Source organism: Sceloporus occidentalis, unplaced genomic scaffold (assembly GCF_023333645.1).
Source record: "Sceloporus occidentalis isolate IW3139 unplaced genomic scaffold, rSceOcc1.0.p SCAF_29, whole genome shotgun sequence".
Lineage (NCBI taxonomy): Eukaryota > Metazoa > Chordata > Lepidosauria > Squamata > Phrynosomatidae > Sceloporus > Sceloporus occidentalis.
The window spans coordinates 290,073-434,251 of NW_028317009.1; the positions used below are offsets into that span (position 1 = coordinate 290,073).

The following is a 144,179-nucleotide window of genomic DNA, read 5'->3' on the forward strand; positions in this document are numbered from 1 at the left end:
ATATATAAAAGATTAGTGTCCAATGCAAGTTATTGTGAAGCTTTTGTGTTTACATTATTTGTCAATCTGTGTCTGCATGAAATAATAATATTTATAAATATAACAGATACATTACATTCAGTTACCTCTCCGGCACCAGTCACGTCAAGAACTCGGTTTAAGTTCCGGAACTTCAGGAAGCTTCTGACCAATAAGAGTAAGGAATGGATTAACGGCAGACGCAACAGCCAATCAATCTCTCGATACGGCCGTTAGCAGTTACTATGGAAACACAGGCAAAGTTGTCAATGATTCCGTGTAACCGGAAGGAATAGGAGAGAGAGGTGAAGGGGGGGGCTGAAAGATAGATGGGAGGGAGAGAAATGGTGAAGAGAGGGACCAAGGCAGGGAATGGCGGGAGCAAACTACTGAACTGTCCGAGGGCAGGAACCTGACTAGAAATCATCCTGGAAACAGACCTTGGAGAGATATAAACTGCATGGTGTCATAGAGCATACCACCCAAGTGTCACGTTTTAGGACCCAGTCCATTTGTACCCCTATCCTCCCCTCATGCCCCTGTTTTCTGGGAGCTCAGAATATTTGAAGGGTATTAGGCTGTCAGTGTTCTACCGCCCTACATGTCACAATAATGTTTATAGACGCACCATGACGTGTTTATCAATACATCTGAGTGAAGAATAAACATTATACTTATTTTGTAAATATTTTGCTCAACCACATAAATAACTACCAATAAGTTATAAAGTCAGAGAAAATGCCTTCTGCAACTTCTGTCTGTATGTCCCCCGGGTTGTAAAAAAATGGGGTGTATGGCAGACAGGATTATGTCTAATGATGGAGAATTAATGGTTTTTGTACGCGAGAGACTGGAATCTTTTACCGGATTTTGGGGAATCATAGAGGGGAAAAAAGGTGATTTCAGGACCAGATCCAAAGACATGGGAGACCACGAGCTGGAGCCCCTCGAAAATCTGGGCTACCACGTGTTACTAAAAGACTTGGACAAGAGAACGGCCAGCAAGTTTAATATATACCAGAGAGTTAATCCAAAAATCAGAAGATTTGAAAAGTATTAACCCAGAAAATAAATAATTATCAGAAAGAGAAATAAAATCAAATGAATTAAAGCCAGCAAGTGTGAATAGGAACGCAGAGACGTCGCATGCTAACAAACTCTAGTGTACAAACCTTTGGCTTACTAGAAACTATTCACTTCATCTCCATATGTGATTTCAAGAAAATAGGAGACCCGGCTGATTATTTCACATTTTTAATATGTTACAGATCCAAGTTAATGGCCATCTCGCTCAGTACGTAAGCTTAGTAAATAGACACATGGACCTTAAGCATGGCGGCTTCAGTAGGGGGTGAACTCATCGATAAAACCCCCGCAATGTATAGTTTTATTATTAACTTGTATAGTTTTGGGGGGGGGGGTTTTGTCAGCTGTCTTTACATACATTTAGTTTACACCCTAACTGGTTAAAGGTCACCAATGCCAAAGGAGTAAAGAGACTTGTGTCTTTCATGAGAATAATTTATTTTACTCTTAAAGGGGATCAGTTCATTCAAACCTGGCTAAACATGGAACGTGACATCAGATAAGAATTATTTGGCCCAGTTAGGCCGGCAATGTATTCCTTCATGATATGAATTATACGATCAGGTTTAATCATCGTATCAAAGTGTAATCATAAACCAACAGAGCCCCCATATGGCAAAACAAAATATTGCAACAAACAAACAAAGCCAAAAAAAAAGACCATGTCTTTTCATTCTTGTACGAAAAATGATGTCACATCCCGGAAGTGGAGGGCAGCACAAGGAAGTGCAGAGGTGCTGGCGCCATGTGCCTCAAGTTTACCCAGTGCCCTTTCTGCCCTCGTCCCTGACCTTGTTAATGGTAAAGTAGGACTTATCCTACTCGCCATAACCCATGGAGATGTTCAACCGTGGAGCTTAGATAACAGCCATACTTCAGTGATGATGTCCAGGGCAGAGGAATGCATTCTGAGATCATAAGGAGCAGAAGTTAGAATGAGGAATATTTTTTGAAAGGAAGCCTTATCTATATATAACTGTTATTATTAGAATTGGGATTTTATGGGGTTTACAATCATTTAAGCAAATTCTTTATTTTCTACAAGGGTCTTTTATTCAAGCAGTGAGGGTTAGAAGGCTGCGTTCTTGTAGCAAGTTGTAATCCCACCAATATTAGCAGTGGAACTGAACCCTGCGGCTGATCCTTCAACAAGCAGAACTCATCACTTCTTTAGATGAATAGACATGATCCGCTTTTCAGATTACATGGCTGACTCATGAGCCACTGCCTATCTTGACCTGTCTTAACTACAATTGCTTCCCCTGATACCCCACACATTATGGAATATAGGGGTATAAGAATAAAGGGGTGATTTGCATTTTAGTGCATGGGGGAAAGTCCCTGAATGGTATTGCTTGCTCTCTGGGATGCACACTGAATAGAAATAATTCCATTACTAGCACTCTTTCCCTTCTCCTTTGGTGAAATATCATATTACTGCATTTCCAAAATCTTGTCTCTGTAATCAACAGCAATAAAAGGCAAGTCTGTGTAATAATTTCCTTCCCTTTTTGAAACCGACAATCACAAGCTAAGTGTGCCGATGCGCATGCTGTGTATAAGTGGTCAATGTGCAGGCAGCGTTTGGGGGTGGCAAAGGAGCAAATGGATGTGGTGGGGTTCTGAAGAACAGATCCATGAATTTCCAAGGGGTACAACACCTATAAGTGTATATGAGACCTGGATGGTCCCTTTAAAATGCCCTGTGTAAACCAGACAGCGAAATTCAACAATTCTTTTTTCCCGTTTATTGAAGGTACTGCTGTGTTATTTCAATACTTTTTAAAATGCAGGATGGGACTCAAAATCCAATCTTCAACTAAACAAATTGTATTTTGGTTTTATTCAGGCAAATAATGGTCTGTTGGTCTTTAAGCCAGTGTTTCCAGTTCCCTTCTTAACACATAGTTTCCAACAGCCTTGCCAGCAACACATGTGTGAGTCTATCTACCAAAGTGTTTAGACGGTGGTGGAACAAGCGTGCAAGGGAATCAACTGAGCTTCTACTATTACTGAAGTTACACAACTGGACCACGAAACAGGACCTTCAGAGAAGTTGGCATTTGAGTATTTGAATGTAACTATATATAACAGAACTGTGAGCAGAACATACGCTAACGTTCAGAAGTTTGGGATCAATTAGCTGTTTTCGTGGAAAACAAGGACATTTCTAGCTGTAACATAATTGCAAAAGGGTTTACCAACAATCTGTTGGCACTTTAAACTTGGATTAGGGAACGCAACGTGCCATTGGAACACAGGAGTGATGGGAGTGATAAGGGGCCTCTGTACGTCTATGAAGATATTCCATTAAAATCAGCCATTTCCAGCTATAATAGTCATTTTCAACATTAACTCCATCTGCGCTGTATCTCTGATCCATTTCATGTTGTTCTAATGGATACCATTTGCTTTTAGAAAACAAGGACATTTCTAAGTGACCCCAAACGTATGAATGGAAAAGGAGATTGTCTGTAGAGCGATCCTCCTCAACTTTCTCTAAAGGAGGAGTGATTCCATGTGACCCAAGTTCCTTCTTTTGAGTCCTAATATAGGCCGCCAGCAGATTCCGCAGCGCTGTTACAAAAGGGGAGAATACAAAATTACCAATACCATTAAAACAATATGCAAAAGTGCCAATAACACTGATATACGCCATACTAGTACAGAAGGGAAAAATTCCTTAACATAGAAGAAATCGATCTAAAATATGGTTGGCTTTTTACCTGTGCCTAAAGAGTAATGATTTTTTCCACCGATACTTAATGCACTTTTAATACAAGGTGAAGTATTGTAACATAATATTATGGACTGTTAATAACTGGGTTAACATATAGCCTTAATTGCTGTACAGTAACACTGATTAGTAGGGATTAGACTTAGTTTGAAGTCATGGCATTGCTTTGAGGGAAGTATTTGAAAGTGATGGTGATACCTGGTAGTTATATGCCATAAAGTTCTTATTTCATAATTGGTGGTCACATGCGGTAACTCATGACACAGAGGTCATATCTGGAGTCAGTTCCTGAATACGCTGAGCCAGCGTTAGTGGGAATCGTTGCAAAATATGGCTGATGCGAATTAGCAGAGACTCTTCTAGGAATACAAAATACTACGAAGTAACCCATGATTACCAATAGGATATCCATGGGATCCCTGTGTAGGCAAATTAATTATTATCACAATACCTATGTGGATGTATTTGGTCATTAAATTAAAAGCTGTTATACGCTGATAACAAACAAAGTAAATACTGGAAGGTGAAAGCGTACATACGCAGCAGCACGGCTCCTGAAAACCTGCCATTTACAGTGAGTGACTACCTAATAATGCTGCTGAAAGGATCGCAGATGAAGGACGTAGTCTATACATACCACACACATACTAATGAGCCAAGTCTTTATGTTCAAAACACCCTGCTCAGTAAAACTTGGGAACTTGAGTGCTCTTTTTATCCCAACCATGACAATTTCAATTTGTGCGTTTAGTTGAAGAGACATCAAAGACACCATTTGCCAAGTGCACCAAGAAGCCTTGGGCCAGTCTTGTAGGTGTTTCTCAAACAGGTATGTAGCATGGCTTTCTCCCCATTTAGAGGAAAGAAAATTTACTTCATTTGGATGGAGCAACAGGTGAATCAGTAAAAGATGACAAAAGAAAGGGCAGTGGTGTTCCTGTTATTACTTTAGTTACCGATTGATAAAAAATGTAAGAAAACCGATCTAATAAAGAGGATAATAATGAAGGGGTTCTATAATCTACTTGTCAAAGTTTTGACGACTCTTAGAGATGTAGGTAGATGTGGGTAGGTGTAAGTGATGTGCACGTCCCTTACTTTAATGGAAAACCATGTTGCATCTAGCCTTTGACGGGTCTGTATGTCTATACTGTAGCCATTTGCTTGGTCTACTCATAGCCATGATAGACTTTCAGAATTACATCTGGGAGATGATGATTCCGTGATCCTCAAATAGCAATGTTCTGATTCTCTTCCTTAGCAAATAGATACACTTTTGCAGTTAAATCTTTGCCTTTAAAGGTCCTTTGTTCGGATTCGGTAAACTCCCTAGCGTCTCGATTATTATTTTGCTCAGGTTCAGCTGTTCAGTACTTGATTTAGCCGGTTTTGGGTATTCTACAGGAATGTCATTTAACAGCGTTCTCTGTTACTCTTGGTTGTTCTTTCTGACACCCTGCACTCTGATATTAGTTATTTATTTAGTTTCAGCTGTGGACCCATTTGGACTCATGGCCGGGTCAGCCCTACTTCTGGGCCATTTGTCTGTGCTTGCCCGCCACACTCAAAACAGTTAGCTCTCTCCTGCTCTCCCTTACATGTACAGAGATACACCGATCAGCCACAACATAATGACCACTGACAGGTGAAGGGAATACACAAGTGTAAGGATCTGAGCGACTTTGACAAGGGCCAAATTGTGAACCGGCAACAGGGTTATTGGTGGCCAAGGCTCAATGATGCACCTGGTGGGGGGTGAAGGCTGGCCTGTGTGCTCAAATCCAACTGGCGAGCTCCTGTAGACCAAATTGCTGAAAACGTTAATGCTGGTTCTGATAGAAAGGTGTCAGAACACTCGGCGCATGACCGTTTGTTGTGTATGGGGCTCCGTAGCCTCAGACCAGTCAGGATCAGTTTGATCAATCAGGTGTTCTTTGCTGAATAAACCAAATATTTAAAGCCTCTATTACTGACCTTATCCCATGCCTGCCATGGCTCTTGCTGAGGAATGGAGTCTAGGAGGTCATCAGCCTGCAGAAATAAACTTTTCAACACTTACACGTTGAACAGACTTACAAATTCCCTTTCCCAACCACATTCGGAGTCAAGCCAGTAGAGAAAGAAGCCATGATGGAACTAAACAATGACACTATTACTAACGTCACGGAGCGAAACGTTTATTTCCGTGTTTGTTATCTTCCGTGAAAGCAATTTTCGTGTTTTAAAAAACTGTTTTAATGTAAAAAAATATTTTAAACGTCATATGAGCATTGTCTCTATTCTGGAAAATACCTAAATGGAACAGTTAAAGAATGAACAGTGACATTCCTCCGGGCCACTGCTGACGTACTTGTTTCTTTGTAGGGATATTCCCTGGCTCCTTACATCAGACCTCAGCGTTGACGGTTCTGCATCTCCACTGCTGTATGATACCCAAAATCTTGTCAATAGTTAATTATTTCCCGATCTCGATTCACTACCACTGGAATGTGGAAAAACGTCCTCCTTCTGAGATGATAGATTAGCATCTGCTAACCTGTCTGATACGAGTCTCTCCTTCTCCGTAAATACTAGCCTTAAGGTATCTGGAAACCAAGTGCAACTTCTTTTACTTTACTGAGAGGTTTGTAAATGAACAGCCTCCCGGCAGAAGTGGTAGAGGGCAATAAAGGAATGTAAACGAGCATGGGATAGGCATGTAGCTCTTGAATCTAAGGCAAGAGTCTTTACAGCAAGAAAACCAGGCAGACTAGATGGACCATGTCTGGTGTTGAATTTGTTAATAAACGTATGGATTTAACTGTAAATCCTACAGCGTAGGAAGTCCTCTGCGGCACGTTATTTATTAATCCACATCTGAAGCGTGTTGTTATTTATGGCAGCGTCTTATGATGTCACGCAGTATATACATACGGTATATATATATATATATATATATATATATACATTGATCTTTGATTCTAATAAGGTCTGCAGCCTTTCGCGGCCGTTTAAAGTTATCAGTGGCTGTAACATTCTTTTTATTATACTTTCCCGTTCCGCTGGGGATTATTGACACCCGTCACACTTCTTTCACGTGTAAAGAAAGAGTCCATAAGCTAACATTAGCTTTTTACTGCGTGATGTGTAACATATTGGTGTTGCAAGCCTGTCAAGTGATTTAGTTAAATGGGTTCTGCCTCTCTTCCCCGTGCAGCACTTCCCTTTTTTAAAGCACATTGTATTCATTGATCTTGCCCTACGCAGCGCACGTCTATTCGTACTTTCTCCATACCCCTCTCATACCCTGGGTGCTTCACTTCTTTCAAAGGTACAGTTCTACCCACTCTGCTAAATGTAACATGTTTGGAAATTAGGCGGCATTCGAAACATCATCCCTGGTATTACTGAATACCCAAACCCTCCCCATAAATAATTCTTCTGTCATATATAAAATGTTGCCTCATCCATACTTTTATAGATTTGTTTGTGCGTCATATAAGAGCTCAACTAATTTTTTTTCTAAATGGAACAGCACCTTTAAAATCATCAGATAGTATAGAAGAACACAGAACATCTTTTTAACTCTTACTCACTGGAGCATATAAGAGTACTTTTTCCTCTCAAATAAAGCTGTAGTTGACCACATATTATTATTATTATTAATCGTTGTATTATTATTTATTGTTTTATTATTATTATTATTATTATTATTATTATTATTATCATTATTATACTTATATAGCGCCAACAATTTACACAGCTCTCCTTACAATACATATATTCAAGGGGTATGACAAGACGAGAATAGACAGACTAAGACGAACCGATACATTAGACAGAGACAGCCCTGTTCGCAAGCTTACAATCCTGTTTTATATAGCACCAACATATTCCGCAGCGCTGTACAACATATCAGCTAGTACAACCCATGTTGAAACAATCCTTTTGAATACTCACACCATGCCAATGTTTACATAATTAAATCTGACCAATGAACCTCTCTCCTCTAGACACATTCTGTTAAAAAGTACAGTTACTCTGTCTCCGGGTTTATTTAGATCTACTTTGATTCTTTTAGTTGAATCTTGAATATGTGTCTCTTTAAATAAAAAAAGAAAGACAGGAAAGCCTGAAAGGGGAATTCTGAGGCTGGGAGGAAGCGGAGGGTGTGTCGCAGCAGCTCGATAATGTGTGCGTGTGTGTGCATGTATGCTGTACTGGTACGGTCATTATGTTTCTCTCTGTCCACTGGGTTTACATCAGATGGCCTTTGTAACCGCATTGTTTGCCAGCAAAGGTAAATAAGGAAAAGAACAGAAAAATAGCATTTTGGTAACAAGTGAGGTGGAATCGTAGCTTCCAGGACGGTCCTTAGCAAGACATAGAAGATCTGTCTGGGTATGTGTTACGCTGGACATTGCTGACTGTGTTATATTATCGATATAGATAGGTAGGTGAGCATTTCGTTTGCTTTTTTTTTCTTTCCTGGGCTGCAATAATGTAATGATTTGTAGTATACAAAATGTCAAATAATTGCTATATATATATATATATATATATATATATATAATTCTCTATATTTTGAAAGCTAAGCTCACCTTTCCACCAATTTTGCTGTTTTTAAATCTTGACTTTCATTGAGTTTTCATATAGAAAAAATGATGATAACAATAATAGTAATAATAATAATAATAATAAAAGAAACAACAATAATAGCTTCATTTTAAAAGACATTCTCACTCCCCCTACTTTTCTTGACCATGGAGGGCTCATTAGTTTCCTAGCTTGCGATGGGTTGGTAGAGATCTTTGAACTCTCTCCACTTTGGCCCACGGCCCTAGGCAATGACTTAGGGTTCCACGAGGATCATTCAGTTCTACTGCAGTCTTCTTTTAGACTAGTGTTGCCGTGGGTTCACAAAACTGCAACTCATTGGTGAGACTTTGCATGCTTAAAAAATTATCTAGGTGACGTTAATCTCTGCGAGAAGTCTCCAATGACAGCAATTACCCTGCTAATAAACCGTGAACCAAGAACACATGTTTTGCGTTTCTCACAATTGGATTTCCTTTTAATTTTAGCCCTCTGGGATAATCATTCCTCAAAAAGTAGACGTAGCCTTCAGTAATTATACGTCTAATTGGAATCTGTAACCTGGGGAATGTCCGATTTGCAGACATTATTGTTTAGAAATTGAACCCTGAACACATTTAAATTGTGCATTTTTGGTTTTGTTAAACAATTGTTTGTTATGGGACAGATTAAGGACTTTAACCTTCTTAAATCTGAATTTGAATTAGATAATAGACATAAATTTTGGTATAATCAATTAATACATGCACATAACTCCACGAAAAATAAGAAGATTTTTGATGTTAGGACACACGATCTGTTTGAATTTTTGCAAAAAAATGCTAAAAGGAAAAGGACACTTAGTTTTATTTATAAAATTTTGATTAGAGAAATCGAAACAGAGTTTCGTGGCAATATCAAGAAGAAATGGGAAGAGGATATTGGTACTATTGATGAGGCCTCTTGGAATCGTATACTAAAATACACAGGGTGTTGCACTACAAATAAACAATACCAATTTACACAACTTAAAATTATTTATCGGTTATATTACTCCCCACTTCAGCTATGGAAAATCAAGTGTAAAGAAAACGCAGACTGTCCTAGATGTGGCTACTTTGATGCGGGTCTACTTCATCTTTGGTGGGAATGTCCTATGATAAAAAAATTTTGGGAAGATGTATTTACTTTTGTCAAAACAAAATTCAGATGTAATGGTATAATGGACCCAAAGGTTGTGATCTTAGGAGATGTGGAACAGTTTGGTAGATTTAATAAAATTTTTAGAAAGATTTTTTTCTTGGGGAGACTATTGATCCTTAGGTACTGGTTTAATAAAAAAGCCCCTTGTCTTGCTCAGTGGCTAAAATTGATAGAACGAATTATAAAATACGAACATTATAGAAGTTTGGAGTCGAAAAAGAAAAAGAAAGAGTTCTACCTCACTTGGAGTTTTTGGTGAAATTAATATTTTTTTTTTTTTTTTTTTTTTCCCCCAGACCTTGCCTTGAGGGGGTGGGTGGGGGGTGGGGGTGGGGGTTTTTTGTAAAAGGAAAAGAACAGTTACAATAGCCTATGTTTTGAGATCATTGTCGCTGTTCTGTAAATTATGTATTCAATAATGTATGGTATGATAAAGAAAAAAAAAATAAAAAAAAAATTGTGCATTTTTGGACAAAAACCTGGAAGTAGCAAGTGGGAATGGTATAATTTAGTACAGTGACGTAGGCATAAGGCTATCGTGAATATCAGATTAGACCGTGGACCTGTTAAGGTTTCTGCAGCAGGATTAGGTGACCTAACTGGTTCTGCATTGGCTGGTTATACAGTGCTACTATCTTATCGACCCAGCGTCACTGGCATGATGATGCTTTCGAAGCGTACTTACTGTAGATAATCATTATATATTGTTACATTTCAAGTAAAATAAGTACAGGGATGGGTTTGGAAGTCTATAGGCTCAACTGGTCCACTCACGCTCCACCAGTACACACTAATCCTCTGTACTGGCTACTTAATTATTTAATTTATTATTTTAATATCTCTGTTTGTGCAACAGTAATACGGTCTCAGACAGGGAAGAGGTCGATTATTGAATAAATAGGAGACACCCTATCACCTTGCCAGTGGCAAAGGTATTAACCTGCCTTTATGTTTGTACTCGGGATGTTGTGTGCTCCAGCATACTCAGACATCAAGAAAACAGACGGGCGAATGCTGAATACTTCTTCGAGACACTTTGTTAACACAAAAGGCTCTCAGTCATTCTGTACTCTGAGGAGTTAACGGTTCCATTGCTAGGCCATAGAGCGAGGGAGAACAAGTCATGGGATTTTGAAGTCATAGCTTGCAAGACCTGTACGGTTTCAGTTTTTGTCTATCACAGAAGCTGGACAATCAGGAAGCTGCTTGCATTTATTGACCCATGACTAATACGCTGTACATCCAGTTCATTACAAATCAAAAACAAAACAAAAAGATAATATCTAGAACTGTACTGCTTCCTAAATCAAAACCGCTGCATGATTCATTCAAAGACAGTGAGTGTGGGCCTGAAAGGCTTCGGTTAATCAATCACTCTTCACAGAAGGGCCCAGAGGAACCAAACTTGGTCAGATGTTCATCCCAAAGCAGGTGACCCCCTTGGACTATAAGTTAGAGATAAGTAATACTGAAATTGCCCAACGGGCATTAAATAACCATTCCCAATAAACAGTAGGAGGTGATGTGCAGCTCTCAAAACCTACTGTTTGATATAATTAGACCACAAACACCCCTTGTCTGTCTACCTGGGATAAGTACCGTATATTTCCAATTCTCAGACATGGGAGAGGTACCGGCCTTGTGAAGAGAATGATACCCAAAGCATATGATGAGCATTATAACTACGGACCTGCTGTGCCCCTTGTGTGACCAGAGTGCCGGGTCCATGTACATTTTAATGAGGCTCTAGATCGTGATATCTGGTACTCTTGGACGCTGTCTTGTTTGCCAGCTCTCCTTGAGCACCCATTTTTTTTACAGTAGGTTGTAGATAGGAAATGATCAGCCACCTATAAGATGTTTAGATATCTAGGTGGACAGGCAAGATGTTAGACATGCTAACTCTGAAAAAGAAGAATTGTAGAGAATAATAAATTGAATTATGATTTACCAAGTTAGTTGGTCAATGGTGCAAACGTGCTTTTTTTTTTCTCATTTTATGATGCAAATATCATGTTTTGTTCATCCTCTATGCATGATGTCACATTGTATATTTGATTCTCTTCTTAGGTGTCCCTGTGTGCTCTAGAGTAATGCAGAAGAGTGCCTTCTAAACAAACTCAGGGTTCCATCCCGCTTCTGGCTCCTCATAACTAGCAGGAATGTCCAACAGCCAACCGTTGGTTGTAGACCTGAATGTGCGGACTTTCCAGTTAGTCCAGACAAGCTCAGAACTTGCTCCCAGGGTTAGTTATGGTCGAGATGGATCCTATGCCTTTTTGAAACTGTTTCCTTCTGATGGATTGAGCACGAGGTGAGCAGAGAGTTGGGCATAATAACAATGTTGGTTGCATCTACAGTTGTGGTGACCCCTATTCATTTTATATATTAAAAATATCCTTAGCTCTAAAGTGGAATGTTTTCAGGAATCTACAGCTCCTGACCTACCAAAGGACTATTGACGTGTGTGACAGTACTGTTATTTCTCTTTCTTAAATAAACAGCCGTGTAACTTGCTTCCCCTTTTGATGATTTGTTGCTGTGGTTTACGAGATAAAACTCTCCTGTGATTCTGCATGTTGCAAAAACGGAGAGTTGCAGGTTTCTCTGTTTCTGTTGATCTGAGATAATTCCTTCCTGGTATAAAACTCTATAGCGACGGAGAGTATTCGAGAGTTGCGTAATACCGTGTATGAACTTGTAACCTTCTTTTTCTGCAAGACCTTCAGCAGGACAGTCCAGGCTTGATGTAGAAGAACAGCACATGGTTCTATAACAGAACCAAGTGTCAGCGATAGTAACTGCACATAATGTAACGGCCACGTGTGTATAATGCATAAAAATACTTTGTGTTAACTTTTTTTTAGAGCTTACCTATACAGACCTTTGGTATGAACAACGCTTATTAACATGGCTAGGAGTTAACTCAAGTCTAGAAATCACTTTCATGAATTAGCTTTTGCATTTCGTGTTTCTCATGTTATTTGTCCTAACAGGGCGGTCGAAGGAATTTTAAGCCATGTAGAAAAGCTCCGCCAGATAAAATCTCAGCGCCTGGCACAGATATTTGGCGTGTATCAGACACCTAATACATTTGGCATTCTGATGGACTGGATGCCAAATGGATCGTTACATTCTCTTATTTACCAGGTGAGGATCCTTTCAGTCAACAGCAAATATTTCCAGGTTAATGTTGCTTGGTAGATGAACACAAAGTAATCTAATGTCTGCGGCAGGACTTGTGTAAGCCCATAGTGCACCACTTTATTGTCATAGTGCACCACTATAGATGGAGGGTAGATGTGTTGCCATAGATGGTTGAAAATTGAGTAATAGTAATAGAGGTGTTTAGCATTAAAGCATTAAAATAAACCCGTCCGCTTATCATGTAAGTTAAAGACGGTGGAAGATCAACCTCTCACAGAACCATGAGCACCCTGGGTGGCCCGTGGAGACCAATTACTCTCCTTGAAAGCGGTCCTTGCCACAAATGGTTTCTGTCTGGTTCCAGAGAGATCAGTACTCCATACTGCCGTTCAGTGTGTGCATCAGGATCCTGGTGGACGTCGCAGAGGGACTGCACCATCTGCATAGCTTGTCTCCTCCGGTCGCGCATCAGGCACTAAAACCGTGCAACATACTACTGGATGAACAGTACAGAGCCAAGGTGAGGAGACATATCTTATACTATTTCTAGAAAGTAACTTAAAAGAGCAAAACACATATATCAAGTCCTGACAACCCTCTCTGCGTGCTAATCCCTGACAATTAGATGCATGTTTGTATGTACATGTATGTATCTATATATATAGATACACGTTTATCTTCTTCTTGTTGCCCACATGCTCTTGTTCTGTGTTTCTAGCTCCTTACATCTGTCCCAAATAAGTCGGCAAAATATTTTCTGGGCAACTGAGGATGGCCGGGCCAAGATATAACTAATGATAGAAAATATGAAATAAACTGACATCTCTTTCTTTTCAGGTTTCGGATTTTGGATTGGCTTCAGTACGGTGTGCAGTCTCCACTTCCGATGATCCAAGTCACAAGCATAGGGTGTATCTGTCACCAGAGAGGCTCCAGGGCGAAGGACCATCGGTAGCAGATGACATATACAGGTTCATAACCAAACGGGCGTTTCGGCTGTGTACTCAGATGAGATGGGTACACATATTTGGGGTCCTCTCCCGTTCTCGTGGTCTTCTAACCCCCTTTACCTGCATCTGGGAGATCGCTCTGCATGTACTCCTTGCTCTTTCGGCACAAAACGTTATGTATATTTACTCTTTATATTTTCTCTTATATTTGTTCTTAGTTTAATAACATTTTTTTGTTTTTGTTTAGCTTTGGGATGATTTGCTGGGAAATGTTTAGCAGACAGCCCCCCTTTCATGGTAAGTTTTTTGTCCTCACATTTTAAGTAACATGAACGTGCACATTGGGCCCTCCCTGACTTCAGAGTAGGTGGAACAGCAGCTTTAAAACCCTTTGCCAAGAAATGTTAACAATGCAGGTGGTATTATAGCTGTTTATGCTGTTTAAGGTGGATAATAATACTCATCAGCATGGTTTGCTAATAACATTATACTCCACGTCGAGTTCAATGTGCCCTGTTCTCCATAATAATAATAATGATAATATATTAATAATAATAATGCTGTTTTATATTTTAAAGCTTTAGCTGAAATGTTGCTCTTTGACTCCTGACTCCCATAGACAATGACAACCCCCTGAAACTGGAAACCTGTATTACGAGGGGCCTCAGACCACAGCCAGACATGAACACCCTGTTGACCGCTAGGGGTATCTCCCCAGCCCACCGCGCACCCCTGATGGAGCTCGTCAGCTGCTGCTGGCACTTGGAGCCACACATAAGACCTTCAATGAGAAGTGCGTTGTTGGTTTGCATTTCACAGAACTTCCAGTTAATATAGGCTTAGCCCTACTTTCTATACTACCTCGTTTGTCATAGGGCCATTTTGCTTTATTCATATCACAGCAACATCAGCAATGTGTTTGTGGGTCAACATTATTATTAATAAGACTCCAATATATTAAAAACAGTAAATGGTATCAAAACCAATTTTAAACTTGGTTTTAATGTATTCAACCCAAGGAGGTTGCAATCTATTTTAGATAAAACAAAGTAACGCTGTCTCTCTTTGGTCCATTGGCGGACATCTGCCCTAAACCTTTGTCCCATGACAGAGATGGCTTTGTGTGTTGGACCCAAGCGTTTAATAATTCTATATATTTATAATCGTAATATATTCAAAGCAAGGCAACAGCGGCGTCGCTCATTATAGAATAAATATTCCTTTTAATAGAATGATTAACCACCCTCTGGGTATATGGTCCTTTTTAACCCCTTAGGATGCCTTGACCACCTACAGACAATCCTGCAAACTATTCCTGCTGAGGAGATGGACAGCTCTGTTGACTTCTTACGGAGCAAACGGGTGAGAATGTTTCTTATTGGTGACTCTGGATTCATACACAACATTACGTGTTGGGGGGAAAAATACGTTTAAGCTTAAGGGGGTAATATCATGAAAAAAGTGCTAATTGTTATTATGTTTATATATATATATATATACCGTATTTGCTCGATTATAAGACGAGGTTTTTTTCAGAGCAAATGCTCTGAAAAATACCCCTCGTCTTCTAATCGGGGTCGTCTTCTAATCAGACCTCAAATAGAGGTCTGATTATGAGACTAAGATCCAGATCCCCTGCACCGCTGCAGGGGACCTGGATCCTCCTGTCTCACCCGACTCCCCCCCCCCCCCATCATACACACACTTACCGGTGCTTCCTGCTGTGTTGCCGGGGCAGCGGGTTGACGTCTACGCGATCCGCGTAGACAACGTCCGCTGCAGCCGGAAGGAGGTGTGGCTAGCAGCGGGGGTTGTCTGCGTCCGTCGCATAGACCTTCCCCGACTGTCAGAGATCAGAGTTCCCCGCACCGGTGCGGGGAACTCTGATCTCTGACAGCCGGGGAAAGTATACGCGACGGACGCATACAAACCCCCGCTGCTAGCCACACCTCCTTCTGGCTGCAGCAGAAGGCGACGTCAACCCGCTGCCCCGGCTGGAAGCACCGGTAAGAGAGGGGGGAGAGCGGGGGAAGGGGGGGGGGAGTGTGTGTGTGTGTGTGTGTGTGTGTTAGTTAAATGGGGGTATAGGGTGTGTGTGTTAAATGGGGGCATAGGGCATTTCTGGAGTGGCGTTAAGGGGGCATTTAATAGAGCACTCTGCCTCCTGAAATGCCTTATACCTCCCTATATGCCACTCTGCCCCATAATATGCCTTTTAACCCCCTAAATGGCAGAGTGGCATATAGTGGTATAAGGCATTTCTGGAGGCAGAGTGCTCTATACAATGCCTTTTAACTCCCTTAATGCCACTCTGCCTCCTGAAATGCCTTATACCTCCCTATATGCCACTCTGCCCCATAATATGCATTTTAACCCCCTAAATGCCAGAATGGGATATAGGGGTATAAGGCATTTCTGGAGGCAGAGTGGCACATAGGGGGTCAAAAGGCATACCATGGGGCACAGTGGCATATAGAGGGTTAAAAGGCATATCATGGGCCACAGTGCCATATTGGAGTGGCAAGCCTGGGGGCAGATGTGCGTAACTGGGGGACAGGTTGGAAAATACAAGAAATAAAAACAAAAAAAATCTTTTTCTCAATCATAGCTTTTATTAAAAAAAATACTTTACATGAATTAACATTTACTGGTAAAACTTTTTTCCTTTGGGGTCGTCTTATATTCAGGCTTTTTCTTTTTTTCCTAAGTTAATATTCAGATTTTGGGGGGTCGTCTTATAATCAGGGTCGTCTTATAATCGAGCAAATACGGTATATATATATATATATATATATATGTAGAATAAAAATCACAGGAAGTTGTGTTTTTTCTGCAGATATGATGTCATCAATAACGTCATGTCTGATGTTATTTTTTGTAAACCGCCAACCTTGTTTATTTTGTATAGTAAATATAGAATTGGAACCTTTTCATCAAATTGGTGTGTGATTAGAACATAAGTGCTCCCAGGTCAAAACATTGTGGGCCATATTGATAAACCGCCAGAAAAGTGCCAGCCGTAGGGCAATTGCCATAGAAACCAGTTAAACGTAAGCATCTAATTATATTTGTTTAGCGATTACAAAGTTTGCCCTGCTTGGTATATCTTCTCAAAGCCAGTTAATGAAACTAATCGCGATGCCTGTTTATTTTAGACGACGGCACAGAACCGAGCACTGGAATTCAGTATGAAGTCGTTGGCTGTAAGTGATTAATAATGTATTTTTAATTAAACGATGTACGGTAGTAATTAGCCTGATTCTGCATGTGCATGGTGGCACATGATGAAGGTTATTACTTACTCTGCGTGGCAAACAAAGCCTGTCTCAACAAGAAGAAGAAAAAAAATATATTTTATGAGTTCCAAGTAAAACCTTCTTCTCTCTTTGCATCAAACAGTAACGGATGGAGTCATCAAGTGTCGAGGGGTCCTGAGAAGACACGTAGTGATACCATCTCTACACATACAATGTTTATACACACAATACACACTCCTCTGTTTTCACATATATATCACTATAGCGACATAACATTATGACAGATTTCTTTTAATTCTCCTCTATCTTCCAATGGTGACCTCCAGGTAGATGGATGCATCTCTGATTCCTTTCTGGAGACCTCACGACACATTTGCGTTTGTGTTTTCCTGTGCATTAGAGACCCCTTTGGTCTGTCGTTTCATATCCAGATTTGTAAGAAACAGATGAAAAGCCTAAAAGTAGACCGATCTACATGAATCCAGTCCACTGAACTGGGTTCCCATGCACCCTTTCGTTATTGCGCTGCCTCTTCTCTATGTAGCTTTCTTCACGTCCCCAGAAGTTTCACCTTCAACGTGTAACAAGGTCATTTACTTTATCTCCTTACAGCTTTCAATGACCAGCAACAGTAGCAGAAATCGCGCATGTAGCGAACCTACCGCGGGTTCAACCAATTCTTTAAACAGCATGGCCCAGTGTAAAGACCAACGAAGTGGTAAGAGAGAACATTGCGTTGTATGTCAAGTATATCCTACTTATTAATCAACTCTGGCTATTTTACTAAAAAAAAAAGTGAATTAATACGGTTGGCTTATTAATCAACTTGAGAAAAAACGTTATTTTAAATCTGATACTGTGATGAAAACAGTGGACATGTTTGGTGGCTCAGTGGGGTAAATAGCAGTGAGACGATGCCTTCTTATGTTATGTTATGTTTTCTGCATCTTGTGTCAGTTTGGTTAAATAAGCGATGAGGCTTTTCAAGAGCTTGAGATGAGTTCATTTCTGCAGCCCACCGATCTCAATACAGTTCTCTAACTTTGGGAGTCAAATTGTTTTCCTCTTTAAAAATCCTGTAGTAAACAGTTAAAGGATCATTTAATTTTTCTGTAGGATATCCTTTCTGCCCAGGTACATTCCATTTACTTCCCATGTCTACTAAATACTTGCCTTCTTTTCTTTATCTTCTTTATCTTGCAGCCACTCTTCCCTGTTTGCCATTACGGCAGCCTGTGCAGGCCAGCGGTCCCTTACCCCTTGCTGTTAGCCCCAAGTCTTCTGAAGCTCCTCGCCCTCAAAGATCCATTCCGCAAAGTAAAGCCTCTTGGACAAACAATTGCTCCAGCCAGATGCCAACTTCAGGAGGTGAGAGAACTCACAGCAATTAATAAAGCAATTAAAACATTTCCGCACAAGTCTGACTAGATTGCTGTTCGGTGTAGATAAAGCCTGTATAGTGAAACATGGAGCCTTCAGTGCTGGTAATACAATAGGCCATCAAAAACCCTGCAAGAAGATTTGAGGAAGAAGGCAAAACATCTGTAGAGTTTCAATGTATCTGTCAAGGAATCCAGGAACTCCAACACTGCTGGAGGAGACAAATATCGTTCAATTACAATGTTGTGATGTTGTCCCTATTGCCACCACTGCTTATTTCTGGAGTAAGCTGAAGGATGGTCCTGCTCATCCCACCTGCTCAAATGCACATATTTTCCCCTAAAACAGTCCCGTAGGTCTGTGACGTATAACCCTGACAACTGTCGGAGCTTAAAATTGACCTACTTACAGACCTCTGTCCATGACTTCATGTTAGGAAGAACTATGTCTGACAGGGCTACTTTATCACAGCTTCAGACATAGTCATTAAGTTCTTTGAATTCCATGAAATCCTGGAATCCTTTCTGACAAGTATGTCGTGGAGTGTTCGCTAAGTGCAATATATCTTGGTAGCAGAGATGCAGCCTTGTTTACATGTTAAAATTGCTACCACTGCATTAACTGTAAGACATGTAAGTTCTAAAACCCCAAACCTGTATCTGTACTCTTTCAGGTCCATTCAGGCCTCCCGATCATGTGGAAAATGGATACTTTACAAGAATGCTGATCACAAATAGAGAAAAAATCTTGAATTGCTTGACAGAGGGAAGGCTGAACCATCTTTTAGACAAACTAAGGTCCAGTAGGATTTTTTGTAGCGGAGACTGTGAGGATGTGGCGGCAAATAAAACACTAACAAACAAAGCTCGGATGTGCCTAGACATCTGCCATCAGAAAGGCGAGGAGGCATCAATGTTTCTTTTGCAGATCCTCAGTTCTTTCAATGTGTGCTTAGAACCCCGAAACCCAGCATGAAACAAGGACATCCCGAGCTGACACTTTGTAATAAGGCTCCAAAAGCCCTAGAAAAGGCTGTATTAGGGATTGCCAGCCTCAATGCCACCCTTCTGAAGACACCAGCACCATAGGTGTTTAAATACTGGAAAGAACCGTTCAGGATGGATTCTGGTCGTGTGTATTCTGGTCAAGGACAATGTGGAAGCTGGCCAATGTGTCCCTTCATCCACAGCAGCATTAAGAACCTCACACACGATGGAATGGACTCTTGTTCAGGTTCTGTGACCAAATGATTCAGTGATGTCCACGGCAAACACATGGACCAGGCCTGTGGAAGCATTGAGACCCAAATAGACAATTCTTGTCATGTCCAACATAGTCCTGGCACTCGCTTCAGGTGCCAGCTACCAAGATGAGAGATAATTCACAGATTTGTGGCCGTTTCCTTTTTTAGAAACACCTCTCCATCTCTAAATGTTAAAGTTCTCTAACACTTTGTAAATAATACATACATGTATGACTTTTGATAATTACTACCTTTTTTCATATGGTTTTGTACAATGTAAAATATGACATTTTACAAATATATGGATATGTCAACAAAGTCTTCCTAACGGGTAGGATGCCCAGCATTGTTAGTTAAAAGGTTTGCGAGGCAGAAATCAAGAACTGAATATATCACCTTGTTTAAATATAGATTCATGGCAATAAATCTATGGGGATGTGTGGGTATGTGAGTTATCTTTACTCAGTTGTGTCATTAGGGGGCACCAGTGATCTGTCTCTGGAGTCGCAGTAACTGTAGGTTTGGTTCTGGCGACGTGTTCTAAAAGGGAAAAGCAACATGTGTCATAACATATTAGAAGATAGTAATGTAAATATCACGCGTCCTGAACTAGAACAGAATGTGTATATCCCTGCGGAGGAGAGTCAATAGAAGGTACAACACTAGGGTTCCCAGCTCTCATGACTCAGGAACCCAAACATATGTTATCTAACTGTAGCAACAAACTATATATATATATATATATATATATATATATATATATATACAATGTCCAAAATTAACAATTGCACACCAATCACCACCTTTTTAGCCAGGTGCCAAGTAGCTGCAACAGCAAATCCTAAAACATCCAAAAATAGTTACCGGCACTCCAGGGACTTCTTTAAATAATCACTCCAGAAACTGCAGTTTTCCAATCAACGTTTCAGTCTATTTATTAGACTTTCATCAGGACATCATATATATATATATACAATAAGTGCACATATAAGAACATGGATGTTCAGCTGCAAAGTAGACATTGTGAGTTGCCGACACGGAGGAGAACTTGCTCAACGTTCAATTCTTCCACTTCTTCATTGGGTCCTCGATCAGAGGACATTTGGCACGTATGGGTTCTTATAGTATCGCACTGTTCTGCTATACTGCAGAGTTTCTATGGGATCTGCTAACTATTTACACAGCCAACAATCCTCTTTGTGTTGTTGGATAACTTGCCAATTGCTCTGCTGGTATTTGCTTTGCTGCAGAATTCCTGTGCATAGAGATCAGTGAGCTCTGGTTAACCCTGCGAGGTATACCGCTCATTGCTGAACGTACACGCTAATATTAACAAACTGGCACAGAAAAAATTGTGTGCGTTATGACAATCAAGTGATTAATTGTTGTATTCATTTACCAAGGTGAGAAAAGTACCAGATGACCCACTTTGGAAACTCAATCTTGCCACCCCATGGTTGGGATCAGATGTAGAACGTAACACCGCAAATGTATGGGTGCTTTAAACCAAACCCATTTAACGCTGGATGAGCCTAATGCCCAGCGTGGCGAGAGCGTAAGGGGAGATAAGCGTGCCCTTTCCCCCCAGGCTATGGAGGGTCCTCCTGGACATACATTGTAACTTGTGTATGTAAAGGTTGACTTGGTTGGAAAGTCTGCCACCACTGCAAGCTGTCCTGGAGCTTGTCCCAGCTCCTGTCACATTATGGCTGACTTGGTGCTTTAACACAGTTGTATAGTTGGCTGGTGAGCTGTGGGTCAGCTCAGTGCTGGAACTTCTTGGCCGGCACACCCCATGTCAAAGCCACATCCCAGCCATGGGCAGACGTGTTCACCTTGGAGGGACACAACCTTCTGGGTGGCCCCAGTCGTACAAAACGATCAAAACGTATTTTGCAAACAAAATCCGATAAGGTAGACCCCACATCAGGCATAGAGATCATGAAAGAGAGCATAGAAAGGATCCATTCCCAGTGTAAGTGCTGTGTTACGTGGGCAGCCCTGGTGGATACATGCAGAATTGCAAGTACGTGCAAAAGAAAAAAAACTAAAGCCCTTCTTGCCCTCTTGCCAGAGAGGGGTTTCAATCTGCAGCATCAGACCCTTCCCAGAAATGATTCTTTTATTGTGTAAATGTTTGTGTTATTCTGATTTTTTTTGCCGAGAGCTCTTGATTGTCACGTGGCAATAGGTTGTCGCCATAGAAACAGAACGTTTCTGGCTTGTTTGTGTACGAGTAAACCTTCAGGTTAAGGCGACGGCAGACCTGCTAGAGTTTACTTATATAAATAGAGCAGCCCCACTAACTTTCCGAATCCATGAGTGATTTGTATGGCGCGATCCGGATATCCCTCTGCGCGGTGCCCGGGGCTCGGACCGATCATATAATCCGTACAGCCCCGTTACAAGCTGATCCGCGGCTTTACAGAGCAGACAGCGATTGGTACAATAATCCCTGCCGTGGAGGGAAAGCGTGCTATTTTTTTAATAAAACATAGGATTTCATGGAGTTTGTTGGCCGTGTGTTGGAAGCGCGACTAGTCTTTCATAGCATCGTGATAGATGGTTATCGGTTTAAAACATCGACGTATTGTATCGTTTAGTGTGTGGCTGTTTAAATAAAAACATAATAACATGTAAAATGAGACATTCTAGCGGTGAACATAGTCAGAAAGGAACCATCTAGCCCGAATCAGTCCTTGGCTTCATTGTAGTTTAAAAGTAGCTTTATGTCCATCCCATGCATGTTTAAATTCCCTTACTGTATTATCCTTTACCACTTCTGCTGGGAGGCTGTTCCACGTATCTACCAGACATACTTGTGAGAAATACCCCATAAAGGCTCTAAGTCACGAGAATGGGCTAGCAGGGCAGGGGGGGCAGCTCATTTTGGGTGCGGAATGGGCAGTAGGTTAGGGGAAACAGGGCAGGCGATGGGGGCAGCTAAACATCACTTGCCCATCATGTGACTGGGAATCACCTGATTTCCCCCGAGCCTCACAGGCAAATCTATAGCCCTACCCTGTGTGCCTACAAACAGGTAAAGTAATCAACGCTGACATATCCCCCGCTTTCCCTGTCGCTCTCATTTCCCAAAGCATTAGAAGAACAAAAGCAATTATGATTTAATCCCCCCCCTCCCCCCAGCTGGAACATTTTGGATTAAGAGCCCAATTAAGAATTTCACATCCGATTACGCTTTCTAAATCTCCTGTTTTCGGGGAAAAGGAAAAGTCGCCTCCAGAACAGAGAACCCCCCGCTGCTCTCACACCCAAGTAAACTTCAAAAGAACCAGCAGTTATACTATGCTGTATAAACTCATAGTCAGGGCTCTAATAATGTACTTTATTGAACAATAATGCAGGGACTCGTCGGGTGCTGTATCCTGGCTGGCTTTGCTACGTGAGCATGAAACCATAACGTGTGGCCACATGTAGCCGGCCATCAGCCTCTGGCTTTAAAGTGCCAGGGCCGCCACTCCCGGCTATCCCATAGTCCTCGCCTATTGCAGGCTGGCTAGCCTTGTTTACTGTAGCCCAGCGAGGATGTGGGTGTCCCTCCGTGGTAGAAATAAATATCGTAAATATGTTACATATTAACCGGATAATACACGCCACCAACATGTGAAGCCTGGATTGATAGGAGGGTAAATACGCTCTTAAAGAGAGACCCGCTTTTATGTTAATTGTGTTTTTTTCTTCTCGAATGGCCCATGTGCCAAAATATATCATCCTTTTATATGTAGCAAGAGAGGATTAAATATTATTATTTTATTTACTGAGTGGGTGGTAAATAAGTAGAGCAGCCTCCCAGCAGGAGTGGTAGAAGCTAATACAGTGAGCGAAATGGGACAGACATATGGCTCCTGAATCTAAGACGAGATAAATAACTATCAGGAGAAACAGGCATAGATATAACTCTATCATATCATATTTCTGCCTGGTGACCACCACCCAATGATAGCCACCACATCCCATGGAGACCACCACCCAATGATAGCCACCACATCCCATGGTGACCACCACCACCACTCCATGATGACCACCACCACTCCATGATGACCACCACCCCATGGTGACCACCCCATGGTGACCACCTCAGAACAGGTGGAAATCAAAACCCCTACTGGAGGAGAGAAGAGAGAGAGGAGATGTGGTGGAAACATTTAAATACATAAAAAGGGATTTAGCAAAGTACTGGAGGGAAGTTTATTAGGAGAGAAATATGTTAGAACTTGAGGGTCAGTGGCTTTGATGTGATGGAAGGAAGTTTGACTTTACTAAGAGGGTGGTACATAAATGGAACAGCTTCCCAGCAGAAGCGGTAGGCTAATACAGTGAGGGAATTTAAACATGCACTCCACAGAGGCTGTAGTGCAATATGTTGCGCTCCTGTTTCTTCATAGCCTATTGACAGCTGGTTATGGATCATAGAAATGAAAATATTTTCCTGAGATTTCTTTACAAACATCTTCTGAACAATAAATATTGTACATTTTATTGTTGTGAAACTTTGTAATGAAGTCATATACAGCTTGTACAGAACAGTGACAGGGGTAATAAAATGGGATTTGGGTCTCAATGAGGGACTGCCCCTGCAAAAAAAAAAAAAAGGGACATTTGGGTGGTATGACAATGGCAAAGTGTAAGCTCTGGTGTACAAACCCCCCGCAGATGCCATCACGTTGTATTAATTATATTAATTCAGATGCATGGTATATAATCACAAACTGGCCACATACCCCAATATTATGTAATATAACACTATCACTGAGCTGTGACGTCATTGTCCTATTAGAGACTATAATGTACTCCATGTCTTGTCTTTGTACATCACTGCGGTATATGATGGCGCTGTATAATCAATAAGAATTATTATAAGGATGGTGTGTTTTTTAAAGCCCACTGTGGCATCATTAGGAATTTCCTCCTCTTGGGTCACGTGATACCGGTAGGGGGCGGAGCTACAAAGGCAGAGCGTAAGGAGCTCGAAGAAGTGGGGAAACAGACACAGGGTCGGAAGGGAGAAGGGAAGGGTGCCGGGCAGGGGTTAATGAGGGGAGTAACAAGAGGAAAGGAGAAGCAACAGACCCCCCAAGCCCCCCCCCCCCCCCCGGCACTGGAGAACCCACATTTACCATCAACAGGAGGAAAAGAGACAGCATCTGGAAGAAAGAGACCTATTACCTTGTAATGTGAAGGTGAGCACTCTAATAACAATGACCTTTATTAGATCTTGTCCCGAAGAGCTTACACTCTTCAAGGCAAACACAAGCCCAGGGACATGGGGTGGAGGCAAATGCCTTGGAGGGGCTGATGTCGGGGCCCCTGTTATTCACACACCTTTCCTATTGTTGGGTAAAACAAGATAACACAGAGATCACTTCTGTAAACATACTGGTAGGGCTGACCCTTCACACTGCCCTCTCATTACTGTGTGTCACTGTGTCTGTGTGTGTCACTGTGTGTGTATGTATGTATGTATGTATATATATATATATAGCACCATCATATTCCATAGTGCTGTTACAAAGGTGTTAGTGGGAATATGTAACAAGGATAATACCATCGACCCCCATTAAAGGGTAAGCTTTCAGTCCCCCGTTGTAGGGATGTGAGTGTGCGTTAAGTGGCTGAGTGCTTTCGTGGGTGATGCAGCTTTTTGTTGGCTGCTATGAGGATGTGGTTAAGGGAGAGGTTGGATCTGTGTTTGCAGGAAACAGCTGGTTGCAGGACAAAAGCTGAAATGTATCAACAGCCGGTGTTAGGTAAAGGGAGGAGCGAGTGGGGGGTTTAAAGGGAATGATAATGGGGGTGACCGGTACATGGCGGGGAGGAATCGGCTTGCAGCTTGTTTATCCCGTGTCGGTGTCTGCTTCCAATCGCCGTGCCTCGTGTTTTTGCCAAGTAGAGTAACGCATGCTTAGAACGTCATGTCATAAAAAATGATCCAGAGAATGCTTTTGCGGAATGCTTGTTTTTTTATCCATAGTGCAGCCATTCCTGAAAACCAAAGGGCTTTAATGTTTTTTCCTTCTCGAAAAGATGTTACTTTGTCGTTTTGCATCGCTGTGGATGCAGCATAATGTAAAAACCGTTCCTGCTGCGTTAGTTTCCAGTATAGTTTAATTTTTGGAGAATTTTGAACCGTTCTCTGAATAAAACGGGGCACGTCATCATGACTCTGGCCTGGCGGTGGTATTAGGGCCATCTTCAATGGGACTCTCTTTAATGTATTTAAGGGTTACCGGCACAGACTGTTTGCTTCACCTCTTCCCTGAAATCTGAGCCGTGTTCCTGGGGGGGATCTCACGCCGCTGGTTCTGTGAATCAGACGGTGAAATTCAATCATGTTGTGAATACTTCAGAAGTAAAAAAAAGTCTTCGAACATTAATTCTCCTCCGTTACTCGTTGGGGTACAAACTCTACTCGGTTGGGTAAAATGATTTATTTGCGCATGGCCAAGAGAAAGGTGAGCAGCGCGGGCTAGAAGTAGACTGGCTCCAATGCCTCCTAAATTAATGTCCTTGTCCCTTGGAGGGCTTTCTGTATGTGGTTAGGTGGCCCAGACACCATGTTTGGCTTTCTCTAGCCTCAACTTATGCTTACCCGTTTGATGACCTCTGATGTCATTGCAAACCTTTCCTGTTAGTTGGGTCTTCTCCTCACACAAAGAGAAAGGAAAGGCTCAGGATGTTATCATTGATGGTGTAGCAAACGACCCTCTTCAGGATGGACAGTCCCACGTTCCTCCCCTGAAGCCCCTCTTTTCTAGAAGCTCAGAATATCCGCTGGGCAAGAGTGAATCACAGTGGTCTACAGCCATACAGCTCACAATAATGTGTATAAAAACGGCAAGAACTGTCTTTATAAATATGTGCGTAAATAAAATTCTTTCAATTGTCCTAATTGAGTCGGTCACAAACCACATAAAGTGTTGACGTTTGTAGTAAGTAGTAACATAAAGCTTTATAAAGTGTTGTGCTGTTTGTTTTCCTGATAGTCGGGGATCGTAATGTAGGCTTTACTACTTCTTTAAGGCTCATGTGACTGTTAAGCTGCACTGAACTGGTTAAACTGGAATACTTCTCCTCCCTCACCTTCATCCTCGGGTTACTAAATTTAGACTGTCAGCTCCTCCAAGCACTTGTTTTTTTGGCGTGTGTATTTACAGGTAGTCATGGCTCTTGAAAGATTGCTCTTATTGTCTTCATATACGCGTTTAATAGTCTCTACCCAGCTTCTGAATTCCCCCATCATGACATTGTTCTGATTTATTTTTCTTGGGGTGCGAGCAAGTCTCGAATATTTCTGTACTTAAATGTGCCAAAGGTACATAATTTAGTAGGTCTGGATTTCCTGCTAGGTAGGCCTGGCATGTGCATGTGGTTCCAGCAAGGCCCTTCCTGGTAGAGATACTTGCTGTGGTTGGCTCTTTATAAAGGATAGTAATATATGAGTATGTATAAGTGTGTGAGCATAAATGTGTATATGTACTTGTGTAGGCGTTGGTGTGTGAGCATGAATGTGTACATGAGTAGATGTATGCATGTGTGTTAGCATTGATGTGGATATTTAAGTGTGTGGGAGGCAAAGATGGCACTGGCAGGTTGTTTGGGGGGGGTTTGACAGGTTCGGGGGCAAAGATGGTGCAGACAACCCAGGGGGCACTGACAAGTTCGTGGCAAAGGAGGCACTGTGGGACACATTGCTTGTAAAGTCAGTGTGGTTTCTAGTTACACCCCTGCACACGTTACTCTTCCTTTTAAAAGGTTCACCACATCTGACTTCCCCCTATTCTTCAGGGCAACTACAGTATATATTTTCTAGTATATTATGGATGATGTATCCGTGTTTTTGCAAAGAGTATAGATTTTATGATAAAATACAGCAGGTTAATCTAAGTATAAAATTAATTTGTATATATTTGTATATTTTTTTATTGATTGTCCTAACCCTGTGAATAAAGATCTGATGTTAATGTTTTTTGTTTTTTTTTCTAAATGCTCTTTTTATACATTTGTTCTGTGTATGCTTTGGATTTTCATAGAAAATCTTTGAAACAGTTTCTATTGTTCCATTTCCTACATAGCGGGGGGTAATTAATGTCAGGGATTAAAAAGGGATTTTTTCTTTGTTTAGTTTTTTTAATTATATGATTTGTCAGTTGACCGATAACCTAGAATTATAGTGAGGTGAAGGATTAACTTGGCTGACCTGGTACCTCATGCTCATGTCCTGCTGCTTTGTTAGTGTTTTAGGTTTCCACCGTAGACCTTTTTCATCTTCACCATGGAAGAGAGGGAGAACCAAGCAGTACCGCTGACCTCATCAAGCCCAAGCGATGGCTCAAACAAGTCCCCAACTGGGGAGGGTCGCAAAGGAACTCAAGAGACTATGCAACTCAAGAAGGAGATCTCGTTACTCAATGGAGTCAGCCTCATTGTGGGCAACATGATAGGCTCAGGGATTTTTGTGTCTCCTAAGGGTGTCCTCATTCACTCTGCCTCATACGGGCTGTCTCTGGTGCTGTGGGCAGTTGGGGGCATCTTCTCAGTGATTGGGGCTCTGTGCTATGCAGAACTCGGTACTACCATCACAAAATCAGGAGCTAGTTATGCCTATATCTTAGAATCTTTTGGAGGTTTTGTTGCCTTTATAAGACTGTGGACTTCTCTACTTATCATCGAACCTACAAGTCAAGCTGTCATTGCTATCACCTTTGCCAACTACTTGGTCCAACCTGTCTTCCCATCTTGTGAACCACCGTATGTGGCATCCAGACTCATTGCTGCTGCCTGCGTCTGTCAGTATTGTAACATTACTTTCTTTAACAACAAAGTGAAATGTTTGTTGCGTTCAATAAGATGTGGGCCCAGAGGATTCTGAACAAAAATTGTTCAAACTAGTATTATTTTATATATTTTTTTAGTAGGCTGTTCTTCCTTTCTCAGATTGTCCAAGACAAGAAATGACTGTATATTGTTGAATATTTTATGAACATGTAGCTATTTTTATGCCCGCTAACAGGAGCTTCTGGTGGAGAGTAGATGCTAAATAGTGTCGGAGAGAGAACCCGAAGAGTCTCCTGAACATCATGTGAAGGAGAGCAGCTCTCCCAATTTTGTAGGCAGGAAGATGAAGCTCAGAAGTAATAGTAATGTACATAGCCGATTGTGGGCTGGAATTTTAGTTTTTAATGATGCTCAAAAATAAGCATTTTATTATCAATGTTACAAGCAAGAAAATAATTTGTGGTGGGCGAAGTAAGCTGAGACTGCTTCGCTGCTCCATATTATAGTAAATACATTCTATGAAACATAGACTGATATGTTGATGGTCTTTAAAGAGCTAATGAGAACCTGTCAACTAAATGACGCATAAGAGAGTATGCAAAGGGTTAACAATTAGAACTGCAAGTAACGAATCAACTAATAAATCAAGAGTGAGGAGTGGCTTTAATGTTTCCTCTGCCCTCTAACGTTCGAATAATAGCATATAATTAAGTTATTGCCTAAATAGAGAATCTTTCCCTTGCGTATTGAATTCATTTGACGTAACCAAAAAAAAAAAATAGGGGGTGCTGTCAACTTTGAAATACCTTCTTGTTAGAAAAATGTGCCGAGATGGACCTGTTTAATGTCATGCTGTACACGTTGATGACACCTTTTTATTTTTATTCAGGAGTGGTGAAATCCGGCCCTCTGGGGCCAACAGACCAGAATATCTAGATATCTCTGCTTGAACACAGAGGAGTGTAGCATTTTTTGTTAAACTGTATCTGATCGAGCCGGCATATCCAGAAATTCTGGCCTGATTTGCAGCCGTTGAGGGCCTCGAGTCTGACACCCCTACTTTAATAGGACCTGGAAAGCTAACATTATCTTTCCTCTTCTAGAGTCATCTGCATATTGTTACTTTAAATTAAAAGGTTCCTAAATAACTAACCCTGTTGTGCAAACTAATTAATGATATTTTGTTTAGGTTAGTTGGTCCATGTCTCGTCTCGCCTCGGTTCACCCGCTAAGTAACTTGTATCTGCAGCCGAGCTATTGTCCGGACTACAGATTTATAATTACATATTTGATGTTCTGGAAAACATTTTTAAAAAGTCCCACCACTTTTTCTTTTGTTAACATTTGTAGTAGCATTTAACGGTGCCGCATCGTTTATTGTTCATGCTAGTTATAATGAAGCACTTGTTTTTAGCTGTTCATTGCTGTACGTAATGTTTTTAGTACTTTTATCTTACCCTTGTCTACTAGCCAACCCAACACCTTGTGATAAAAATAGACGTTTTAATCCCCTATAAATATTTTGCAAATGTCTGGGCCAGGTGGGTAATACAATACTGCTTGGATCCAACCCAGGGAACGTAGTATGTCTGTCTGAGCGGATATGTTTTTTTCCCCCAAGCTATATATAAACCAGACGGCGAGAGCTTATCTAACGCACAAACTGACTGATTTGTCTAGAATTCCCAAGGATAAAAAAGCAACCTACTCTTCTGCTGCGGCATCTGATAACGTATTTGGTTTTTTGTCATTGGGAGGTCTGACAATTGTTCCAGATATAGATTGGGAAAGCATGGCAAATGACCCCCTATCGGAAAGTTACCTGTCCGCCCTGTGTTGTAGACGGATTGGGCTTGTGGATTTGATCAAAATTTTAATTTGAACTCTTTTTAAATATATTTTTTCTCGCAACCTTCTCCGACACGCATGTCCTTGTCTCCGCTTCTGCCTTGCGTTCTTCTTGGAGGAGCACAGGGGCTTCACCATGTTGTGGAGGTACTCCGAAGAGGCAAGAAGTACGCAGATGGAGCAGCGGAAAAGGAGAAGTGTGGTTATTGGAGAAGGTAGGGGAAAAAGAGTAAGATATTGAGAGAGAGAGTAAGATTTCCAGAATAAAAAAACCCTCCAAATTAAAAGGGCAGGAAACAAAACTCGCTGTCCAAAAACAGTCCATGTACATAATTCTAACACTGAAGCATGTTTTTCACAAGCCACGTTACTGGAAACGGTATATATATATGATCAGGTCCTCTTTACTATTGACACGGGGATTGTATTTTCTTTCCCGAGGTGAAGTGATGACATAGAAATATTTGAGCAGCATCTCACTTTGTCTTTTCAGGTCTTCTCACGTTTATTAACTGTGCATACGTGAAATGGGGAACACGGGTCCAAGATCTCTTCACCTATGCCAAAGTCATTGCCCTAATTGCCATTATCATAACGGGCATCGTAAAACTGTGTCAAGGTGAGATTTAAACATTGGTTTTTCCGTTATTTCCAATATTGCAAATGAATGGAAGTTACTTTCCTTATTAAAATGAATTGCGTATGTAATGGTATGACCCAAGGACAGTTAATCGGTTCATTTTTAATAGTACTGGATCTACTTAAGGGAAGTTTTTCTAGAACTTTTTACTTAAGTGCTGGCTCCTCAGATCTGCTGGTGTCCCCCTAAACATCATTGGACACCAGGAGCTGCTGTCTCTTCTACGCTGAAGGTGACCTGTGTCATCATATGTTGTTATAAGAAGACAACCGCTTTAATAGCGTGTACAGGACAAAAAATTTTAAATATTTCACTGCATTTATATCACGGCATTTTCATTCCTTCCCAGGACACACACAGCACTTTGAAGATGCATTTGCAGGGTCGTCGTGGGATGCTGGAGACATTTCTCTCGCTTTGTACTCTGCTCTCTTTTCTTATTCTGGGTGGGACACCCTCAACTTTGTTACTGAAGAAATTAAGAACCCAGAAAGGTAACCGATACATTACTATAAAAATCAATTCCAGTGAGTCGGAAAGAAAGGTGGACCTACATTCCATTGGTGGTCCTACCAGAATTGCTCTTCATAAATATGGCCCTTATTGCTCTATTTGTTTCAGGGGGTTCTCACCTTTTTATCAGTGTGTTTAAGGATGACCGATTACCTGTTGTTGTTGTTTTTACATGGTGTCCTTTGCTTTCAGGAACTTACCCTTGTCCATTGGGATTTCCATGCCAGTTGTCACCATCATATACATCTTGACCAATGTGGCTTATTATACGGTTCTTGACTTTAACTCTGTCGTTAGCAGCGATGCAGTAGCCGTGGTGAGTGGGTTAGAACTGAAGATAGTATTCACAAATGTAAATATAGAACGTAATACTCTGTCCTCCTGCAAATTCATATGAGCGGGGTGCAATGTTTAATACGTTGAGCTGTTGTTCCTCGGTCCATATAAAACCAGAAAGATTCCATAAAACAGGCACAAATATCTGGGGGTCTCCTCCCTTTTCATCAGTGTGCCAAATATAATAAACCCTAATGCCGCTCAGGGCATATCGAAGATCTTATGTGTTCCCTTCAGTGTTTAAATCGACCCATTTCTCCCTTTTTCCTTCTCTGATACACACTTCTTCTTCGTCCTTTATCTACTCTCCTCTGCCACCAGACGTTCGCTGACATGGTGTATGGAGTATTTAGCTGGACCATCCCAGTGGCTGTGGCTTTGTCCTGCTTTGGTGGCCTTAATTCTTCCATCCTCGCTGCTTCCAGGTATGAACCCATTCTTAATTTGTAAAGAAAGACCATTTGATGAACATGGACAGGCCTTGTTACTTTGCGGAGGCCAGAAACCTATACTTTTACATTGCCTCATTTCTTGTGCTATCTTCTATTGCTCTTTAAAATAAATAATAAAACCAAGCAGGCTCGTTCTCAGACATTTTCTGGCAGGATTCTAATTGCTACATATTAGCTATGGTTGCCTATAATGGTAAAGATCCATTATAACGGCGTGTGGTAAACACATGATATGTGCTTTAAATGACCTGGCCGTCAAGTGATCAGTTGTATACGGTTATTGTTGTTATGCCCTTAGGGGTCGGTAAAAATTGCTTTCTGGCATGTTTAAGAATAGTGTATGAAGAACTCTGTTCCCTTAGCGAGTGGCAGGATAATGGTATCTTCACAAACGTATCACACTCCTGTTTCTATCCTGTACTTGCTGCTTCCTAGAACCGCAGGCGAGAGGGGTGGCCTGTTTAATGTGAGAGATGTGACATTCAGGTCACCTTCTCAGAATGTAGCCGAGAGCCGTCATTATACGGTCACTGAACATGACACGCATGCGTTGGCCAGTATGTTTACTGCAGAAAGATTGTCCATATCTTCTACATTAAAACCAGAACACACGTTTTGTGGGTTTTTTGTAAATTTATTTTTTTGTATTAAATGCTTCAATGTTTAGCTGTGTCCAGTATCCCTATATTTCAAACTTATGAAGTGTAATGAAATAATTACCATTCCCCACCTTCTGTGGGGGAACGGTACTTCTCCAACAGCTTGGCTTATGTTATGTGGCTTATGTTATGTTGCAATGCTGTTAGGCAGTATAAATGCGACTCCCTGGCTGTTTGGTTACCACTCCTATCACCATACCTCCTAGGTGAAAGTTTGAAAAACATTGTATAGCAATAGATGGACAACCAAAACTTACTTCAGCTCAACAATGCTATTTAAAATAAAACCCTTTTTTTCCCATGAGGGGCAATCCGCGTATGCTTTGTAAGAGGCAGAAGAATCTTGTTCAAGTCCTAGACTTTCCACGCATAAAAGAACATTCTTGTATAAAGCCCTCTGGAGACTTCTGGCTCGATTATACAAACGATTCACTTTGCTCAATGCAACATTTGGTATTTGAACCGAGTTTTCTTGTATAGACGTTCTGCCTTTTCCGATATGATTTTCCATGTCCATTTTTTCTCCAGATTGTTCTTTGTTGGATCAAGAGAAGGACATCTGCCTGACATGCTGTCTCTGATCCACATGGAGAGGTTCACACCAGTGCCTGCACTCCTGTTTAATGTGAGGACATTACATTTGCATCTCAGCCTTAACCAATATGCTTCCCGCTGCTCCTGCCATCCCTTCACAAGTCGAGATATGACTTTGAGCTACATCAAAAAGATTTTTTTATGTTACAATCCATATGTGGGCTTCTGAGAACCACATGTTCCTCCTTACCCATATTGTCTAGGACAATCGGCTACATGTTTACTGAGATAGGTGGTATTCACAATATTTGGTTGTACTTTTGGATATAATTTAGACTACTCTTTAGGCTATTTGTCTTTCAGGTATGACTTATGTAAACAAAGTGTATGTACCGTAGTCTGCGCACCTTCTTTTATTACAGGGTGAAGTGTTTTCCATGTCTTTGTTGAGAACCTCTAGCGCTGTGTAGTTGGGCCAATTCGTTTAGATTCTACACAAACAAAGCTTTTGCTAGGATTCGAAAGCCATGTCCTCCAAGCACTTGCGCTAATAGAATGTCTCTTCTCTCCGCACAGTGTGCTGCGACTCTGGTCTACCTGTCCGTAAAAGACGTCTTTCAGTTGATAAATTATTACAGCTTCAGTTACTGGTTGTTTGTGGGTCTCTCTATTGCTGGTCAGATTTACCTGCGCTGGAAGGAGCCAGATAGGCCAAGGCCTGTAAAGGTGAGTCTTGTTTCTCCTGTTTGGTGAGGGGATTAAGTGCATTACCACAAAGTATACAATATTGAGTTTTGAGGCAGAGGTCATTTTATTACATACCTTTTTATTAAAAAAAAAAAAAAGAAAAAAAAAAGCCAGGTGGGCTCTGGATCGTGTAATAAAACATTCTGTGGGTTGCAGTTGTTGTTCATCCTCCCTGTTCCTATCAAATGTCTAATAGAATGCTCTCTCTTATTGCAGCTCAGCTTGTTTTACCCCATCGTGTTCTGCCTGTGCACGGTTTTCTTGGTGATTGTCCCTTTATACAGTGATACTGTGAACTCTCTCATCGGTATTGGGATTGCGTTGTCTGGGGTACCCGTCTACTTTATGGGAGTGTATCTACCTGAATCCAAAAGGCCGCCTTGCATTGGAAAACTCTTAGGTACGTTTTATGCTTTGTTTATTGGTGACTGAGTGGTCCAGAATCTTCTCCCTTCTTTACTTTAGTAGAGCAGAATTCTCCAGTAGAGCTCCCTGAGCTGCTGTTGGCCATTTGATGACTCGCATCCATAGCTTCAAGCGCTCGTTATCTTTCGATAAACACAGTATCGGCTTTCACAGCATGCAGACGAGTAATGTGTTCATAGGAACAGTCACGTAAAGGTCAGATTACTTCATGGCTTACATAAGGACACACAATGTTTCCTCGTGCAGAAACCTAGAACCTGGTGGGACCTGCCGCCAGTATGACATCAACATGTTACCTGGTTTCTCATCGATGCGTTGTGCTAGCTGATGTTGATCATTTAAAAATTTGGTTTGGGTAATTGGTGCCAGTGAATAAAGGTGTATTTAGAAATTTGATAGCTATCATAGAGACTCTCCCTTTTGAGAATATGTCTGTAAAATGGGCATGGTCGCTCATAAATGCCACTTAGTTAATAAAGCCAGATGACCATTTACATTTTGACGCAGCTCACAGGTTAGTAAATTCACCATTGATTGCTTCATTTAATTCCCTGTCTCTGCACTTGCCGCTTCTTAGCTTTTCTCACCAAATGGACTCAGTTGATCTTCAACTGCGTGTTGACCGAGATGGACCCCATAGAGGAGGAAAAAACAGAAGTAAAATCTAACCAAGTTGTGACTCCTCCACACGGAAGAAGAAAATAAGTGTCTCCTGGATAAGGTTCGTTCTCCGGAGGTGCACCCAGAAGAAGCCTGGTCTTGACGAAAGACATGACTGGATTTCAAAGGTTTGTGGAGTTGCATATGGTCATCTGGTGGACCAGCGACTGGGCAGTGTACCACTGTAGCCAAGGGCGATGATCCAGATTCCGATCTCAAAAGTCATAAACAGCATTGGACATTTGAGGCTATTTACACTCCTTTTTGTATGTTAGTTTATTTTAAATATTTTTTTACTTTACAAATTTTTATCCAATACTTCATCCACAAATTCAAGTTGTATCTCCCAGGAGGATAAAAGACTAATTGTGACTCTGATGACAGTTTTTTTCCTTTTTGTTTCTCCTCATATGAAGATGGAATTTAGGAGATAAGAACTGTACAAAATTCCAACTGATGTTATGGTGCAGTTAGTATTTTAGAGACAAATTGTAGTAAACTTGAAACAAATGTGAATATTGCTAGTTTTAATATATTTTAGTCCTTCGCCCCAGGATATATAGCATACCTTATATACTGTAAACCTTAGTGTTTTAACCTCTTCTGAAAACTATTCCTTATTCTAGATTCAATTACGGAACTGTAAGAGTATTCAGACACAAACCATGAAGCAGTCTTTTACTGCAAGTCTCATTACTCTCCGCAAGGTTTATCCAACTTGCTACGGTTAGGTTGAGCAAAAGACAGCAGTCCACCAGATTCAACGTTTCCAAATAATTAGGGTGGACGTTAACAATCCGAAAACTTGTAGGTCTTTGCAGGCTGCAGGATAGATATCACACCCCTTTCGCCCTTTGGTGGTCTTAAGTAGAGTAAAAGGGGACTGTTGCTGGAAACATGGGAGGGGCTAAACAATAGCTCCGCCCTCAATGTCCCTTTAAATCGGTTTACAATTCCCTGCGCAAGGCTTTGGGTACTGGGTCCAGATTTACATCCCAATCTGCGAATGCACCAGCTAAGTCTAACCTCCACTATGCCCTGTACCTAACACTTGGTTAACACTCCACTCATACCAAAGGATAAAGGGAAAGTACAAACACTACATTATAGCCGTGATATTTCACTCCCGTTCAATGGGAATGCTTTATATAAGCCATGTGTGCCCTGTCGGTACATCTCTTGGTGTTGGACAACTCATGTCCCCAAGCCTTGCATAGGTTTTGTCTGGCAAAGGTTAATAGGAGTTTTAATATGGGTTATCGGTCCTCGGACACCATGGTAGAATAACACTTTATCAAGCAGGTTTCTCCAAATTTATTTTTGTCCCTGCCTTGCTATAGTTGGATCTTGATAAATTAAGTGACTCCACACAGTGAAAACGATAGAAACTGTATATGAAAACGCAAGAAAAAGATATATATGCAAGAGGCCGGTTGTTCTTTGCTTAGACTCCCGATGTAGGGGTACAACTGTTCTCTTCATTAGCAAATTGTAGATATGCAGTCGTTTGTGACATCGCTGATGACTCTATGCACTATTATAAAGCCATATGACCAATGACAAGACCAGACGTGCCAAAACTCTGCATCAGAATCTAAGATTGCACAACACTGGATGTTGTTGAGCTGTAGAGCTGTATGTCGCAACATCTCTGCCGAATCTGCCGTTACTGTGGATGCTCGAGTGTCTTTATGTCTGTGACTGCAACACTAGGAGGCGGTCGAGAGTTTGTTGTGGATTGCGACATAGTATATTTTAAGAAAGGTATATCGTTATCCTTTTAAATGATGCTGTTGCTTGTAGGCAGTTCTATTTTTTTGCCAAAATAAGCCTACAGCAAGCAGCTATCTTGCATTCTTTAAGATCTCACAATAGGCAGCTTTTGTGTTAAAATTCACTGATTTGGGACATTACTTTTTCAGTTTTTGTTTTGTTTTTTCCCCTGCAATAATAACACCTGAGAGCTACCTCTAGAATGTCATTTACATAATAAAAAAAGAAAAATGGCTGCAGGCCAGATCTTTCTGTATTTAATCTAAATAAAAGCTGACCAATAGAACTGAATGCATCAAAAATGTCTCCATACGTTGTGTAGGGAATATTTATTTTATGATGTGATATGCCCTTAAGCCTACACTATTTTAATAAGAGTGGATTGAGAGGGCTGCAGCCACATTGCACGGTTAAACTGTCTGCTATTGACATGTTTATTATGGGTCTAATCAACAGATATAGTCTACCTGTTTCTATGGTGATCAGACCAGATTTTTAAAAATTGCCCGAGAATATATAGATTTTTTTTGTGTCATGACAATTTAAACAAGAGATCGATGGGTGCTTGGTGGACACATTAAATGCAAGTGCCTGAGTCAGGAGTCATGCTCGCCAACAGATGGTGGGTTATCATTCATAGAAATAAATGTTGATGCGCTGTTGACCGCTATCTGTAAGGATCACTTTATACTATATGGTAAAGGCTGTATGTCAATTGCTTTGTCACATAGAAGCAAGCAGTTATAATGTGCTTATCTTTATACAAAGATTGATTATTGGTTAATTATGCGCATGGGTAGCTTCACCTATACCGGAAGAAGATAAAGCAACAATAATGGCTCATCTTGAGTTTAAGATCGCATTCAGAGAAGATCAATTATGAAATGTCAGAGATGTGGGATTTTCCCGCACTGTTTGAGCAGCTATTAAATCCGTGATTGTGACATGATTTCCAGCCTTCTTCCGATTGACTGAAAACACTAATAAGAAAAACAGCTATAGCTCAAGAGAAAAGGAATCTATATTCGAAGTTGATACCTTTTTTATTGGGCTTTTATTTAGTTGAGGGTGACATCTTGTGTTGGGTCTTCATAGAGAAGGAATTAAAAGTCACATAAGCTTTTCCGACCTTGGAGGTAGAGACCGCGGACGTCCAGGAAGCTTTTTAGTATTTTTCAGCAGAAAAGACCCATATAGGTCTGCATTTTTGTCCTCCCAATAAGTCATCCAAGGGCGAGATACAACGCATCCATTTAATAGATACATGCCAGGGAACCTGGAGAAATCCTGCGTGACTTGAAACACTACTTTTCTGCTTATGTTGATCAAACTAATAATCTGGGAGTGAAATTGTATAAAAACTGGACTCTGAGCCAAAGGTCTGTCTCTGAGCGCTTTAACCCAGTTCTCAGGACCATACTGAACTCATTCCGCAAATCCAGAGGAACTACGTCCACAACGCAATACAACAGCTGTTAAAGTTCCTCGGCTAGTGGGGACACTTTCATTGTGGTGCTTTGTATGCAATTCCCTTTTATATCGAATAAAAGAATATAAAAGTATTTTTTTCCGGGAGGAATTATTGTACCCGTTACATGTATTCTAACACAGAAAACAAGATAGTAGAAATTTGGCCTCATGTGTTCATGAACAACGACTCTCCTAAACATACTGTAGATGTTATCAGAGGAGAAGGTGCATCGCTACATTAATGAAATGTTTTTTTAACTTGCATTTCATGGATCTAATTGCTTTGCCATTCATAATACAAAACGGTAAAGATGTCATTCCTGGTTGCTCTGTTATCCAGGGCAATAACATATGTTAAGTTTAACATGAAATTCCACTTTAACACTTAAGTAAGACATTTGTATAAACTGTACTAGGGTAATAACCACAAGCTGTGTGATAGTGGGGGATTTACTAGTGGGGTAAAGATTTGGAGGGTAACACAAATTGCTTGTTATCACCTTTTGTATTCAATGTGATTTGCCGAAAACCATGCTAAAAGGGGCATTTTGTACCTGACACTGAAGAGATCCATTGTGATGCATGAAATGTGAGTAACATCAAACATTTTATTAATCCATATGTTCTTTTGCATTTAAAACATTTAACAGCAAGATTGGAGGCCCATGGAGACGGGCCTCCCTAGAGAATGATTGGCAGTAGTAGTGAAATATTAAGCGCCAAGATAACGTTGGCATTTATTCCATTCTGTTTTACATGGGGTCGTAAACCAATAAAAAAAAAGGGCAAAACAGTTATTTTCAAAGAATAAAGTTACGGTTCCATTAATGATACTCTGCGAAGCCTGATACACCACTCTCTGCCCCAGAGCAGTTTGTGCAGGTGTCTCATTCGCCTGTTAAAGAGTAAGATGGGATAATATATTCAACGTTAAGCCTATTTCTGATAAATACCTCCATGATCTGCACAGAGAGATACCCTCTAAATCGAAAATAGTAAACCTTTAAAAGAGTTTTACTATGCGTCGTCTTCCTTCTCAAGCATATTATGTCGACGGAAAGTGCTCCAGGCATCTTCCTCATCACTGTCTTCGTAATAACCTGGAGATGTTGGGCAGAAAAACTGGTTACAGAACTCATGGTTAGTAAAATGTTGCATGTTTTGAGAGAAACACACGTGAGGTGCATTCAGCTCTTTGCTGTAATAACTGGATTTTATCAACAGTTTTCCTATTTCTTCACACCTTTCTTTTATACGAGACCATAAAAATGATAATTTAAAACATTTCTTGGGCCCTTAGAGTACTTTGTCACCTCAAAAATGACCCATTATCCAAAGAGTATAAAGAACTATACTATAATCACTTATTATATCTGTCATATTGTAACATTTTAAATCTGGGGCAGAATACAGGTGGGGGTACCCAAAGTAACCGACCCCCTGCTATTATTGTAGACACAGGGTTGGTTTAAAAGGTTTAGAAGAGGGATTCTACAAAGTGGCACTATCTGAATTACCCTGGTATCTCTCCTCCATGTCGCTGTTTTCTTCGTCCGGGTAGTCGTTCCTCCAGTTGCTTTCCTCATTCTCATCGTCTTCATCTTCGTATACTTCTTCTGGTTCCGGGTCATCAGGGACCTGCGACAAAACAGTATTAGTAAAACCAGACACGTACCAAGCCAACAACCAGAGTCTGGAATGATTCTCCAGAACCGGTGAGCACTTGGATCGCAATTTTGTTTTTTTTACGTGCAAAATTGACTCAAACATACATACGACTTAAAAATAGGGCTTAACTACTACTGTTGCTATACAGATTACTGGTTCTGTCGCAATCTCTTAGGATCTTACCAGCTCGTGTTCTTGTGTGTATGGCTGGACAGAGAGGATGTCTTGAATCCAATCAAGCTTAGAAGCCTCCGCGTAATAAATGTCGTATACAAACTCCTCCGAGCTCTCGCGATGTTCCAGGCCTTTGCTTTTGTCGGATACAGCCAGGTGCTCCCTGATCATCTTCACCGAGTTACACAAAATCGTTTCGGGATTACTTTCTTTCTGGTAAATGAGCAAAAGCATGTAATTTAGACCCGGAAAATGTTAAGGCCATGCAATTTAGCGCTGTAACTGCACAAGCTTTCTGTGATCGGTTAAGGTTTCACTAGCTTAGTCATTTTCAATATACTGAAGACCCCTCCTGTCATAACTGTCCCACGTAATTCCCCCGATCTGCAGTTGCTACAACAACCTTTTGTCATAAAATTAAACACTACAATGACCCAAACCAATATATTTTACTAGTAAAGGCTTCACTATATGGCCCCCGGATACATTGGAACATATTAAAATATTATCAGAGGTAGCCAAGATAAGCCCTTGTTTCAGTTGACCGAACACATGGGGCTTTGCTGATGCAGCAACTGTTATCATTCGTTGCCGGATGGATTTACGGACCTTTAGAAGCGGTGCATCCAGTTCTTCTTGCACCATGTCAAACAACTGAAAGCGGCTGCCACCGGTGGCCTCCTTGTCATCTTTTCCATGAGCTGATGCCTCCGTATTGGGTTCGGAAGGTAAGTGGTCACCATCAGGGCTGGGGGGCTGGTGTGAACCATCTTCAGTGGCCTCCGCCTCACCACAGGTGGGTCTAAGTTTTGAGACAACGCGATATCGGCTGTGTTGCCGTTGCACATCTTTCAACACTCGTAGGTCTCGCTGGATTCTCTGGGTGCTTCCCAGGGACGGACGCAGCATCTGCACAGCGCGGTCTCGAGAGATTGCTTCTCGAACATACTTTTGAAGGGACTCATTCTACAAGAGAAAGAAGAACGCACAATTCAAGAATGAGTAACAATATCCGACATTAATGACCATAGGTCAATAATCCCACAGCGGGCTGGCACATATCTTTATAAATATATATACGTTGCAGAAGTGAAACTTCAACCGCACTAAAGCTTTCAGCTCCCCGTTGGCAACAGTAGTAACCGGGCACGGATATCTGGAGAGCCGCTGATATGGCAACCATCATTTTAGAGGTATACGCTTTCTGGATCTTTATTAAGGAGGGTAAATTGATCAGACGTTTCCGTTTTAAAGAGACGACTAACCTCAATAATATTTCTTACCGCTTATCTCTGTGGGTTACGCGCGTGATCGTAATCCCCTCTGTTCTAAGTCACGTAACGTTTGCGATTACATACGGCCCATTTGTGGCCATACATGTCATTTTTATCTATATACCATGAAATGCAAAGAGCTACTCACTAGCTTATCATGTATAAGTATATGCATTATGCATAGTGTTATGTCTCTTGTACTATAGAGTGCTATATATATATACACAAAAAATTATGGGGATCACTACCATATTCAACGTCATTCTAGCCAATTTATTGCAATGACGCAGAAAGGAAAAATGACACGTTTTGTCGGTTATATGTAAATAACAATATCCCAGGACTTTAATGTGAGGGTAATCGGTCCTCCTGCTCTTCCCTCCGATTCCCACAGCCATGTACCCCGACACCCAGCACACGGCCACTAGGCCCCGGCCTTGCCTGGGAGCTGACAGTAGCTGCGAGCCTGAACACTTGTGTTGTGACAGCAGCTCCGGCCGCCGCTTCCTCCTCCTCCTGTTGCACACGGAGCCTCTTACAGCTAATGAGCAGGGCCTCGGCTGGGTCTGCTCCCCTCTTCCTCTTCACCCTCAGCACAGCAGCCTCCATAGCAACCAATTGGCGACGGCTCACATCTGATGTCGTCATCTAGGGCGCAGGGTGTAGCGGTCTGCGGCGCCGCCATATTGGGTGTGGCAAGGGCATGTGCTTCCGCAACGATGCATTGTGGGTGTAAATGGCAGCCTCCAGTAACATTGTGACAGTGACTTAGGAGAGCCGGTAACTGACAAGATTTTACTGGATCCAGCTGCTGTGCAGTGTTTAATGTATGACGAGGTAATGGCACTGATTAACTAAATGCTGTTTAATCTGATTATTCTCTATGTCTAATAAACAGTCAGTGAGAATGTAAATTCCTGCCATTAATGATATCATGTTGATAGTTCGTATAGATGCATAAATAAGATCCATATAGTAGCTATTACTATTGACATTTTGTAAAAATGTAACAATTTTAATTAAGGGATTTGCTTTGTCTAATTCCTCACACTTTTCGTTTATCTTTTTGATACGTTACACAAAAATAAACAGAATGTATCTTTTACACCGACTATCCTGATGGGGATTTACATCTTGGTTTCCATGGTGATCGCATGACGTTTAGAATTGCCTTTCCCCAGAATTATTTTCGGCGCGTATGACATTAGGACTCTCCGCGTCCCCCCAGATTGCAGATCCTTGTATGTGTGTTACAATAAGTAAAGCCGTTAATACGACATAATGTAAAATGCTTTAAATAAAGGAAAACTTATTTCTAGAAGCCGCTGGTAATACGTAACGTGTCTCGTTTACTGCGTGCAGGTATCGGCGACCAGCATGAAGGTTTTCTGTGGACGCGTTAACCCCACTACCGGGTCCGTGGACTGGGTGGAGGAAGATGAAAATTATGATTACCATCAGGAGATCGCTCGGTTAGTATCGTTTGCGGCATGAAGACTTGAAATACCCGAGGAAGAAATATTACACCCTCAATATGATAGGAAGCATTACTTGGGGCATATTGATGCAAATGATAGATGCATGGTCCTTTGAAATGTTCGTGGTGCCCTCCCATATCCATTTGCCCCTTTCTATTCCTTTCAGCTATTTTCCATGCAGGAGATGTGTTTAACCGAACATATCCCCCCGCGTGATATACTCTCCTCCAGTCAGCTCCAGTGCTGAAACTTAGGATCTGCCGGTGGATCAGACCAGTTTCGCCCATCTGGTCTGTCCAGTTTTCCTGATGAAGAGACTCAAACCTTAATCAGTTGTTGGTCTCGTCTTAGATTCAGGAGCCATATGTCTGTCTCGTGGATGCCATTCCGTCACTGGCTTGATGAATGCTGTGGGTGAGGGTCTCTTTTGATCTGCAAGTGCAGAAATCAGTGGGAGTGCTTTTCTGCCATTGATTGGCTACTTGAAGAAGCCAATCAGTGACATGAATTGTTGGACCTTTGTGCGGGAGAATGGAGTAAAAACTGGCCAGGGCTACCATTGTGAATCGGGCACTCTACACATTCCTGCTGGAGCACGGTGAAGAGGGTACGTGACCCCGCTGGGCCCCTGCAGGAAAGCATAGGGTGCCAGGTTCACAATGGCAGAAGATGGGCAGCGGCGTGGCAGGTCTCTACGAAGTGAGGGGGTAGATAGTGTATGTATATCTCTACTGTAGTGTCAGTCTGTAAGTGTGTGTTTATACTGTTATGTCAGAGTCAGTGTGTATGTGTGTATATGTACAGTGCTAGAGTCAGTCTAGTCTACTGTACTGTAGCTCCAGATTTATTGTGTATGTGGGCATAGTGTTAGAGTGTAATTTTATATATGTGTAGCGTTAGCAGTGTGTGTGTATATTGTTGGATAGTGTGTGCGTGTGTATAAGAGTGTAGTGTTTGCGTGTATGGTGTTGTATATGTTACAGTATGGCATTAACATAAGTGTGTGTTAGTGTATGGTGTTGGCGTGTGTGTGCACGAGTGTAGAATGTTAGCGTGTGTGTTACTGTTAGGTGTTAGTGTTTGCGAGACATTAGCGTGTGTGTTACTGTATGGTGTTAGTGAGCATAAGATGTTATTGTGTGTTTGTTACTGTGACGGGTTCACACTTCCACCCATGTAAGGTCTAACGAAGAGGTTATTCTCCATCCTAGATGATAAATTACCAAATTACTTAATTACTGTATGGTGTGTGTGAGTGTAGGAATAATGGTTAAACATACAAGCTTTGAGTCTTTATGGTGTAAAATAACTGCAGTACCATACAAAGCGGTGCAGCGCTGAAGAAAGATGTGTTTTTATGTTGTATTGCCCCAATAAACATCCTTTAACCGCAGACCACAGGGTAATGTATGACAATAAAAATGGGACTGAGGGGGGAAAAGTTATCTCCTAATTGTTTTGGCTGACTAGTAGATCAAAACCAAATTTCTTGACCCCTGCCTCTATACACACAAACACACACAATCATATAATAGCTAACTATATGTACCCTGATGTTGTAGCAGTGTAAAGTGCATTGAAAAGTTTAGAAGATTTGAATTTATGCCTGTATTTTCACATATATGTACCATTTCCGTCATCTTTCTTTTTTTCTTTTAATAAATGTGCTGTTTTACCATCTTTTCCACTAGGGGATACTGTTGCCCCACGCAGTATGGATTATAATGTCTGTTACTACAGTATTGTGTATGCATAAATCACATGTTACTTTTCATAGATTATACGTTGGATAAAAGTCTCCTTTATCATATCTACTGTTTATTGAACATCTGGTCCTAGTATCTGTAATTAAATTGTATTTTTATAATCCTGAAAAAACCATATTCCATTAAATGCGCCTGCTAAATGTATTTTTATGTTTTTGTCTTGTCCATTTTACAAATACATGGGGGGACCTGCGATGCACTCGCCTTATATCAGCTCCAGCTCGGGGGTCTGTTGAGCACAGAAAGTGCTGCCATAGATTTCAAGGGGAAGGCTTTCTTGCTACTGATTGGTTGCTTCAAGCTGCCAATCAGTGTCAAGAATAGTCATACCGTGGAAGAGGAGGGCCGCTGCTGCTGCAGCGCTGCCTCTCTTGTGTCAGCTTAGTGCTTTATTTGTACGTAACCTGCGTTCTTCTTTAGAGGGGGTGTCGGGTGCATTAGACGTCCCAGATGTGAACCCACAATAATATTTATGAATTTTCTCGGAACAAATGTATTTCTATAATAAGCGTAACCAATGAATAGTTCCATAACTGGATCGTAGAAGCATATGATTAACGGTATGCGGGGCAACGGATGTTTAGGACCTTCAAAAAAACAAAAACATATTATGGGGGGCTTGGTTACTATAATACTTTCTAGTTGTGTCTGTCCAATGTTTTCCAGCCTCAGACAGCAAATAATGGAGGGTTACGTGACATTTTATTATTGGGGTACACATCAGATGACCCTGATGTGTATAGAGAGCGAGGTTAGCCAAGGCACCAGGGGTACAGGCATGGTCTTGAGATGCCCCTAATATTTTTCGTTCCTTGGCTAGCAAAGAGCTTACTGTAGCCAGTTGTTGTTTGGTTCCTCGAGCACGAGTCGTACTTAGTCATGGAATATCATGGAATGCAAGATTTGTATACAATATTTCAAATATACTTGACGGATGGGGTTATTTTTTGTGTATTGACACTTGCGTGGTGTGTTTGAGGTGACGATCTTGTTTGAGTTCCTGCTATATTGTATATTTGATTTTGTATTTGTTTAATGTATTTAATCTGCCCCCCCCAGATCATCATACGCTGACATGCTGCATGACAAAGACAGGGTAAGTGAGGGTGTTTATTTCATTTCTGTAGGCAAAGTTCTTGATTTGAGGACACGGTTATTAATTGATCGTATGCAGCACATGCCTGCTGTACATCAAAGAACTTTTAAAAGAGTGTTCCTCGGTGTTTATTGACGCCATCTCTCTTCCTTCAGAACAAGAAGTATTATCAGGGAATCTGTGCGGCTGTGAGACGGCTGAAGGAACGGGGGCAGGATGCTATAGTTCTGGATATTGGAACAGGCACTGGACTCCTGTCAATGATGGCGGCTACTGCTGGCGCGGACCTCTGCTACGCCATTGAGGTGACAAGGCCCCGTACGATTAGCAATTCAGGAGGAGCAAGTCTGAGATTTAGACTTTATCATGGGAATGTTTGTTTGGTCACCAGGTTTTCAAGCCGATGGCTGATGCGGCCACGAGGATCGTGCAAGCCAATGGTTTTGGTGAGAAGATCAAGGTCATTAACAAACATTCAACAGAGGTGACCGTGGGGCCAGGTGAGAGCCCGTTCATGCGGGAACCGATGCAGTTATTAATTATAATTTTTTTTGCGATGAATCCATTCTTAACCATTCACAGTTATGTAAATAAAGCCTTTCACGCGCCAACGAAACTTCAGTGTTTCAAACCAACAAGAAAAGGCAACGTTCTGTTCTTCCTTTCTCTCGTTGTCTTAGAGCAGTTTTCTTCTCAGGAGGTTCTTCATCTAATAAAATGTCCCAGCGACTATAGAATGGATGCTGTTACCATGTTGATCTTAGTTTTTGAAGATTAATGCCGGGAAACCATGTCCATTTTTTCCAGAATTGGAGGTCTAACTCAAGAGTCTTATATCCGATGGGATCCTTCAGCGGTCTCGTTAAACAGCTGGAGAAATGCATTGTTTTTAAAGGACTCAGCCTTTATTATCGTGTTTTCCTCTGCAGATGGAGACATGGAACAACGTGCCAACATCCTGGTTACTGAGCTGTTTGATACAGAGCTTATCGGGGAAGGTGCTCTGCCCAGCTATGAACATGCGCAGCACAATCTCATGCAGGTACTTTTAACGCAAAAATACTTGCAGACTTGTAGCTAAAAAAAAGGAATGCTCACATGGTGAAGTACGGTAGCTGAACACAATGTGTCCTCATTTTCACGGTTAACCATATGGAAAAGCTGTCACCAAGGTACCCAGAGCTTTGCAGAGACAAAACCCAGTATTTAATAAAAACATTATTTTGTCTTTTTTTTTAAAGTGTATTTATTATTTAAAGTGCATCTGTCGTCCAAATCCTACATTTTTATCATCGTATACACCTAAAATACGAAATATAGGTTATAGAAACCTACTTTATATGTAGAAGTCATCTCAACTACCTGTTCTTGATTATTCCTCACTCATTATGCCATCTCCGTTAAGTTGCTGATTGGTTCAGGTAGGTAGGTGAAGGTAGGATGAGGAGAAGTGATAGAACTTCAGGAGCTGAAGCTGATCAGATAACGCTGGCCCTGCCACAGATCTCTTCTTCCTCAGGGTGAACGAAATTTCTTGTCCATTGGTTATTTCATCAGGAGCAGTGGGAGGCTGTCCCTCACAGGGCCACCGTTTATGCCCTTCTTGTGGAGTCCCAAAGGCTGTGGAGTTGGAACAAGCTGCTCCCCTTGAGTTTGGATTCGGTGGATATCCGACCCCCGCCTGAGATGGAGAGCTGCCCCGGGGCCCCGTCGGTGTGTGATGTGCAGCTTAGCCAGCTGAGGCCGAGTGAATTCACGAAACTAAGCGACGTCCTCTGTGTATTCCGGTAACGTTAAACCTGATGCATTATGTTGACTCCTAAGAGCACTTGGCAGGTTTGACTGGAATCCAGTAACAGAGCTTCCAAAGCGGCTTGGGCCACAGATGCTGTCTACTCTTCTCCTGAGGAAATCCAAGTATCTGATAGATATGAATCCTTTAAAGCTACCAATCGCATCCCTGGGAGAAGAACAGACTGTTGGATCTTGGCTCTTGTGTGTCATCGCTTTGTCATAAATCCTTGGAGAAACCTGTATTACCTACATAGTTACAGTTAGAACAGTTCCCACTTCATTTTGTATTTACATTTAATTTGTTAAATACGTGGAAGCTTTAAACAGAAGTGTATAGCATGTGAGTGGTTCCAACCCTTTTGTATCTTCTCTGCAGCGTAGATTTCAGCGAGCAAGTGAGCAGTTCTGCGGTGTCTCACCCCGTACGTTTCCGGTCTGAGGCCGACGGGGCAGCTCAGGTGGTGCTGTCCTGGTGGGACATAGACATGGACCCTGAAGGGACTATAGTATGCAGTATGAAGCCAAGCTGGGCCTATCCCACCGTGCAGCCCGCTCCGGTAAGGATAATGTGTGCTTGTCTAGTTACAGTATGTGACCTCACTTATGAAATGTAGGCAGGGGCTGTAGTGTTGGGCTGCGTATCATCATCCCAGCATAGAATGGCGAATTAAGGGAATAGCAAAGCCTCGGGCACATCTGTGTAAAATAAATGTCTTACCTGGCATATCAGTGGAAACTGACAGCTGGATGGTAAAACACTTATTGTTATCTTGGTCTTGAATTTTTCTTAGATTATCTGCTTTTGATCTGACCTCATGTACAATCATATTGTATTTTAACATTAGCCATAACACATTATCCTATGGTTGATATGTGCTATAGGTTCCCCAGTGTATGGGAAATGTTTATACAGTGAACTCCTGCATTAACCAAGGGGAATTCACTAGAAAGCTGTTTTGGAGAAATATCATGGCTGGTAAATAAAGGTTGAAATGCTGGAATGTGTTCCGTGTGGTTTGATGTTATATCAGCCAGTACTGTCTCACCTGACACTCTCTCTAACACTCGTCTTCTCGCCGGCAGTGGAGGGATCACTGGATGCAGTGCGTCTATTTCCTACCAGAGGAACTGCAGGTGAAGCAAGGAGAGGAGCTTTGTTTAATTGGCCATCAGGATGATTACTGTGTCTGGTACAGCCTAACCAAACCTAGGTAATCCATTTTGTGGCCCTCGGATAAGTACATCTTAGTGGGTCTAACCATGTCGGGGTGACTGTGTCCTGTGAGTTGTGTTTAAAAGAGTGCATCTGATATGGCTGGATACTCAAACTTAATGATTTAAAATGATGGGAAGTGCATGTCCTACAGAGCTCATATATAAAGCCTGATTGCAATTTGGATTTGTATCCGTTTATGTTTGGGTTGGCATGTCGTGGAAGGGTGGGCTTTCTTGGTCAAAGGACAATTGGCCTTATAAATGAAATGTGTCCATTTTAAGGTTTTCTCTACCTGCAATGATGTTTCCAATGCCACATTGAGTTAATTAAGTGTTCAATTCAGCAGAGTAGGCTGGACAGCACCTTTAATAATGATGTTCCTACCCATTTCAGAGCCATTTATTATGATGTAGAGTGGTAGATCTGGATGTGCAGTAGCTTACTGACATGTATTCCTTTTTCCTTGCATACATCAGTGTAGAAGCACAGACCCAGGTACCTCTGGAACGTCCGGCATGCCACTGCGGAGCCCATATCACGTGGAACCGAGCTCGGTTTGGGGAACTGAATGACCGGCACAGGATTGAACGATACAGAGAGGCCATAAGGAAGGTGAGGAGCATCTCTGTAGGAGCCGCTAATACATTCTCCCTGAAAGCGCCAGTATCAATGATCAAAATGCAAGTGGTATGATTCAATCCGAGCAATCTCTATCACCCAAATGATATTGTGGTCCTTCGTTAATAGAGAGAGATGCTACCGCCTTTGCACAGAATGTTGTAGATGTTCTGATATTGTTGCCCTTTGAAGGTGCTGGGGCATAGTTTTTAATGCATTGGGGGATCTGTGATTGCCGTGTCAGCTCTGTAAGGAGTCACTCAAGGGCATTCGAGTGTGCCGGTGTCCAAACACACATGTAAATAATGTCACTACGGAACACAGCAAGAGTACACGTGTTTCTTACGTCCTAGCTAATTGTTCCGATGCTTGAGAGGTGTTCCTCTTGAAGGCATCTTGGCTATCTCAGGATAAGCCCCTAAACTCTGCCCCATAAACTTATCACGGGTTACCAGTCTGTTTGGGAAAATCTCTAGCTATTGCATTGATGGTTTGATATTACTGGAACCGCATGGACGTGGGACGGAAGAGCTGGCACATGTGATAGGGTTTACAGAGTGTGTTCCTTTCTCCGCAGGTTCTCACCCCGAGCAGTGTGTGTCTGTGTGTGAGTGATGGGAGTTTACTTCCGTTCCTAGCACACTCTGTTGGAGCCACACAGGTGATTATCTGTACAATGTGCAACGTGCAATGCCGTCATTGCATACATCGCCCAGATTGTATCACCCTCTGCACTGCTATGTGTATGGAATAGAGAGATCTCTGTAAACACAGATGATAAAACTCTTTGAATAAATATTTTTCACCCTGTTTCTTCTTGTTTGCAGATTTACACTTTAGAGTCTTCCTCTATGTCCCAACATCTCATGGAGAAGGTTAGTGGGACCGATTATGTCTTACTCTTATCTGAGTCGTTTGTAATGAATCCATTGTTTCTACCGTTACCCATCGCTGGTACTTTGTGAAGAACTCTTATTACCATATTAATGTATATTGAATTATAAACGACAAGCAATCCGTTTGTCTCCAGCTTTTCCAAACCAATCAACTCGGAGATAAAATCAGAGTCCTCCAGAAACCTCCGGACGGTGTCACTGCCGCCGACCTCCAAGATGGGAAGGTAACTTATTAGACATCCTTACACTGTATGAATGTAATGACTTGATGCACACAGGGGGGCTGGTTTTCAAATTTAGCCACTTAAAAAGTGTACATCAGTACATGACGTTTTCAGATGATGAGCTAATTCCATGCCGTGACAGAAACAGAAACGCGTTTGCTGCTTTAAATGATGGATTTTCTCTTGAAACGTTATCATATTAGTCAAGACGTTTTAAACCCACCCAAGGAATTGACTCATCGTTTAGATGAATTAATAGTGACTTTTGGGGAAGGGATGTATGTTCCCTTGAAAGATATAGATTTTTAAGAGGGCAGATATTCTATTGAAAGTGATGCCCAAGGACTGATTTTTGAAAACCCAAATCAGAGACTCTTTCTAGAACTAGATGCTTGAGGTTCTAGATACTTGAGGTTCTCACTCTAGCACCCGCCGGACTTCTCTTGCATTTTGTCTTGTAGATATCTGCTTTGATTGGCGAGCCTTTCTTCACCACCAGCCTCCTGCCCTGGCACAACCTGTACTTCTGGTACGCCCGCACGGCTCTCTCGTCCAAGCTCGACACGCGCTGCGCTGTGTTACCCCTCAACGCATCTCTCTACGTCCTGGGAGTGGAGTTCAAGGTGACAAACTCATATTTATTATGGGGACTGCTAAAAGGAAGTCCTTGTCAGTCATGTTTTGTCCTTAAGGGACTCTTGCCCAAAGTGAATCTGTTAGCGGACATATAAACTTCGCTTCTTTATCGCTTCCGTTCCAGGGCAAGGGTGACCAAGAGAGAGGTGCCCCTAAAATGCTTGTGTAGTCCTTTTAGGTGGCGCGACTATACGTTCTCTATACGCGCCTTTTATCCAAAACAATGACATACAATATGTATACAGACTCCTATGAGTAGTAATTAGACATCACAAGGTTACTATTAAAACCATATGGGTGCGTTATCATTGAATATGTTGAATAATGCACTTTTTTGGTGACACCGCTTCCATTTATTTTCTCAACGTAAATCTACAGCCGTCCTTTTAAACTGGCGACTTCTTATAAGGAGTCAATTAGGTTTTCATGCGTCGTCCTTTTGACTGCTTTTTTGTCGGGTAGCAGATTTTGAGACGAAGACGTTAATTAAAACGATATTTAAAAGAGCAGCTAATATTTTCCCTTCGTTTTTTTTTACGAGAAAAGGCTGCGAGGCTGATCAAAACAAGAAGTAATTACCCGAACGCAGTTGGCCTGTCCCCAGCTACGCATCCTCTGTTATTATCTCTGTTCGCTTTAAATACGTGGTTTATCTGCTCTCCGTACGAGTCCCGTCCTCTGTGAAGTAGTCACGCTCTGTACACCGTGAATAGAGCCGAGACTATGCCATCAGCCGGCTGCCGGAGTCGGCCCTTCTGATTATATTCATACGTCCCGCAATTTCCTTGCACTCAGATAAATATGTTATTTTATTTCATTGTATGAGAACCGGAACAAAAAAAAAAAACCTCATTTAATCTACAAACTCTTTTAATGTGTCTTTTTAAAAATATCATCTTGATTCTCCGCTTTAATTATAGTTTCGTTCTTACGGCAGCCGCATTCATCGTTTCAGAAGGTCCACTGAATGGACGATAACATCTTGAATACTTTGCAGAGAAATTATATTTTTTGCTGCAGCAATTAGAATGTTTTAATTGGTCTCGGATTTACCCGGTGAATGCGCAGGATTTTATTGGGGGAAATATTTGAAAATTGGTATTTTTTTTCTTTTTTTCTTTTTTTTTAAGGATCTCTGGAGGATCCGAAGCCCTTGCGGGACCTGTGAGGGATTTGATGTCAGCATTATGGATGAGATGATCAAGGTTTGGCGTTTTATGGGTTCTCTGGGCACACTGGGCCGTTCTCTGTCTGTGGCGTCAGTGATTAATGCGTTTCATTAACGGGCTGGCTTGTGTTTGAGGTAGACCGCGCACACCACATCACCGCTGTCTTTCTGATACGCACGGCTTCATTACGTCTTTACTTTTACATGTTAGGCCCCTATGTCAATTAGTCTGTGACTATTGCTTTTGTATACTTATACTTTCATTGTTCGGATTTTCTATTTTGGGGGGCAGAATTCTCTAAACTTCCGGGAGTCCCAGGAGGCCGAACCTCACCCACTTTGGGAATATCCCTGCAGAGCCCTGTCTGACCCCACCAAGGTTATGACCTTTGACTTTCGAGAGTTGGTCCCAACAGAGGAGATGAGCGCAGAAGGTTCTTTAAATCTGGTGCGGTGAGTACAATTAATAACTAGTGTTTATCAAAAACAGATAATATAAAGAAAAGGCCCCCTCGTTTGCTCAAAGAGCCATATTCGTCAAGATCCATATACCTACAGATCTCTTAATTCTACAAAGATTTACTAACTACTGACATATTGTAGACCAGGGCTATCAAACTGAGGTCTCCTACAAGGCTGTTACCCCCTAAAACATCCATAATTTATGCAACAATCATTTCAAGTAAATCAATACAATAAAAATAACGGTATACGGTTCCAATATGTGCCAATAATTCTCTTAAATCCATCCACCAATGCCTTGTGTAATTCCAGGTAACTGACTTCTCTAATATTTAATGAACCGTAACCCCTGAGTTATAGTTGGAGGGTAACACTTGGTCATAGAAGACATTTAAAGCGCTCCTTCTGTTTATAAACTGTTTGTTCGGAATTGATTGATTTCCTTCGGCCCCCCAGGTCCGGGGAGTGTCACGGGGTGGTCCTGTGGATGGAGTATCAGCTAGCGGAGGACATTTCCGTCAGTACCGGGCTGCTGCGCGTGTCCGAGGAGAATGTGAGTGATGCTTGGTGACCTGTTTGCTATTTGAAATGAGTAAAACAGCAGATACAGAGATCTGTACAGAGAATCTGATTTATTCCTCCTTTTATAGGGCGACTGTCATTGGTATCCAAACCGCAAACAAGGCGTTTATTTCTTCAGTTCACTGTTGGATCCGGAGCCAGCTCGGTCGCACATCTCCATTTCCATCTCTTACTCTCTGACTTTCACCCCCAAAACGGGAGACATCCGCATGCGCTTCACGCCGCTTTCCTAGCAATTCACTCAGCCGCCCAGTGTTATTTCCCCATTCTCTGAAGGAGATTTATCAGATACTAATAAAATATTTTGTTTTATATACCAGTTTGTGTGTGTGTGGTTCAATGTAATCCTGGATCTTGGATCGAATTCCATCTTTAAATTGTGCATTAAATCAACCAGTAATCGTTATCATAAAGGTAACTAAAAAGGCAATTTCACAAAGCAGTTCCTCTCCGCTGTTCTTGAGACTGTTGATGAATAATGCGCAGTTAATATGATAAGGGACGGGATCTTTAATCTCACCCTTTGTCTGCAGTCTCATATATATATATATATATATATATATATATTCCCATCAGCCTTTTATTACAGATTAAATTCTATATTGTAACTGATATTATTACATACCCAGATTAAATGCTTACTTAGATGCAATCGAGTAATGGTTCCTTTTCGCCCATTGACTGTCTTCTCAGAGTTTTTCCAGTCTCTTGCTTTTACTGATTGAATTAACTAATCTGCCGTTCACTGATGTCAGCTGTTTACTGTCAGTGTTTAAATATCCTATACAGCTAATCCGATTTACTATTATTTCCTGGACTTGTAATTAAATATTGTTTGTATATCCTGTCCTGTTAACATGGAAAATTAGCACTTTTTATGGTTCGATGCCTGTTACGTTTCTTTCTATGAAGAACACAGATCGTCCCCGTGGCATGTTCGTTCTAAAGCTTTATATCCGTACCGGGATAGTGAATAACTTCAGCGTCATACACAATTGATTTTTTTCTCGCTAATAAGGTAAATGGTATTCCCCAAAAACCCTGATGCGATTTGGCTCAATGTGCTTTCATGAATGGTTTAGCAATGCTAACTGCTGCTTTAAGGTGAAGAGGCTGAATTATATATATATATATATATATATATATATATATATATATATATATATATATATAATATAATATAATATATGTGTGTGTGTATATATATATATATATATATATATCACTGGTTTTGAATAATTTGGTTTAATATACCACACAGACCCCTGATTGCCTTGGAGGAAGGTCACACCATTCGAGTTCAGTGCCTCGGAATCCAGTAATGGGATTTCGAGCTGCCTGGGTCTGGTGGGCCACCCACATCTTTATTGGGCCACCTCCCAGACTCAGAGATTTTGAGTAGAATACACAGAGCAATGTTTGGGGGCTAATAAAATCTATTTCACCAACTGCTTTGAAATTAGGTGCATATTTTTGGGTGATCACTCTCGCGTATTGCCTTTGTAAAGGAAACATTTGGTGTCTCTGTACTTGTAAAATAAGTGGAACAGCCTCCCAGCAGATGCAGCAGAGGTTAACACAGAGAGCGAATGGTTCTTATCCGCCGTCGAATTCTCTGTTTCTATGACCACTCGCTCCATGAGTCCTGCTAAATTCTAGCATCTTGCTGGGTCGATGGATATTACAAACTGTTAGATTCCATTTAAATGAATAAAATATGCTTCTCCGGTGCATAAGCCTTTCGCTTGATTACATTACTGCAGCAACCGCGTTGGGCGAAATAGGTGGTAAATGCCACATTATGAAGGACAGCTCGGCCACGGGTTTCCCTTTCTCATGCTTGTTTGTGAAATGTTGGACCCTTTGCCAGATTTCAGAGCGCATTTATCCATTTAGGGTATATTTTATAGCGATTCACGTGTACATAAGTGCTTATAAGTGAAACCTATAGATACTCTGTAGGCTATGCATCGCGGTGTTTTCATTATCAGTTATATTCATTGAGATATAATTCAGATGATCATACGTGTTCTGTCGCAGTATACGTTACCACTTGGTATATATATATAATAATGAACACACATGATTGCTCTGTAGGTTTTGCGCTTACGCGTTCTACGTGCTGATTTCTGGTTTTGGGGGTTTCAGTTATTGTCTCTGCTTTGACTTGAAATGAGAGAATTTAGGTTTGTTTGCTATTATTTTGGAAAGGCACCATCGCGTCTGGGATACCCGTGCAAATGCAGCGTTGCCCCGGGTAGTGGATTCCTAAAGCGTTTTGGGCCTTTTTACCTTCCGCCATGTGGTGCCATATGCTGTTCTGTGTTGTTTTGGATCGCCCAGCGTTGCAGGTGTTAAATCCCACGGCTCTTTACCAGATGATTTCTCTAATTTCGGCCTTGTTGTTTTTTTGTCTGTTCTGGAGATCTCCTGCGTGTCAAACCTTCAGCTCCCGGAATGTTTTCAAACAGATGGAACGTGTGGGTGATGAGTGTTGAATATTAAAATCCGTCCGTTCTCCTGTCTTGTTATTGATAGCGCGGGGTCCAGATGGCCGCTCGCAGGAGGAATTTAACCAAGTATCTAATAGCGGAATCCAAAGCTCTTACTGCAGAATCCTGCGCAAAACCACGGAAGTAGCGTATTCTAACCAGAAAAGAAACCGTGCCCCTCGGCCCCTCTGGTGAAGATACTGTAGGCATTTCTGTAGAGCAATTCTGGCACATGGTGATCGCTCCAGGTTCAGAACTGTGTACCCGAAAAGGACATTAGAGAAGCCACAACACCCCACTATTGCGATGAACCCCTTAAAGTGACCCATGGATGGTTTTCTTCTAATTAGTTCTGCCATGTGATCGGTTAATTACAGAGTACCGGATAGGAAGCATCTGTAACCTCCATGATTTGTATTCCACCTGATGCCTGCTGATGGTCATGGGGTGGTTGTTAGACAACATCTGGGCAACGTCCAGCGACCCACCCCTGAGCCTTAAATAATCTCGTTCCATAGTACCCGTTCCTGCCGAGACAGACCCCACCTATAGTGTCTTTATTGAACATTTATTTATTTATTTAGAATTGGCATTTCAGGTCAACGTGAACCTCAACGACAGAAATGGATTTGAGGGAATTGAGTGTCGCATTGCATGCATTTGGGGCAGATTAGTATGTTTCTATAGACAAATGCGCATTTAGAGCTAATGCTGAAGCTTTTATACCAGGGATCTCTGGCTTCTATGTATATTATAGATATATTTGGGGCTAGTTTTATCATTATTGAGTTCCATGCAATACCCGACGGTGTTTTATTTGGCTACAGAGAAAGCAGCTGCAGAATTGGGATTATAGCGTACAGAACGGACACGCGGAGCCCTTATTAGTGCTGGTCGGAAGATGCTTAAAGGCTGACAATGTAATGAAACTCATATATTTTACATCAGTTCGCCAGCTGCTTTGATGTAAACCTGAGAGAACCTTCTTTGTTGAGGTAAGCATGCTCACGTGATCTACCATCTCTATTGAAGCTACAGTGGTGGCAGAACTGTTAATAAACCAGATGATTTTATACAATATCCTTGTTTTGGGACTAATACCTAGATATTGTATAGCCTGGATTGCTATGGTTTTCCCCATTCTTTTATTTAATCAGCGATGATGTAATTAATGGTAATTACTCTAATTTAAAGTTGTTTTTTGTTCTCTCGTTCTTTTATAGCTGGGGAATGTTTAAGTTCTCTTTATAACATTTATGGAACATTACCACGTCTCAAGAGTATTAGACCTAGCAATTTGTTCCCTTCTTATACCGGCATACCTCTTGCACGTTCGCGCTATTGTTAATTCTGTATTCTCCCCTCATTGTAATAGGGCTACGGAATCCGCTAGACGTCTGTAAAGAAAAATGTAACAATAAAGAAACCTATAGAAGGACGTAAAACGCAATGGAAATAGCAGTTGAATGCAAAATATAACGATAATGTTTGTTAATTACTTTGAAAACAGGTGATTTAGAGACCACCAGATGCGACACAGCAGCAGGAGCATCATATCGAGCATCAATGACCCCGGAGTCTGGCCGAGGTGGTTATGTTTAGTACGTATTGCATACTACTTTGGTAATTAGCAATTGAACTACACATTATGCCCGCAGCGAGGGCCCGGGTAATAAATACGAAATACTTGATGATCTGCACCAGCTAGTAAGGGAGTCCTCGCTGTCCATAATAATATTTTTATTGTTGTGAAGATAATTAAAGTATACAGTCATTTTAATGTAACACGTGGTGTTAAATACCATTTATTACCATTATTTTGGTGAAATCTGTACTGTATAAACATATTTACACGGCTTTTATTTTTGTGAACCTGTAAAATCGTCCCCCGCTGCTACCATCTGTCTCGTGTTGAGAACGCTCCTTGTATTCCATACTGATAAAAGCAGGGCGATATTTTATCGTGTCATCTCTATAACCGTTTTGGGGGGGGGGGAAATTAAAATAAAATTCAGCAAAGCAGTTTATATTTATATAAATATAATTGAACCAATCACTTAAACCCTGGATTTCTTTAATATTTCACATCCGTGGGTTGATATTCTGCCTCTCGCCTCTATGGTTGATGTTGACTTTTTTCTTTTCATTTGTTTTTATTGTTTTAAACGTTGAGCTTCATGCAATTATAGCACATGCTAGCGTGGAGCCATTAGTAACTACAGCAAGATTCTAAATATATATAAAAAAAAAAACGGTTAATGGTCCTTCTTTTGAGATATACAAAGATTATGCAAAAAAAACAAAAAAAAAAAAGGAAAAGGAAAATAACCGAACAGCATTTCACAATTACAAACTAAATTGTGCTATATAGTGGTATAAAAAACATTTCGGTAAGAATGGCACTGGTTGTCTTCTAGGTCCCCTCTTTCGGTTTAATCATGGAGAGGTTGGCTGGCGTTCGGCGATGTTCTGGTACCTGTTGGCATCGGTGAGATGCAGCCTTCAAGCTCATTCCTTTTGTCTGCCCCCCATCGTGCAGTCCAAATTGTGGAGACCCGCTTTGCTCCCTGCTCCAGACTCTGGGGCTTGAAGCAACCCCCTTGGGGCCGTATTTATACCGTCACCATTAATACTGGTCGAGTCCACAGTCCCGCTTAGGACTCATCCTCTCCTGTAGAAACGGTAAGTCGCATGGCTACTGGCACGTGATCGGTTAACCCAGCTAGCTGTGTGATAAAACTGTACTCTTCAATCTCCTACAGACAGAAAGACAGAAGTATTTTACAAAACAATCATGTCATTGGAATAGACAGAATTTGAGCTGTAGGCTCCCTTTTAAAGGTGCCGTTCCACTTGGACAAAACATTGAACTTTCAGGTATGTAAAGCACATGCACCTTAGCAGATCTGTCATTTCAAATTTACCATTTGAAGGTTTAATAACACAAACACAATGCAAAAGCTTTTAAGTAATGTTTTCAGCGTTCACGGCAACACCTATCAAGTATACACAGCAACATTTGCGGGAATTTATCAATATTAGGAATTGCAGTTTAGATTTTGTTACAAAAGTGTTGAATTCAGCAGAGTAGGTGGAACCGCACCTTTAAAGTGGACTTGTTACATACAACCTAGTTTTATTCAGTAGATCTCTTGAAAAAGCCTTTCATCCTACATACACGGTAGAGTTGGATCCCAGCTTTTTATGTTGCCTACGCTATTTCTTTTAAGATATGTTAATGTGGAACAACCTTGTATATTGTTATGATGATAATACAAGCTTGATTGTGTAAACATCTTGCCTTCTGCCTCAATAAAGGATGGCATGGAAAGGTTTTAAGAAGTATCTCTATTATAGAGAATGAATAATACTGCGTCGTCAATATTGGTTAGCGATTTGTGATGTGCTGAATGACGAGTCCCACTTTAATGGAAAAGTACATTCTAAAAACAATTCACTTTAATAACCGTGACATGCATTTTCCTCTTATCAGATGACTGTTACTACATACCGTCGGACACACCAAGAGAGAAGTAGTGTTTTCTCTTGCTAGGAAGTTAATGAACACAACTGTAACTACACTAAACCTCCACATAGACGTCAATACTTCTGTCCTTCTATAGGCAGCCACTTCCACTGGCACACCAGCATGTCCTTGGTTGGTAATCCAGTTCCTTGCTCCATTCCACTAGCTTTAGTAGGGTGGCAGGGAGAGATAGAGGACTCCCATTGTAAGGATATTTTGGCGGACTCTCAGGGAAACTCTCTTAGGTAGATTCAGCAGTGATAAGATGGGCAAAGAAACTACTATGCCTTTGGAGGGTGCTTTGAACCTACCTGGTTATACGGACTAAAGTGTTGACAATATGGTCAAGATGGGGCTATGAAGTGACTGCCACAGCTGATGTAGAAGCTCAGTCTGGCTGCAAAAGGTTAAGGGAGATGATAGTACTTTCTTTAGTTTGACAGTTCCTTGGTGGCTCTACCTAGGCTACAGCGGTTTCTTCTGCTGGTTTGGGAGTGTACCTAGCAATATCACCTATCTTCCTGTGGATGTTAAGCTTTCTCTAAGATGGATTCTCACCTCTCATCATCTTGACAGATGTTTGGAGATTCTTTGGATTGTCATAGTTTCCACCAGTGCAGGTTGGTTCAGTGGGTCCACCATTTCAAGGAAGATCTAGCCAAGGCATGTGGTCAGTGACAGACGTTTCCCTGGTATGGCCCCTTACCTAAGTTTTGCTCTATGTTTCAACCAGAAGACGTTGTCCCACAGACCTTTTGTCCTTAACCTTCCATTGCCAAGGAACATTAACTATGTTCTCTAGATATTAAGAGATGCCTCTTCATTTAGTAGTAAAGATCAGGATCCTAAAGGTCTCCTAACATATTATTTTTTTCTGGGACCTAGGACAAGTCTAAAGGTTTCCAGGTCCACATTTAGCCATGGTATTATTTAATTTTGGTTTAAGAAGCTTATTTTTTGACTGTTTGGGAATCTTCTCCAGGCTTATTCTATACACTTTGGGTGGATGAAATCATCAGACATTCTTTTAAATGCCTGTTAACACAATTGTCAACTCCATTGAAAACCTAGACAAGTTTGTGCACAACGTTCTTCAGACTGTTGCTTTCTGATCCATCCCTGAGGTTTTGTATATCTCTCAACTGGATATTGGATGGAAATAGAAAATGCTTTACCTGAGAATTTCTTTTCATTGACTATTAGGTAGAACATATTTGCATGCATTTTTTACAGGGTTTTCTGCTATTATGCCTGTTTAGGAAGAGGGGAGCTACACATGCTATTTTTTCCCCATTCATCCAGTAGAGCGTTTGTGAGGTCAGGCCCTGATGTTGGATGAGAAGGCCTGGTTCACAATCTTCGTTCCAGTTCATCCCAAAAGTGGTGTTGGGGTTGAGGTCAGGGCTCTGTGCGGGCGGTCAAGTTCCTCCACACCAAACTCATCCAACCATGTACTTGAGCCTTTAGCTTAACACTTACCATTTTCCATTCCATGTTGAGACCCTCCTCAGTATACAGCATATAATCAATCCTTCGTCCACTTCCCTTCAGTGGAACCTTCCGCCCCTTCTGGTTGGGACAGTGGTTCTTGCTGGTGGGATACACTAAATATTCCTTCCTGCCATCCTCATTCTCCAGGATTCTAAGGAGAGAAGGCGGTGAGAAGGGTCCTGTATTTAAATCTGTAGTCAAGAAACAGTTTGCTTCATGCTATGCAACTATGAACCCAATGTTTATTTAACTCCCCACTGGTATATATATATATGTGTTTAGTCTGACCTGCCCATTGTCAACCATGGCTTGTACCCAACATGCCCCCCCACCCAATTTATGGTGACCGCTTTATGGTTTACTTATCAAATCAAGCATAAAACCACTCTGTCCTATAGGTATCATCCTAATTCCATCCTTTATATTCTGGGTATGTCTGTCACTTACTTCTGCAGGTTATCCGGTGTGCAGACCTCCTCGTCATACAGACCCTCCGGGTCCAGCAGAGTTCCTGGTGGCAGGAAGACAGGGTTATTTAACCTGTGCTCGGATATTAATTGAATGGGGTAAACAAGAAATCTGGATCACTGCTGCAAAGGTCAGACCTTGTTTACACTTCTAAAATATATATATATATAAGAGTATAAAATAGTAGCCAGTTTCTCTGCTACAACATAGCAACTGTAGTTTTTTTAGACATTTGTTAGAATAATAAATCCCAATTTTATTGCATCCTGTTCTAGGTTCCCTCCCTGGTTCTCCTCCGAGGAGCTTATCTCAACTTAATAATTGGATACACAGAAATCCTGTATTCCTGTTAATTTCGTGTTCCGTACCCCATGCCAGCCAGTAATAATGTAGTTCTTGCAGCCTTGGCTGGCAGCTCTCCGTGTTCCCTGCAGGTGGCACTCATGACTTACGTGGTGTGCATGCTTCGTGACCACCCAGATTTCTCACCTATTGCCCAGGGCTTCTCCTCTCCAGGGCTTAGCCTGCAAGGGTCCTTGTAGCGTGTAAACAGGGAATGCTGCTGCTCCAGTTTGTCCTCTGCACGAGAAAATTGGGTTTACGGGATGGTCGTATTGTATTAAACATTCATTGTTAAAGATGTAACGTCTCTGAACATCAGAATGTGGCACCTTATGTAGTTTACCGGCTGGGGTTTAGTTGGATGACATCTTTTTACGACAGATGTGACTATTTTTTTTTTGCGGACTGGAATGTGAAAAATTGACAGCTTGCCTGCATACAGAATGTGTTTGTGATCTTTTTATATGTTCAATCTCTGTTTTCAGGATGCTCTCTTGCCTATTTTAACACGGTCAGATCCAGTGTACAGACACACGGAATGAGCCAGATGTTAAGACAGCGGTATCCCATCGCAGTCTCTCAATCAAACAGAGCAGCTTCTGCTACTTAAAGTGAACTGTCCAGGCAGCTATTAATTACCGAGCAAGATTTAATGGTTACATGATCCTCGCTGGCAATCGATCGCCAGTCGATGCTTTCTGGCTTTCTAAATATATGGTAATGATCTACACAAGTGTAAGTACACAGTTTGTATATTTTGAACCCCCTCTTTACCTGCAGAAGCGGCAAAAAAAGATATAAGGATATGCACTACTTCTCAAACGTTTGGGATCGCTTGGGGTTTGGGGAAAGTTCTAGCTTTAACATAATTACAAAAGGGGGTTCTAACAATTAAGTAGTCTTTTAAACATAAACTTGGATCAGTGAACACAACGTGTCATTGGAACACAGGAGTGATGGGAGTGATAAAGGAGTGATGGGAGTGATAAAGGGCCTCTTTACTCCTATGTATATATTCCATAAAAAATCAGCCGTTTTCAGCTACAATTGTTATTTACAACATTAATCCCATTTCATGTTATTTAAATGGACAAAATGTGTTTTTGTTTGAAAAGCAAGGACATTTGTAGGTGACCCCAAACTTTTGAAATGTATGTATGTGTTGGAAATAAATAGGGAGATTAATTTGCCTTTTTGAAGGCAAGTGGGAGTGGCTAAAGTTTAATTTATTCCATTTTTTCCACTGTGTTTTATCCTGTCTGCCTTACGGAATTGCCCATCAATCCCCGACCTCCATGAAATCAGCGGTGGGCCACTTATAAAGATTCCTACGATAGTAATCAGGCAGCAGCTGGACTTCCAATGGTCACCCTAGTTGAGTAAGTAGAGTGACCCAATCTCTTGAGATCAGTACCTGATGAGCAGTTGTCGAAGTTGAGGTCCCCACAAATGACATCGAAGGCCACCAGCTCCTCCGGATTAGCGGCACTGGAGGAGGAGGTAGATTTGCGGAATTCAGACACCCACTCCTGGAGCAAGTCCAGCTGTTCACAGCGGATCACGGCATCTCCTGTAACACAGGACATATCGCATGTGTCACGCATGGCACTAGTGTTTAAAAAAATGACAAGGATGGAACCCCATCAGTGTACAAATCATCTCTAAAAAGAAATCGGCATTCTACAACCAAAGAAACAAATTGGTTTTCAGTAGCACGTCAAACCAAATGGATTCTAGTCTCTAGGTGTAGCACTTTGTAGCCTGCGAAATCTTGGTTACTCGTACAAATTAATGTAGAGCATGAATGTTTTTTTACATAGCTATAAGAAGACTCATTCCGTAAGTAGAAGCTTCTGCGGTAGGTTACAGATTGCCTCTTTATTAACCAGTAGAACTTCATGGCGAGTGCCAGGAAAAGTAGGGCTTTTTTGGGTTGTTTTCTGCTTCCAGCTGTATTAAGGGAAGGTCTACATAACATCCAGTGCGGATTTGCTCAGATTTTGGTTATTTTCAGTGTATTTTTTATAACGGTCTCTTCGATGAGAGGAATTTGATTTACAGGAACAGTTCTGGCTTAGGAACACTAGAAGCCTGGAAGATCAATTTGAAGAGATGAGAGGTAAGCCTCCAGTTTGGACATGATACCTTACTACTACTTTAAGATGTCATAGAGGGTGCATTATTTATAAGCAGAAAGTATGCATCTACACGGCTAAAAATATATAGAAAGTATAAAGTTTTGTTTCCTGTCCTTTGGGTTCGGAGGAAATTCAGAGGGCTCTTTTACTCTCTCCCTACCGTCTCTTGTGGGGTCACTTGTGAGAGTGCTGGACCACACACACACGCAGACACATACAAAGCGCAGCTCACTCTGTGAGATTGTTTAATGTCACCGGGGCTGCTGTATAAATACCACTTGCCTTTTAAACTGTTCATATTTCATATCGGGAACTCAAACAAAGTCAGTGAATGCAGCTAAGAATGTAAACGCCTGTCTGTCTTGTGGGCACTGAGCCCACATACTGCACCCTGTGAGGGCAGAAGATTAATGATGCCCACGGGGGGGGGCAGCATGGGCTATAGTGGGCCCTGACTGTTGTGCGGAGGAGGGGAAGGCTTTTTTGGCGGGAATTTCGGGGGTGGAGTTGGGGGAAGATTATATAAGTGGCTGTTTTCCCGGGCTGAGGAACCATTCTTGTGGTTAGCTTACCTGGTTGCGTGTCCCACCCTCCCTCCCTTTTTTCTTTTGTTTGTTGGTTTGTGTCGTTTTTGTCACAGTCTGTGGGGCGGCAGCTTGCCAGGTATCCAGGGGGTTAATGTGGTGGTTAGTGAATGGTTGGTAACATCTGGTGGGAGGTTCTTGGCTGTCAGTGCTGGGAACCTCAGGTCAGAGTTGGGGGCATCTGGGTATGTCCCTTCCTTAAGTGGTATTTGGTTATGGTACCTGGATTACTTGGCAAGCTTGGTGTGTGCATTGTGTTTATTGTATATATTTACATGTTGGTGTTTTGAGTCATTGTCCTTGTTAACGCACCTATGTTTATTGTTTCAGGTTTTGGCGTGACAATGACTCTAATAAATAAAACTGGCTGTGGCCTTTTCTTATCCATATTCTATGGTGTGGTGTCATTATTGGGGTTTAATGAGGAGTTAAGCCTAGCCCGGAAAATCGAAGCTACAACAGTCATGATGGGTGCAGATCCGGGAACCTGTCGGCACTTGTGCTATAATATTGTGCACAAACTGAACCAAGGATTTGTTTGAAAACCAGCTCAGGATGACCAAATTTCCCTTTTACTTCTTAATCATTTTGCTTCCTTTCTTCTCATTATTGCATCTCTCCTTTACCATCTACTCGCCCCCTTTAGAAACTTTTTCCTTGTCGCTTAATGCTATTGTCAGTCGATGTTGGTGAATTTTCCTGGGTTAATATATAATATGCTACTAAAAAGTTTGATAGAATGAAACCCGTAATAAAAAAATAACCTACCTGCCAGGGCTTGCAGGTGAGTGCAGGAGATGTACCCCACAATTCTTTGGTCCTGAGAAGTGGTTCCCACCTGCACCTGCAGAAGCAACATTAACAGTAATTAGAAATTCTAGAACTAAACTACAAATCCCTCGTCTTGGCAGGAGAGGGGTTAAGTATGTATCGTATTGTTCTTCACACCCCTGTGGCTTTGCTTCTGTACCTGTTTGTATGATGGGCTCTTCATTTTATTTACACCATCTAAACCTTTACACTTCGCTCAGACTATAACACCCAATATATGCCGTAACTTGACAATATAGAGCGACTCTGGGGCTGTTGGCCAAAACATTTCACTTGTTGCGGAGACAATAAGATCACTGAAACAAATTCTCTCTTTAGGGTCATATTTCCAAAGTGTTGTAACCATGGAAACCAGTGAAATATTCCTGTTGGCATTTAGTGCTTTGCTCTCCCTTTATAAATATGGCTTATAGAGTCCCAAGACCCCTTGGCAACCTATTTGCTTTAAACGTTGGCATAATTCTTAGTACCTACCTCGTTATCTTGCCTTACTTACCAATTTCTAAAACACCCACATGGGCTAGAAAGATGTGCATATTACTTATATCCACAAATACTACTGCTCTATACCACTATGAGGTGTCTCCATTAGCTTGGTACCAACAATACTCATCCATGACATCTTAGATTTGCAATGATTTAACGAGCTCCATTCACTTCTAAGGCACGGACTCCATTCTAGAATGATTGGATTTCACTCCAAATGATCCAATGCCTACTGTACACCATACTACTAATACTCGGTATTCAGATTCCGTTCTCTATATCAGCATTATTTACACAGTGTTGACCTGCTGCCAGCGGATTCAATACACTAATTTAGTGGAACCCAGGGGACAATGCATTCCAGAAGAAGCCTTCACAGTGTTTGGAGAACACATTAATTAGCTGTGCTCTCTGTGCTCCTAAATGCAGATCCCACCACAGCAGCTTGGCTTGCATAAGAACGAGGTCTCATCAACCTTTATTTTACGCAGTCCTTCGTTATGACAATTTATGGCAATTTCCTTCGATGTGGCATCTGTGGGGATTATGAGCTCCGAATAGATTACTTTTGCTATAGCTACTATATTCAAAGTCTACCTGTCAACCTAAATAACATCTGAATATGAGTGCATATTACAAATCCAATCTATATTCCATTTAGATCTTCTCCTGGAACAGGAATTTTTGGTGATGGAAGAGGAGATGGAACTCATGTTTGGAACAGGGAAGCGCTCAGGTAGGTATTGTCACTGCTTACCACGTGTTGTTCTGAAGAAACCTAGCCTTTAAACCAAATATCTGTAAAAGACGCAGATTAAAAAAACAAAAGAATAATCCATGGATCTCTTAGTCATTTAGAGATATTTCAAGGGGAAAATCTCTCCCTCTCCCATGGTTGAGGACAGATGTCTGGGGTAGTTATACCCTCATTAAAAGTCTATAGCTTGAACTCAGTTTGCTAAACTTGGTGAAGCTCAAAGAAGATGGTACAGCTGCCATGTCAAATGTTTTTTCTAGGACTGATATGTCAGCCATGCAGGCCCCGCATCACAAGCTTCCCCTGAGCTGAGCTCCTAAGTTAAGGTCCCATAGATTTAACGTGAGACAACTCAAAAAACAACTCCAAATATCTACATTAGTTCCCCTTGCTGCCTGTTGATTGCTGGTTTCTGGGACTTTCTGTGTTTCTGGGACTTACACACTGGGGTGCCATATGCCAGTAACTAATCTTATAGAGTTTCAATGTCCCGTCCCCGTGTATTTTCAGGTCACTTAAACCTCTTGCCGAGGAGAAATATTGATGCAGGAGCAGGTGTGCTTCAGACAGAGGCGGTGTGGGAAGATTAAGGGACCTTAACGTGTATCGGAACCCGGGACCCCCTCTGCATTCTGCCTGAGCTCGGACATGTAGGAGCCACAATGAGGAGGGAGACTTCTCTTTAAATATAGAGCGCAATTGTCTGAACTGAGGTAACAGCAGGATTCACACAGAGTATGATGGATAGTGGAGCCCGTCTGTCTGATCGATAATGGCTCGTTTGTTTTAACTGAATCTCTCAGTGAAAAACTTGCTGTATTAAATTATACAATAACCCCTTCGGAACTAAGGTTGGTCAGCGTTTTAAAGGCCCTGATGTTATTACGCTATGTAATATGTACCTAGTAAAGTGGGTTTTGTTTTGCCCACATCTTCTTGAGCAGAAGATGCAGAGATGCCACTAATGGTTTCAAAGTCAGCTGCACCCCATGTTCGCCCTGTAAATTCTCTCTCTCTCTCTCTCTCTCAGGAAGAAATCAAGCGATGCAACTGGTGACTCCATTTCCAATCATCAGGTTCCCGATACAGCAGATCTCCCAGGAACCATTCATAGCTCACCTTGGCTTGAAAATATGCAACAGCTTAAAATAAAAGCGCACATGTCGCTGTATAATACGGTATTGTTGATGGATACAAGTGAGAGGTAGAAATTGACAAAATGAAGAGCCAAGGTACTGATTATTTTGATCAAATAAAAAACAAATTGAGCAGTGTTTTTTGGAATGATTTACCATTTCGCTATTTCAATTCCTGTCTAGACCTCCGTGAACCGTGATAAAGAATGAAACTGGAAAATCAATTTTTGTTTAACCTGCATTCCTTTGAAGACCAAACACATGGTGATGTATGATACAGATCGGTAACGATATGCAATGATTTTTACCTACTGCTGGTGCTATAAGCCAGTGCCTCACCTTTATGAACAGGGCTCCCTTGGCAGCCAGTGCGTCTGATCCTCTCCCATTGGGATAACAGTGATAGGTAGCGTCCAGTATGGGGTAGCGGCTAGCAACCATGAGCCCGCTGTTCAAGAACTTAAAGCTGCAACACCCGTGGCAACTGTAGACCCCCACGTCGTACAACACATACTCAAAATAGTAATGCAACTGCTCTTTCAACTTCTCCGCAGCCCGTTTGTCAAACACTTCTTGCAGACATAGAAAGTCCAAATTGGCAGGAAAGAAGGCAGATATTTCATGGTCCATGATATCATCAGTGTGCTTCTTCTTGCGAGCTGTAGCTTTTTTAAGGATAGATGCTTTATAAAGAAGCTTGTTATTTATAGCGCTTTGGTCAGCAACTCCGTCTGCCATTCGACCCTTGACCAGAGACTCCCGAGAAGTGGTGCAGCTTTCCAAACTCCCACCGTCGCCTTCTCTGTGTTTATGGTTAGAAGTTGGACTCTTTTGAAGGTCTGGTTCTGTTTCAGCCAGGCATGCTACATTCACGTGACCGCTCATAGCTTCATTTTCTGTGTCTGAGATATGGCCACTGTCCTCCCCACTAATGCGAATGATGCACGGGCTGTCTTCCCCTTCTCCCATGTCACCTTCGTTTTTCCCATCTCGTCCCTCTTCACTACTGTTCTCTCCGCAGTTGTCACCTTTGTATTCCATGGACGTTGTTCTTTTCATTCCCATGTTGACGGCACGATGCGTCACATCGATTCCCTGTGGAGAGACCAAGCTGCTGAAGCTGGCAGCACTGATAGAGGTATTGGTGGGAGAGTCTATGTATATCTTAATCTGTGGCCTACTGGCCCCATTTCGTATCCGCCTTCCGATTTCCTTGGCTCGAGCCTGGGTGTTGAAAAGGTTGGTGAACCTTGCTAAAGAGTCTGGCAAGAGGCAGACATTTGCACTTGCAAAACAGAAACTCTTTCCACTCCCCGTGGGTCTCCATTCTGTCAAAAGTTTGGCTTCTCTAGCTCGGGCTTTGTCCTGTAATCTGGAGTAGATATATGGCCTACGGGCAGCCTGGAGAGGTGACCATACCAGGAAGCCAATAAAGGCAAAGGGGAGAGAGGAAATAAGCAGTGCCAAGTAGATTGGAGTCGTTATGATAATGCAAAGGGCTTGGAAATAGCAGGGATCATCTGATCGTTGGCGTTTCTCATAGGTGGTAGGCAGGAATGAAGCAAGGAGCCTATCTCCAAGCCAGTAACAAGGGAAAATCAATGCCCAAGACAGGGAGTGGAGGAACGTCAGGAAGCTGCTGGGAAAGGGGGACGTGTGCAAAACCATCTCAGCTCAGTTGTGACCACTTTGTGGGAGCCTCTGCATGATGTCACTCCGGCTGGACGATCAGAACAAAGGGGGCAGAAGGCGAGACTCACCTCCAACCCCCCTCCCAAGGGGAGCTTGTGTGTTACTGAAAAGTATCACCTTGACATGTCACCAGAGCAGAAGATGTGTCTGGGAACAGGGAGTGCTTGTGACCAGAGGAGTGTCATTGCTTTCTTCAAATATCCAGGCCTAATGCGTCCACAGGGGAATACTGCAGAGAAGAGAAAGAATAGCAAGTCTTAGAATGAGATTTAACCAAGCGGATTATGAGAAAGAGATAACAAGCGGCATTAGACATCAATACCTAATCCCAATACCCCAATAACAACAAAAAAGAAAATGTAAAAAAGTTTATCCGCTACTACGTTTGTTTTACGCAAACTATTATATCAAAACAATAACCACATGATGAGGATATCGCAAGGGAAGCAGACGACATATTTAACATGTTTGTGCTTTGTCTACACGTTTACCTGCAATCAGGGCCGGACTGGCCATACGGGATACCCGGAAATGCAACTGCAGGGACGAGAGAGATTTGTGCCGTTTGATGTGCAGATTTCCTATTCAAGCTCTTACTGTGTGCATCCGCCAGTGAGCGCCGCACCGGATATGGTGTAATTCTATGGCGTGTAGTGTATTCTATGTCTTTTGCTATATTTAGAAGATACTCGGAGTCGTTCAAAGTGGCCAGACCCTAATCCCCCTTCACTCACATGTAACTCCTATGTTAGTATAGATAAGCTGGACTTCCAAGCTTCTAAGGGAGATGATCACAGAGGCATCCCTGAGGGACCTTGCGGGCTTGATTGGACCTGACTCCATTAACTGATGGCTCAACATGCAGAACTGTCCACAGTATATGTAAATTACGTATCTGACAATTGCCGCTTTCCCAAGGCCGAGCCTAGGGTCACTGATGGGTCCATTTTTTTTGGTGACCCCAGGTGAATGTGGCTATATTGCTAACTCCTCCCCTAACTAACATAACCCCTCTAGCCACATCCATGTTCCATGGCGACCACTCCACCTCACTTCCTACAGTGCCAGCTTTGCCCTCAAACAGCTTATTGCCATCTTTGCCAAACAACTTACCAGTGCCAGCTTTGCACCCAAACAGCTTGTCAGTGCCATTTTGTCCCCAAATAGCTTGTCATCTTTGCTCATAGCTTGTCAGTACCATTTTAAGGCCCAAATAGATTGTCAGTGACATCAGCATTACACCGAATTTGTCAGTGACATCTGGCGCTCAGGCTTTAAAGAAGCCTCTAAGCGAGAGGGGCAAAGCCATAGCTAGCTCTGTTTGCGCCCAGGACAAGAAAAGAAAATTGTGCTTCTTGCTATATTTTGACAGAGGTTATTTTGAGGAAAGTAGATCAATAAATAACAATTTATGATATCAGCACTGTGGAGAGTAATAAAATGGTACAATAAACATCCCCAAACCCAGTGATTTGTTCACATTTTGACACTGAGGATGATACAGCAAAACTCCCATCGATATATACAAAGGCTAACGGTGGTATACCACAACTCAACTCCAATTACAACTCCCATATTACTGTATCGTGATCAAGACACTGAGGGTGGTAGAGTGTATGTCTTGTTATATAGCAAGACAGACACATACAGCGGTACAGTATAAGTCCCATCACTGAATACTGTGCCAGACACAGTTTGGTACAGCATAACTCCAAATATCACATAATTATATTATCACTTTTTAATTGCATGTGCTGGGCCACTGGTCCAAATTTTCTTAGTTTTTACACCATGTAGTTGTAGGTAAAAGGACAAGCTACACCATTAATGCAGCATTTCAGTAGGCCCAACAAGAAGGGCCGGACTGGGATACCAGGAACGCCTCCCCTGGGGCCAGTCTTAAGGCTGCCAATGCAGCTGCAAGGGCAAAACAATTTGTGCCACTCGATGCGCAGATCTCCTATTCAACCTCCCGCTGTGTGTGTCTGCCATATGAAATAATGCTGTGCATATGTCAATATGTAACGTATATGTAAGATGAGTGGGTGCATATGAGTATATGTGAGTCAGGAGCAGGCATCATATTTCCATTGGGAGACAGAGCATCAAGTAACATGGTGGTTGTAATACCGAGGGTTGGTGGTACGATCCCTGATGGCTTACACATATGAGGCTAAAACCCGCGGTACGCAGTGTGCCCAAATTAGTACCATGAAGTGTGGGGCTAGTATTTAATTACTTCCAGGGCTGGCTTTAATTCCCAGTCCGCCCCTGTTCTGATACTACAAGTTACGGTTTTTAATGCTCTAATTTAGTTTAGACGGCAGGGTTCCTTTAACCTTTACATGAATATGTAAGTCAGTTGAGGGGTGTTATTAGAAACAAAATTATGCATGCATGGAGATTTAATTGATCCCAACACCTGCTCTTATTTGGGCACACCACATTTTTTTTACCCCCTGATTCCACTTACAAACACCCATTTTCTCTTTCCAGTCAAGGTATTCCTACAAACTCTGTTTTACTGTCAGAACTAGCCCGGCTACATTTTTGGGAAGTCAATGAATGAAATATTTTTTAGCCAATACAGAGCTATTTCTGTGTCTGCCTTAAATCAATGGCTCATCTCTTGCACAAAATAATCCCTTTTCCACCACCTTGTTTTACTGATATCAACCTCTTTTGAAACTAATGCACTTTACTTTCAGAACATGGTCACTTCATTATGCACACTTCAATAAAATTGATGTTCTAGTTCCATATACTTAATTGTTCTAGGAATTGAAAGGGATGGTAAAAAACTATATGAAGACAAAGTATGCCGGGGCCGGTACTGTGATACCCAATACTCTTCTACAGAGCAATTTGGGTAATCTATAATGATATTGCAGTGTGCAGGAGCAGATGATTTCTTGCACATAAACATGAATTTTCCCTCACTGGGACTCCATTAACTCTCTGTTTAGTCACCAGCCATTTATCTTCCCCAGGACAGAACAATAACCATTATTTCCTTTGACAACTGTTCAGAAAAGACGTAGTACAGATCAATTGCGCTGGTCCCATTAAAATGCTTCAGCCCGGGATGTGTTTGGGCTGAGACTGTTCCCTGGAGGTTAGAACTTTAGATCACTCTTTGGCTGACAGATGGATATGTAGAAAGATAGACAGACATAGAGGACAATTTCATTGAGATACACTCATGGAGATCAATGTAAACTTTCTTTCTGTGCCGGATGTGTTTTGCTGACAAAGAGAAGACACAACAAAATATACAAGCTAAGGGAAGTGCACAACCTAAAAAGCATAACGGGCATACACATTCAGATTCCTGGGTTGCTGCTAGAATGATAATGACCAATAAGTACAAAAACAAAGCAAGAATTCAGCGCATGCCCAACGAACACCATTCAAAAAACACCTAGCTAAGGCATAAAAACTGGGGATTCCGTCACAGTATAAGGCTATATATTGCTTAGCGTGCCATTAAGTCACAGTACCCCATGTTTGGTGAGTCCTATCTAATTTTTAATGGCTATATTGCCTACTAAGAAGCTGAATCATTGGGAATGTGGGCTAAGCAATATCTGGCGATGATGGATGTGATGGAATCCCTGAGCAGTATTGCAAGTTCTGACCAAACCCTTGGGTTGAGCAGCCCCTCCTGCCACCCAGGTGCCTCATTAATGGTGTCCAGAGAAGGCTTTAAATTGTGGTCCCACTGACCCAGCTCCTAGGTAAGCAATATGGATATGACTCACCAAACCTGGGGTACTTTGATGTAGTGGCGGGCTAAGCAATATGTTATTCGCTGGGTATATGATGAATTTTTGCTTTGTTTTATAACTGATACAATCACAGAGCTGAGATGGAACCTAATGAGCCAAAGAAATACACATATCCATGTCTGTCTTAATATAGTACTGTCTTTCTCCATGCTTGACCCTCCTTATCACAAGTATTTTTGTTTTTTTTTCTCCTGCTTTATTTTCTTCATTGTCCATCATTTTGGTTTTAGTTGTAACACACAATCAGAAAGGTTAAAGGGTTTCTAGATTGAAGAGACGCATGGAATATTAGATCAAGTGTATCAATGATTTTCCAACAGCTTTGTTGGGTGTCTCCCACTATACAAATCCCACAAATCACTTAATGCATCCAATCTTTGATTCCTGATCTCTTCATCTCCCATTTCTCTTCCTCTCGTTATTTGATGGACCGTAACCCCCCCTTCTCTGCTCTAGATTTAGCAGAAGGTGCCAAGGTTTAACACTCCTATAAATGCTGTTTGCATGAACCAGCTATAAAAGACATTTAAACTTCAACACCCTTTAAAGAATTTACTCTATTCTTCTTCTGCTCATTAGTGTCCACTGCACACTGTATGAGAAGCAGCTCATTAATATCTGACGGAGGGTGCTGCAGTGAGAATATCAGACACCTCGGGAAGACGGTCTCCCGAGGACAATCAAAAGCATATATGGAAGATATATGGAAGATATATGTCATGCTCTTATGTCCATATAGTGACCTTTGCATGTTACTGTAGCTGGAAAGGTGGAGAAGCTCAACGTTTAAGAATATGTTTCAGTGCTACTAGAGGTGATGTAGCTTGTGATTGTAATTCCTGTAGATATTTATGGATTGCTAAATCCTATTTTGAATGTGACGCACAATGTGACAGGGTCATTACTACGTACAGTCTTTGTTCATCTCGATGTTTTCCCCCAGGACGTCTTCTGGCATTTATATAGATGCTCTGTGAGAGGACATGCTAACTTGTTTACATACGACCATCGTGATAGAACCTCACCACATGTCCCACGCAGAAATTGATTTTAGACGTTATTGATCCCATCTCCCAGTCATTATGTAGATTAATTATGAAAATCCCCTCCGATAATATAGTTTAAATCTGAATAGTGATTGGCCAGAAAGGCTCCGACGTGCGTGTATGCGCCTTGCAAACCTCTCGCTGCAGAGGTCTGCGTTGGGGTGTGAACCCAGCTAGAGGGGACCGGCTGAAATACCCCTTCAACTCTCTGCTAGAGAAGGATGTTCCACTTATCTACCACCCTCCTGGTAACGCAAAATATATTATAAAGAAAAATAATGGCGGAATATTTTTAGCTGCAGGAAATGGTGTTGAGATTAAGTGTAGATGAAGTAGGTGTCCCGCACAAGACGGCTAATAGCAAAAAATCTCATCATGTATAAGAATATTGACAGATTTATGGACAAGAGTGTTTTAAGGATATAGAATTGTCTTAATTATTTCAATACCATACAGTCAAGAAGAACCTTACAACAAATGCTCTTTGGTTTCTTTTGAACTGGCCACTTACGTTTCTGCTTTTCTTTGAAGATACTGCTACTCCACCTCCTCATTTTTAAATAATCACAAACCTACAGAAGCAGAATATCTCTTCTAATAATTGAATCTCTGACATAAACTGAGGTTTTCATCATGAGTGGGTAGGATTTTTCACGTTACAGAAGCACAATTACAGCCCACCACTCCTTTGTGTGCACATGGCTTGATATCCCCATGCTTTTAAGTATGAAAGTGATTGGTACATTACAGCAGCAGAAAGCTTCATTTAAACTCATTAACACCGGGGACCATATATCATGTGTAAATGAACTGCCGCCCTCAACATTAAATAGATTGAGCATGCGGTCAGGCTGATGTCTCAATGTGGCTGTTTAGTTTAAACAGACTTTTCCAGGTGTCCCAACATAAAATGCACAGAGGATAAGATATGAAAACCTATTTCCAACCCCATTACTGTATTAATTTGAATAAAATGGTAAGTGGTAATGATGTTTTGTTAAAGAGACCTTAGAAATATGTTGTGCTCACCAAGTTATCAATGGAAGTAAGGCAGACCTTGGGCTCTCGGTCTACACTTTTACAAACAGCTCCGAGGTCTTCTGCTTGGCATGGTGAAAATCCACCATTGGCTTTTCTGTTATACTGTAAAAGATTAGTAAGAAAGCCATGTCAGCCATGTCGTCTCAAGAATGCAATTATTTGTTCATTCAGCTATGGAGGCCATGCTTATGTAGTTAGGGTCCTTTTTGCTCTTTAAGTAAGATCCCCTGCAAAGCTTGCTTGGTGCCTTGTACCCATTGCACACCAACTTGCCTCCAGTGTGGCTCACTTAATGTCTGCCATATGTAGAATCCGGCCCAGACGACAAGAGATTGAGAAAGGTAAAGGGCGTGGAACTGAGGTAAAGCAATAAGAACTACTTTTTTACCCAAAGAAAAAGGCTGACCAACCATAAATGTTGTTCATCAGGGCAAAATGTGTCTATGTAATATTTGTCATCTGATTTGCAGCTGAAAAATGTAGCAACATCCTTTGATTCACACTTACTACCCAATGCAATGTCTTGATGTGACAATACCTCCTAAGTCTACCTACAGACATTGCTTATGTGACCAGCCAATATGACTGCCCCTAAAAGAAGGAACTTAGGAAGGATCCATGTCCATGATCCTGAGATCTCTCATTTTCTTAAGCATGTCCCTGTGCGCACACCCTCCTGCTGCTACTCTTTCTCTCTCTCTGTTGAACAGTAGAAAGAAAGCAAACCAAAAGGATCAGAGGTTAATATGCTGTCTCCTTTAAAATGTATGTCCAGGAATACAGAATACGTTGCCAAGGAAGTTAGTCTTTCCTTATTACATTTCTTGAAGAAACTCGATATCGCTTTCCTTCTCGAAATGCCTTCATAGAAGAAACTCAAACCCAGTTTGGTATCCTTCCAGACTCTCAAATTCTGTAAGGGCCGGGTACATTGTAACATCAGGGAGATGTGGCCAGAGGAGAATGAATTATCTAAGTGCGGCTAATTATCTAAGTCTAACAAGTTGACACGGTGAGAGGCTACAAGGAAGCCACTGAGCACAGCAACCATTTCAACATAAGCTGCTTCACTCTTGCAGAAATTCATTGAATGCACTCCGGCGTGAGACACTGGTGTGTGTACACCTAGTACAGCAACACTAACTTGCTTTTTGTGTTAATCCGCATGTTTTGTTATCTCAAAACATCACAAGAACCAACATAGCAAACTTGCAGGGGTAAACACACCACAAAAACACAGAGAGGAATAGCAAGCAAACAAAATAAAATCAAAAGGACATTTTAAACCAACTTTGATTGAAAACCCCAGAACATAAGTAAAAAAACCTTAAGGATCCTAGTTCTAAAACGTATTGTTTTACCAAGGTTCATGGAAAGCTGATTTTGAGAGATTAGATGACATGGTGAAATAAGTAGAAAAACATGCATTTTTAGATATAAGAATCAATATATGTTATTCTTTTTCTGTAGGACCTGTGTACCTGTGCAATCGATTGGAAGCCAGCATGGGTACCAACCAAAGCCAGTTGAAAATAACTCCTAATGGAACCATTTCATACCTAGACCATGGCTTATACATTTCAAACCGCATTACATGAACTAGAACAGGAACAGGGTGCCAATTTTAAGAATTGCGCTCATCGTTTACAGAATAACATGGCAGAATATCAAGTTCTGGCGAGTTTTATCATACGAGAACACCACAGCCAGTGGCTAAAAAATACACATTCATAGTTTTCACATCTCAGAATAAATAGATGTTTTATTCCCTCTTGACCCAGTGTGTAGGAACGTCCGGATGGTGTTCGTGAAGTCGTACTCCACGGGTGACGTATGCCACAGGCTGGAAGAACCTCTTATTTAATAGACTGAAGTTGGATAGATCTGTGTTGTTGGTTACCGCGTACACAGCACTGCCAAAGAAAGCCACGTCAGGGCTGGTATCTGAGCATCTCATCATGCAGCTCCGCAGCCTCCAGATGTGAGAATAGCCACGCGCCGATCTGCCCCAGAGAACCCACAGCATGTGTCAGCTTGCAAATTATCCTACGGCACTCGGGGTGAGTTATAACCATGTGCTAATGAGTGAATTAGAAATGGATTGGCCATAGGCCAGTGTGTGCATCTGAATTATTAATACATGACAAACTCCCGCCTCTCTTCTAGTAATCAATAGATTTTAGCACCAGGGAAGGGAAAAACTCCATTACTGCTGCAGTCATGTTGTTGAACAAACTCATAAACCTTTGTTGGGTCTCCACTGTATTGATCCAGAGGCAGCATAACAAACAATCCCAATGAAGCAACAGACTTGTGAATGGGAAAAGAATAATTCTTCTGCTAATCTTAAAATGGCCAGGCAATTTCTTGATAGTTCAGTCTTTTTTTTACGTATTTGAATAACTGGCATTCAGAAAAGGAGCAGAGGAGGGGGAAGCTCGCAACCATTAAAGATCCATCAACCTGCCAGTAGAAACAGAAACAGGGCTCCAGGGCTGTTACTGGAAATCATTGATGGGATCCAGCGATGGTTACCCTGAGGCTCCCATTTCATCATGTGCAGTCATCAAGGAGATAGGTATAGGTGCTTTATTTTCAAATCATGACCAGTGGCCAATCTAAGGTGACTAGTCCAGCACTGCACCCATTCTGTTAAAAAATAAATTCTATCTATATACAAAAAACTTAATAACAGGTTTTCTGTATGTTATCCATTTGTTGTCTCCTGCAGAAAAACAGCTGGTTGTATAAATGCTTTTTTAATAAAATTTGACTTGTCCTTTTCAGCGCACATTGGGACCACTATTGACGCTACTGGACCCCAGGCTCTTGCTACGCAGCACATGCCCCTTCTCCAAGATCTTGTTCCAGATACCGAGAGGGATGCATCATGGACATGTAAAAAAGGACTTGTCGCAAAGATAGCAAGGCTTACCTATTAGCCAAGCTATGCCTGATGTAGCCAGGCACGGTGCCAGAATGCATGTTGCACTGGATGTGCACCTAGAAGGTGCTGTTGGAATCTGTGATCGCAGGAGAATATGTTGTATTTCTTTTGGTTTCAGAAACACTCATTAAAGCAGACAGCACCCCTCGTACATCTAGGAGACAAACTATAAATAAAGAGTGGATTTTAAACATCATGGGTCTTATTACACCGCCAGCAGCTTTCGGGCACACTGCCAACAGATGGCCCACTGAACACGGCGAGCATACTGCTACAGAGAAGCAGGAGAGTGAAGTGGGATGGAGGGGAAACGGGGCACGCTGCCACACAATGCACACTACCAGCACCTATACAGAAGACTATTCATACACAGAGCACACTCCAAGTACAAAACAGACTACTGTATGTGTGCCTGCTCAGTAGTGCACTGTGTGTGTGTGAATAGCTGTGTGTGTAATAGAGAGAGGCACAATGTCAGCGAACACAAACCTGCCACTAGGGAACAGAGGAAGCACACTGTCAACACATACACACAAATATATAAAAAAAAGAATATGGAACCTGGGAGAAAGAAGCAGCATTACCTAGAAAGCGCAATGCTGGTGGGAGTCCACAAGTGAGCACCAACATGGGGGCATTGCTGCTTCAGCCAGACCTTTTATGTGGCATCACTAAAGAATAGACATGTGTGCCATGAGTACCCTGCCAACAGAGCCAAAGAGAGCCAGCTGCCAGACAATAGTACAGAAAAAGCAAGTCGCTGCCCAGGGAAAGAGTACACTGCCAACAAAGAGCAAGCAAGCTGGCCACTAAAAAATACACTGCCCACAGATGAGGAGAAGGAGCATGCCAATGTATTAGTGTAGGTCTAATTTTGTTTGGTGTATTACAAATTCTTACTTAGAAAGTCAGGACCAGATTTATAAAAAGGTACAGAGACTCTTTGAGACCCCTCTCCCCCCCCTCCCCATGCTCCTCTTTTCTAGTAGCTCAGAATGTTTGCTGGGTATCAATGTATAGCAGCGTTCTACAGCCGTGAAAAAAGTGTCTTCCTTAGTCAGTTACAGATGTACATATCAACAGACAACATCACATAAAAACTCACAGTAAGCCTTGTCACTGGCCACTAACCATACTCCCCACAACAAGAAAGTCCCTTTTTGGCCAGTTGGAATGTTGGGAAAACCGCTACAAAAGGGTTTATTGTGGTATATAGTTATGGTACGGCCAACCAGGAGTAGACTATTTATTAGTACAAAAAAACTATTTGGCCTTGTTGGTCCAGTTGTTCTGGTCAGTTGATCGGTCACCACATCATATCAAGGTATCTTGGTATAGAGCTTCCTCTGGTAAGTGAACAAATCAGTGTCTCAATCAAATACAGGAGCTCTCCAGTTGCTGAAACTTAATTGTCCATGGAGCTCACTCTACCGGTCTCCTACAAGAAGAAGCAATGTGTCACTGCCTGGCAGAGCCGAACACATACCTCCAGTGTGAATTAGTCACATCATCAACAGAAGAATGATGATGAGGCCTCATCTTGTGAACATAAGTTCTAAATCATGCGCCATTGAATAACACGTTGAATTTAACACCGAAGCTTAAATATTTATTGATCCACATACCTGGTCCACAATTGAGTGTGAGCTCTTCAGGCAGGGCCGGCCCAAGGCAAAATGCCGCCTGGGGCGAATTTTAAAATGCCGCCCCCTCCCTTATCTACCCTTCCTCTCCCTGCCGCCCCCCCCTCGTACTTACCTTTCAGCAGTCCTGAGAGGAGAGAGAGAGGGGCGCCGAGCGGGTACTGACAGCTTGGTAAGCGAAAACCACTCGGCGCCCCTTTCTCTCTCTTTCGCTTTAAAAAAAAAAAAAGGGCTTGGGGCGGCGAAGTGCCGCCCCTTCAAAAGTGCCGCCTGGAGCGGTTGCCCCACTCGGCTCCATTGTCGGGCCGGCCCTGTCTTCAGGCATTGCTAAAAATGTTCTTTTTTTTCTCACGCATATCCTACATTGTGCTTTTGTTAAATAAAATGCATGGGTCTTACAGACAGGGAATATGTGTGTTGTGTTTCTCTGATCATCTTGTAATCAGTCACAAAAACACCTGCGCACAGCATGACTAAATAGGTGCTTTGGAAGAGGAGAAAAACGGGGCATAAACAATTTCTTAACCCATTGCAATTAGATCGTGTATGACCAACTACAACAGCTACGCTCTGTTTGCCAGCCGAGATGTCCTGAATGACAAATTCTGGTCTTTTGCTTGCTTTATCTTAATTAATGAAGGACAAAAGAAGCCACAGAACAAAAGCTACAAAAGAAGTTTCACATTTATTGAGTATGATCTTCTCCCGACTTACACCCCTGAATTTTTCAGGACTATACCGTTTATGTAAAATCAGGCAGTAAGGATTCCCCAAGCTTTATCTGGGTAAATGTGGCACTAACTTAATGAGGAGGGAAAATGTGAAATGGTTTGGGTCAGTACAAAGAATGACTTGGAATGGTTTTATGCAGTAAAAAACATACCTTTCTCCCTGAACCTCTCCCTTCTCTCTCCTTCAGACCAGAAGCCCAGTGACCTTTCTCTATAATTATATGTTGCTTTTTATAGCTGCTTAATTTCATAAAGTAGACTAATTTATTTTGTCGTAGAAAAAAAAAGAAAGAAAAACACACGGAAAACTCCCACGCTTGGAGAGACCCAGCTGTACCAGGGAGGCAGAGAAATGTCAGGAATGAAGGACTACTGTACGTCTCCTACAAATTCATCGAACCTGCAAACCCTCAGTGCAATAGGAGTCAGTGTCGTACTAATGCTGGTTGTTCCAGGGATTGCAGATGCTAAGCCCACTCCGTCGTGGTGTTCTGCTGGGTTTTTCCCAGGGGTTTCAGCCTTCTGTAATGGGGGATTTGGAGACTGGAATATTTATTTTATGTGTATACGGCGCATGGTTAAAAAGTGTCACGGTTTCATACTTCTTGGGTGTATTTTTAGATGTTATATCCCTTGTATCCTCTAGAGGCCCCCCTTCTAAGTGTGAGAACCTGGACTAAGTACTATGTCAGCTGATCCTGATGGCCTGGGTGTAGCCCTGTCGTTCAGTCTAGGTCGCTGCATTGTGGTGTGCGCAGCTCTGTTTAGGCTCTGTGTTTGGTTCATTGTTTCTGACTCTGCTCTTTGGTGCCTGATTTGGCCTACTGCCTGTGGTCTTCTGGTACCAACACAGCTTGCTTGACTATATTTTCTTGGGGCTGCCTCAGGGCTCCCAGCCTCGGGGGCTGCCTTAGGGCTCCCAGCCTCATGGGCTGCCTCAGGGCTCCCAGCCTGGCGGGCTGCCTCAGGGCTCCCAGCCTGGCGGGCTGCCTCAGGGCTCCCAGTCTGGCGGGCTGCCTCAGGGCTCCCAGTCTTGATTTTGAGGTCCGGGAGAGGTATTTATCTCCACATAATCCCTGGCATGCCCACCCCATTTTCTCTACAATGCCTTGTTTAGCTTTGCCATTACTTTCTCTTGCATGGAGCCGGAGACATCAGGGTTAGCAAGCCTGGTAACATTTCATAGTTCTTAGTTTTTTTATTCTATTTCCTTATGAGGCTTAGATGTTCTAGATACATAGACATAGGCAGCAGCTAGTGACCCCTCCGTAGTTTGGAAGACCTCTTCATCAGTTTAAATATCTTTATGGTTTCTTGATTGCGTAGCACCAATACAATAAGATCAATCAATTGATTTGCCTCTGTGAACTTGGACTAAATAAGACTACTGAAGGCTTTAAATGCCATTGAACAGACCTTCAGATAAGCCTACGACACAACAGGGGTTTTGCATAAGGTACAATTCTGGTACAAAGTGGTCTGGTGGATACTTAAACAATCCCGTTCAGGTCAACTGTAAGATACTAGATACCATTGGAGACCCATAGAATGGCTATACATTGCAACTTATAGCTGATACCTTCTGTGCCAGCCTTACAGATGAACTGTACCGCAGCCAGACACACTCAAGGTCTGATATCCATAATGGGACCCATAGAATATCAGGCAAAAACATTTTTTTAACTTTACATTATCTACAGTTTGGCAAGCTGTTTCTAAATGGGTTTAGCTGCATATTAGATTTTCATCCTGAAGCACTTAAACGTTCTGCTTCCATTGGGCTGGGATTATAACTGGACCATATCTCACCTTGTAGCTTTTCTACCTGCTGTTTGAAACATGCCCTCACTAGTAAAGCTCTCAAGCCATTTTTCTGACGATATTATATATAAATTCTATGGAGGGGTATGAAGCTGTTTCTTGTATTGTGCCTTTTAACCAGTCTCTGTTAGGGAAGCCGGTTCTTTGATTCATTGCGTTCGCGTACCACGTTGTTGAACTGGATGACTAACATGGTTAAACTGTGCAACTGAAAGTACAATCAGGACAAAAGGAAATAGTTTATATATTTTTTTTGAATAGCTGCATTAAGACCTTTCCAAAGTTAAAGGGAAACTTGCATTACAAATATATTTTATATCTCCCCAAATCCTCTTTCATACAGGTTACCTGGCCCCAAATCAGGACTCTCTAAATATGGTAGTTTAGATCAATTGTAGCCAGCCCATTGCTGGACTACAACTCCCATAATCCTCTGCTAGCCATTCAAAGATTAAATTGGGCAACGAATTATGGCATCTGTGCTTTAGAAACCCAGAGAACCACTCCTGGTTTAAGTTTCCAACATCGTCAACAAATAATGCTTTGTGCTTAGTATTGGACTGAAGGAGGACACCATTCCCACCCCGCAGAAGGACCTTTCTGAGCTATGAATAGTACAGCTAAAACGTCTGTGAGGGATTAATTCCGTATTTGTTTCCTGCATAATAGGGGCAGGTGATACGGTGGCCCATGTGTTGAACGTACTGGAACAACCACCTGTCGCTCGCAGAGAGTCCTCATTAAAATCCTCTGAATACTAATCTCTCTGATAAGAGATGGTAAGAGATTGTACAAATGATGAACAAGGTAAGCTTGGCAGAGATCAGCATCACTTATCAGTCCTTAACTACCTGCCACAGGCAAAAATCAAATTAACCCTTTAAAAAAAAAAGTCCCCTTATGGACACTCATCTTTAGAACAGAGAAAACAGTTTAATGGATTATCTTGCATCATAAAACAGAGGTTTAGGCAACTATATTGTGCTAGAAGCATATCACATATATCATATATATCAAATATCACATGAGAACCTACCAGACTTATTTGCCCTCTTTCAAAAATGTGAACCTCAGTTAATGATTTCATTCGTATATATTGATAACATTTTGTCTTTGGTTACCCTGGTGTGTATTAAGCTATATCTGATCTAAAGCTCTATGACAAATCCCTCAACAAATATACTCCACAAACGCCCATAACTCCTAGTTCTAAAAATAAAAATCTGTGCAGAATTATGTCGGTCAGCTTTGATATGGTCAGTGCTGCATAACTACCACATCAATCATGAAGATTATACTCTAATCACAGACGAAAACTACCCTTTTATGTACCAGATATAGTATATAAATCCGGTCTATCGTTATGCTGGTACTTACAGATTCAAAGACAAGAAGCGAAATTCCAAGAAAGAGTTAAGTCCTGTGGCATTGAGGTTTAACACGTTCAGTAAGAGAACGTTCACTACTCTACTCTGGCTCACAAAGGGTTCATAACTCTCCTCTTTAGAAGACTTTAAGGATTCCTCGAACAGCTTCCCAGAAGAGGAAGAATAATTGAATAAAGTTATAATATGCATCAAAGTTGATCACTCCTAACATGAAACATGACCTGATGTTTTTAAACCTAGAGGTTAAATGGATTCATGTCAAGGGTGAAGCAGTTTAGCTCATCGGTTCATGTACTAAAGGAGTTAACGGAATGGGGACCTGAACATATTGTCCCCAGTTCGCCCCACGGCTGGGCAACCAGCCAGAAGATCCGGACATTGTCCGAATAAGCCGATATTTTCCAAGTGAGAGCTTTAATATAACAGCCACCTGCACGTGACGTCAGATGTCCCCTTCAGGACAAGTAAAAAAAGAAAACATTGTGAAGCCTTTGCATTAAACATTGTATCAAGTGCTAGAGCTCCTGGGGCAGGGTAATTCAGGAGTTGGCCACATTACGTTCCAAAGGGTCAATGCAGCTCTCTCCATTGACAAAAGAATGTGTACATTGCCTTCTGAAAGTTACATTAAGATAGTTGATTGTATTATCTTCCAACCACTTATACTACAACGTATAAAACGGTTTTTGTTTCGGGTGATACATTTTGTTTGAAGTTAAGGTTACAACAAACAAGGGAAAACTCTACCACAGTGCATTCTGTAGCCCTGCATTAAGCATTTTCCATAGGAGCCACCGTTGAAGGGGACACCAGGTGAGCCCAGTTTAAATACAGTAATTCCTGGCAATGAGGTGGTGGCACAAAGCTCAGCAATGAAGCGTTAAGCACCTTATCCCAGTATAAGTGCCCCGCTCCCCGTTATCAGTGTAGGAGCAGGGAGGGGAGGAAACAGTTATTGCTGCATTAGTGACTTAATACAGAGTACATTAACAGTTTGAAAACGCTATGCTACACATAAATATTGTGCATTAGGCCGAGGATCCCAGGGGAGCAGGATCAAACATGCTAATTACTGTTATTTCTATTACTCCAAGGATTATTTTTAGGCATGATTGTGCTGTTTAGTACATAATGTATGCAAACTATGACATCATCGTACATGCTGACTTAACTCCTGCAGCCCAAGCTGCAGCTAAAGCATCAGAGACATTAAATGCCAACAGGAGCTGAGAGAAGACCGATGCACATGAGACTCCATCCTACATAGTATCGCCTGCACGCTCTCCACTATTAAAGCTAACTGCCTTTATTTAAGAAACTAATATTGAGTACCAGTATGCAAAGCTAATCCGCACACCATAAACGTGAGTCTCACAAACAATCTCTTTGGATCCCAGTGGAGTTCTTTGAGTGGGAAATGCATGTAGGAAGCATTCACTCCCATTTAAACCATTCAGACAAGATTTATGTATATATTCCATCAATCAGCGAGAACAAGCGTCGGCTGCTTTTGGCTAAATGGATCCTGTGAAGTCCATGAAATACTGTGGTCTAATATCACCAAGGATGATATGATCTTTTGCACACCAAAAAAACTAAACGCACCCTGCAGGCAACATATGGAGGGAGTGAGTGAGAGAGAGAGAAAGAGAATTAAAGGGAAACCATAATAGAGAACCATTTTTGGTGCTAGAGAGAGCAGCAGAGAATGAGAACAGGGTATTTGATTAACATTAACCAGTGTCTAGCTTTATTTAAGATCGTAATTTTCCCTGTATTAATAAAAATCAGGTTTATTACGGAGAGAAATCAATAATTTGAACGCGATGGTGCATTCTAATCAGTGCTTATGAACTTCCCAAAATGGTTGGGACTTCATGTCATTACTATTGTATTAATGCTATAGGAAACAATAGATACAAGTAGCAATAATAATCATAATAATAATAATGTTATCACTTTTTATCCAATACACAGTGAGTCATTAGGTACACTAAAGCAGACATCCACTATAAAGCTGGTGAACGTGGCTTCGAGTCGTCAATCCCACTCCTGGCCAACGGCCTGGTAATAGCCATGATATATGTTAAAATCTATATTTTCTAATTCTTCATTTTAAGCAGTTAACATGGTAGCACAAGGCCATATCAAAAGTATGAATCAAGAAAAAACCGTCAAAACAAAGTAAAAGAGAAAAGGTTTGCAACATAAGGACACTGGAGAGCATCTTATGATTTTAATCGTATTTGGAATAAGATTTTTATATGATAAGCCCTTCTTTTTATGCCAAATTTTCAAGTTCACTTTAGGGCTCCATCATGATGTCTACTAGGGTAACCTTTAATGCCCTTTTGTTTTACGGACTTGTAGCACCGATTGTTTTATGCATGGTCTACAGCCAACGACCTGTGCTGGTTTTGCCGTTTCCATCGTGTTTCGTCCATCCAAGGTGAAATATTTCAAAAAACAATCCAATTTAAAGAACTAAATCCAAACCTTATTGGCAACGAGGTAGGTTTTCCACATTTCAGAGCTAACTTCCTACCTAGATCTTGGCTCGCTTCATTGGTGACGTCACAGGAAAACCCTAACTCGGTTAGCATTCATGTTGAGAGGTAATCAGCTGGTAAATTCAATCAACTCTTTGGGAAGAGTGATGGCGACTCTGTGTCCCGAACACCAAAATAGCCAATTAGCAATAAACCAATTAGCAGGCAAACTTTGCAAAAGGAAGAAAGGATATATATTATTATGCAAATCACTATTTCGAAACATTTACAGCTATTATTTTGGTGCTTTTGTCGGACACCGGAAGACACTGGTTCTATGACCATTCTGGCAGCCTAAGCACCTGCTTAGGGTCTCCATCCAGGCAACCTAAGCATGTTCTTCTCCACAAAGCCTCCATGTTCTCCAAAGAACCTTGTGTTCTCAGTAATACCATTTATCAGGGAACTCTTTACTGAAGTAAAGATGGTATCGTTCCGAGTACCACAAGACTAATAATAAGAATTATTCAAATGCTAATTAAATGCAACTCCTCAGCGCCAGAACGTATTGTATGACAAAATTACCTTGTGTGAAAACAATTTGCTCGCTGAGTTAGATATATTCCATTTAAAGGGGGAAGCTTATAATATTCCTTCCAAAAAAGATCACAGTTTTGCAGATAACGCCTATACAGTGCTGCCATTTCCTATAACACGGAAAGCTAGAGATCGTACTGTCCCTATGGAAATGAATTACAAAGAAACCATTCAGAGGCACTTTCAGTCTCAAAAAAACACTAATCAGCACTATGATGCCCTGAGCAGCACAGGAATGCTAAACAATAGCAGAAAAAATTAGGTTCACAAAACAATGCAATTTATGGATAAATTCACCTTTTCTGGGATGTTTGCGAGCAGGGCCCACTTTACCTAATGTATTGGTTTGTCTTAGTCTGTCAGTTCTAGTTTTATCATCATCTTCTTTGGATGTATACACTGTACGGAGCGCTGCAGAAATTGTTGGTTTTTTTACTAGTATTACTGAGTGTGTAAAAGTACAATGATGCCCGCGGGGGCCAGCATGGCCAGAGTGGGCCCTGACTGGGCTCCCGAGTAGGGCCAGGCTTTTTTGGCACCAGTTTTGGTAGGTTGGTTGTGGGGTTTAGGGGGTAGTTACTTAAGGGGTTGTGACACAAGGTTTAGGGACATTTTGTAGTCACTTTACCCTGTGTTGTTTGTCCCGCGCTCCCTCCCTCCCTGTTTATTGTGGTATGTTGGGGTATTTGTGTTATGTTGGGGTATTTATGCTGTCACAGCCGGGGGTAGCTTACCAGGCATCTAGGGGGTGTGAATGCTCTGGGGTTCAAGGTAGGTTCTCAGTAAGTGGTGCTGGGAGCCTCAGGTTTGGGTTTGGACTATGTCCGGCCCTGTGTGGTGGTTCCTAGTTTGCCTGCTAGGCTTAATGGTCTTTGTTAATTATTTATGTTTATTGATTTTATTTATTATATTTATGTGTTCAGTTGGTAGTCTTTGCCCTGTTAACGCAACGAGGTGTTGGGCCTAAGGTTGCGCGGCATTGACTTTGTTAATAAATAAAATTGGCTGTGGCCTTTTCAACCCAAGTTTCACGTGTCTGTCGTTATTGGGTTAAAGCAAATCAGGTGAGGGCCTGGCCCGGAGATCGAGGGCACTTCAGTCAAAAGAATATGTGCACCCACAATGCTTTCTGTTACCCAAATGGCGCGACATTACCTTTATTTATATCCCACCAGTAGTTTAGGCATGCTGGCACTGAAGGAGAAGGGAGCTCTGCTCTTGAGAGCTTACAATCTATTGAGTGCAGCGTTACAGAAGGCTCGGCGAGCACGCTCGGATCCCGGCTATCAGAATGCTAAGGTGATTTTTCTCTGCTGTGTTTGCATGACAGGTGCACTTTAATGACTAACAGCTGTCATCCCAAAGAGACGGCATTCTAGTAAATGTCACATTTACCGTTCATCAGTTTCTTGTAAAATCTGAAAAAGATGAACTGAATCTAAAAATACAAAGAAAACACAGAATATGTTGCATATTTGATAAGAATGCGCATCTTTTTTTAGTAGGTGCTGCTCGCTTGAGTTTGCATGAAACTGAGATCCTTTGGATATATATTACGCTTGCTTTTGGCATTGTGCGTGGAGTGTGGTGGAGAGCCCCCTGTTTCAACCTAGGACTATCCGCAATCAAGACCTATGAATGTGGCCGCCATCTTGCAGAGTTCAAAGGTATGATGTCATATCTTGGAGCAAGACATCTGACCTCCCCAATTAGCCCATTGAGAGCTGCAGAATATTAGTCAATAGCCCACCAGTAAAAGTTCCCCAGGTGTTGCTGCCCTAGTCAAAAACAGATCAGTGATTGGCCCGACCGGTCAACTAAAATTTGGTTCATTGGCTTAGGGTTCCAAAATCAGCCAATTAAAAATAGATGGATATTTTTTTAATCCAACATAGAGTTAGTGGGGAAATAGTGGTGATGGAAGAATTTCATTCCTGTGATACTGCGCAGATTACAAGGCAAGGCAGCTATATATAAAAAAATAACATTATCAGCCGCAGGATTTCCATCAAAAGGTTTTATGAAGTTTCAGAATGTGGGACACAGCATCCAGGAACATTAAATATTGAAATATTGAATACTGAGAATGTGGAGGATGGATGAGGCCAGGAGAACAGCTTCGGGTATCTAGGAGTCACAAAGAGAGCTGCGGGATGGCAATCGAGAACCGAGCATCTATAAATCCATCAGGGGAACAGAGATTTGTCTCTTAATGATATCTTCATATGATTAAGGCCAGGTTAACCCTCTGTTGGAAACCAAGTTTTTCCATTGTTCTAAATGGTGTTGGTTGTCTATTTTATTACTATTTTTTAGGGTAAGGCGTTACATGAAGCTGGGCTTTGGCCAGTATAGCGGACCTCATACCTGTAACTATTATGAACATCGGCTCTAAAATAGTCAGCATAAAACAACCTTAAGAGCAGCACACACCGTGTATATAGGTAGCACTTTACTGAATATACAGTTGATCTGCCTCTTCAGCAGTCAATCGTCCCACCTCTTTCATCGATCTGTCCTTTCTAAACCGCTCCGCTGATCCCCTGCTATTAATTTATACATCCTGAGTACTGCCAGGTAGATCGGTACATGTGCTGTTCAGCAGCGCGTGAAACGTAGATGTGTCCTGGATGAAAACAGCCGGTGTGCTCACCCTAATGAAAGCAAGCCACTATCTGTTGCATTGGAGCACTGAAATGGTTAATCCTAGTGACACGTGTACTTACTCTGTACCTGATGAGATGGTAAAAGTCCTAACTGGGGGTAAAGAGCCGCCCCACTGATAAATCCTGACAGTAGATCTTTTTTCACTACATTACTTGCCTCTCTGTTCATGATATGAACGTGGAGTATTCTGTTTAGAATAGTCAAATATTAGTATTGATACGGCTGCTGAGCACAGATACATCACAGTAGCATAATATTCCTTAAGGTTATATGTCCAGCTATCTTGTTTCTTCAGCTTAGGACAGATTTTGTGTGGTGTTTTCATTCTAAGACTACATCTGATGGAATCTCGCACGGTTTGAAAGGAACAGAACGGAATCAGCATATTCCTGTTCTTGCTTCACTGACCAGAAAGCCTGTCTCAGTCCCCTGTGATTCCTCTTAGGAGGGAGGGATGGCGGAAGAAGGAGGGCACCATGGCCCCCATACACCTCTCTCCTCTTACAAAGATCCCCCTGTCCTCAGGTACAAACGACAAGGAGGTTATGTGTGAGAGACCTTGGAACAACATCTGGGAATCACGAATTGCCTCTCTTCCAACCACGTGCCCTCCTCCGCTCATTAACACAATGGTTGTAATATCTGGCTCGGAACATAAAAACGATCCTGCTTAAGCCCACTCGCAGCTTAGCCAATAAATCCCTGATCCCTAATGTGACTACTAAGTTGTCCCTAGAACATGCCACCAAGTTGTATTTTGGATACTGACCTAAGAATCTAGAAGTAGAGGTTAACAAGCAATGGGAATTTATTCTGCCAGTGAAAAATGGGGATCTGCCCGGGGGGGCACATGCGCACCCATCCCACCCTTGCCCTTCAACGCTTAAGAACCCATATTACAAGATCTGGTTAGTTTCCACCCAGGACAATAATTCTTAGTTTTTTTACAGTATAAATATTATATTTTAGCCGCATGTGGTATTTTACACTACTTTTAATCGATAGGTTCCTCTCGCGTCCCCACGGCACGCACAAAAAGGCTAATAAAAGATTGGCCTGTGTGTACGTAGGCTTCCTCGGGGCATGTACACAACACAGCTGTTAAATGCTTACACCTATAGTTATTTCAAGGTGCATTCACTTGATCTCAGCGAGGCGGCAGAGCAGCTATCCACACCAGGTAACCGCAGATAGGAAATCACAGATTTTTTTGTTTTTTTTTCATAGGTAGAATTAATTATGTATAACGTATTCGTTTGTTTGGAAGTTCAAAAAGCCAGAATTAATGAGATCAGCCATCTAAACAGCTCAGGAAACGCAGATGAATAATTTATAGCTGCTGAAGCAAACAGAGTTTATGGGTCTGTAACATGCCCTGTGTTATTTTACGCAGTAATTTCAGGATATTAGTACAGAATAATATAAAAATAGTGATTAAAAGGAAAGATTAGAAGAAGAAAAGTCCCTTTGTCTATTACAGAGTTCATGTCCATCTAGATCTCAGCTGCTGCTGAACCTCTTGCGTTGTATTTACCAAAACAACCTAAAGTTTACGAGATCGCATCATTTTCTTTTTTACGGCCTTCGGCTAATTGGTTTTTAAATAATTAGGGACAATTTCGAATTTTCGGTTCAAAAGGTGCTGTTCTGCACAGACAAAGTTTTCCCGGTTTCTATGGTAACAACCTATTAGCGCATAGGCATGAGGCATCGTTATTGTTTTGTGTTGGTTTCCATTACATTGTGTTACATTGTGCGTTATATTTTTCCACTATTTGTTTTGTCTCACATTTAAAGTTGACCTTGTTTGTTACATCAAGGAAATCGATGCAAACGTCTGCTTCTGGTTAAGGAAAACATCTGGCTCTGCGCTGTACGAGCTGAAATCCTAGCAAACGTATAGATCTAGATATGAATGGGAATAACCTCAAGCTATAGCTGTTCTCATATCCATGCAGGGCCCGGTGTGTTGTATTGGGGGGGGCCACTGAAAAGCCACAGCTTAGCATACCCTCTGCCTGAGGACAGCCTAGAGACCACCCAGCCAAAACTTACCATAATGAAGGCTATTATTATTATTATGCGCATTTACTTTTATTTGGGCTTCCTGACAAGTCAGCAACACCATTATCACCTGCATACCTCCAACGTGCCCATCTTTAGGAGGTACATACCTCATCATTAGGACGAGGGCTAATGTAGGTTGGACAATGTTGACCTAGGGGCAGGCACCACTTAAAGGGCGAAGATCTAAATTATAAAGCAGGGGACTGCCCATCATTTCAGTGATTTTGCCAAAAAAGTTATTGTCTTAGTGGCACTTTAAACTGCATCATCCAGCACTCAGAGCAACCTAATGGGTTCTGGCCCCTGGTGACCAAGTGAAACTCTGTTTTTCATTAGTAAGGAAAGCAAAATGAATGACTTGCGGAGGTAATTAACTTAATAATGCATGTGGTGAGCGAAGGAGGCAGGCACTTTGGGAACGGCGCTCTGCTCCAGAGCGTTCGCTAATCCTGTTCATTTGGCGGCAGATCAGCTCTCACCAGATACTCCGATTCCTTTATAATAATGCAATAAAAACCTTAACTAGGCGTACGAGTCTCATACCTGGGAATTTTCCATTTTGAACTCACTTGGGACTCTTCTAAATACCAACACAGGCAGTAAACAAATATCCCTAGAGGGCAATTTTTTACAACCAAGAACAACTAATTTGAACTTCATTGTCATTCATTTCTTGGGGGGTAGGGCACAGAAAAGTTATGGAACATCAGGTTTGCTTATCGCGGGAAGAAGGAACCTAAACGTTTTGGCCCAATAAGAACCTTATTCAGTAAATGACTCAAATAGGAGTCAATAGTTAAAGAGCGATCTGAAGACCTCTATGTACCACGTAACCATGACCAAGCATGACGAATCACAATTTTGTTTTAGAGCTACTGGGCTTTTTCTGTATACCCAGGAACCTGCCTCAGAGGCCTGTTTATGGTAGCGGATTGCCAGCACTCCAGGGCATTTGTTTTTGGGCTTTTAAACCAGACTGTCCCTATGGCAAAGATATGCTAAACAACTAAAAGATTCATGAACAAGGTTCTAGTAAAGACCATTGAGAAGTATGGGCAGAAGGGCTATAGTTTACAGGTCAACGATTTTCAGTAAAAATTTTTAAAAAGTCATAAATTACATCATTTCAGGGGCAAGTAGGTACACGTGGAGAGCAAATCGCATGGGCGCTTCGGAATTCTTTCCATCTATGTTTTAAAGTTCCCTCGAATAATTATATGTTTATTCATTTAATTAGGAACAATAGCAATTACTGTGGCACTTAACAAGACTGATCCCCGCAGGTCTCTATCACCAATAAACATAATAAGTGGTTACAACGTATGCTCAAGGAGTAGGCTGAGGAAGGAGTCTGTTCCATACTAGTGAGGGAATGTAAAGTCAAGGAAGAACGGCAAGATGAATGGGGAAGAAGAGTGGAGCATCTGATGAAAGAACGAGACAGAGTGGTGTATCTGATGAAAGAACGAGACAGTGTGGTGTATCTGATGAAAGAACGAGACAGTGTGGTGTATCTGATGGAAAAAACGAGACAGTGTGGTGTATCTGATGAAAGAACGAGACAGTGTGGAGTATCTGATGAAAGAACGAGACAGTGTGGTGTATCTGATGAAAGAACTTGGGACTCTAGAGTATCCTTGTTTCCCAAGTCGTAACAGAAGCATTATGTAGACAATGGCTTCCACAATATTAAATATCTATATCATAAGCAATGCTATCTTAAATTCTGCTTCTTATTAAGATTGGCTAGAGGATTAAGGTGGCTTCTTCCTTACAATCAGAAGACTACCATGGCATGAGTCAACAGAGCAAACATGAAATAGAAGCATTTAGAAGTTACTCAAGTCAACATGAAATAGAAGGCCTAAGCCAAGCCACCGATCATGTGTGACCGCTCAGTTTCTTTCATGCAATCAGTATAACCTCCTTGTCCCAAATTGTTTAGGCAACTGAACAGCAGTCTTTAAAAAGCACAAATTGTTGAGAACACCAACAGCCTAAAGGCTCAGCTTCACACATATAAAGGGTAGGTGTGTGGTTTTCTAGCGGTGGGCTTGTGTTTTACTATCCCTTTAGGTATTTAAGCATGCTGTTAGAAAGTCAGTATAGTCACGCTGCTGAATTGCTCCCTTACTTGCCAGATATCATTGAGTTATGGCAGATGGTGGGGGAGGGAGGCTTCCAGTGGCTAGCACTGCTTGAGATGGTGGACAGATGGTATGGTGCACGCTCTCCCTTGGCTCCTGCACCATGGAGCTGTAGAAACCGTGAATAAAGCAGGAAGCTAACCCACAAATAAAGAGTAGCACACAATACACAGAAAACGACAGATGATGAGACCCATTCAGCCCCCCTTTGACCTTTCCCTGCCTGTTTGATCCTCTCCCTGCCTTTACAGAATAGCCTCTTGTGGACTAAAAGCATATTTGAATCATGTTACTGTGTAAGCTCTGACTTCCCACAGACAGTGGAAAATACATAAAATAATATTTTTATTAGCATCATTCATCAGTACTGGGAGCAACAGATGTAATAACATTGCTGGGATGTAACATTTGATCTACACCATGGATTCCAAGCTGCAGCATTGGTTTGTCTTTGTTAAGGCAAACTACATCCTGTGGCCCCAACAAAATGGAGGCTCCCCAACAAGGGCCACAGGAAGCAACATGGAGCTATGTTGAGAGTGGGATCCTGAGTTGGTCCAGTGGATTCATAATCCAGATTTGTCATTACAGTCTATAAAAATCATCTGCAATACAGAGCAGACAGCATAGGAGTATCACAGGGGCAGGTTAAGGTACCCTTCACAGGGGCAGGTTAAGGTACCCCAAATCTCAAGTAATGTGCAGTTGAAGAGATCTCCTCCAACAGGGACAGCTACCCCATGACAATTAAAGGGATATCTGGTATTAATACCTTCCTGTAAGAAGTATGTAACATAAATAAATGTGTAACATGTATTATTTGTTTGCATAGCGCTTACACCTACCGGTACTGCCATTTACATAAATTAACTCTCACACATAATAACTTTACAATGTATCTATAGTGTGCTTCAGAGTTTGTGCTGTGTCTTAATCAGAAACATTTCTTAATATAAAATGAACCTTCATAAAGAACGCCAACTAATGTATTTATGCTCTAAAGGGCACAAGGACCTCACTAACCCCTTAAGGGTTGTCCTTAAACCCATTAATGACAATGCATTGTGAGCCCGTACATGCATAGGCTTTGTCTTGAATGGGTTAAAAAAAAATGCACTTTTAAAGTCAGACATGAGTTACCAGGATCTCCTCAGATGAACACAGGTGGGCCAATCAGTCTGTCAGACACTGCTAATTAAAGTGCCACCTGGGTGCGGATGGGGGATGGGCATTAGACTCTGGCCACGCCCCCGAGGTTCTATTCCACAGATCTGTCGTTTGCAGCACAGTCTACGTCCCACACAATGGACACTAAGCCTTCGTCAGTTTTCTTTATTTTTTGTATAAAGAACAGCAAAGAAAATAAATAAGCATAACGGCATAACTGTTCCTTTAGCTTCAGGATCTCCCCAATCGTGATTTTCTGTACAAAAGTGGTTCAGGGTATCTCAGTGTGAGCTATCACAGACCGCCTAGGCTTCTGTTCCCCGCTTGGTGTATGATGCAAGAAAGGTGTGATGCCCCAAGCAATTCAAAGTCATTGGAAGGGAAATGGTTCAACCATTGCCCTTGGAAACAGGTCATTAAGCTAGTGTGACCCAGCTGTAAATCAGACCACTATGGTCTGATTTATCCCCACTATGCAACGCATGCATTAAAGCGTTTGTAAGATAACAAAACTAAATCTCTGCCCCTTGGATGAAATCTGACCCACTCTCTGGCCAACTATCAGTTTCTGCCCCTCTACCCCTGTCCACCTATTTCTACCCCCCCCAACCCCTCCTTTCTCCCAGTACTGAGATGGTTGCCCAGCAACAGATAAACCAGCTAAATGTGTTTTCCCAACCTTTCTGCATCCCTGCCTGTGCAGAGAGGTTTATGGGACATTAAAAGGGGGTATATTCGTATGTGATATGCATAGAATTATCTTAATTGCAGGCTATGCTAAATGCACATGCAATTAAACAATGCATGTAAAAGTGACAACGAAGGACCTCGGGCCAGCCAAACACTTAATAGGTTAAATGAAGCTGCACAAATCTCATTTAAGGATTAATTAAAAGCATTTTGTGAGGTTTCTTGGCAATTTGAGAATTTTCAAAGTTGAAAGCAAGCGAAATGGGTTCTTTGTTTGTAATGGCCTAAAAACATGCACTGCAGCGAGCTTTAGCCTGTGATGTAGCCACCAAGCCACCAGGGTCTTCTGAACAAGGGTCACAAATACCCTAAAGCTTACCTTTTGTGGTTTATTCACTAAGGAGTGACAAGGAGAGGTTGCAGGAGACTCGTGGTTGCAACACCCTCGCTTTACTACCCATTTTTATTATTTATTGTTTTATATAGCGCCATCATATTCCGTAGTGCAGTACAACGGGTTAGATTTGCAGCACCCAACCAGTTTAAAGGCATTCATAGATTCTAAAAAGCATTTATCCAGTTAAAGTCTGTCTCCACTACATAAAATACTCAAAGATTTTAGTTCCTAGGTCCTGAGATTGTTGGATAAAAAAATCCTTTTAACTGTCTCAGGAGATTTGTAGGAGGATAAAGGTAAAATACACAACGCAGGCCAAGAATATACATTACATTACTTATTATTGCTAAAGTAAAATAAAAGGATGGCCTGGGTAGAGACATTCCCTTGCTGCATTCGAGAACAACTCATCAAAAACTTTTCCACTTGCAAGATCAGGAGCAATTTATCAAAAGCATTGATGCCAAGTACAAACTGATTAATTATTTGCAGGATTAGCTTCAGCATCACACAGTTAGAACTTTCACTTAACCAAGTCTGCAAAGTTTCTTTTGTAGGTTAACGCTTCGAGTGTTAACATAACTTTTTTCTCATGTGCAATCTTGTGTTTGGAACAGGCTTCCACTTTTAATGCGTTTTATTCAGCGATGCCTCCTCTTTAATGATGTCATTAAGACAGACCGTTTGATGGTTACAGCCTGATCAGAAATGGGCAAAAATAAATAATTTTATATATATATATATATATATATATATATATATATATATATTGAAAACAGAAAAATATTTGGGGGGTAAGGCCATAAAATGTTATTTTTAAAACAAAGTTCATCCTCTTTAGGTTTAGACAGGGGGCAATAGAAACAATCCGTATTACACTATTAAATGTCAAGGATGCATCTCTCACACTAGAAATCTACCCCCAACAGCTAACAGACACAGTTTAGTCCTTCTATCAGGAAACATGATGGCAGATAAGAACCACTCGGCCCATCTACTCTGCCATTTTTCCTGATGTAAAGACCCAAACTTTGATCAGTTGTTGGTCTCATCTTAAATTCGGGAGCCATATGCCTATCCCATGCATGTTTAAATCCCCTTACCGTATTAGCGTCTACCACTTCTGATGGGAGGCTGTTCCATTTATCTACCACCCTCTCAGTAAAGTAAAACGTCCTTACATTATATCTGAGCCTCTGACCATCTAGTTTTAGATTATGACCTCTTGTTCCAACATTTCTCTTCCTTTGACATTTTCTTCCCTTCTGTGTTAAATCCCTTTAAGTGCTCCAAGCTGTAGGGAGAAGTTCCCATGAGTTGACCCTTAATAAAAGTCATTGAATGGAAACTGCATCTCTCCTGCAAACTAGTACCTTGGTGAATAAATGTCATCAGCCTTTAAAACAGGGGTGTGTCAAACTTCATGCCTTAGAAGACATACAAATAATGTGCATTTAGGATTATTACATGTGAATTAGAAGACTGCGGGGTTACGACCTCCACCGACTTGTTTATAAACAAACCTTAAGGACACAGGAAGAGTTTGTAAACAATTCTTCGCTCTTATGTTGATAACATTAAAAGCTTTATTTTCAAAACAATGTTAACAAAAGCAACAGGGTTGGTTTCCATGGTAACTTATCCCGTTTTAAAACTACACCCCAGATTTGTCCTATGTTTTAAGAGCGTTTGGCCGTTCACTAATGGATACGATAAGTGCCACCGGAAGCGTAATAAATGACTTATATCATAAAACGCCTCCTGGTGGCTCAACATCTCCTCCTCAAATGCCACCTCGTGCTGGGCTCCTGGCAGTGGCTTCTTATAAAGTTCGACTTGCTCCTAAAAAAGGGTACTGGGGTGAAAAAAAAAATCAGTCTAACAGGTTCCCACGCACATTACAAAGGATTCTGGGAAAACGGTGTCACCTGAAAGCTGAATTATGACTTTGAATTACTTAATTCCATCGTGTATGCGGCAAGTACGTGTTTAACGCATAGCAATGTAATATTGTAACCTTTAATACAATTCACACATTGCTACTGAAGACGGCGTTACGGGAATTATGGAGGACGCGCCACAGGGAAGGCGAAAAGAAACAAAGAGCCATTCAGCCCGTCTAGTCTGCCCATTTCTCGAGCCATATGCCTATCCCATGCATGTTTAAATTCCCTCGCTGTGTTAACCTCTAGCACTTCTGCTGGGAGGCTACTCCACTTATTGCTAACCCTCTCAGTAACGTAGAAATGTATGGCATTACATCTAAGAAAGAAAATATGTTTGTATAACTGACAGGTCTATGGCTTTTAAGGGCTCAGTCTACACTTCTATCATTATAACTGGAACCATTGTATAGAATAGAAGGGAAGACACCCAAATCAAGCTTTACACAGATACATCAGAGCATTAAGACGCTAAAAACCACTATACACGGGGGGGATTATATTTGATATAATTCTGGTGTACAGTCCACAGCGCAGGACCAGTCCACATCATAGGATTAGTCCACAGCGCAGGACCAGTCCACAGCATAGGATTAGCCCACAGTGCAGGACCAGTCCCCAGCGCAGGATTAGCCCACAGTGCAGGATTAGCCCACAGTGCTTTCCAGTCCACAGCGCAGGACCAGTCCAGACCGCAGGATTAGCTCACAGTGCAGGACCAGTCCACAGAGCAGGGCCAGTCCCACAGTGCAGGACCAGTGGGTTGGTCGCTATGGTGATAAGACAATGTTGTAAACTTTTTTTTACATAACCACCATTCTATATTCGGATTCCTAAAGCAGATTTCACAGATGATGGATGGGACGTTTAATTAGAATGTAATATGACCAGGTGTCAATCATCTAGCAGGGTCTTTATGGTGAATGTAATGGGTTAATCCATCAAGTTGCACACCCACAGGAGAAGCCTTCAAACTGCCATGTGAAGCCAGCCTCCTCTCATCCTGCTGACAGGGGATGTGGCAGGATTATTTTCTTTCAGCACAATGTAAAAACATGGCTGGAATATGGGAAGATTAGCACACTGATACCGTCATTACATATGAGCAGAAGAAGTAGCATCACGTAAAAAGGAAAAAGGAGATTGTCATCAACAACCTGTTAGATCCGACGCTTCCTTGGCTGCTTCATCTGATGCCTACTTTAGATCTACATTTACAGACGCATCCAAATTGTCAGACTGTAGCTGCCTGATCTAAAAGAATCGTCACATCAGAACGGAGTCTAGTCCATAAAGCATGTTCAGGATTGAGCTGAGTTTATTCTTCAAGAAAAACCCAAATAGGTGAAACATAAAAATAGTAAATGAAAAAGATATTTTTCTTTTAGATCAAATCCCACCACAAGGCTCCCCCTGACATATACTTAAACCATCATGCTCTACCAGGGCTATACCATTTGAGTACATATATATAGACACACACTAATGTTCAATAGTTTGGGGTCCCTTAGCTGTTTTCATGGAAAACAAGGACATTTCTAGCTGTAACAAGGGTTTTCTAAGGATCAATTAGCCTTTAAAATTTAAACTTGGATCATCAAACACAACGTGCCATTGGAACATAGGAGTGATGGGAGTGATAAAGGGCCTCTGTACGTCTATGAAGATATTCCATTAAAAATCTAGCTACAATGGTCATTTACAACATTAACAAAGTCTGTGCTGTATTTCTGATCCATTTCATGTTATTTTAATGGACAAAATGACATTTTCGTGAAAAAGAAAGACATTTCTAAGTGACCCCAAACTTTTAAATGGTAGTGTGTATATATATATATATATATATATATATATATATATACATATACGCACACACACCCTTACCCCAGACCAGGCTGCAACATATCTACTACTACTTGTGAGTGTGTGACATCTCCCTTAAACAAAGTGATCTTAACTTCTCAGCTAAAACCCTATGACTTCTCAGCAGCCTGCCCTGTGTGGCTCAGACACGGTGTCCACTTTAATACGATTTTAGAGGTTTTCCTTGAAAGGTCTAATGCTTCTCTGTGTTATCTCCTCTACACCTAACACTACAAATGTCTAAGCATCCTCATCTTCAAGAATTGCTCTTCTACCAAACTTCAATCTCATCATCCATGTCTGATGCGTGAGCTATTTTTTTCCACCTACACTGTCTATATAGAGTGTTGCTAAATCCATCCCCTGTTAGATGCAGACCTTGGAACATTATAATCGATTAAAAGATATTAAAAAAAAAAGGTTCCGCGATAACGAAAAGATAATGAACCATGAAATCCTACAACTTTACACATATCAGGAAGAAGAAGAAGAAAATTAAGAAGAAAACGAAGAAGAAAAAGAACAGAAAGAAAAAGAAGAAGAAAAGAGAAGAAGAAAAAGAAGAAGAAGAAAAGCCACACTTTAATTATGAGGCTGAGCCACTCCCATTATTGATAATGACAAGAATGGGGAAAAAAGAAGGCTGGCTTAAAAAAAAATACAGGTTTAGGACTGGAAAAAATAAATGTATAAATCAGACAAACAAATCATGTTTGCAACAAAATAACAAATACAAATAAAGCAAACAGTATACCAGAGATCCTGGTCCTCCATTCTGTTCCATAGGAACACATTTACTAAATGAAATGTGTAATGTTTCATATGTTATAGTTTCACATACATCTATTGATCGATGAGATTAGATTGCATGCTTGTAGTACAAAGCTGCCAATACATTGTTTCATTCTGTAATACACATTGTGTTGAATGTTGAAATAATTCATAAATCTTTTCTTTTATTTTCGCACAGTTCATGTAAAATGTTCGGTTCTATGGTGGGTGTCTCTGGCCTCTGGGGCATACTTCATTCCTAGATCCATGTTCCTAGGCAGATCCTGTTGCCACCATCTGTTCCTCCAGAAATCACATCTCTGAGTAGATCAAAGCTTTGTATGGCCAAACACCAGAGAGGCACACGGTGTATGGGTTTAATGGTTTTAATAAACAGCAGGACCCATGAGGCATTGCTTCCCCAATCATCCTGCTAATCTCTGGGTGGTTGGGCATATCCCCTGCCCCTGGCATGCAAAGGGTGCATACCTGGAATGCCAATCTCATTTAAAGGGATTACCGTAAAACCTGCAGACAAAGGTCTTTAGAGAAGCAAATGGGGGTATTAAAGGAAGGGGGCAGTTCATGGGTGAAGTGTCCTGAATAAAGGGGTAAACTGCAACCTGCTAACAATCTAATAGACACAGAACGTACCCAAATGTCTCACCCCTTCCACTGATCACACGTTCCCCGGTTGTAGACAGAATGAAAAAGATGGACTTACCTGCTGAGAAGAGTATGGATGTCCCTCTTGTGCAGGACCCGCGGGTTCTGGTACTTATACAGACAGACCTCTTCCTTTTCTCCCTCCTTGTATTTCTCTTTATCTTCTGCCTCTCTTTTTCACCCTCCCTCAGTTTTTCTCCCTCCCTTTTCGCTCCAGTGTCTTCCACCCTCCCTCTTTTCTCTATCCTCAGCACCTGCTGCTGAGAACAGCTCCTCTCTTAACACCCAGTGCGCGCCCCCGGGCGCGTCCCCAAACTCAGGGTTACGAGCCTCACCCTTTAGCCAATCAATGTACAGAAGGCGTGACAGAAGATAGTGTTTTACTCCAAAGGCCGGGGGTTCGATAGTACCGCCCATTGTCTTAGCCACAACCAATCGCTTGTCCAGCTTGTGGATGAATAAAAAGGAGGGGGGGAATAACAGGAAATCAGAACGAGGTGTGAAACTCAATGAACCCGCGTTCTAACCCAGTAACTTCTCGCAGCGACTGTATGACCAGACAATGCTTTTAAAATACATGATATTCGTATAGGAGCGCCATATGCACTAAACATTAAGTTAGCTTATTATGCGAGAATAAAGACCCCTCCGGTCAATGCTACAAGTAAATTCATATAGAGGTTTGTGAATGTCACAGTATGCATTATATGTTTTATTGAAATAACAAATAATACACTGTATTTGCCTCATTTTCCCGTCCCCTCACTTCTCCGGCTGGCCTGGGTATGATAAGGTGGCTCTGGCACTTTAAGGCCAGTGGCTATGTAATGATGTCAGCACAGCCGACAGCTGGATACGGCAGGCTGCACGCTGGTCTCGTAGTGTTTATTATGGCATATCTAGCCGGCAGCTGGATACTACAGTATAGAGCGATATCAGGCAGAGACCAGGCCTGCAGGTAGCATACTTAAGTATGCTATGTTCACACGCCCAAGATTGTACATTGGCTCAGCTTGCAAGTGTGAATAACAATAACAGAAAGATTATATGATACACTTCTAGTAAAATAAAAAGTTACGTATATATAAAATGCCTCTAGTGCTTCATTTACAAGACTGAAGCGGCGTTTGGAATGCTGGTGTTACGTTATCCTCTGTTATCCTCATAATCTGAGTTGATGGTGGCGTGTCAACTTTTATTCTCAGAGCTCAGCTTTCTATAAACGTAGATGGAAATTGGGAGAACGTAACAGAATGGCCGACTGGATGGTTTGAGACCGGAGGGAAGGTGTCACGGCACAGAGGAATTTGAACATGGTAAGATATATTTCTTAATATTTGTTTAAAGGGTTAAGAGAAAGCGTGTAAGAATTGTGTCCATTCTTGTAGAGCAAGGTCTATCTGTGTTTTGATGACATCACCGTACCTACAGTAAACTGCCGTTTCAAATGTTTACACATGTTTATTGGGAATACTTTGGGGTTATTTATACAACGGGATTATGGTGTAAAGCTTTAAATGCAGTCTTAACATCATAGCAACCAATAGATCGGCAGGGACATCTTTCTGGTTGCTATGGTGACCATATATATACACTCAATAAGCTGATGTAGGGACTTTTTCCTCCCCAGAGGCTGCTTTTTGCTTGGTGTATCCACGCCAGGCTGCCAGCGCATTTGGTGGCGCATATTTGGAATATTGATCCAAAAAATGCAAAGTTTAAATATCTTCAACACATGTTTAATGTTTAGTAAAGTAAGTAACTGGGGCTTGGAACAGTAAGGATCCACGTTACATTGTCATATTGAAACAATTTCTTAAATAGCTGTATTTGCCAACACTTTCTAGAAAATCATTAAATATTTATTAAAAACCTTGATAATGTAAACATTTGTCTAGTATTGTTGTTACAAAGTGTCAAGAGCAGATCTGACAGATTAAATTGACACAAATATCACTTGGAACTAATGCAATCCAGAATTTTATAGATTTGTTAGTTTTTCGCTCAGAAACAACTGCATATCTGCCCAGGAAGAATGATTCCAAGCTTTGGCAAGGGGGCACCAGGTTAGCCCTTGATCTTTGATAATTGCCATTCACATCTCTCCCATCCTTGTGAATAAAGTATCCACTATTCTCGTCAATATAAACGCATCATATTTATCTATTTAAGTAACAGGAGACCTACTGACCCAATGAACAAAGATAAACTTATGTATCTATTGATACTTAGTAAATATAACTGATATGAACCTGCTCCACAGACTCCAGATTATTATAAACTTTTGCTTATTTAATAAGAACGGTTCATTCCGCGTTGTAGACCTTTTTGGCAACGTTAGCCGTAGGGCTCCTGGGGCATGCCGGGAAATGTAGTCCGCCTGCAAAACGTTGTGGTAAAAAAATAGTTTTAATAATTTTAGTTGTATTTGTCGCATATCGGCATTGCGTTTATACACATTAATCTTCTAAATTAATGGCAAATGTAGGAACTGCGGAGCCCAATTATCGTTTTTGATAGAGATACGCGATACTAGGTTTCCCAGCATGCTGTGCGGTTAAGGAGGAAGTGTGCCAGCGGTTGTCATGACAACAGAGTGGTTGCACCTAGAACATAAGGAAGCTACCTAGTGGGCGCCAGGTGAGAGAGTTTAGCAGTTTTGACATGCTTTATATTGCATGAATAGTGTTTTTATTGTCATGGGCAACTCCGCCTAGTGCCTTTTGACTTATAAGTAACCTCAGGCTCTGTCTTTATAGCAGCTTTGGGGTACAAAGCATTTTTTTAGCCAGCATTTGGTTACTTTCACTGTTACCCCCTTTAGAGCCTCATGTTACATGCGGGTCCATCCACGTAATGGCAGGCTGCGTGCACTTGCCAGAAGCAGGACGTTGCGTTTGTGCCCGGCGTAATTGGTGAATAGGGTGCTATGCCGTGTAGTGGGCAATGCCAGCGTGTTCTCCCTGTGTCGGCATGCATGGGGGAGACGTGGGATTATCCACTAAATAGCTGTGTTTTCAAAAGTCTTCTTCAGTGTTCCCGTCAGCCCCTGAAATAAACAATACACATTAAAGGCTTCATAAGCACGCAAGTGTGCACTCTTTAAACCTGAAAAAATAAAATAGAAGCTGCTCAGCCTCCTCCGGGGTCCAACAACTTGTGCCAATGATTGGCTGCTTGAAGATGGAGATCTCTCCCTCTCTCTTCTGATAGCTGATTAGAAGCTGTCAGTCTAAAGACAGAGAGAACTCTTTATATCTCCAAAGTGTCCCTCCTTAGGACCAAAATCCATCCATCCATACATACATACATACATTCATATGAGTGTATCACAGTGATCCAAAGCCATGGACTTCTTACCCAATTACAGTAGGTCACTCTGACTAATGAAAGTCTATGGAGGGATGGACTTCATTAGCATTGCCATAAAGAATCAGCTCAGTGTGGTGTTTACTGTATACAGCACCGGATTTATGCTCATGGAGAATTTGTTTTCTATTGGGCCTATTATTGAAATGAAAGGGACCCACTTTTGATGCGTTCATTGGTATGAAAACGCCAGTGAGGGGGAGAGAATCTAAGAGACGGTACAATGTAGATGGTGAATTGAACCTTTACGCAGCACCATGTTAGACTTTGCATTATGAATGGCCCGCTAAAGCAAGTGTATTCCTGAAAGAAGAGCCTTCATAATGTATAGTTATTGCGTCATATCACCTTCAGCTTAGAGAAAGAAAAAGCATGTGAGGTGCAGACAACACATGGCAACGACAATTTAAAGGGTCCGCCCGTGAAATGCACTTTAATGCATATTATTGCTGAGTGGTCCCTTTAAATGCCTGTGTTATCCCCCTTGCAGCTATTTTGCTGTTCCTTTAAAATGTAATCAGACTGGAGCTATTGCAGTCCATTTCTATAGATATCCTGATTAGGTTCTTATAACTTATTTATGAAAGCCAGAGATACTTGGGAGATGAAAAATGACACCTCTCTCTTTCCAGTGTCATCATTCCCAAGCGATGCTTTAGCAAGGAGCCTGACTTAGTCTTTTACCCGCGCTTGTTTCTTTTGTCCATTGAAGCCCTCTGATGTATGTTTATTAAATAAGATATGACCTATGGGGCAAAATAAACGACAAACATTTTTACTTGTAGCCATGCTATTATATCACATTTACACCTAACAAAAACAGTTCCCAAATGTAGTCCACATCAGCCACATAATGCTGTTTTTTCCTTTTTAATAGAAAATCACAATGTAGGATTCTTTCATGGGCATATTGGATGTGACCTTGCAATTGTGGTCATGCTAATGCTCTCACATTCTTGGATAGCAACTTCCTCAAGTTTAGAATATTTTTCCAGGAAGATATTAAACCCTTTTCAGTCTTTCTCATGAATACCAAATGCTTTATGACATTTCATATCTCACATATTCACTGTGAGAACGATGCCTCGGGACAAGTTGTCTTTTTTTCCAAGTCTCTGCACTCTCATAAGGGGTAACCAGTGGACCCGAGATCCAATGCATTATTAAAAAGAGGTAGATATGTTGTGTCTTAAATTCCTAATATACATGTATGTTCTTTGTTCCAGAGCCTTATTAGAGGAAGGAGGCGATAATAACAATGTTGGCTTCAGACAAAGTGACCTGCGCTCTGCCCAGCCACGAGTTTACACGGAAAGGAACCAGCAAACCCTCTTTCACCTTCAGCGCCTTCCCATTCTGTGTGGATTTCCACAGACTCCTTAAGCAGAAGACCGAGAGCATCCTCCCAGGGGTACGTTCATAGGAGTGTTTGCCTCTTGTTGACTTTGAAAGCTTTCTGTAAAGTTCAACCAATGCCCCGCGTAATTAAATTATTTGATTGAAGTTTCCATAGCGTGTTGGTTGAGGTGCCTTCCAGTGGTGGAAAATTGTCAGCTTCTATATTCTCCATTTGCTACTAAGTACACATCATATATCTTTGTAGGAAAAACACTCAAGACCAAACCTAGGAAAATAATTTCCTAAATAAATAATGATGCACCAGAGGTTGGCATTGACTCTCTTCTTGGCACCGATGACTTCCAAAAGCCTAGTCAGAGACTATCCCTACATCCTAGTTGCTCCAAAAAATCCTATATACTCTCTCTTGGTCTGTCCCTATATTTTTATTTCTAAACTCCAAATTATGGGAGTTAGAATGGGCGACATACTCGGTGCAATCCAAATTCAACTTCATTCACACAAACGATATAAGGAAATTTCATAGTGGTTGAACAATAAACTTCCGCCTGGATTGTATGTAGAGGGTTGCAGTACTACCAGAAGAACTCGCCCTAGCCCATTGATCTTGAGATCATTGGTTACTGTGATATATTTGCGTTAGGGGCGCAAACTCTCTCCTCCACACATAGCAACAACAGAACCATTCGACCCATATTCATATTTAAAACCTGCATGTAAACCTTTTTTTTATTATGTTATGGCACATCTTCTGTTTACCATGATTATTATGACATTGTCCTCTGCATTATGCCAAGCAGTTCAAGCTGTTTGGTGGACATTCATCATAACCTTTATCTGTTAATGTGTGCAGCACTGTACACATCATTAGTAGCTACAGTGACTATCTTCTCCATTCTGTTTACCTTGCGACATTATTTTTATCCTAACATCGCTGGATGTAACCAGATCCAGTCTTTGTAGAAAGTGCCTGGCAAGCTGCTTAGCTTTTTTTTTTTTCTTTTTTTCACCATATGGCACATGCTTTAGTGAGGGAGGATGCCGCATGACTCAAGTACGTTGATCACATGACATTTTAAAAGATTCTCGTTGCCTGGTTTGCCACTTAAACTATGCTCTCAGTGACTGTACCTTGTCTGTAGTCAGGGCACACTGAATAGGTATACGTTTTGTAAACCATACGCAGTTTTGCTATATATCACCGTAATTCTTAAAGTCATGTTTGATTTTTTTATTTGTCTGTTATTTATTAATATTATGTCTTCAAACCCAAAGCAATTCCTGCGTGTTATTTACATGAGAGACGCTAAACTCTACTTCGTTGACATCAGCGCACTAACGGGTCCAACTTAGTAGATAAAGCCCACTGCCGGGTACATTGCGGAGCACAGCCCCTGGGGCAAATGCACTGTGATACCCAGCAAACACTGAGCTCTCAGAAGACGGACATCAACAGAGTAAAGAGTGCCCATTTTGAAGCTTTTAGTGAATGAACTTTCTATAGCCCTAAAAAGCACAATAATGTGTATAGAAACCACAGGGAATGTGTGTTTATAAATAAAACAACATAAAATACATTACAGTAGCAAATGTCTTAATTACATAAATAATGAACGGCATGTCAGAGATTAATATTAAAAGTCTCAGTAAAGCCCTGCTCCCTACGTCTCTAAGTACATCCGGTGCCTTTAACCCTTTGCCAACCCTCAGCCCGGCACCTGATACACTTACCGCTGGCGTGGTGGACCCCACAGTGGGTGCGCATGGGCACATTACTGCCACTGATACCTCGCAAAGTACATTGATACGCGTTCGCCTTTGGTGAGGCTGCTAGGGACTAGTAAACTGTCCCTTTAATTATATATTTCTAAGTCCGATACTTTACCTCCTGAACGATTGGCCATTTACACAGCACGTTATGCTTTGAGCATTTTAGGCGCCCGCTTCCACTCAAAAAAGGGATAATAGTAATTAAATGATTTTTAAGAATGCCGTATAGTGTTAAAATGTAAACAATATCTATTTATGCGCGGCTTTTTAGATGACGGGACAATTATATCGCTTTCCATGCTAGTAGGAGCTCTGATGGCTAATGGCACCATTGTGTTGAAATTGTCTATTACAGCAGCATAAATATATCTTTACGATACTCTGGACCAGCTTGTGGTCAGCCATAAAAGATGTTCTGTCATTAAACGACATGCCTGTTATTATGAACGTATGGTGACTCTTTATTTAAAGCGGGATCAAGGGTCTAGGAGAGCTGCACCACATCGATCTCACCATGTAATCACGCAAGTGAGGTTTTATACTGTGGAATTATACAGCTAAAAATTCTTCACAGGGACTTTAAAAACCCCAATAACATGTTGTTAGAGTAAGTAAAGTTATACCTGCTGCTCGGTTTGGGGGAATTATAGGGTAGATGTGAGAAGGCTGTCTGATTATCTTCAAGGCTTTCCAGATCATTCCTGATCATAATTTAAAAAAGACCTATATATATATATATATATATATATATATATATATATATATATATATATATATAGCGTATTAATTGTGTTTCTTTTTTGTTTCACGTTAATATTATATATGACGTGGACTTCAAATATGTCGTGTTGTGCAGTATTTGGAAGCTGCCATCTTGCTGCCACATCACAAGTTTAGAAAATCGCTGCATCGCCCTAAAATAATTGTGATAACGGCTTCACAACAACACAGGTAGAGTTCGGGAAATGTGTCTTTCCCGGGGTGGTCTACGTGGAGCTGTCGCTCTTCTGCGGGGTAGCTTTGGGTTGGGCTGGTGGGAGAGAAATGGGCAAAGAGCATGGGAAAAAAGATGGAGAAGTTGTAGCTCGAAGGCATCCCAAGTCGGTATGGTGGATTTTCCCCATCCGGATACAGCTTGTGGTAGGACTTTGTTGAAGAAGCCGTTCTTTTTATGCCTTTGGAGCACTAACACTGCCATGAGGATTTACTGTCCATTTTAGTCTTCTAATGGATATCTGCTCGGCTAACCCTCTCTCATACGTTCCTGACCTCTTAAATCATGGCAGTGTTTTCACCTCTCTAACAGTTTCTCTTGCTGCGCGGATATGCCTGGTTTTATACGTCTGTCACCTTAAAGCGTGTCAGATGTATGACTCCTACAATTTTATATAATCTGCTTAACATATCAGCAAGCCTTAGGGTTGTCTACCAGTAGTCTGTGAGCCGAATAGGAGTAATACATTATACCTTATTACTCTCTCTGCTACTCTGTTAAAACACCCCAGCAGTGAATTCAGCAGCTATCCATCAGCACGACGCACGCGACTTCGCATGCAGCCGACAAGCTACAAGCCACGGCCGCGGATATATGATCTGGATGCTCCCAGCAAATATGTAATTCCCAGGGTATGTTATAACAAAGCGTTATAATAGGCTGTAATAAGAAAAGTAATAAAACCCACACATACATATATTGGTAACCCGACCACTTTTTTGGAAACACTGTTTTGAGAGGCATGGGTCTTAAAAAAATACTTTGTATTTCTAATATTTTATTCTTCATTTTGTTTCTTTATTTTCACAATAACCCAGCCTTTTCACGCGGTAAATAACCGAATGAACACCTAGCTCGGTGTCCGCGTTGATGTCCTCCTTGCCGCTTGGGGCCGATATCGGCTCTTATCTTTTCACTATTAGTGAACTGGCCTGTGTTCGCTTCCCGAATATTTGGCACGTGAATCAAAGATTATCTTGCAGTATCTTTATGTTCCCGGTTCCAATGGCTTATCTGTTTCTGCCGCATATCATGTTTATTAGTTTTTCCAGTGGAATTACGAGACAAGATTTATTGTAATTTGGTTACACTAAAAAAAACATGTATTTTTTTTCCACCTTAGCTTTTAAAGAACCAGAAGTCGCATTTATCTCTAGACAGCTCTGCTTTTGGAGGCGTCTCGTCTGTCCCAGTAATTGATCATGTGATGAATTTAAAGGATAACACATTAATGTATCCTTATAACTCGCTAGGTAAAAAACAGAGCCACGGAAAAAAGAAAGCGGAGTCTCGTATCCACTTTGGGCAGAACGGAATCTGTTACTCGGCTTGTAAAAATTCATTATGCATGATTTAAAGCAGACAGAAGCCTCCAATTTCCTCATTAGTGCTGGGAGGAAAGGAGATGATTTAAAGACAGCATGCGCGATCATAATAACAACGATCTGAAGAGACGAGATTCTGCATTCCGTTATTTACCTGTGGAAAATATAGACACAGAGGATACGTTTAAGAATAGATTTTCACACCTCGTGTCTTCTAGGCGCACCAAAGGGTTAAACTAAGCAATGTCATGTTTATTGGGGTAGATCTTGCCCCCCCCCCCCGTATACCTAACTGGAGGGTAGAGCCCCCACTCCGAACATCTGTATGGCTACGTTCGTATAGCAGGGGCGACATTGTAACAGCAGCACATTATAATCTGCTGTGGGAAAGCAGGGCTGGTAAAGCCCTTTTGCGATAATCGTACAGACCTTTTATGTGGGGGACACGAGCGACGTGGGCTATATTTAAAACCCTCCAACGATCGCCGTAATAGCCGGGTATGGCCCGAGGCAGACGTACAACTACGGGCTGTCTTGTGGAACTCAGGCTACGTCGGCAGACATAAATAGCCAAACCTCGTTGATCTTCACACCCTTCTATTATCCCATATACTATTATCCCATATACTATTACCCAGTGTTCATAGAAAGACCTAGGTATAGCTGTAGAGTAACCCCTGCTTAAAAATTGTAGGCGAAAGAAGCAGCGGCGGTTTTTAAACATGTCTATATATTGATATATTAGACCTTCGTTATATTGCACCTTACTTCTTAGCTGTTTGGTGAATGCGTTCAGATTGCCTGCAGGTACACAGCTCCGGGGAAACGTACATAATTCTTGGTAGGCACGTATTTGATAATGCGTCGGACATTACGTATTGAATGGGTTTTTGCTGATTGTTTCATCTGTTATACATAATGGATTCCTCAGCATCACCCATTTGTTGATGTGCTTGCGAGACGAGTTCTTCCCTTGTCACGTCATTTGTTCCCAGACTATGACGTCCTGAACAGACCCCAGGACTGCCATCCCTTCAAAAGCTCTGTGGGCTCATTGCTCATGTTCTAAAACGTGTTGGAGAGCAGATCTGTTCACCAAGTTGCAAAACCGCTTTGAAGCACATAATGAAGTAGCTTGAACCGCAGCTTGTTCTCAAAGCGTTTGAGTTGAGACATTTCTGTACCTGGCGGCTGCCGAGATGGACACTGAGTCTGTCAGTTGGTCTTGGGAGTCGGCAGTCAAGTCAGTCAATCCGGTTGTCGAGTCTGGCAGTCCATCTGAGTTTAAGTGGTGGGATATCTGTCAAATGAGTTTGTCAGCTTGGAGCCACTCAACTCCTCTTTCTCAAGTTCCTCTTGTTTTTTCCTGGGAGCTCTCAGTAAGTTGGCAATCATTATGCCGAGTTGACTTGTGCTGCCATCGAGTTGGCATCAAAGCACACAAAGATAAGAATAGATGTTTGTGAATAACAAAGGGAATAGACAAGAATAGATGTTTGCTCATTTTCCGCCAAGTCAATCCATTTGGCCAGAATGACTTTACTTCCCTGCCAGCTTGACGCCATTTAAAGTAGTACCCCTCAGCCGCATGGCAAACAATACAGCTATGTTAAAATTGGCCAGGGGCATTGTGGGTTCCTTCATGTGTTATTGGGAAAAATAATGTGTCTGAATCCTACGATATATTCATGCAATATTGGATACATGTTACTGTGCTTGGTAGCGTTGTGCTTCCTTACTTGTATTTTGTATTCTCAGAGAGTATGTAATTCTCAAGACCCCTGAAATGAGTTCTTGCCCCTTGTGACAGCCCCACAGAATTCGCCGGCGGAGTATAAATACACGTAAGGCTATATCTGGTCCAGTATGGTCTTTCGGAGATACAACATGTATGTATTCATAAGAGACTCGTACATGTAGAAATGACGTATCGGCGTCCATATTATTGATTTTTGTCATTTTTTTTAATTACTTTTTCCACTTCATTAGAGAGCCCGTGTCTGGGGGACATCCAACTCATAAATAATTAGACCAAGACATGTTCAAGAATTAGTCATGTGACGGGGTCTTCATTAGGAGACCTATTGCTATTAAACTAATAGCTCTTCATTCATGATGATTGACAAAGGGTTAAACATCTCCGCCAGTGTTTACTGGATTGCATGTTTTGCTGAGTGGATTTTTTTTTTAATTTCCATTTGCTTTCTGAATAACTTTTACAAGGCCATGCAAGTCTCTGCACTCTTTCCACGAGGTAACGGAGTGGAGGAAAGCAGATCATTTGAAGAAATGTTCCCAGTGTGTTATCCCTGTCCCCTGCCGTGAGAGCTTCTTTCACACGGCAGCCAAATGGAAGGTGCCGCGTTATTACGTATTGTGTTATATAGCACTATCATATTCCGCGGCGCTGTACAATGGCTCAGACAAGCTTACAAGCTACAAGATTATAAGTATCGCTCCAACACCCACAAATATCGAAACCATTCCCCAAAATAACATTAAAACTATTTTTTTCCGAAAATGCTTAATCGTCATGTGACCCAAAAGCAAGCACTGGCAGGTTTTCATCATATAAACTGAGAAAGCTTCTTATAGGTTTCCTTATTGTGACTAAACCTTCGGAGGAAAGGATAAAATGCTACAGGCCATTTGCTCAACGTGTTAAGGAGATCCATTAATGTTTGGATCCATTTATTTGAGGCTTATTTGCCAAGCATGGCGATAAACATTCTCGTTGTATCTCATTACGTATGCCCAAAATGTATAATCCTGGCCTTCTATCTGGAAAACAGTGTCTACAAATCACAATGTGTCGTAAAACATTAACAAATTGTGTTTTGGGGTTTGTACAGCACGCAGTATTTGCATGTAAACTGTCAACAGCAGGTTTTTGCCCCAAACTATTTTTCCAGTCTCACCGGCGTGTGCGAGAGATTTGCAAGCCGCTTTCTCTCTGTTTGGCTTGGATGAAAGACGAAGCGGACAGAGAAAGCTCTGTGAGACGCGGCCGCGCTGCGGGACGGGTTCCAGGTTTGCTAATGATGTTCCCCTGGGTTCTGCCAGCAGCGCTCCTCTGTAAAATATATAACGGACGGGCGGAAGAATTCAGTATTCTCCCAAGGTGAACGCCCCGAGGGCCAAGGTTTACTTTAGCTTCACCCTTTGTGTTCAGCCGAGAAGACGGACTTCTTACTGTATAATAGAGTGACTTAAGGATCCCTTATTTTGCAGATAATCTTCTTATCCATGAAGCGGTGCCTCATGCACACTAACCCTCTTATTGCACCTACTGCGCTTTGGGATTTTGGGGTGGGAAACTGCTTTAGACAGGACACCCGGATCCTTTATGAAATAATTCTTAAGACCCCACAACTTTGACCTGTCCTCTTCCAGTCTGATTGTCCTAACATTGTTATAAAGAGAGTAAAAAGATGAAGGAAGTTACAGCAGGGGGAACATTGAGGACTTCGGGACACTGGTGCCCGGAATCATACTTGGTACAGTAGAACCTTTGGGTTCTTCAGGAAGATGGATGGTCTTTCACGAACTCAAGAGGTGCCGTGGACCTGTGCCGCCACATGGACAACTCTAATTCGACGTGTGATTGGTTGCCTCATCCTCGCTTTCCTTCTTTCGGAATTACTAATATTAATAATATTAATGGCAGGACCAGCGGACGGGGTAAAATGTGACATGATAATGGGCTACTGATATATTAAACATCTTTAGACCTATAATTGAAACTCTGTTATAAATCACAAAATTGCATACTAGGCAACATTTTTATGGGATAAGTGGGGAGTATTTAATGTCTGCCAACTTAAAACAGAACCTTTCTGAAGGCTTTGGGGTCAATTTGAAATGAAATCTATGTTCTAATCTGGGAATAACCATCCAGTTATAATTTGTAAGAAACGTTCATGGCGAGAGCCCCTAATTGTGCCTTTGGTTTTATGTAACCGTGCATCAGGGCCAAGCCTGACCATGGATACATTAAGTACACAGCGAAGGAGGAACATTCATGTTTTTCCAAGTTTAAATTTAGATTTCCAAGGGTACAGTGCGCTTTTGCAAGGCTTTTCTGAACTCTCTCCACCGAACGGCCTCCGTCTGCTGCTGTCTTTTGATGCTAGAGGTACAGGATTTTAAGCTTTAATAGAGATAGTGGTCAGGGAACATAGACTTATTGTTCTGCACGGATATTTGATGACCGCAAGACTTCTGCATTAGATCAGATTGGTTTGGATTTAAAGAAATAAGTTGTCTTATTTAATCTTTTTTCATTTTGAGAAATTCTGTGTCATTTGGATTTTTTTTCATTTATATTCTAAAACGTAATGAAAGTGTGCAAAATACATATATTATGTTATATATTTATAAATATATATAAAATCATCTGATCACCCCACGTCGTTAATGTTTAGAATGAATGAATATCAAATATGTTCACTCTGTTTCTGTGTGTAATATATATTTATAATGCATGTGATATAGAATGGATTGTGACCTGGGTGCTATTTCAATATCGCTGGATGTACAGATGAAGAAGTGAAGCAATCGGACTTTTATTTAATAAAACGTATTGGGAGTAGTGACAAAATAGATCTGAAGTAACATTTTAATTCTAGTATTCTAGTATTCTAGCTTTGCAAATAACGTAAAAGCGATCTAACCGAGTGCGAATCCCCCAGCCACCGGAATTTCACGGGGGAAATCAGATTGCATCTATTGGCGCTAAAAGCCAAAAGCGATCAATACGTTCCCCCCTGAGAGCGATAGCGTCTCGATCACAATTGAGATAAGAAGCCAGGTTTTTAATGGGCTGCATTCAGATCGTAAGATCTTCACAGAAGGGTTCTGAAAGGGAGCAGATGTGTGATGGGGCAGGAGATGGCAGGGATAGAGAAAATACATGGTTTGACGAGTATGGAGGGTTTAACTAACAGGACTGCGATAACGGAACCTGTGAGGGGTCATTCCGATTACACACAGGGCAGCGGACACCTAGAATAGCGTGCCCGTGGAGGCAGTACAAATTAACACAACAAACATGTGGGTAATCAGGACTAAACAAGTAAGGAAGGATACACAAAAGCAGATGAGACGTGCCAGTTCTTGCTAGCTATGCATCCGTGTGTCTGCTACTGGATGCGTCGTCGTGTGTTCAGGAGACCTCAGCAGACAGCAGGGCTTGGTTTGCCTCCAGCTGTGGTGAATACTTTGTAAGCCTGTTTGTGATGAGCTGTAATATGAATTTATTATTAGTATTGTGTTGAAGACACCCTTGTGGAGCATCCATTGACAGGGCTGGGCAAAACATCTAATATAGGAGTCAGACTGGTGTTGAGGCACCAGAAGATGTTAAGAGCCAGGAATAGATCAATCCAAGGAGATGGTTATTAGAAACAGAAAGTTAGATTCTAGCAATATAATCTTAGGGGTATCCGGCCAATTCGAACGTTGGCCGTTTATATTCCTGGTGGGATGGTTGGGATACTCTTGTCTTGTCTTAACTATGGATGGCATCCTATATGTTTGCTAACAGATACAGTACATTTATTTGTGGATGGAGGCGATTAATTAGCACCAGGGGGCTTCATTCTTGCTTTTCCATTTTTTTTTTTAGTTCTGAACATTGTAAAGCTGAGCGTTTTGGGGAAGATTTGCTGGCGACTCTTCATGCGGCCTAAGATTCCAAAAATCTTAGTTCCCTTTGATATAAACTAATCTGCCAACGCAAACCTACCCTGCGCTTTAGGGGTGTTTACTTAGCATGAATAATTCACTGAGCAGCGAGGCTCTGACATTATCAAAGAGCTCATTAATCGGTTTGCTTTGGGTTTACACTGAGTGTTTTGTAGACCTGAGTTGGCGAAAGCCTCAAGCATTTAGGATTATTAGATGTCTTATACAGATGGGAGCCCCATCGGTACGCAGCCATTATGCTACAGCCATTCATGTCTAGGACTTCAAGAAACTCGGCTTGGCGGCTGTAGTTACGGCATAGAAAGCAGGAGGGAGAAGGGAATCTGCTTGGACATCCACGAGAAGGGGTTGGTAGAGTCTTGTGACTTCTTGGTCGGTAACAATTTTTTACGAGGCCCATAGATGGTGGCAACAGCTGAATAACCCCCATAAATCCATAAGAATGTCATAGCAGCACTTAACCAGATGCAAAACAGTGAGCGAGATGCTGAAACGTTACAAGAAATCGTATCAGAACCGTTCATTAGAAGTGGCATGGACCACTGGCTGGCACCCTCAGCCGACTATGCCCCGGACTTTGCATGACCTGGCAAGTTAGGAGTTATGGAACCGCTTGCAGGTAAACCAAGCGTTATACGATGTATTCTGTGATGGAAAAAGGGCTTTCTAGATTCAAAACACATGGACAGGACCCTAACAACCTTGGCTGGCTGCAGCTGTGTACGATAATGGTGATGATAACAATACTTATACATGTTAACCCTTGATCTGGCACTCATATACGCATATATTTAAGAGCCGATAGAATGATCTATTCCATTTCCCGCCGGGTCAGATGCCGCACAGTATATATATATATCGTTAATGAAACATTTCAGTAGGTAAGAAGCTGTGAAGAGGTCAGCTGAGTGCGCGAAGGGAATGCTGGAAACGTCCAGTGGAGGAATCGTATAATAAACGCGTACCTATTTACGGCTGCGAGATGCCTATACAGCGGCGATAACACCATGTTCCCTGCGGAATCGATTAGCTGGGGGGAGATTTGTAACCTCTTGGCGCGGGCGGTCGCTTCAGCCCAGGAAAACTGGCTCGCAACAGCAGCGTGTGTCAAGAGGTATAGATCCGTAACGATGACAGATTCCGCTGTTTGCCGGCCATTAATGAAAGGGAAATTGATGCAGGGAACAGCCGCTCGCAGATCGCGGATAATGCACTTGATCCATCTAGTTATGATATGTAACTACTTTAGCGTCGATTGACTCTTCAAGTCACCAGTCTGCAAGCGTATCTTCTTCTGCCGCTTTATGGATAGTAGTAATATCGGTGCACCCTGTGCGCATGACAGAAACCTGAACAAGTTTGGCCTTCATAGGCATCCATATGATCATTGACCTTACACATGTTCAGCACATGCAGCGTCTGATCTGGCTTTTATTATAGATCATACCTGCCATTATCCTCTGTTTCATTGATTAATAACAGGACAGGTCGGCCAGCGAATGACTTAAATCATAATAAATACAAAAAGGATCCTAAAAATTGCTGACGTGGGAGCCACGCACAGTCGTGGTCTCGCTGCGTTATCAGGAGCATATCGCTAGCAAAAATACAATTAGGGACGGGGCAAGAAAAAGCCGACTAACCTTATTCTTTGCTTATTTGCCACCTCGTTGGGCTTTAACGTCAGATATCAGGCATGAATAAAAAAGCTACTTTTATACAGCACATTAACTGTATGCAGGGATTTTCCAGGCTTAAATTATTATTAGAGCCAGTTGTTTATTTGTAAATTGGTTATCCATTTATTTGTAAATAAAACAGCACTGATAAGAATGCCCAGAACAACCTCAAATACACTCAAATACCCTTTATCAGAAGGTATGAAGTATTAACCCTTTCCTTTAAAGGAACGTCTCATCAGACGCCAAGATGGATAAGCGTATCCACGACAATATCTCCATATCCTCATTAGACTTTAATTGAAAAATGTAAAATTAGGAAGAGGAATGACGGTTTCCGCAAGGGATCAAATCCATTACACGTTGTCTACGCCGTGCGCTGACTTTGATGTGTGGCGTTATACACAGACATTAACCCAAGGATTCGTGGGATCAGGGCTGTGAATATCCCTGCTGCGCGTAACCCTTTGTCAGCGGCATTTACTACGTTGCGTTTAGCTTGAAGGCAAGGGGCTGTTATACGAACGTGAGAATCTGCTCTTTACATGACTTTTGAATAGGATCATCCGGAATCTTGGTATGACAGTCGATTATGATGCAAAGCTGTCATTTTTTTGAGGGGAATTAGGACGTTGGAACCAGACCACCAAAACTTTGGCCAGACCGTGACTTCTCTGTACTGTATTTGGTCCTGTCGGCATTCACTGAGAAGGGCCATGTATCGTTCGGATGCATCCAGTCTGATTAATGGTTTATTGTAAGTGTTTGAAATCAGTCCGAGTAGTTTCTGTGAATGCCCATTGGGGGTCCTGCTAGACCCCCTGGAAGTCTTGCTGAGCCAGCCACTGTAGGTGAGCACATCTCTGGGGGCAAGGAAAGATGCATATGCTTTTGCAAGGGTAACCCCACGTAAATTTAAAGGGACCACTTAGTTATCATATACATTAAAGCGGCACTTTAAGGCATACGGTTACTGACAGGTCCCTTTAAGTTTCAGGGTGGGGGCAGAGCTCTGGAGCTGCAGCTTCTACCTAAGGGAAGGTTTTCTTTTTCCCCGTACTTTACTCTGTATTCTATTTTTGCGGGACGATCAGGGACATGAAACTACCCCTTTAAAGTGCATGTGGTGGCTGGAGTGTCCCTTTAACAAAAAGAGAATACTCTGTTTTGCCATAACAGCTTTCCGCGATAATGGAGCATATTCCAAAACACGCGTTCATTGTTCATATACACAGCACCTGTTGGTTATATTATAATGGCTTTCCCACAACTGCGACTTTAAATGAAGGATTCATTTGCTGAAAGCGAAAGGGTTCTTCTTTGATCGGCAGCAATCTCCCTGACACATGGTAGTTACAGCACAACCCACAGGCTTTTTATATGTCATTGTTTTTATGATCTCGCTGGTCGCTTTCCTTCCCCCTTCCCGCGTGATTGAAAGGATGAAGCTGTTATTCCTATTACCTGCCTCCGTAATACTAGCTAATACAGATAAATTAACATAATACACATAATAAGCAGGCAGCTAATCCGGGCTTCCTGAAAAGCCAGACAAGGCAAATGCAATGATTATTAAGCGCACCTATATGTGTATGTATATATATATATATATATATATATATATATATATACTGTATAAATACACGGGTGAGTGGGAACTGCTAAAACATTCCCTGTTAAAGGCAGATACGTATGTGATATACGAATATGAAGATGCGGATCACATCTTGGATTAATAGCCAGCGGGTCGTCATTCTAAGTAGCCTTTCTTATATGGAATACTACATGTTGAGCGTTTCATTCGTCTCCATGGCGATTGCCCCATCGTGATTGTGTTACACTTATTACCATTTTGACATCTTATATGACTTAAATAAGAGCTGTCAAATGTTTTACCGTATTTCTAACTCCTTTATCCACAATTGTGTCGCGCTATGGAGAGGACCGTGTGGACAAAGATGGAGACGATACCGCTGTGGTATCAAAGAGAACGTGAGAACGGAGAAAGGTCAGCGTAGCAACCACCAGACGAGGAGATGGTTCTGGGAGGTGGATACTGAAACCTTTATAAAGGTATCCAGAACCAAAGGGGGTGTCTAGAACCAAGGGGGGATAAAGGTATCCAGAACCAAAGGGGGTATCTAGAACCAAGGGGGGATAAAGGTATCCAGAACCAAAGGGGGTATCTAGAACCAAGGGGGGATAAAGGTATCCAGAACCAAAGGGGGTATCTAGAACCAAAGGGGGATAAAGGTATCCAGAACCAAAGGGGGTATCTAGAACCAAGGGGGGATAAAGGTATCCAGAACCAAAGGGGGTATCTAGAACCAAAGGGGGATAAAGGTATCCAGAACCATAGGGGGTGTCTAGAACCAAAGGGGGATAAAGGTATCCAGAACCAAAGGGGGTCATCTTGGAGATCTGTTCTTGGGGTATACAAGAAACAAGAGTGATGGGAGTTGTTCAACAGTGTCTGAAGAGCTAAAGCAGTCGCACCTGTGAAGGAAAAGGAAAAAACCGCATACCGTGTATACATATCGTCTGGTTTTGTTTGATTGCACCTATCAGGTGGGGGCTAATCTGTAAATCCTTTTTTAACTGATTTGTCAAGCTCTTTGAGAAGCCTCTTACCTGATTCTTTTTTTGTGTGTGCTTCCCCGGCTCCCTCTTCTCCACCCCCAACACATTTGGTCCTCCGTCACGCTGCCGCTACGCATCCCGCTATTCCATCCATTAGAAGAATGTTCCCGGCGGACCCGACGGATTTGTCTTTTATTAATCCCCAGCTGCGATTATACTGTATGGCAGCTCCATAACCCCATCCTCGGAAACATTCAGCACTTTGAGGAATTGCAATTTTACTACAAATTTTACTAAGGGGGTGGAGAAACCTTCAAATCACTATACACCAACTTATCGAGGGATGATTAGCTAAATGGACGGCGTCCTGCTTCAGATGAGTTTGGCTCTGAGTCGCGTTTGGAGGTTTACATTAATCTCTTCACCTAATTGTTTTGTCTGCCAAAAGCACAGAGGTATTTAGAGCTGGCCCTTCATTTTATTAAAAATCCAATCTTCCAAGGTGATTTGCATTTAAATGAGAAGCACAGGCCTGGGTGCCGCCAGTGGTACTTTCTGCCGCGTTCATGCGCAGGTGGGCTTAAAAGCAACGAGGGATCCCAGGGTGCGATAGGTGTAGATGATACAGTCCGTAGGTCTGAAATCTGTTGGGGCTACTAATGCTCTTCAGAGAACAGCCAGTTGGTTCGTTATCATTTTCAGATGTTTTTTTAAGCTCTGTTAATAGGAGCTTGCTTTGTGAATGACATCTTGAGGATGACCTCAGTTAAGCACAGGTGGGCAATCAAAGAAGGAGTGAGCCCCTCGCTAATTGTGCCTGGATAAGCCCTACAGAGTGCAACAAGGAGTTAATACTAAAGGAGCGTTAAGCGGCTTGTCCAGCTATTTTACTTTGTTCCCCTGGCTTTTATTGGTGACTGGTTGCTATTGTTCTGGCAACAGTGTTGGCAGCAGCCGATGGTGCATGCACACAGGTGAGCAGTTCCTTATGCTGCTTTATACCTGTAACCAAAGCACCCAAAGTTCACCCATTCCCTAGATTCCCCCACTGTGGATTTCAGTGACACTTTGTATTTATATGTCGGGGGGGGGGCGACACAGAATCCCTCTACATTTCACTTGCTCACACACATTCTCCAGCAGGGACTACGTAACTGTCATGACTTCAAGCCGCTAAATAAATAATGGCGTTCGGAGCGGCTCCATTAGATAGCGATGGGCTGAGTGCCTTTCCGTGGCATCCATCACTGCGTCATGAACGTGTCAAACATTCTATTGAGACCATACATTACCGTAATCACTACCGTCGTGTCAGGAAACTATGTATCCCCTTATGTCTTTTTACCTTCTGTGGGAAACTCGCTTTGCGATGCGTCTTCCCTGAAATACGGCCCAGACTGACTCTCCGAGGAAGCAGTGCATGGAGCGAAGAGACACGGAGGGGGAACGTTATGGAATATTGCTGGATCCCTTAATCGACGGACTCCTCGAAGCCATTAAGGGTGATCAGCACACGCTGACAAATAGCTCTTAGAGTTTGTCACCAAGCACCTTGGCTCGACTTTCACCCCTCACCCCTTAAATCCCTCTTTTATTAGCAAAGTAGTTGGGAAATGCATGAAAAGAATTTTAATTTTCAGATTTAAAATGGGCCAATTGTTTACAAGGCTTCTTTGTAGTTGAGGGCTGCGTTTTCAAGGTAGTTTCCAAGCTCCCTGCCTGTGAAGGCTGGATTCATAGTCATTTTAGTTGAGGAATGATGTGGTCCTCTCTGGGGTTTCTTCACCAAAGGGAGTCAAGATTTTAACTCTCTGAACTAACTCTGGGTTATGAAGGGCCAACACTGGATAATTTATCTTGCAAAGAGGGTTGAGCTGGCCCTTCATAATGTATAATTACATTTGCGAATTGACTTTCCAGAGGTCTCAATGATTTCACTATGCATTTGGGCCAAGACAAAGAGAACTTCACCGAGGTTGGCCTTTCATGATGTATATTAAGGCTGATGAGTCTCTTGCAAGCTCCTGCTTTGGTGAATACACCTTGTTCCATGTACACGGCCTTTTTAGGACAGTGGGACCTTCTAACAATTGTGTTCATCGTTGAGTTGGTTCATTGTCCAGTAGCATAAACCCCAAATAACCCCCTAAACGAGGAATGACCACGCCATATCCATGTTTTACAGTAACCGCCAACTTTGTGCATCTATATGAATACTGTGAGAATAAGATGTGTTGGCTGCAGACAGGTTGTGAGTTTTTGCAAGCTCATGGTTTACTGAATCTATTAGGGTCTGCATTAGAACATCGTCCTGCCTATAATGCCAGGTTCACAATGTTCCTCAATTACACTTTTCTTTGTTTTTTTTACCTAACTACCAAAAGTACTACAATGTTTTGCCTTTTGAGCTACAAGTTATATAGGAGTGACTGGTGATGTATAAAACATATGACAGGACAGTATAATCACACTTTAGGGTTAACATATTTTTATTTTATTTTACAGGTATCCCGGTGGGATTTACTGAACATCGTCATCGCTCTTTATGATGTCTGTCTGCCTGATATTGGACTGGAGACCCTGAGGGAGAACGTATGTGCGAGTGGTTCAAAGACTATTCTGTTGCTCCAGGATCCACAAGGTGGGGATTCTGAAATGATAGCTTATAAGTGGTATCGCTACTGTGAGGAACCTTTCAACTCTGTGTACAATCTCCTCATCCAGAACTAAACATGTACCTTGCACACAAGAGACCCTAGTGCATTCTAGGAAAAATGTACTTCTGATATCACAGTTTTACATATCATTTTAAAATGTGGCCTGCAACTTATGATTGAAGGATTCTGTGCAAGTTGACAAGATGCATTGGCCGTGTCGGAAGACCCTCAGGACTCCTAGACATGTTCGCATCGGCACACACAAGTACAACCAATCTCTTTACCTCTCAGATGTGTGGTTCCTCTCTCTGTGACGGAGCTTCTACACTATTATTGCAGGGTCGGGTTCTTTGATCCCCGCTGAGCACCTGCCTCCGGGTTACAGTAACCTGCGCGGCTACTGCTGCTCTGCGGCTGGGAGCAATGCGTCAGCTGGATTATACATCAGCAGCATACAACACCACCAGTGGACCCCCCAGAGCTTGGGCACCCATATCCAACACTCTGGTATGCCCAATGTACAGTCTGGCACTGGCCATTGGACTAATCCAGGGTAGTCAGGTTTTGCAACCATGTAAAGAGGTTTTAAAGGGATTTTTACTATACCTTTGCTGCTAATGTCAACATCTACCTTGTTCATGAGGCAGCAGATGAATGCGCATCCAACTGACCGTTGACCTATTCATTTGCTAGCAGTTTAGCTGATACAGTAAATACATATTATTTGCAGATGTATGATAAGGACAATTTTGACTTCTCCATTAAAAGTCATACAACCTAACAGTTTAGTGCGGTGCTATTTCTAAAACTAAAATCAGCCTTTTCACACCATCACCGATGCATATGTTTTAAATAATAGTCTTCCCAGGTTTTGTGCTAAATAATGTTCGCGTAATTAATATATAAGTTGCTGCGCCATGATTGTTCCAAAGACGGGGCTTCCCCATGGACAGGTACCGGTCGCTCTCCATAGCAGCTGACGTGAGATGAGTGCCGTTACATGTCGGCTTAAAGAGAGACTGTCACATTTCCGCTGAAATCATTACCCAATTCTGCTGCTTATGTGATTCTTTTTCTTCAATGGTAATGTTATTTAGATTTCTATTGTTCAGCTCTGACATCCACCACAGGCACGTCATGCAAATTTCCGATGATCCATCCCAAGTTGGAAGCAGCAACGTGGCCCATACTGCTCATTGAATAACGCCGCATTCCCATGTGCATCTGAGCATCAGGGGCATTGTATTACGGCAAGAACTGCAAGTCCCCGTGCACTTAATAAAACATATCAAGAGAGACGCTCGTTTCCAAAGTAAATATCTTGTTCCCCAGCCGAAAGATGTCATCGTCCTTTTCTTCAATCTTCTTGTTTCGATGCTGTTAGCGCTTGGCTTACTGACAGTAGTAATGTTGTCCCTGGAAGAAGAGGCCGTTGAGCTTCCAGATGATCTTGTGAAGAGCTTTTGTGCCTATGCCCTGATGATGTTTAATGACAGTGCCTGTACACTGATAACAGTATGCAACACACATATCATCTGTACTTATTAAGACATAAGTATATTTGCGTCACATTGTATAAAATGACTGTTTGTGAACCCAGATGCAGGATTGCCGTGGTTTTTTGTAAAGGATAATTGACAAAGTTTGCACTTCCACGTCCCATGAACGTAACTGGGAATAAACCGTCCCAATGCACGTCATATAATGAATACCTTGGCAGCACACAACACCGCTAATATGAATTACTTTCACAATTATCTGTTATAATAAGAGTTCTTAAGAAGACCTTAACGCGTCTTTAACTGAGACATCTCAATTGGGAACTTAAAATAGCATACAACGATAAGAAAAGCTAAAATCTGGAAAATTCAGTATATCAGATCTGTAGAATATGTTCTCTCTAGAGGCTGCCTTCCACCCTGAGTCTTTGAGATTGACGAGAAGACCAACATCTCAAGATGAAAGCAAGCAAAGTTCCCGGGTTCCTCTGTGGTCACCCAGCGTTTTGTTTGCGTTTGTTCTGTGATATTTTATGGCACGTCCACTTTGATTTTGTTTTTATAGATGTGCTGAAGGAGTACCAAGAAAAACCGAGCGGTGATTATGCACGTACATCTAGCGTCCCTTTCCCCAGCGATGGAGAAGAGGAGGAAGAGAAAGCCGGGGTGTTTTCATCTGTATTTAGTGACTCAGAGAGCAGCGAGGAAGAAGAGGACTCTGAATCAGACCGGTAAAATGTCCTTTTGGAGGTTCTTTGGGTAATCCCTTTGGCCTAGGACACGTAACACATTGAGCTCTACAAAGCGCTAGCATTAAAGTGTACAGATAATCTTCTATGCTCCAATGACATATTCAGTGCTTTAATATACAGCCGTTCATTGTTTTATATGAATACTGTTTCCTGCAGAGGGCTTTTTGTACGCTGTGCCATGCGTAATATGATTTGGACGGGATTTTGAGATACGCAGTACCTCCTGCAGGCATTCTGTATACATGTAGGAAGTAGGCTGAGGGTGTTGTTCTGAATTTCTTGCTCTACCCACACAGAATATTAAAATAATGTTTGTTATCTTTGCAGAGAAGAGAGTGAGAAATTCCAGAGCAGCCTGCGGGATTTTCTGATGAAAGTCGTAGAGAGGCGCCAACAGAGGACGCAGTCTCGCCCTAGTAGGGAGGCCATTGGCATTGAGTCGTGCATCGTGGCTGCTCTCACATACAAGCGATCTGCACTGTAAGTCTGAGAAATGTCATCGTGTTTCCAATAAGTGTCTGGAGAGTTATAGGATTGTGAAAAGTGTGCAATAGGGAAACCTCTAAAGTTTGGGGTCTTTTTTACCAATAAGGGCTGAGATGATAGTCTCCATGATGCCCTCCTTATGGAGGAATTCACTGAGGTCGCAACCTCAAAATCACAGCTTTGGGCAACTCGTAACAGTAAGATATTTCATTCTACGTCAGATCCAAGTTAACTTTAGTTCTTTTTGTTTCTGACCCTCTGTGAAAGTACAAATAATCAGGAGCTTTAAATATGACAACATAACCCATTTTCGTCATACCGATGTTGAGCAGTTTTTTTGTTGGGACAACAGGAAGCTCCATAATCCCCACCGTGATTTGATGTCCCACAACAAGGCTTTCGCAGCCACCCAGTGCGCAGGTTGAAAACAAAACTCTAATCGTTTTAAAGCATGGCAGTTCACTTCCAAATAACATTTTGTCATGTTTCACAATTTGTCTAAGGGACATATGGCATTAGAGCTTAGCCAAGGACAGACGCAATTAAGGGAACAAAATGTTTCATTGGCCGAGGGCACGCTGGTGTGGACTTATAATAGAAAGATTAGTCTAGGGCCAGCAATTATATACCAGCATCACATAGACATACCTTTCCAAGAAGCGTAGTTGCTTCGCTAGAATTGCTATTCCCAGCCTCAACAAAATACAGAAATCTGTAGCCTCTCTTATTAAAACCCTCTCAGCGAGCCAGCGATATTCCTTGGCTGCTTCTAGCAGTGCTATACTTTTATTCCACATTTTGTATAAACGTATTAGCATTGAAACACAAGTCAAGCATGTTGGGGACATTGTATACAGACGCATAAATAGGATTTTTTTTTTTTTTCGGGTTCTTCTTGTAGCAGAAAATCACCTTGGAAGTTGAAATCTCCTATATCCCCAGTGAGTAACATTGTAGATTTTTTTTATAACCTTTTAAAATATTTTTTTTTTTATCACCGGCATGGGAACCAGAAGAGAAGATATGTTAATCGTGCTTCTTGTCTTAAATTGATTATTCATTCCTATGTTACAAATGAACGTACCATTTGGGAAAAATGTTCTCCAACACATTTCACTCTAAATATTAGTTTTTCCTCCTCTTAAGTGGACATCTGGTAGAGATAACACACAGTTAAAAAAAAACAAACCAGAAAATCATGTCTATCTCAGATCAGGATGTCAGACATTAGTATAATTATCCATAACTGTGCCGATAAGCGCCATACGACGGACCGACACAGTCCATCAATCCTGAAAATTAATATCCCCCGCCTGCCTTTCAGGGTTAAGGTTCTAATCCGCTCCACGCTAAATGTAAATTCTTTTCTTCAACTGCCCAAAGTCTGCTTTATGGATATTGCGAGGTCCTGTTTTCTCATCTCCGCTGCTTTATCTGCAGCGGGATCCGAAGGTAATCCATATTTAATATCATCCTAACCGTTCACGGGATTAAAGAGCTAAAAATATTTTGTGTCCCATGTGCTCGAAGCCCAGCGCCCCTGTTCATTTTTCGCGGCGAGCTGCGGTCAGGAGGAAATTAGCCGCGCTCTTTTCATCAGGCGGAATAACACCGAGAGACTCGTTTTAATTTGAAAGCGGCGGCCCACCAAGGATGCTTTTTTTTTCCCCGACTCTAATTTTAACCTGCACGCCGGCATAAATTAAAACAGCGTTAATGACACCAGATCAGATTCGATAGAAGCCCTCACCGCGCAGTTGCTTTTTGTGAACATGACAAGGGTTGTCTTTGCGATCTTATATTCTAATGTCTCGTTCGTATATTCAACACCATCTGTTAGCGATTACGGATTTATTTTTTTTACATTCTTTACAATACAAAGATTGTTGCCCCCGGAACACTCTTGCACGCGTTATTCTAATCCCGTTTGCTAAAAGCGAGGTTCTAAAAATGTTTTTTGGCCGCAGAAATAACGAGGCCTATTTATAATTCCTCCAGTCGGTATTGTTTTTTGGAAGGAAGAGGACACTCTTCACGCTTTACTAGCAGGGAATTAATCCCAACAAATCCAATGGCTAGCCTCTCGTGATCTGTTCAGATGGAAATCAAATCATCATAAATAATGGGCAGGCGGCGAGGACTAATTCAGAGCATTTTTCAGAAGGAAACACAAGTATTTTCTTCAAGATCGAGAGCTTCTGAGCGGTTTGATCAAAGTATCAAGTTGCCTTCCTGTTGTTATTATTTTCTATTGATTTATATAGCAGTGGGTAAGTAGTACATGATATAACAATTTAGATTCATAGAAAGGTGAGGAGCCTACAAGGCGGCTAATGAGAATATTTCAACCACTTTGCCTTTGAAATGAAAGCAGAGCTTTGTGGCTGTAGAGTTTTATGGTCCATCGTTAGGAACTACACTCCTGAAACTTAAAATGCAGGAGACCCGGATGGGTTTGTGACCAACTGTTGGAGAGTTCCTTCTAAAATGATCTCTTAAGGTCTTGTTAGCTAAAGTCTATTTACAATCAAAGATTATTCCGGGACCAGCGCTTCTACCAGCATTCCACCGCCATCCAAGTGCTGTGTTTGCATCACAGGATTAGATGGTTCCAGCTGAAACCAAACCCCCCGAGATTGCGGTGGCCATGTTAGCCCCTCCAAAAGGTATCACTGTCGTAGTGATGTCATGTCTCTTGAACGATACATGGCCACATGCATTTTTGTGCTCAATTGTGGAGAAGTTATGGATGTTCAACCTCAGAGAGCAACAATGCAAAGCTTATTCTGAACCCTGGGAGGACCAGCATCTCAACTTATTTATGACGTTTCATGCTTTATGTTTGAACCATGTCTTGGACTCCACTATGCACGGTTTCAGGAGTTTGCAGAAGCTAAGCAAGCGGAAAATCTGAAGTCATTGAAGGTAACATTACAAAGAGAAATCTGTCTGTAATAAATTGCCAAGTATTGATGTGGGTCTCGCAAGGAGCCTGCGACTACTCTGCTCTGGCTTATCGGGCTAATTCAAAGGAGTTCAGCTCAGTCTGTGAGCAGTAAACACCGGACTTCCAATTACCAGCCTGCAAAACACTGATTATGCAGCCAGTGATCCAAACGCCTGCCCCTCTGTCTAATCACACGTTTGCAAACAAGCAACACGTAACATTAATAACCCAGACCAGCCGAGATCTCTCGCCATCGCCGCGCTCCTGAGATCAGGTTTCTCTGTTTTTGTGCATGATCAGGAGAGGGAAGGTAGCGAAGCTTGGTTCACGGGAACACGATTCACCCTATGTCAGGGCTGTCCAACCTGTGGCCCTCCAGCTGCTGCAAGACTACATCTCCCTTAAAGCTAAGGGGCTGGCTGAGGCGTATGGGAGATGTACTCCTGCAGCAGCTGGAGGGCCGCAGGTTGGACACCCCTGCCCTATGTTATAAAAGGTGTGTTACGCAGAAGTGACACGTGTCCTTGATTGCTCTACAATCAATCAGCGACTGTAATCTTTTACTACCTCTTCCCTCCATTTCCTATAAAATAGTAAATACATGGATAACAACACATAAGTATCAAAACTTATTTTTGGGATTTTCTAGCGGAGAGAATTAACCCTTTCCTTTGTACACATCTGATTAACACTGTTGTCGATATAACCACATGAGAGAGCCATTACCTCCGCAGAGAGCCGAAGACACCTGTACACCCAAACCGAAGTGCTAAAGGAAGCAGCAAGTGGCTTTCTTAAATGTTCCTCACTTTATTGAGAAAACTGGGGACAGGGGCTGATCCGATTAACATGTTCAGTGCCTTAGACCTGTAACGCAGTACATTGCTGGCCTGTGCATCGGGACTGTGCATTTGGCTGCAAACGTCTCCATGGAAACACCATGTGATGTCAGAGACACTTTGATGCCAGCTCAAGATATTCTGATGATCAGTTGAAGAGAATGAAAGTGGGCAGCAAGCGGGCAGAGCTCTTCTCAGCCGTGCAGTCTTTAGCATGGTGTTAGGGCTTGCCTAACGAACACGTAATAAAGCAGCTAACGTTCTGAATAACCAAGCAATGGGCTAAGCGTTCTCCTGGTGTGTATGTCACGACTGTATTGGACCATTTGTGACCCAACCACCGTTGCCCTCCCTGATATCCCTGCATCTAATTACCTGTCCTCTCTCAGAGAGAGACAAGTTAGGATGTCATAAGCCTTAGTTTTATTAGAGAGACACAAACACCATTGGCCCCAAACCACCATTTTCAGTTTTAATAAGGATACTATGTACAGGCAGTAACCCAAGGCCTTCTGCCATGTACTTGGTTGTGTTGGTAAATCCAAAGAGATAGTTAAATGATTACCATACTTCTCCACACAAAGTGTATCGGGAGAGAGTAATCTAATGGTGTGTAAACTAGTAAAACTTTCTGTTTCATGTGGGTTCTTATTATCCTAGGCTTCTAAATACTTCAGTACCCTGGTCATTTAATGGTGGCTGATCTCAGCAGGCACTGTTTATTCCAGACTAGCTGTCTGATGATGTATGTTCTTCAGTGTCTTCTCCTGTTGTATTTCTTAAAAAGTGAGTCATAAACTCAATTGAGCAGAAATACCATAATGTTTTGTGCTTTCGGAAAAATGTTTGCTCTGACAAAACAGTCCCCTCAGCTCAGTAAAATGTGAAAACCTTAGAGCAGAGGTATCAAACTTCAATCCTGAAGGAGAGGTCCACCAAAACAGGTTGAAACATCACAGTAATTAACTCTCCAAGTGGAGAGTTTGTAGGTGGGTTGAAGCATTCCAATTCACCCAACTCACTGTACATTATGAACATAGCTAGGAGTTTCCAAGGGGTAACCCCCTAGAATTCTCCCTCTGGGCTTCTTATAGATGACAGGAGGGGCATGAGATAAAGGGACATAGGGCTTGGGATAGCCCCTAATCCCTTAAAAAAAAAAGTTGGAGATTTAGTTGAACGTGGGTAGGAGTGGGCATCGCCATGCACCACTTCCTGACCGGAAGGTCAAACACACTGACCGGGAGACCCGGTAGTCAGCTGTGAAGTCCGAGAGCTCCCAGGTCGAATATGAAGGTCCAACTAAAGTAAATTTGTTCTGCAAGAACTTCTGAGTTGGCCCTGCATAATGCATAGTTTTATCTTACCTTCATCATAAGTGAAAAAATGGCCGCTCGTATGTCATCAGGCAACCGCTTCCATTAAAGCTTCAAGGCCGCCTCTTCATTGCCTGCCCGGCCCTGGGAGTTTCCAGGCATTATTGTGTTTCCGGTCCCCTCTCCCCCTATCCTTCAGTATTGTGCTTTGTTGTAACATTGCTATCAGATAATGCTGGCTCTGCCACAGGCTGCCATCAATGTTGGGGATCCCAGCAGCGCTTGTCCATTTTCACTCATATACTGCCCACTTTTGGGTCTTCTATAAAGGTGACATTCAATGAATGAACAAAATTAGATAATATGCCTGAAGGAGATATGTAGGTAGTCTGGAAAGCTTGTAATCTCTTACGTCTGTTTACCAATATAGGTCTCATTTTTACCATTTTTCTTTCTTCCCATGGCTAACGCAGCACAATTCTATAAATTAAGTAAACACAAGAGCACTTACTGAAACAGACGAATTATACAAATGTGCCCCCATCGTGAAAATGAAACGCTCGCCGTTACTTTAGGCAGTTATTAGATCTACGCCAGATTCTGATGAAAGAATCCGATTCCCTTTAATGTTCATATAAACTGCGACTCCACAAGCATTTTATTTCTCCGCTGTCGGGATAAGATGTTCCAGCCTGAACGTGATTGCCCTGTGCAGTTCCATAAATACGCCGCCCGTCAGCCGACAGATAAATACATTAATGTGCCGTCTCCCCAACCTTCCCCAATACGCGTAGAAAGCTTGTAACCTCCGGAGCCACGAGCTCTAAAAATTCTGCTCAATAATTTAGGTTCAAACTGTTTTTATTCGTCCTTTGGGGTGCCTTCCCCATCTGCCGCGGCTAGCTGCATAATTTCCAATTTTTACCCGAGCCACTCGTTTATAGTTTTTGAATCTGTTTTAATTTGGCTAAATGTCTCCGTTTACTTCTAATCACAGTTTAATATATTTTATAAAGCAAGTTTAATTAACAAGTCTGTAAATGACAAGCTGTCACGCGCGGATCTGTGCAAATTGGAAGTGAGTCACTGATTATACGCTGTGCGGACGCACCGGGGCAAATATACCAATATACCGGCCCCTGACTCCACCCCAAAGCCACTTTGACTCCTGGGCCTGAAGGTAAATAAGAGGCGTTCTAGGTATGATATAGATGTTTATAACAATGTATGGAACATGGCCTAAAAGTGGCAGGATGGAGCCAAAGTAAACCCCATTTCAGTTGTGCATGTTTTTGGGGCACCAATTTAAAGCTACATTGTTGACTCCATCCTGCCACTTTTGGGCCAAGTGTAAGAATGAATAGTTTCTGAAGGATGCTGCTCCACCTACTCTACTAATAGCGTTGAACTTCCAAAAGCCCTACCCAAAGATAATGAATCATGTAAGATGTTGCCTAATTTTTCAGGGAATTCTAAATTGTCAAGTGTCAAAGCAGGCACTGATAGGCTGCTGCCATAAAGCCTTCATGGGAAAGACTGGAATGACTGATCTGCTGAGGTCTGGTTCACGTGCTGGAGAGCTCATTTATTGTTTTATCTAAGTGGAACAGCAACTTGACCTGCGTTTTTGTATTATCCCCACTAATAAGCCACCTCTGCCCAAGTGGGAATAGTTCACGTGTGAAGCACACAAATAGATTGGACCTCCTCGGTGATGGCAACATCAATGCGTGATGTTGAGGGGACTTGAGGATAATCCTGAATTACTCTGGGAGGAAACTCACATTACAGCAGGTGGAAGCCTGGAGCACAAAGGCAACCCGGAGAGGTTAAACAACGTTATTAATGTTCTTGAATGGCCCGGTAAAAGCCGAGGCTGGAACACAATGAGGAATGTTACTGTGAGACTTACAGATTGCAGTCAACTGACAAACCCTACAAGAACGGGAGTCATGTTCCCATGGAGAGCTGGCAAACATTTCACCGTCCAACTGTGCAAAGCTAGCAGATGACTACTCGGAGAGACCCGTAGCTTATGAATAAGCGCCGGTGACGTTAGACAGGTCCTTAAAAACATAACGTTCGGCGTCCATTGTTGAATATGAACGTTTGAATGCATCGCGCTCAATCACAATGTTGCCAGGAGCTCCTTTTGGACTGAGTTGTGCTTCTGGAGGGCTTTTCAAGTCACTCTTTTTTTGTGCTTCTAAAGAAATTCTGTATCAATACAAATATTTTTTTCTTCCGCCGCATAGTCTTGATGTTGATTTAACACTTTAAAGCACAAAACTAATATCCTTTTCTTCTCTAGAGAGTATTCACGATTGAGCATGTCTTCCCACATAGAAACATACAATTTGAAACCTTTCGGCCCATCTAGTCTGGCGGTTTTTCTGCTATAAAGACTCAGACCATAAACTTGTGTTTTAGATTCAAGAGCTATTAGCCTATCCATGTATGTTTACGTCCCCAGAATTGACCTCTACTACTTCTGCTGAGAGGCTATTCCACCTTACTACTACCCTCTGAGTAGAGTTGAATCGGCTGTGAGTTCACAGTGGATTTAGAGCATATAATGGACTCCGGTAACAAAAACCACTGTATAGATCCAAATAAACGTTTGACACCTCTATGGTATGCGAATGAAGTCCTGCACTTTCTTGCCCTGACGGATGGGGCTTGTCAGATCTGCTATAGGAATCCATATATTCATTTCCATGCTCTATATTCACCTTGTAAACCGCGTTTAAGTAACAATTCAACAGACCGCCTTAAAATATGATCAGCGATCGTGGAAACTATTCGGGGAACACTGGGCGCAAAACATAAACATGCCTATGCTATGTAACGCGGCTTCGTTGACTGATGGCATCTGTATTAGAGTTCACCCAAACAATACAGATTGTCAGAAGTACTATAATCCAGACCCCCGCTTTAGACAGTCGCTGGAAAGAACGTGGACCCAGACAAAAGCAGATTTTGACCTCGGAACAGAATAGAAAGGAGTGAAACCTCCTATCTGTTTATGGAGTTAAGATTTATGACGAAGGCGAAGGAATGCTAAGCATTCCTCGTCATTTATTTAAATGTCCTCGCCATCGCACACCGTGGCAGAACCTCCCGTTCAGCCCTCGTTCTCCAAGCAGTCCTGTCATCACGTGGCTGTACGAGGATTGCGTTTCTACGTATATGGTAAGGAAAAAGTCGAGGTTTGCATACATCCTGATAATGTATGCTAAGGGCACAATACATACAGATTTGTAAACAGTTCCGTTACAGTAACCGTGTTGCTTAGGGACGTTTTCTGATGGGTGGTGGATCTCAAAAGCTAACAGCCAACAATAAGGAATTTACCATTTCCCCAGCATTAAAATGATTATTTATTGTTTTTATATAGCACCATCACAATATAGTTTACTAATAATAGTCTGTAATTTAACATTTGTTGCTATAGTCCTTTTCCATGGGGTAGCTCTCGATTTTGGGGGAAACAACTACAAATTAAATAAGTTATGTAGAGTATTATACATCAATGGAATGGATCATTATGTTTTAATTAATGTGCCAAACCATAGTGCCCAATTAAAACAGCCAGAGGGACGCTAATATGCAACACTTTAAATATTAACCCTGTAAGGGTCTATCATGCTGCTTGCGTTACCAGGGCAGCCAATGAGAGACGGGTCTTACTAGCAGAATATGAGAAGAGCGTAAACATCTCTCACCGTCTCCAGCAGTGAATTGCTGTGTCTATGCCATGTTAAAAACATGCCCTTTACAACGCGTCGTGCTGGCACTGAAATGGTTAGACCGTTATTCCAGCTGCTTAAAATGTCACAAAAAGCTAAATTCTGTAGTGTGACTTCTTTTTATTGTGAACCCTGTCACAATAACATTTTCTGAGAACAGGTTGTGATTCTCTTCCCACTCTTCTCTCATTCTCTCTCTCTTTCTTAGACTCATCTCGTCTTCTCCCCTTTTGTTTTTAGACCCTTAGCAATATCATATGTTTAAGGCAGCCAACCCACCCATTCAGAAATGAATCCATGTATCCTGCTGCTTGGTATGTAACGAACGGGACGTCAGCGAGGCTTACAATATTGCCCGTCATCTCTCACACTGTAAGCTTGGCCCCACAAGATTCGTTTTTCAACCTAATGGTACATATAAAACACATTTGTCTTCCAAAGTGATATGTTTCAGCTACACCGGTCTTTTCACCATCAAATTTCAAGACAAATAAGAGCAATTCAGTCCACCCTAGTCTGTCTAATGTAGTTTTCCCTGCTGCGAAGACCTTAATCAGTCCTTGGTCTCCTCTTGGGTTCAGGATACCAAATCCCTACCCTATGCATGTTTACATTTTCTTACTGTACTAACATCTACCAATTCTGCTGAGAGGCTGCTCCACTTTCCTAACACCCTAAGACCTCCGTACATTGCCTCTTATCTAAATAAATAATTGCCAGAGGCAGACAGATACATAAAGTAACTCCATATTCAACAGATTTTCGCAATGTGCAGCAACAGGGACCCCTATATCGCTAGAGCACAGAGACCCTCGTCCCTGATATCAAGATCTGTGTACACATCACACAAACATGGGCCACGTCCGTTCCTGGCACAGAGAATACTGGGCAGCCGCCATTAATGAGCCATCGCTGGAGATGCTCCACGGTGATTCTGCTCGTCGTCTGTGTTTGGAAGTTCAGCTGCTTGTTCTTTATGTATGATATGAGCAGAGTTTAGCTGCCAGGAATAGAACTGCTTTAGTATGAGGCCTGTGTTGCCATAGAAATGGTATTGTGCAGCGGAGCTGCAAGATGCTTTTTTTTGTTGTGAATAACCTGGAAATATGCTTTGGCTGGAATTGTATAACACTTGTTGTGTTGCACAGTGATGTAAGCGCTTGTATAGCAGCTCATCGCGTTTAGATCCGTGAAACATGCTCCAGGGGTCACTGTGTGTGTATCAGGATATATATGGGGCAAAGCTCATGGCGTTAGGGGATTTTATGTCAAGGCATATGCATGAGGCTACGACATTGGTAAAGTGACCATGATCAGCGAGTTTTTACTGATCCTTACGGTAGCGTCACTCAAACCAAGGGTAGGTTGACTGTCGGTGGTCCTCAGGACCCTAAGATGATCCTGTGGATGGACCCCGGCCATGCATATATATCACCACAAAGAGAATAGGGAAACTTGGCAACATGCCTTCATCTCTGGAAAGCATCAGAATTCCAAATGCCCGTTATCAACACCCTTCAGGAAAAAACTGTCTACTGTGATATCATCAAGAAGTTACACACACCGGATTTACCGTCTTGCTGGTAAAAGCAACAGCGTTTCCATCCAGAAGAACCATTCTTTTTTTTAAATGTAAAATGTCGATTTGTAATACATATTTAAAAACAATTAGTCCGTCGGAACCTCATCTTGAGTTTTCAGGAATGTAAGGTACTAAAAGGTATTCCGAGCCGAGCAGCAAAGAGAAGCTTAAGTGATATTTATGATGTTGGGGGTAAATAACAACTAATTGATCCTGTCCCCATTACAATCTCGCTTCCGTAGCGTAACTCTTAGCCATTAACCAGCGCTTGTCAAAGCCTATTAAATCCTTTAATGCATTCTTTCACAATCCCACAAAGAAAACCCACATATCTGTAGCATATGCTGAAACCTACGGAAGATCTGTTCAGTTCCGCTCGGACAAATTGCTCTACATTAACCTTTCGGCCACGGCGTGCGTTTCTGTAGTCAGCTCTGCTCGTTATTAGCCTGCCGAGTCGGTTCTGGAATCATTGTGTCTTGCAGCAAGATGGAAACTGCACACGAGTTCCTTAGAGGGCTTTTATCAAATGGGCATCTTGTGTTCCAACGTTATGCTGCTCCGTAGAAAGCGGTGTGTCTATGTGCCTAACTTCCAAAAGTTTGGGGTCGCCTACATGGAAGACAAGCGCATTTCTAGCTGTAACAAGGGTTTTCCGACGATCAATTAGCCTTTTAAACTTAAACTTGGATCAGCGAACACAACGTGCCATTGGAACATAGGCGTGATGGGAGTGATAAAGGGCCATTGGAACACAGGAGTGATGGGAGTGATAAAGGGCCCCTGCACTCCTATGAAGATATTCTATTAAAAATGAGCCGTTTCCAGCTACAATAGTCATTTACAACATTAACAAAGTCTGTGCTGGATCTCTGATCCATTTCATGTTACCTTAATGGAAACGTTTGCTTTTCTTTCAATAACAATGACTTTTCTAAGTGACCCCAAACTTTGGAGTTAGCGTATCTATCTCTCTGTCATCAGGGGAGTCTGTCAGTTCTTGTGGTCACGGAGGCCATTGCTGCCGTGCGGGCTTTTAAAAGATAAGCAGATTGAGTAACTACTCCTATAAAGTAGGTACGGCTTTATCCTACATCTGAAGTCCCCATGGAGAGACACCTAGGCACACAATTCATGAGTCTTGCCTGCCACCTCCCTTAATGGTAAATAACTGTAAATACTGTAAGTACTTAATTAGCCTTCTAAGACGAGGAATGCTCCGAACACAAATAGAATTGGAACAGAAGTTAAATGTTGTAGGAACCCTGCCCATTGTGCATCATGAACAAAGCCTAAAAGTGTATACAACTCACAATGAGGAGCCCGTATGGGGACAAGAAGAGTGGTGTAAGCGTGTACCCTGCCTTCTAAACATTAGATTTGATTTTCAGAGGATGTGCAAAGATAATGTAGGCTCATTGACCACAGAAGAGAATTGGCAAGTGAGTTAGCAGAGGGACTTCATTTATGGATTGCAGTTTGGATAAGAATAATAAGAGCCAATTAACGAATGAATGGAGGAATCATCTGTCCGAGAGACATCGGCTCACCGTGGATACCAGAAAAGTACCCTTGTGATCTTTCTATGGTTTATTTGAAATGTAGCCGGAGGCACGGTGTTTGCACAGCAGTGATCTCTGATGTGCGAGGAAGCCAGATGTAATCATAGGGGGTTCTTATAATGATGAAAAAGGGACACGTTTGCTTTTTCGGGTGTTAGTAATGTGACACAAAGACAGCGCTTTACTAAGTTGTTTTATGTGACACTTACATCCAACAACCACTCTGAGCTTCTAGGGAAGAAGGGCAGAAGCAATTAGGTCATTAATAGGAACACTTGGGAGCCATGCTATTTTTATGAAACCACCATTTTTTCAAGGGACACTCCAGCCGTCATATGCTTCTTAATACATGAGATAGCTCCGTGGACCCTTCACATTTTCCTATTGTCCCTTTTACAAAAGTAAGGGGAGGGTTCTGCAGAATCCCTCATGTTTATGTGCCCTCTCCTCAGCCCCATCTAGTTTCCTTTGCAGAAGATGTGTCCCTGCGTGCCATATACTTACCTCCGGCTCTAGCTCGGAGATCGCTGCAGGCAGGGATCAGTGGAGACCGCTGTGCAAACGTGAGGAAATCAATCCTATTGATCTCAATGGGAACGCTTTCCTGCCATGATTGACTGCTTAAAATAACCAATCAGTGATAAGAATCACCAGACCACAGACGAGAACGGGATTCGCGTCTGCAAGGCTTCAGATTCTTTATCATGGTTAATGTAAATGTCCACAGGGAATATTTACCTATTGTATACATATGTTGGTAGAAGGGCAGCCAGCATTTATTTTGAGTGATTCCTGGTCCTCTTACCGTGTTATACTAAGATTCACTAAATCCAAGACAAAACCGCGATACCCGTCTCACAGCCCGTGTTTTCCTGAGAGTCTGAAGCCAAAAATCACAGAGGAAATCTTGTTTTATTTGTCTATTACTCCCTAGCATGAAATACAATATAGCCAGTTAATGAAATTCCTTTCAGGATGCTCGGATCTCTTATCAAGATTAAGTACGATGGGACTTTTTTTTTTTTTAATATCAAACTAATAAAACATGAAAAATGACGGGTTTCTAAGCATGTTCTTTTCTGCTTCTGCTGCTTGGCTGGATCTGCGTACAGGAGACTCCAGTCCTCGGTAAACAAGTTGTCAAAGGCAGCCTAACATAACTGATGGATATTGGTTCTGTCTTGTACCCTCCGGCACAATTAGATTGCAAGCTTTCCTAGCAACCACGTCCGTGTTTTATATTCATATCCCCATGTCACCCTACTATAATGGGAAGTGGCTGGAGATGTTGTTACCCGCCTAGGCTCAGCTCTCAGCATTTGAGTTTCTAAAGAGAAACATCACAAAAGTTGATCCTGACATCTAGGTGGTCCAGAGCAAATATACAGCGTTTCTACTCTGCTCTGCTGACCTTAATTGTCCCTACTCTGTCTCACCAATGCACCAGCAGAGAATGGGTTCATTACCATGTAGCCCAAATCTCTCGTTCTTGCCACTCCGTTGTCTCTCCAACTTTACTTCAATTATATAACCCATTTTCTGACACTTTTCTCTAGGAAATCAAAGGAGAAGATACTTGAACTGTCCCTGCTCTCCACCAGGAGGCGGTTTCGATGCTGTGGCGTTGGGACACACATGTTAAAGGTCTGCGTTTTTACATTGTTTTCCTGTATGAGAATTGCTTCAAAGCCATCAGCTTAACTGCTGTCAAAATTGATCTAAAACATAAGAAACTTGTGCTATATAAATTTATAAACACAGAGTGTGATCCAGCTGAAGACATCTCAAAATGACTTTTTCCTCCCCACAGTTATTTGCGGAGGGTAATATTGCCACCTGGTGTTTCAGTATAGTATCAAGACTGTTACAGCAACTGTGCAGCAGGAGACTGCTGTCTTTTATTTCATAGACGTTGAATAACGCGCCTCTTCCGAGATGTTTGTATAAAATCGCTGTCTCTTGCAGATGCTGAAGGATGTGTCCCTGGTCGGTTTTTACGATAGCATCGTGACGCATGCAGATAGCGAAGCGGTCGGTTTCTTCAAGAGCTGCGGCTTTTCTGATGACCTCATTCTTAACAGCAAGTTCCGGTAACGAAATGATTTTCAGGATCATAACTGAAACAGATACTCGTGAGCACATTAACATACTTTCTAAAAGCATGTTATCCCCAGTGCCTACTTACCATGGTGTTTGTTCCTATACTGCTAGAGAAAATGGGTAACGCCGTGCCACCGAACACTTACACAGTCCCACCGTTACGTTCTGCAGTTGCAAGTTTGTATGTGAAATAGTGGAGATGTATTTAGCTACGATGCCACCATCCTGCAAAGCCTGCGCACTAAGGCGTATTAATACATGTGGAGGATACCATTTCTCCCTCCAGAGGCCCGCGTAGTGCAATGTATTTGTCATTTTAGGAATGGAAAGAAAGTATATCGCCAAACAGAGGGTAATGTGGATGCGGCTGCTTGACATATTTGTACAATGTTAGCATAAATGGCTGATATTTATCTGTATTTACAGAGACCTGGAGGATGAATGGACAAACACAACCACAATGAGCTACTTTCCTCCTTTCTCTGCGGGTGAGATATCATGCCACACGCGCCGTATGTTCTGTGTCATACCGTCATGTCACTCATAAGCTGGTGACTCGCACGTAACATATCTATATGTTGTCCCTTCTTGACATGTATCTGTTGTAGCTTGTTAAATGTTGCTTATGCCGTGTTGACCTGTTTTCCATTATCGTTTCTTTGGCTTCTGATCTCATCTTGCTGTATGATGCAAAAAGTTGTGTGATGTTGGCCTGTAATTTACATCATTACTATCAGATCCTGTGCCCCGTGCCTTCTGTGGGCATCTCCTCACCCGGCTTAGACTTTGGTGGCCGCTTCACTAGCCATTGTCATGTACGGGATGCATCTTTTCCCCCAGTTCAAAAAACCTACAGCCCAAACCCCCCACTCTGACACTTCATCATAACCCATTTTACTGAAAATGATTGCGTGTTTAAAACGTAGCTTGTAATGGTCGATCACACATCCTCGTATGAAGTTGCATTGTCCTTCCTAAAACCCTGTGTGAAATTTAGTAATCTTGTTACCTAGCTGTTTAGGGATTTGTCTTAAATAGAAACAAGCCGGTAGCTGAAATCGTAAAAATCCTGCCTTAGACACAATCCGGGTCTGATACTTTAGGATTGAAAGCTTGTAACTACTTTGTCCAGAAAGATCCTTTCAATAAGGTCCATTTAAGAAGATAAAATGGCAAAAATGACTTTAGCCATTTGTTTAATTATTCTTGCTCCAAAGACTAGTTATTTAGAGAAGTTGGGTTATAAGTAGCAATAATTGCATTATATTTTCTCCAGTGCCAACACTTCAAAAGGATCTTACAGACTTAGAGATGGAAATGGAGCTGTGGTGAGTACCTACCAGTATCGGATCACCTGTTTATACAGATTTATATATATATATATGTGTGTATAAACGCTTTTTACACGCACATAGCTGTTGGATCCTGCTCAAGAATGTATAGAAGAGCAGCGTTGTCCCTCGTAGTACTCACAACGACATCTGAGAATGAGCAAGCATTAGATGGGTTTTCGGCAGGAAAGTAGAATAGGGCGGAGCGGAAGCCAGACATTCTTTATTTAATGGATGAAAGCACTTCTATGTCAAAAGACATAGTAAAAAAATATTTAAAATGTGACCTAAAATATCACGATTAGTGCTAGAAAATAGTGGCATTTAGCGGATACAGATCTGCAAGCTGTCATGTGAATCTGCCGTCTATTAAAGTGCTGTTAGGTTATCTCCGCCGGCCGGCAGCCTGATGGATCCGTTTCAGAGGTAGGTAAGCCCTCCTTTGCGTACCTTCGGGCTTTAGTTTCCTCTCCTCTACGCACTTCGTTTGCCGGGTCCTACCGATCGATTGCAGTTATTTGGTCCGAGAGCAGATTAATAATGTTGACCTCACTTGTTTGTAGTGTGCGTTACACATTGGCCAGTTCGATTTATTGCTTTTCTAATAGCTACATGCATTCATTGACAGGAAAGTACACTCTGCACTGAATAATACATTTTGGATTAAATAGGTAGCGAGATAATAAAAAAAAAAAAATCATAGAAATGGCTAAAATCACCGATCTTTAGAGAATATATATATTATTGTGGGTCCTTAAATACCCCAGACCGCATAGCTTAAGAATCTCATCAGATCAATACGGTGCTATGTTCTGCTAATTATATTTCCACCAGTGCTCATGTAAGTAGACGTGAATTCTTCGGTCACTTGAGGACACTTGCTTTATTCTTCACTGTATACATATACATAATAAGTGATATATTGTTTCACCCTGTTAGGAAGATGAAGTCCATAGCTGCATATCAAGCTCAGACCATCTTCATGAACAGAATATTCCAGGAAATCAGAACTCTAAGAAACCAGGTAAGATATACGGTAGTATTATCAGTATTTCACAGCTACATCATAGCGATAAAAGAAATTTATTTTCCATACAACAAAAGATTCCATCTTCAACTTTAAGAAGTTTATAGAGAAGTTTATAACGAGAATTCTTCTGCTTCTTGAAGAGATACATCAGTCAGCGATATGTGGACAACAAGGCTTGCGGTACCAGCAATTTTGTAAATTATTCTGCGCGGTCCTACAGTGCGATAACTGTTACGCTATCATTTTCCCCCCATAACTTTGTATCTGCTTTTCCGGCCGCAATAATGCCATCTGCTGTCCTCTACAGGTGGCATCTCAGAATGACGAAATCACAAAGCTCACCTCGGAATTGGAAAAGGCAAAGGACGAGAAATACCTGCTGGGTGAGTGCTGGACGTTAAAAGCCAAAACGTTTGGCTAATGCAAGCACGCTCCAAGGGGCTTTCGGCGCATTTGCCAACAACACCAGATTAACCCATACAGCAGTTAGGTAACTGACACTTTTTATATATCTTATATATATATATATATATATATATATATATATATATATATATATCTTATTATCAGCCTGCCCTGCCTCACTGGTAGACATTATAGCCGACATTGACAACAAGCGATACTTGCGTTCTCTCTCACTAAATTCTGTTTTTTATTTATTGTGGGCATGTAGTTTTTCAGTAGCAATTTAGTAAAACCACTAACTTGCCTGTTTTACTAATTCCAGCTCAACTGCAGACTGCAGAATTAAGATCTCTAGGCAACAAGAACCTCTCTTGTCATTTACTATTATACCCAAGTATAACTATGCTTCCATTTTAATGGGGTTGTTATATAAAATGTTAGTACAGGTGATTCAGGTGATATATCTGAAATACATTGGAGAGAGTTGATGTTAGAAATGCTAGAAATGTGAACTTTTCTACTTATCATATTCATTTCTTCATCACCGCAAAGAAAATACGTTTTTGCAGCACCAGCTTGGGGGTCTCCATCTTTCCATAGACAGCAAAGACTCAGTCCCAGGTAAGGAGGCTCTGAGACTTTTTGCCCTAAAACAGCTGTAGACAATGGTATCCCTTTTGGACTATAACGGTAATTACCTTAACAAAGCCTTTGACCCCCTTTCGTAAATAACTTGCCCGACAAGAAAACCCTTTGTGCACAAGGCCAACAAGACACGCTCTCCATATGGTAAATGCCGGTTCCTGTCTCTTTCCTACCGGGTGAATGTTATAGGATGCCTGTAAAGGATATACTTGTTCATTGCTTTTCATACTTTATGTAAAGATGCTGATGCCTTCTTACACCACAATGAAATTAAAAACCGAAAGCTTTCAGGACATGCCCAATTCCAGCACAAGTGTCATAAAAAATGATGTTGTTGAGCTGTGGTTATTTTTGGATGGAAACTCACACAGTTATCAGCTCGGTTATCTGTTTTGTTTACTCTCTCGTTAATATAAGACGTATGGGTTGCGGCGGGTGTTAAAATGGAAAAAAGAAAAAAATGCTCTTCTTTCCCTCTTCACCCCAGGAGCCTTTCAGACCGCAGACCTGCAGGACGATGTTGGAGTTACAACTGGTGACGGAGAACGTGTAGAACAACCCGTGGCCGTACAAGACTGTGTGCAGGTAGTAACAGCCGAGAACACACAATCGTTTGTATTCCCCAGCATCCTAAGAGAGCCGGAGAAGAGAATTTACTGCCGTCAAGAGCACAGATCATCCTGCGCCACCCCACTAGACCGGCAAACGTCTCACTCTGATCCACCATCCATAGCGGCAGCAAAAGGGCCCTGTATTAGAAAAGTTTGGGGGCCACGTTCCCCTCTATCAGCAAACAGGAATGTTAACACCCTTCAGCCCTGCACTTGACATTTCATTCATTTAAGTAGATTCCTACGTTTCTGATGTTCAGGTTCCGCGAGAACCATAGTATTTCTTGAATCTGTGTAAATTCATTGTGAAAAAAAGTTTCCTAAAATCCGATGGCATTGCTAAACCAAATGTATCACGTGTCAGGCTTCCCTCTCCAAGAACACCCTTCTGAATGTGAAAGCGCATGTTTCCAAACTAGCGGCCCCCGTTATCCACCAGCGGCTGTATTACTGCAGAGGCCAGCAAACGGCTGAGAGACTGGAGGACATACTGACTACTGGCTTCACGGAGCGCGGTTAGTTCCCATACGACACTCACCTCTGTAGGCTGGGGCAGGTAGAAGAAAAGACTATGTGCACTTCCATTATTGTCG

The 144,179-nt window shown here is 41.8% G+C and overlaps 4 protein-coding genes across 4 annotated transcripts; 2 read left to right on the top strand and 2 right to left on the bottom strand.

The window, feature by feature from the left end:
* Positions 1–27,868: 27,868 nt before the first annotated feature.
* LOC149299068 (Y+L amino acid transporter 2) lies at positions 27,869–35,231 on the top strand. Its single transcript, XM_089486571.1, has 9 exons — positions 27,869–28,382; positions 30,713–30,838; positions 31,209–31,353; positions 31,565–31,688; positions 32,030–32,133; positions 33,348–33,444; positions 33,930–34,079; positions 34,317–34,500; positions 35,104–35,231. The coding sequence occupies exons 1-9, from the start codon at positions 27,869–27,871 to the stop codon at positions 35,229–35,231; spliced, it is 1,572 nt and encodes a 523-aa protein (XP_089342697.1).
* Positions 35,232–39,446: 4,215 nt separating this feature from the next.
* On the bottom strand, positions 39,447–42,157 carry LOC149299069 (putative RNA polymerase II nuclear localization protein SLC7A6OS). Its single transcript, XM_089486574.1, has 5 exons — positions 41,987–42,157; positions 40,881–41,237; positions 40,281–40,484; positions 39,947–40,067; positions 39,447–39,529 (listed from the first exon to the last, which is right to left on the bottom strand). The coding sequence occupies exons 1-5, from the start codon at positions 42,152–42,154 to the stop codon at positions 39,447–39,449; spliced, it is 933 nt and encodes a 310-aa protein (XP_089342700.1). The 5' UTR covers positions 42,155–42,157.
* A 765-nt stretch (positions 42,158–42,922) lies between these two features.
* On the top strand, positions 42,923–53,714 carry LOC149299070 (protein arginine N-methyltransferase 7-like). The gene is made up of 17 exons (XM_089486450.1): positions 42,923–43,017; positions 45,849–45,885; positions 46,041–46,190; positions 46,277–46,385; positions 46,815–46,927; positions 47,443–47,672; positions 48,056–48,236; positions 48,763–48,890; positions 49,372–49,507; positions 50,091–50,174; positions 50,341–50,388; positions 50,544–50,633; positions 51,095–51,256; positions 52,400–52,474; positions 52,730–52,890; positions 53,356–53,452; positions 53,550–53,714. The coding sequence occupies exons 1-17, from the start codon at positions 42,923–42,925 to the stop codon at positions 53,712–53,714; spliced, it is 2,061 nt and encodes a 686-aa protein (XP_089342576.1).
* Positions 53,715–58,627: 4,913 nt separating this feature from the next.
* LOC149299071 (sphingomyelin phosphodiesterase 3-like) lies at positions 58,628–69,400 on the bottom strand. Its single transcript, XM_089486537.1, has 7 exons — positions 68,072–69,400; positions 65,291–65,366; positions 63,215–63,370; positions 61,948–62,037; positions 61,438–61,501; positions 60,979–61,141; positions 58,628–58,729 (listed from the first exon to the last, which is right to left on the bottom strand). Exons 1-7 carry the CDS (start codon positions 69,398–69,400, stop codon positions 58,628–58,630), a joined length of 1,980 nt encoding a protein of 659 aa, XP_089342663.1.
* Between the last annotated feature and the right edge of the window lie 74,779 nt (positions 69,401–144,179).

What these genes read in the sequence shown, in the direction of transcription:
- LOC149299069 (XM_089486574.1), bottom strand. Translation starts at nt 42,154, where the DNA reads ATGGAGGCTGCTGTGCTGAGGGTGAAGAGGAAGAGGGGAGCAGACCCA. An exon ending in CAGCTACTGTCAGCTCCCAG is followed by an intron (nt 41,238 to 41,986) that starts GCAAGGCCGGGG and finishes TTTCTCTTGTAG; the next exon opens with AATGAGTCCCTTCAAAAGTA. An exon ending in CATGGAGGAGAGATACCAGG is followed by an intron (nt 39,530 to 39,946) that starts GTAATTCAGATA and finishes CAACATCTCCAG; the next exon opens with GTTATTACGAAGACAGTGAT.
- LOC149299070 (XM_089486450.1), top strand. Translation starts at nt 42,923, where the DNA reads ATGAAGGTTTTCTGTGGACGCGTTAACCCCACTACCGGGTCCGTGGAC. An exon ending in CCACCGTGCAGCCCGCTCCG is followed by an intron (nt 48,237 to 48,762) that starts GTAAGGATAATG and finishes TCTCGCCGGCAG; the next exon opens with TGGAGGGATCACTGGATGCA. An exon ending in ACAGAGAGGCCATAAGGAAG is followed by an intron (nt 49,508 to 50,090) that starts GTGAGGAGCATC and finishes CTTTCTCCGCAG; the next exon opens with GTTCTCACCCCGAGCAGTGT.
- LOC149299071 (XM_089486537.1), bottom strand. Translation starts at nt 69,400, where the DNA reads ATGGTTTTGCACACGTCCCCCTTTCCCAGCAGCTTCCTGACGTTCCTC. An exon ending in TCACCTGCAAGCCCTGGCAG is followed by an intron (nt 63,371 to 65,290) that starts GTAGGTTATTTT and finishes CCTGTGTTACAG; the next exon opens with GAGATGCCGTGATCCGCTGT. An exon ending in ACACCGGATAACCTGCAGAA is followed by an intron (nt 61,142 to 61,437) that starts GTAAGTGACAGA and finishes TTCTCTCCTTAG; the next exon opens with AATCCTGGAGAATGAGGATG.
- LOC149299068 (XM_089486571.1), top strand. Translation starts at nt 27,869, where the DNA reads ATGGAAGAGAGGGAGAACCAAGCAGTACCGCTGACCTCATCAAGCCCA. An exon ending in CATTGCTGCTGCCTGCGTCT is followed by an intron (nt 28,383 to 30,712) that starts GTCAGTATTGTA and finishes TTGTCTTTTCAG; the next exon opens with GTCTTCTCACGTTTATTAAC. An exon ending in GAAATTAAGAACCCAGAAAG is followed by an intron (nt 31,354 to 31,564) that starts GTAACCGATACA and finishes CTTTGCTTTCAG; the next exon opens with GAACTTACCCTTGTCCATTG.